The 117672-nt window shown below is 39.2% G+C and overlaps 3 protein-coding genes across 7 annotated transcripts; 1 reads left to right on the top strand and 2 right to left on the bottom strand.

The window, feature by feature from the left end:
- Window positions 1-34215: 34215 nt before the first annotated feature.
- Window positions 34216-39277, bottom strand: kcnf1b (potassium voltage-gated channel, subfamily F, member 1b). Its single transcript, XM_062040486.1, has one exon. The coding sequence runs from the start codon at window positions 39196-39198 to the stop codon at window positions 37864-37866; it is 1335 nt and encodes a 444-aa protein (XP_061896470.1). The 5' UTR covers window positions 39199-39277; the 3' UTR covers window positions 34216-37863.
- Window positions 39278-44056: 4779 nt separating this feature from the next.
- Window positions 44057-81738, bottom strand: atp6v1c2 (ATPase H+ transporting V1 subunit C2). Of its 5 annotated transcripts, none has more exons than XM_062041755.1 (15): window positions 81471-81735; window positions 80775-80873; window positions 80461-80623; window positions 80150-80217; window positions 79718-79803; window positions 79406-79468; window positions 79208-79302; window positions 72896-72987; window positions 72734-72829; window positions 72343-72411; window positions 68964-69056; window positions 68784-68871; window positions 63796-63893; window positions 63605-63728; window positions 44057-44882 (listed from the first exon to the last, which is right to left on the bottom strand). In XM_062041755.1, exons 3-15 carry the CDS (start codon window positions 80587-80589, stop codon window positions 44793-44795), a joined length of 1191 nt encoding a protein of 396 aa, XP_061897739.1. In that variant the 5' UTR covers window positions 80590-80623; window positions 80775-80873; window positions 81471-81735; the 3' UTR covers window positions 44057-44792. The 5 variants fall into 5 exon arrangements, with proteins under 5 accessions (XP_061897739.1, XP_061897736.1, XP_061897738.1 ...); XM_062041752.1 differs by having other exon boundaries at window positions 68694-68871; XM_062041754.1 differs by having other exon boundaries at window positions 68784-68886; window positions 81471-81733.
- Window positions 81577-102513, top strand: nol10 (nucleolar protein 10). Its single transcript, XM_062041750.1, has 21 exons — window positions 81577-81790; window positions 81960-82005; window positions 82083-82181; window positions 85164-85241; window positions 85327-85364; window positions 85576-85712; window positions 85829-85894; window positions 85970-86030; window positions 90169-90254; window positions 90522-90600; window positions 90801-90950; window positions 91089-91155; window positions 95731-95783; window positions 97415-97541; window positions 98832-98911; window positions 99245-99343; window positions 100858-100950; window positions 101037-101210; window positions 101301-101605; window positions 101758-101857; window positions 102091-102513. Exons 1-21 carry the CDS (start codon window positions 81725-81727, stop codon window positions 102232-102234), a joined length of 2148 nt encoding a protein of 715 aa, XP_061897734.1. The 5' UTR covers window positions 81577-81724; the 3' UTR covers window positions 102235-102513.
- The last annotated feature ends 15159 nt before the right edge of the window (window positions 102514-117672 follow it).

Genomic DNA, 117672 nt, shown 5'->3' on the forward strand with positions numbered 1-117672 from the left:
AAAAAAAGCTCTGCAATTATGTATTTTACAGATGAAAAGTTTTACACTGCATCCCAAGCTTGTGCTACAGCACACATCTCATTGTGCAAAATGTGACTGTTTTAAGGTGAACTAAATGTGATCTCTGAAAAGTGTACATATCTCAAATTCAAGAATTTTAGATATTCAACAGATATTCAACATTCAGCTCATAAAAAATAAGATTTTTTATTTTCATTGTCAGTGGGCCAAATCATTTGTATTGGAAAATAGTATTATGGAAATGATTTCTGTTATTTGATTACCGGTATTATAATAAAACATTTAACTTGCTGTGTCAGTTTTGGGACAGGTGTGTGTGATGCTGGTGTGGCAACAGTTTGCATGTCTGATGTTGCTCACATGTGGTCCAAGGAATGCTCAGGGAGATTGTGTATTTGCTCAGACACATGAAAAATTAGGAGGAACATTGGTCCACACCACGCACCGTTTGTCCTTCCCATGGTTCTTCATCATCGGAATTAAATAAGGGCGAGCAAACTCCAGCAGGGTTAGGATTCCCCCAAAAAGCACAAGAAAGGAGCTGAGAAGAAGTCCAGGATAAGGAGCAGCAGAGCAGGGGCCCTGGACATTAATAACTTTTTTCTAAGAATGGTCAGGGAGTAAAACTACTGAGGGTGGCTGAAACAATTAGCCTACTTCTTTATTAATTTAATGTCTGTAACATTACTTTTGATGGGGCTCAGGCTGGACTCTGGAGCCTATGTTCGCTGTCATCTGGTCAAGTCACCAGCATATGAAAAAAAGTTGCCAGTTCATTGCAGAGCAACGGTGTGACTGTGTGGTTCACACATATCACTGACAGTGCTCCTGTATGCGTCTTTCAGAGGCTGCATTGGATTTTGCTATGACGCATTAAACCTCTACTCAGTAATTCTGAATAATTATTCAACATTTTTGTAATAATGAGTCATTATGTTACGTTCGGCGGAGGAAGGAGATGACACAACGACAGGCATGATGCTCAACAGGTTTATTTGAGCTTGATGAAGTGGTGGAGTGTGTATGCTACTGGATGTGTGTGAAGCAGGACTATGTGAGGAATTAAACATTGGGAATGTTACCAGAGGTTTGTTGTACGTGTGTGTTGAATGAATAGTCCAAAAGTCCAGTGGGGCGAGGCTGGAAGTAAGTCCGTAAAACGTGCAAGAGGTCCGGTGGTCTAGAGTGTCCAAGCAGGGGTCGAGGATCGAGGGATGGCAGTCCAATTCCAGGGGGGGTTCCAGGGAAGCGAGGCGCACAGCTCGATCCAAGGAAGCAGAAGGAATACTATGGGAACAAAAGGGGCATGTGAGACAAGGGGAGAGGGAAGCACAGAGAGCAGGTATACAGGGAGGAAAGCCAGAGACGCGATGCTTACTGATAATAGAGAAATACGTTCTAGCACTGTATCTTCGGGTCCGCTGGTCTTTATGGCGCCGGCCCTCATCAGATCCAGGTGCGCTGATTGTCTGCAGCCTTGCAGGGCTGGAGCGGACCGTGTAGGGGCGTGTCCATCGGTGCTCTTAGCGGCGCTTGCAGAGGAATGAATGAGTAATTGATGCTTTGTCAGATGTTTAGAATGAATAATTAATTAATAATTATGAGCATCTGACAAAGGTCAGTTATGTTTAATGATGTGTTCAATGTGGTCTTGTAAAATATGTTATAAGTGGGAAATGTGAATAGCCTTAATACAAAAAAGTTAAAAGGCAACTAACTAATAATAAATAAATGTAATAATAATACTCTGACTTGTTAAGTGGTTAATCGTAAAAAGGAAACAAATTGGGTGTATTACAGGTACTGTCAAGAACACTAAAAAACAAGAACATTGAAGGTGGCAATGAATGGAGTAGAGCAGGGGTGGGCAATTAATTTTTACCGGGGGCCGCATGAGCTACCCGAGCACTGCTGGAGGGCCACATCGACAATATTTCAATTAAATGTTGCTCAATATTATTTTTGATATATACCGTAAGATAAATAATAATAATAATAATAATAATAATAGTAATACTTCAACATAGTGTGTGTAACAGCATTCCATGACTAATATATATAAATTAACATTAATAATAAATGACAGTAAAATAAGCACACGTATGACTGAGGAGTCATAGTGTAACTTTGTGTGGTGTTTGAGTTGTCCGACTTTTTGTGTGGCCTTAAACGCACCAGTGGTTTAGTGCTATGCGTGTTGGTGACAGATGACAAGTTGGTTTTGGCCTGGTTTGTACGGCAGAAAATGACTAGTTTTTCGAGATAGAATTGTTTTACTCATGTTTTTGGTGTGGTTATGTCCGAATATAAACAGTTTTGTTCAATAAAGTGATCGATATCATTCCTGTCCTCGAAGCATCTCGATAGACGTTACAATAATTGAACGGTGTTCAATTGAACGGTGTTGACGAACACCGTTAGGGCCGCTTGTTGTCACTGTCACTCAAAGTTGCATTGCAAAATTCCATAGAATAAATATGTTTATTTTGTTTAGAATTCAGATGGGATTTGATTTGGTGCGCGGCATATATTTGCTGCGCGCAGCAGACGCTTGAGCAGTGCGCAATTGCGCAGGCACGCACCTTAGGTGAGGGGACGTTGCTTTGCAGTTCATGTGTTGTTGAAAACACGCCATTCCTCATCAACTTTTCTCTTTTTGGCGTCTCGGGTGTAAACCGTGCATCACTTGTCGCTGCATGTGCACCTTCACTCGCAGGTTACACACGGACACACGCCCATAAATAATACTTTTCAAAATAAAAGCAGCACAGTTGTATTGCGCGCAGGACATAGATGTTTTTTCAACTTTATTTTGTAATTGCAGTTGTTCACATTCACTCACAATCACGCATACGTCCACACGGAAGTAATACAAATAACGATTTTCAAAACAAAAGCAGCACCGTTGTATTGCACACTCGACATAGATACTTTTTTAAATTTATTTTGTAATTTATAATTGGCCTCACGCGGGCCGGACAGGGACGCACAAAGGGCCGGATGCGGCCCGCGGGCCGCAGAATGCCCAGGTCTGGAGTAGAGGGTCCCACACTGATATTTTTTCAGCGGGCCCAAAATTCGTAGGAACGGCTTTGACGGCAGAGCATGTATTCAATGCTGTGAACGTGAAGCAAAGCTACACTTCCATGTTTACAATATGAGTACTATTAAGCTCCATAATGTAGCCACTGGTGTGTCTGCTCCAGGAAGGAACCACAAAGTCTCGAAAACATGTATAACACATAATGTACAGAATATTTTTCCGGTGGTTCTGGCTCTTTCTCTCCTACAGCATATTTTGCAAATTCTTTCAAATTTTGTGCCAAAATAACATGATTCGGAATGAAGACTCCACCAAAACACATACTACGCGATATGAAATCCCCAATCTTCTGTGGTGGAGAAAAAGGTGGGTGGGCAGCAGCCCACCCACCTTTTGGAGCTAACAGTGGCCGTTTCAACATGTGCTAAAACTCGATAGAAAACAGGCCTAAAATCACTACTATGTGTCTATTTAGGCAGGAGGCAACAATGTCACATGTGATGTATTGAAGTCTGATATGTAAACGTCTTTGCAGTGTAATTTTTCATTTTATCCTCAGTTTAGAATACAGGATGATTAAAAAAATATGATTTTATGAAACTTGAGAATGGATTGTATTCGCCGATCAATCTATTTTTAGACCTCTTCCCCGCCTGTGGTTTCGTTGATGAATGGTTTGCCCTGTTACACCCAACTTTCCGCCTGAGCAGAGTTTTTTGTAACCTCCAATGGTCGAGGGTGTACCCACTGGCTTAAATTACTCCGAACCTGGCAGCAGGTTGTCCCCTTGATCATCCTTTATCTCCTTTAAAAGAGCTATTATTAACTTCTGCAGAGGTAAAGCACTTTCTAGTTCTCTGAGATTAATGAAAAGGTAGTCAGCAAATAAATAATTCAAGTTAGTCTTCTTGATTCATAGCTGAACTCTCTTTGGGTACTAAACTCCACACTTTTTTCTCCTATCCGCTACACGTTGTCGTGCAGCTGCTCAGTTTAGAGGAGATGTTTTTGTTGCAGAATCATATACAGTATGAATAAATGATGATTAAACACAGAAAACCGTACTACATTGCTTCGAAGGACAGGAATTTTTAGCAGCCCTTTTCAGTGGTGTTATATAGCCAGTGGGAACACCATTTGCCCTTCATATTGAAGTTGTAACCGAAGGCTAATTAGGATTCATAGACATGCTGAGAATGCAGTTATGGAAATATTTGTAAGCCTTTTTAGCTTTTCATGTAAGTTTTACATATTTTCTCAAAGGGCTTCTGTTCATTGTGGATTCGTCTGACTGCTGCAGTGCACTTCACTTTGGTATGACATTGTCCCAAAGTTTAGAATGCACTCCATTTTCAAAGTGTTTTTTTTTTTTTTTACCCAACACAGGTCTGCGTGCACTTTCACAAGAAGCACAACAACTGTGGCGCCCAAGATATTGAATCTGAGGTAAATGTGTTAAAATAACCATGAGATCTATGATTTAGGGCTATATAAATAAACATTGATTGATTGATTGATTGATCTATTCCATATGATTGGATGTGTGTCTGTGTTGGCATTCAAACATGTTTGTAACAGTAAGTTGCATTGTGCTGAGGTTTCCTGGCACCACTTAAGTGACAGTGAAAATGTGTTCAATAAGCCGAAAGGCACTGCTTTTGAACACTTGACAAAAGGTAACAGTTACACAAAATACAGTTGTGAACCCAATTGAGTACATTAGTGTAGCTTGTACTTTGAAACAGTTATCTTCCATTCCTTACACCGCAACTGCTCTCAAACTGGAAGTAGGAGAATTTATATTGTTCAGCCCTTTTTGCATGTGCACAGGGATTGTTTTAACAAGCGTGTTGGCTACACAGGAAGCAAAGCAAAAGTTGTCTTGTCTGGCTTGATCAAAACATTCAAAGGTCAATCATTCCAAATGAACCTTCCTGCGAAAAAGATTGAGGCTTATTTTTTTTCAATAACATTGCATCAGTGTGTGATGTGAAAATGATGAGTCCGAGTCAAATTTGTGGTCGGTCAGGCGCCAGTCATTAAACAAAAACAGAACTAAAAATGACCGATCAGCAATTTTGTCACTTAGTTTTTTTTAGAGGGTTTTATAGGCGGAAATAGATGACTCCCGATTGCCTGCATTGTAAGCCGCCTTAAACTACTTAAAAATGCACAGAAAAGAGAAATATGTGTCATTGTCTTTATCAACTATTGGTCTCTTCAAAATGTCTCTTTTTGTTTATTTTAAAACTGATTGCCACTGTAATCATTTTTATTTTTTTTATTTTTTTTTCCCAAGATGGCGCTGCTGTAGTGGCTGCTTTTTGCAGGAGCTCTGTGCTCTTGTGTCATTCTTTTGTGTTTCCCTCTTGTTTTCATGTGTTATTATATATATATATATATATATATATTTGCCTTTTGGTTCGGGACCCGTTGGGACTGTGTGACAAGGGGTGGCACTTTCGTGACTTCTACGGTACTTTTTTGTGGACTTCTGGATCTTCCTCCCGATAGCCTTTTGGCCATGGAGACCAGCTGCTGGGTCTCTGCCACACCAGAGTCAGTTTGGAGAGACTGGAGGAGATGCGGATGAAGAGACAGGGCTGCGGCGCTAGCACTGAGCGCCGGGACGGACAGGCTTCACAGTGTCTTGGCTGAATGAGCAGGTATCGGACACCTCAGTCTCCTTAGACACATCCTCGCTCATCCATGCAGACTGGACACTGGCCGAGTTAGTGGGCGGCCGAGAGTGGAGTCGGCTCTCTTGGTTGCTTTGTTGGGTCTGCTCCTGTCTCTGGTCATGCTCCCTCCACCCCAGCAGACGATGGCGTGGAACACCACAGAGGCCGCCACAGTGTATGTTTCTTTTACTTTTTATTCATAGCTGTATGTAGAAGTGGCTGGTTGCATCAGCTCTGCTCTTTTAATGTCCTTTGTGTTCTTTGATGTTTGATGTTTCCCTCTTACACACATGTAAGAGGGATGTGTGCTATGGCTATGAGTTGTTTTTTCCCTTTACCTCAGTCATGTCAAGGGACATGTAACCAAATATTAACATTGCTGTATGTATAGTTTTGACCCAAAAGATTTGGTCACATTTTCAGCAGACCCATAATGAATTCATAAAAGAACCAAACGTCATGAATGTTTTTTGTGACAAACAAATATGTCACATCTATCACTCTATCAAAAAAAAAAAAAAGAGTTGTAGAAATTATTGGAAACTCAAGACAGCCATGACATTATGTTTTTTACAAGTGTATGTAAACTTTTGACCACGACTGTATTTTTTATACCAGCTATCTTTTACCGGGACAAAGGGAAGCTGGAGTCTCTCCCAGCCTGACAGGCCTGGTCCTCCCTTGACTGGTCACACTGCAAAAACTGTCATCTATAAACAAAATTAATATAGAAATCAAGGTACTTTTCATCAATTTTTCACCATCACCTGATGAAATTATACTATATTGATTGTCATATATAATCAATATGTAATATATACAAACGTTGAAGATATATCATTTAAAATAAAAACTAGGAAATTAAAAAGTATTTTGGCGCAGGTGTGTTATTTGTTGTTCAGCAGCATCTTTTGTTGAACCAGGCCGCCTCTGTTGGTAAGCTTGTTTGAACTGAAGCACAAATGGTAAATAAATACACAATAAAACAAATTACAATAGCAAACATTTAACTTGATATTATGACATTGAATGTTGCTGCTGGCATGAAATGCTCTCCTTAAATGCAGCTTTCATTACACAGTAACAGGAGTTGGTTGGGCTTGACGTGCCGGGGCAGCTTGTACACGACCCTAAACCGGTTTGGTCTCACGCGGTATGAGACTGTAATCCATTGCCTGGAGGACAATAGGTTAGGGGAAGGGAACTAACAAACAAGACTCCAAAAACTCCGGAAGCCAGTACTGGTGGAAGGTTGGGCTTTGGGCTAGCAACCCAAACCTGTAAAAAATATCTTATGCTACAGAAACATTGTTGAAAAACTTTAAACCCCAACGTCTTGGAAAGGAAGCCTCTTCAGTGCCCCACACTAAAGAGCAAATGACGATGTACGTGGGAAACCGCAAGGAGAAAGGGCGTCCGAAGCTTCTGAACCCTAGACGACCCACCAACATTGCTGCATGGAACGTGAGAACTATGTACGTAGCCAGAAAGACGGCAGTAATCGCGGAGGAGATGAGGAGGTACAGACTATCTCTCCTTGGTCTGTGTAAAACCAGATGGCTCCAGTCAGGGCAGGTCAAGTTGGCGAGCGGAGAATCCATACTGTTCTCTGGTCACCCATTAGACTTGGAATCACACACAGAGGGAGTTGCGTTCATGCTCTCCACAGAGGCACAGAGGGCCTTCATCAGCTGGGAACCCGTCAACTCGAGGATTATCACAGCCAAATTCCAAATTTCACACAAGAAAATAAACCTCCACGTAGTACAATGCTACGCTCCCACTAACGATGCAGACGATGAAATAAAGGATCATTTCTACAACCAACTATATCCCATACTTGAGACAAAAAAAGGAAAGGACATCATGATTCTGATGGGAGACATGAACGCAAAGTTAGGAGGAAACAACAATGGCTATGAATTGAACATGGGAAGACAAGGACTAGGAACCATGAATGAAAACGGAGAAATATTTGCAGCAGCTTGTGCAGACAAAAGCTTGGTCATTGGTGGGACAATTTTCCAACACAAGGATGTGCATAAAGCAACCTGGGTGTCTGCTGACCATGTAACAGAAAACCAGGTCGACCACATCTGCATTAGCCAAAAGTTTAGACGCTCACTGCTGGATGTCAGACTGAAAAGGGGAGCTGACGCTGGATCAGACATCACCTAGTTGCAGCAAAAATCCAGCTGAAATTAGAACGCACAACACATAGAGAAGGAAGAGTCAAATTCAACATACAGCAATTTCAAGATATAGGCACATCAGAACTGTACACATCGAGAGGAGCCAGATGAGGTGGTTCGGGCATCTGGTCAGGATGCCACCCGAACGCCTCCCTAGGGAGGTGTTTAGGGCACGTCCGACCGGTAGGAGACCACGTGGAAGACCCAGGACACGTTGGGAAGATTATGTCTCCCGGCTGGCCTGGGAACGCCTCTGGATCCCCTGGGAAGAGCTGGACGAAGTGGCTGGGGAGAGGGAAGTGTGGGCTTCCCTGCTTAGGCTGCTGCCCCCGCGACCCGACCTCGGATAAGCGGAAGAAGATGGATGGATGGATGGAGAACTGTACAAAGTCACACTACACAACCTGTTCCAAGCACTACAAGATCTGCAAGAAACTCCTACATCAGTGGAGGATAAATGGAATAGTCTGAAAACAGTATGGAAAGAGACATGTCAAGAAGTGGTTGGGAGAAGAAAGGGAAATAACAAACCGTGGCTTTCCATGGAAACGTTCAAGAAAGTAGGTGAGAGAAAAGGGAAAAAGGAGACACTAAATAGAAGCAAAACCAGAGCAACAAAGGCCACACCACAGAAAAAATACGAAGCAGCAAACAAAGAAGTGAAGAAAAGTGTCAGAAAGGACAAAAATAAGTTTATTGAGGATTTGGCACAACAGGCAGAGGAGGCAGCAGGGAAAAACAATATCAAAGAACTTTACATAACTACACAAAAACTCATAGGCAAGTTTCAACAGTCACAATCACACATTAAAAACACACATGGTACACTACTCACAACCAAGGAGGACCAACTAAAGAGATGGACAGAACACTTTAGCGAACTGCTCAATAGACAACCCCCCCAAACTGACCGCAGAGATCCCACTAGTCACAGACCTGTTGGGAATAAACTGCAACCCTCCCACCAAGACCAAAATCAAGAAGGCCATCAGGGCCCTGAGAGGAGGCAAGGCGGAGGGGCCAGATGAGATCCCAGCTGAAGCCCTAAAGGCAGACATCGAAACCTCCACCAGCATGCTCTACCAACTCATGCAAACCATCTGGGCGGAAGAAAATCTCCCATCAGACTGGAGAGTTGGCATTATTGTCAAGATTCCCAAAAAAGGAGACCTCAGGGAGTGCAAGAACTACAGAGGCATTATGCTGCTTTCATCACCAGGGAAGGTGCTCAACCGCATCCTACTGGAGAGAATCCAAAATGGGAAACTGAGGGAAAACCAGGCAGGTTTCAAGAACAACCGATCCTGTGCAGATCAAATAGCCACACTCAGGATTATCATTGAACAGTCAATTGAATGGAACTCTCCTGTCTATGTCAACTTCATTGATTTTGAAAAGGCTTTTGACAGTGTGGATTGGGAGATGCTGTGGAGAGTGATGCCTCACAATGGCATTCCCCCAAAGTTGATTAACCTTATCAAGAACACCTACTGAGGGATGCAGTGTCGTGTCCTCCATGATGGCTGCCTGTCAGAGCCCTTCGAGGTCTTGACTGGGGTGCGGGAGGGATGCATGCTCTCGCCCTTCCTGTTCATCCTCTGTATAGACTGGACCATGACACAAACAACAAGAAATAACCAAACCGGCGTACAGTGGAGCCTGACCGAGCTGTTGGAAGACCTGGATGTTGCTGATGATATAGCACTCCTAGCACACACACTCCAGCATATGCAGGAGAAATCATGCAAATTGGAAACAACAGCTGCTTAGCTTGGACTCAAAATCAACACATCAAAAACTAAGTTAATGCGTATCAACAACAAGAACAACTTCCCAATAAACATGGATCATAACCAGTTAGACGAGGTTGCCACCTCTACATACCTAGAAAGCATTATTGCTGTGGACGGAGGAACGGAGGAGGATGTCAGTGCCAGAATTGGAAAAGCAAGGACCACATTCATTATCTTATATAAAATCTGGAAAGCAAAAAACATATCACTCAAGTCCAAACTGGAAATCTTCAAATCAAACGTCAAATCCACCTTACTCTACAGTTCAGAAACCTGGAAGATCACTGCTAACATACTCAACAAAATACAGACATTCTTCAACCGCTGCCTCTGTCGCCTCCTTGGTATCTACTGGTCTAACACCATCTCCAATGCCAACCTGTGGGACCTCACCCAACAAGACACAATAGAAACACATATCAGGAGGAGGAAATAGAACTGGATTGGTCACACACTGGTAGACACAATAGATCAATCACGAAACATGCTCTAACAAGGAACCCGCAAGGCAAGAATAATAGAGGAAGGCCTAGAACCACCTGGAGAAGAACCACAGAGCAGGAGATGAAGGCGCAAGGGCTGTCATGGCAACAACTGGAGCGGAGGGCACAAGACCTAAGGGGATGGAGGAGTTTCATCAATGGCCTATGTTCCTTAGGGAATTTAAAGGCCTACTGAAATGATTTTTTTTTTTATTTAAACGGGAATAGCAGATCCATTCTATGTGTCATACTTGATCATTTCGCGATATTGCCATATTTTGGTTGAAAGGATTTAGTAGAGAAAATCGACGATAAAGTTCGCAACTTTTGCTCGCTGATAAAAAAAAGCCTTGCCTTTACCGGAAGTAGCGTGACGTCACAGGAGCTAGTATTCCTCACAATTCCCCATTGTTTACAATGGAGCGAGAGAGATTCGGACCGAGAAAGTGATGATTAACCCATTAATTTGAGCGAGGATGAAAGATTCGTAGATGAGGAACGTTACAGTGAAGGACTTGAGAGGCAGTGATGGACGTATCTTTTTTCGCTCTGACCGTAACTTAGGTACAAGCTGGCTCATTGGATTCCACACTCTCCTTTTTCTATTGTGGATCACGGATTTGTATTTTAAACCACCTCGGATACTATATCGTCTTGAAAATGAGAGTCGAGAACGCGAAATGGACATTCAGTGCCTTTTATCTCCACGACAATACATCGGCGAAATGCTTTAGCTACGAGCTAACGTGATAGCATCGTGCTTTAACTGCATATAGAAACAAAAAAAATAAACCCCTGACTGGAAGGATAGATAGAAAATCAACAATACTATTAAACCGTGGACATGTAAATACACGGTTAATGCTTTCCAGGCTGGCGAAGGTTAACAATGCTGTGCTAACGACGCCATTGAAGCTAACTTAGCAACTTAGCAACCGGACCGCACAGAGCTATGCTAAAAACATTAGCTCTCCACCTACGCCAGCCAGCCCTCATCTGCTCATCAACACCCGTGCTCACCTGCGTTCCAGCGATCGGCAGAAGGACGAAGGACTTCACCCGATGCGTTTGGCGGCCCGGAGACGTAGGAAGTCAAGGTGAGGTCGGCGGCTAGCGCGGCTAGCGCTCCAACAAAGTCCTCCTGGTTGTGTTGCTGTAGTCCGCTGCTAATACACCGATCCCACCTACAACTGTCTTCTTTGCAGCCTTCATTGTTCATTAAACAAATTGCAAAAGATGTCCAGAATACTGTGGAATTATGAAATGAAAACAGAGCTTTTTGTATAGGATTCTACGGGGTACCATAACTTCCGTTACTCTGACTTCGTCACGCGCATACGTCATCATACCGCGACGTTTCAGCCGGATATTTCCTGGGAAATTTTAAATGTCACTTTATAAGTTAACCCGGCCGTATTGGCATGTGTTGCAATGTTAAGATTTCATCATTGATATATAAACTATCAGACTGCGTGGTCGGTAGTAGTGGCTTTCAGTAGGCCTTTAAAGGCCCAAGTAAGTAAGTAAGAAGGTTAAAACCTTGCCCTAGACCATGGAAATAGAGCAAAAATAAGCATGCAAAACGTATATATATGCCTACATGTCATAGAAGATCAATCTAACACATAAACAAAATTAAAAATAAATATTGCAGTTATAAGACCATAAATAAAATATACACCATCCGTATGTACACAATCTACGCACATTACATTTTGCTGTGTTGCACTGCAGAAAATATAATTTCAGTCTTTATGTAGGAACAAGCTTCTTCCCAATCTGTTCCTCCTGTGGCGTTCATAGCCCTGGATATATGTAGCCATGAGCATATGGCCTAACACACACCACGTACTGAAATCGTCCCTTTTCGCTCTCAAGGAAAGATTTTGTATGCAGCCAGGGACATTTTAAAGAGCAAGAAATAGATGATATTATGAAGCCAGCTCAACCATACGACTGAGTTTCCTCTCATGTCCTTGACACTATTCCTAAATACTGTCTTTAAAACAGACTTTTGGAGGTTACACAGCACAGAACAATTGAACTGTGAACACTTTATCCTCAGCGGGGCTTTCACAAATTTAAATTGATACATTAGTCGTAGCTCAGAGGGCAGTCACTTATTGGATGACATTTTCTTAGTTGCTGCAGCTTATTTCTATCCTCACATGGTAATAATGTAAAGAAAAATGGACAAATATAAGGTGGATAGAATCACAGTGGTTGGATAAGTGTTGCTATCATGCATAATGTCCCAAAAGGCTAAATCTCCAAAGACTTTATCAGAAATGTGTAGGCATAAGTATGTTTTGTTGTTTCTTTTCTTTTTTGTGTGTGTTTAATGTTTATTTCAAATAACACCACCGAGGTGTAGCCAGGATGGCAAAAAAAAACCATGATGACGAACATTGAACCAGGAATGCCTATAACATTTTTTTGCATGTGGGGAAGCAGTACATTCATCTCTGTCCTGGCTGCTCGTTGCAATAGTTGACAAAAATAATAACTAGAAAAGCACTCAGAGAGATCTCCGAAATTTAAGAATCCTTTAAAAAAAATCCTGAATTCACACGGTGATCCGGATCACCAGTGGAATGTAATAATTTGTTTCTTATCCTACTCCTGACATTTCCTCAAAGTTTAATCAAAATTAGCCCATAACTTTTTGAGTTTTGTTGCTAACTAAGAGACAGAAATACAAACAAACCCCAGTGAATTGAAGAATAAATGAAATGTGTTTGTTGCTTCCAAACAGGCTGCAAGAGGGTTCAGTTTTTGCACTGGTCTCAGCACTTGGCTGTGTTTGTTCTATAGCAGAATTAAATAAACAGAGTGAACCCTCTTGTCTTATCAACTCATCTTTGTCACTGTGGGTGGAGGTGGGATGGCCAGCATACACACACAAAGAAGTTCAGCTTCTTAATGTAAAGTTATGTTGTAAAAATGATCTGGAACACCTCCAAAATCTAATCACCCGTTCCGTCTCCCATTCCTTAAATGTCCTCAAAGTTTTAACAAAATCACATTGGAATCACAGGTAGACGTATTTCACATTACATATAGTTGAGATGATGTAAACTTAAATAAATGTCTGGTTACTTGGTGTCTTTGATAACAGGAACTTTGACTTTTTCTGATTTTGCAGTTGTTGATCCACATGCCTTGAATTGTGTCCTGCTCCCCTAGAGTGGTCCTATTATGGAAAATGTACTTTTCTTAGCTGTTGGTACCTCTTTTTGTGAATTTGGGATCCCTACAATACCCGAACATTTGGAATCAAACCGTCGAGGCATGGCATAGATATTTATAAAAAAAAATATTGCCTTTATCCAAATTTGTTCCAAACAAGCTGTTTGGAATTTGAGACTTTAGTGACGTATTTTGTCTAAGTTATGTCAGCGGATATCTCCATATATGGTAGCGGTTTACCAGAAGAGCTTTGCGTGAGTCCGCCATTTCTATTCAGTTGTAGTTCTAAGTTGTAGTCAACAACGTTGCTGACGGGGAGAAGACGCAATCGAAGGGATCTTGGCCTGGTAGAGGACTTTGGCAAGTAAATGAGACCACCCACAAAACGGCGCATTCTGAAGAAACAGTCTGAAAGCGGCTTGAGGATGGTCTGTAAAACAAAATCTATGCAAATTTTTGACCAAAGCACCACCATTACATGTCATGTATGTCACGGCGGGGTCGCATCTTTATGCGGGGTCGTTCTCCCAGGAAGCCAGACGGACTACTCCGGACAAGGCGTGCAGGTAAAAACATGATTTATTCCTCGAAAATCAAAGAAGCACCAAAAACAGAAAAAACAAGACGAAGGAAAAAGTGCCGATCGCACTGGATGCTAGGGCTAACACTTAGCATAGACTAGAGACAGGAATAATCACGTAGCAGTTGCGTGTAGCAAACACTTAGCATAAACTATGTACATGGAATACTCAGGGAACTGTGGCATGAAACTAGCAAAACTTACGTGACGAGACATGAGGCAAACAATGACGCCAGGCCGACTGACTGGCAAAGGCAGGCTTAAATAGTGTCTCTGATTAGACACAGGTGAGCGTCCAGAACACCAGAGGCAGGTGAAAACAATAAGCAGCCGTGGCAACCTAAACCAAACTCAGAGGTGTCAAACAGGAACTAAAAGAGTCCAAAACTAACAGAAAATAACAAAAACATGATTTGGACCACGGATCATGACAATGTAGACCACAAGGAAAACATCATAGTATGACCCCTTTAAGTTCTTGCAAATGTCAGACGCTCACTTATGTAGAGGTGTATTCCTTTCAGCTTGTTTTTCTGTTTCAGCAGTCCTGTTTTGTCCTTATTGTTGGTGAACTCTATAATGACAGGTGTGTTATTTCTGCCATATATTGGTATGTATGTACTGACCCTACGGATACTGCTTGCATCCTTTGATTGCAGAACGTTGGTCACCTGTTTCTATTTTGAAGCGACATCCGTTTCTTCTTGTTCCGCAGGTCAAAGCAAAAGTATTTTTTAATATATACCTGATTTCGCTTGGCAGTGTCATCAGGAGACATGGAATTCATTTCCACAGTTATGCTGACAACACAAAGTTGTATATTTCCATGCCTCCTGATGACAAAATATCAATGTATACTCTTTTTAATTGCATTTCAGATATTAAGTCCTGGATGGCAGATAACTTTTTTATAAAAATTATATTAAATATACTTGTTAAATAAAAAACCCTGCCGTGTTTTAACGAATACTTAGGCCTAAAAAGCTACTGTATTTTAATGTTGGTTATTATGGTGGTACTTGGTTAGAAAAAAAAATTGAGAACCACTGCAACCCCAAAAGGGACAAGCGGTAGAAAATGGATGGATGGATGGTTTATATCACCTGTAGTGAAGCTTGCCAGAAACAGGACTACATGCAGATGATGAAACATTACCATCAAAATGGATGGACATCATGCTGGCCTCGGCCTTTGCAGAAAGATCATGCACTATTGAGCAGTATGTGCTTTGTAAAACTAAAGAAAGTCAAACAAAAAGAGTCTTGAGTCAACTCTGGAAAACCTTTAGCGATTGACCAGCTGTGAGTGAGCGTGTAAGTTGAAACAGCAACCAGGAGGGTCAACTCTCATCGCTCCATTGATGTTCTTGAAAAAAAAATGTAATACCCTATTTAGTTTTGGCGTTTTTTATTCATTTATTTTATTTCACTGTTGTCTTTATTTTTTGTGCCAGAACTTCAAATTCGTGCCTGATAAGATATGGAGAAATTTACAATCCTCCAAGTGACGTCTTCTTCGTAAAATCTAACATTTTTATATCTGTTATCGGAGACTGCATTTAGAGAGTAGCTGAAAATGAGCTTCCGCTGGTGTATGGATAGTTTGGATATAGAAATAGTATACATGTATGTATGTGTCTGTCAGTGACGTGCAGTCAGGGGAGGCAGGTGAGGCGGGGCCTCACGTGCCATCATGGAAAGAAAAAAAATGTAAAAAGAAAAAAAATTAATTAAATTGTTATATGTATCCAGTGATTATACTATAAAGTTATTTTCCATTTAACTTCACCAGTTTTAGATTATTTTTATTCAAAATCGCTGAATTTTCACATTTGCCGTTCAAATACTGAGAAGAGACTAGCGGTGAGTCACCAGTCAGTTGAGCCTCACCATGGATTGCGCAATGACTCGGCTAACTGCTGGCCTGCTGTGCAGTGTGACCGTATTGCTATATGAATTATATTATACATTTCCATAGTTTAGTTAGTTGAGGTATATAATGTACAGTGTATTTTGTCAACAACTGTATGTGTGTAATGTATTTTTTGTGCTGAGCAATCATAAAACGGCTGCGAAGACGCACTGTGTGAGGCTCACAGTAATCCCGCCTCATGGTGGTAGAGGGCGCTAGTGATCCCATTCTTGCGACTACTCGGCTGCAGAATAAATGATAAGTGACAACAAGCTAGCAGTACTCAGACTCGCCACACTGGGAGAAGTGCGAGCAGACACATGTCTCTCCAGTGGAAGCCAGCCTTTTTTTCCCCTTTTTTTCAAAACTGTATTTATAACAAACATGGCATTTTTATTAGAGTAAACCAGCATTTGTGGGTGTGTTTTGTCAGATGCAAAAATATTGTTTAATTGCTTGCAATAACATTAAATCAAATGAATGTGTCTGCCAATATGGAGGATTATATACTGTATCCAAGATGAAATACTTCTCTAAACTGGACTTTAAGACAAAATGAATGTGATCATACAAAGTAGGTTTTCATGGAGGATAGCTATTGCTGCTTCAGATACAAGTACAGAAAGGTAAGATACACTCACAATACTTGATTTATTTTGTTAAAACCAAATGGGACCAAAAAGTATTTAATAACAACTTTATCAAATACTTTTTGGACCCATTTATCATATCATAATATCATTATGATAATGTTTTTATGAAAGCAAATAAATCCGTTCTTTTTCTTGTTATTCTAATGTGCAACCTAATGATTAGAGCTACACATATGAATTTAAGGAAAAAAAAAAAAAGGAAAAAAACCCTCCAAAAGTATCTTTGCCTCATCTGGTGTATAGTTCACCGCACGTCACTGGTGTCTGTATATGTATAAAAACACTGCTGAACACACTAAAAATATACATATTTGAAACATTGTTTCAACGTTGCAGTATAATGTGGCTCCATCCTTACACTTCAACATCGGATCAATTTACAAATACAACTACTTTGCAATGTTGTTTCAGTGTTAAAGGACATGTATGTATGTTCAATGTTGTATTAATATTGTGTGCCTGCACTGCCTGCTTGGTCAACTCTGGAAAACTTGAGCAAGTGACCAGCTGTGAGTGAGTGGGGGTAGAGATGGCAATACAAAGCGATCACTTTTAGCCTGAGTGCTCCCTCTACATCGCACCATCATTCTGAAAAGAGTGTGACGTCTGAAATGTCACCTTCCTGCTGTTTTTACGTATTATTTTTACGGGTCAATAATCTAGCTTGCTGTTGTTGGCTTTCCTTTTTGAAGGCCAAAATCCTCCCAGGTCATTTTAACAATTAATTTATTCCAATATGGAATAAGGCTGTAACATAACAGAAAAAAGTGAATCGCTGTGAATATTTTCCGGATGCACTGTAGCTCACATGTGCTGGCTGTCCAAGCTATGTTTAACTTATCTGTGCTACTTTTGTTGACTACATTGACACTGGTAAACTCCACAAGCATTGAAGTTGTTTGTTTTTCTACACTTGGTCAAGTTGGTGTCGATGTAGCATTCATGCTCGTGGCATCCTCACGTATGTGCTTTGCTTTAAGATGCTATTTCAAACTTGTTGTGCGCCGATGATGAGAAATTTTGTTGCTGCAATGCCAACAAATTAGCTCAGTTTTATTTTAAGTTCCATAGGAGTGTGTTTTGAAGTGAATTTGACCATTTCTCATCACTCATCTTTGCACTGTGTAACAATAGGCGCCGACTTTTGGGTTTACGTGCGGTCGCAGAGGCAAAAATTCTGACATGGGAGAAGTTCGGGGAAGCCATGGAAAATTATTTCCAGTTGGCTACAAAGCGATTCTGGACCACCATCCGCCGCCTCAGGAGGGGGAAGCAGTGCACTGTCAACACCGTGTATGGTGAGGATGGTGTTCTGCTGACCTCGACTACGGATGTTGTGGATCGGTAGAGGGAATACTTCGAAGACCTCCTCAATCCCACCAACACGCCTTCCTAAGAGGAAGCAGTGCCTTGGGAGCTCCTCGGTGGCAAGGCCCCGGGGGTGGTTGAGATCCGCCCGGAGTTCCTTAAGGCTCTGGATGCAGTGGGGCTGTCTTGGTTGACAATAATAATAATAATAATAATACCTGGGATTTATATAGCGCTTTTCTAAGTACCCAAAGTCGCTTTACATGTTAAAAACCCATCATTCATTCACACCTGGTGGTGGTAAGCTACTTTCGTAGCCACAGCTGCCCTGGGGTAGTCTGACGGAAGCGTGGCTGCCAATTTGCGCCTACGGCCCCTCCGACCACCACCTATCATTCATTCAACATTCAATCACCGGTGTGAGCGGCACCGGGGGCAAGGGTGAAGTGTCCTGCCCAAGGACACAACGGCATGGTAAGAGGCGGGGATCGAACCTGCAACCCTCAGGTTTCTGACACGGGCGCTCTACCCACTACGCCATGCCGCCCCAAACAAGACTCTGCAACATTGAGTGTACATCGGGCGCGGTACCTCTGGAGGTGGTGGGGGTGGTGGTTTCTCTCTTTAAGAAGGAGAACAGGATGGTGTGTTCCAACTATCGTGGGATCACACTCTTCAGCCTTCCCGGTAAGGTCTATTCAGGTGTACTGGAGAAGAGGCTACAATGCAGTAAGATAGTCAAACCTCGGATTCAGGAGGAACAGTGTGGTTTTTGTCCTGGTCGTGGAACTGTGGACCAGCTCTATACTCTCGGCAGGGTCCTTGAGGGTGCATGGGAGTTTGCCCAACCAGTCTACATATGCTTTGAGGACTTGGAGAAGGCATTTGACCGGGAAGTCCTGTGGGGAGTGCTCAGAGAGTATGGGGTATCGGACTGTCTGATTGTGGCGGTCCGCTCCCTATATGATCAGTGTCAGAGCTTGCCAGCAGTAAGTCGGACCCATTTCCAGTGAGAATTGGACTCCGCCAAAGATGCCCTTTGTCACAGATTCTGTTCAGAACTTTTATGCGCAGTCAGAGCATTGAGGGCATCTGGGTAGGCGGCTGCAGGATTAGGTCTCTGCTTTTTGCAGATGATGTGGTCCTGATGGCTTCATCTGGCCAGGCTCTTCAGCTCTCACTGGATCGGTTCGCAGCCGAATGAGAAGCGACTAGGATGGGAATCAGCACCTCCAAGTCCGAGTCCATGGTTCTCGCCCGGAAAAAGGTGGAGTGCCATCTCCGGGTTGGGGAGGAGATCATGCCCCAAGTCGAGGAGAGTGAGGGAAGAGTGGATCGTGAGATCGAAAAGTTGATCGGTGCGGCGTCTTCAGTAATGCGGACGCTGTATCGATCCGTTGTGGTGAAGAAGGAGCTGAGCCGGAAGGCAAAGCTCTCAATTTATCGATCGATCTGCGTTCCCAGCCTCACCTGTGGTCATGAGCTTTGGGTTATGACCGAAAGGACAAGATTATGGGTACAAGCAACCGAAATGAGTTTCCTCCGCCGCGTGGCGGGTCTCTTCCTTAGAGATGAAGTGAAGTGTGAATTATATTTATATAGCGCTTTTCTCTAGTGACTCAAAGCGCTTTACATAGTGACACCCAATATCTAAGTTACATTTAAACCAGTGTGGGTGGCACTGGGAGCAGGTGGGTAAAGTGTCTTGCCCAAGGACACAACGGCAGTGACTAGGATGGCGGAAGCGGGGATTGAACCTGCAACTCTCAAGTTGCTGGCACGGCCGCTCTACCAACCGAGCTATACCGCCCCAATGCCACAGTGGGACCTCGGTTTTCGTTTGATTCACTTTACAACTATGATTTTGTAAGCCATCGCAGTATCATAACATCCAAATATATCCGCTGGATGTCATACATTTACAGTATCACCCAGCCCAACAGTAGATGCAATCAAGGTTTTGTAATGGACAGTTTGAGCCAAAATTCAATCACCTAACTGTACGGGTGTCCCGATACAACTTTTTCACTTCTGACAGACATTCAATATTGGCTAATACGATATCAGTATATCTCCTTTAATTATTTAGCGCTGTGGAATGTAATTAGTCAAACAGAACAAAGGCAGGGATGAAAAACACAAAGCTATTTATTATTAGCCATCTAGAATGGACTTATGCTGTTTTTAAGTTTTAGTGGAGTGGTAATTGTGGCTCATGACGCAAAAAGTCGAATGATGCGTACACGTTTGTTACTGGATACTTTCCAATACGCAATTGTTTTGGAGACTTAAGTAATATGCAACTACATTTATTTGTTACTAGTTTATATTGAAAAATGTGCTGTATTAGACCACAATATTGTTCCATTATGGACACATTATGTATGTCTAGCCCGTGTGCTATTGTGTGCTTTGCTGTTGTGTAGCGGCTAGCTCTTAGTAGCCTACAGCTTACAATGCTTACCTTTTATAAATGACTTAACTAAAATACAAGAAAAGACCAACCTTGTGTGTTTATTGGAGGACATTTAGAAGTCAACAGTCTGTCCAGATTTGCACTTATAAACACACTGCAGGACTGCTTGTATCGGACTGTTTTGATGCAAGCCAATATTGATGTGTTTGCTGATATTGGACTAATATCAATATTGGATCGGGACACCCCTAAACATAACATTATTATGAATTTAGGAGTCAACCAGAATCACAGAATGTTCCACTTTATATATTCTTCTGTTTATGAATGACTTTTTAAAATGTGTTCCAAAGAATAATCCTCAATTTCTTTTGTCTCCACTGGTTATTTTGTGTTCATGTGTTGTAGAAGCAGGCGTAACTTAGCTGGTCGAATAATGCACTGAACACTTCTGACCGCCTTAAAAATAAATACTCTAAATATGTCATTTCTGGTGGAATGTATGAAAATACTTCAAGCATCTTAAGCACAATCACTCCTTTCATTTTCTCTTGAAATAAAATTCTATAATTCGGAGCACAGACCTCGCTATTAGGTACGCACGCACGTACACACACATGCACTGCAAAGAAGTGCCGCACGTTCTCTCTCCACACATAGAAATTATATGAGCATTCATAACTTTTGGATTTAGCTGTCTCCTTCATCGCCGCGGTTCTCTGGTTTGGAGGAGCCCTCGAAGCGCTGGGAGGCGATGGCTGCTTGATGAGACATACTCTTCCTCGCGACGTCACCTTTCCTCCACAACGTGATCTCCTGCTGTTTGAAGTATCGTCTTTCCTCCTCGTCAATGAGGACCAAGTTGAGGTAGTAGCGCACTGAGAACTTCTTGTTAATGTCCCTCATGGTGGGATAGTGTGAGAAGCTCCATCATCTGTGAGGAGCTCAAAGTAAAGTCGCTGCTCCTCCACATCGAGGGGAGCCAGATGAGGTGGTTCGGGCATCTGGTCAGGATGCCACCCGAACGCCTCCCCAGGGAGGGGTTTCGGGCACTTCGGACCAGTAGGAGGCCACGGGGAAGACCCAGGACGTTGGGAAGACTATGTCTCGGGATCCCCCGGGAGGAGCTGGACGAAGTGACTGGGGAGAGGGACGTCTGGGCTTCCCTGCTTAGGCTGCTGCCCCCGCGACCCGACCTCGGATCAGCAAAAGAAGATGGATGGATGGATGTATATATATATATATATATATATATATATATATATATATATATATATATATATATATATATATATATATATATATATATATATATATATATATATATATATATATATATATATATATATATTTATCTTTATTACTTATATTTTTTTTTTCTTGACTTTTGCCAAGTACAATGCATAATAAATTGACTGTTCATTAGTGTTGTAATCATAAAAATCAAGAAAACATATCAATAACGAAAAAAGTCTATGTCAACCGTGTATGGATATGTATACTGTATTTACACAGCAAAAAATCTCTTCAATTAAAAGAGAAGTCGTATGAGGAGGTGCAGTGTAAGCATTGCTCCAGCTGTGGCCAGCTCAAAGTTGGAAGCAAACATGGTGCCTTTGATGTCTTCTGACCAATCATTTAGGCGACGGTTTGCAACCAAGTTGGCCATACTGTCTTTATACACGACTCTGTTACCCCTCCCAAGCTGAGTTGCTTGGGCTTCAGTCCAAAGAAACCGAAAGTTTACCAACACCTCTTCTCATCATCAAAACTAGTATGCTCTGTGTGTGTGCGTACTGGATGTGCAATGATACAAACACAGGGTGGACTCTTGGGTTTCGTTAACCAAACAGACACATAATGACTCCTTATGCAGTCCATTCTACTAAGGTGGAAAATATTCCTCTTACACTGTCTTTGCATCTTACTCAGGAGATGTCTCACGATACTGGGTACGCAAAGAGAGAGAGAGTCATAAGAATAAATTTTAAACTGACAATCATTCCAAAGGTCATATTGTATACATACAAGTCTCATCATCTTTTAAATTTGCCTGATCTAAGGTTTAAATGGACTGAACATCATGTCTATAAATTGTTCAAGCTATCATAACATAGTCTGTGACCACCAAGCATACAGTGCATCATACTGCCTCAACATTACACCTCATATTTGATCCCCTGCTGATTTATTTTGATTACCCCTTTAAAAGACACAAACATTCCAGAACATTTACGGTAGAATTACTTCAATAGGGACTGATAGAATATATATTTTTAGTTACAGAAAAAACATACATACATTTTCAAATTTAATTTGCATTTGATTGAGTGAAATAAGTATTTGATTCCCTACCAAACATCAATAATTCTAATCCTTGGTTATGTGCCCAGGAGGCACACACACAAATAGTGTCCCTTCAAAAAGAAGCTTGATTAGAAAAAAAACATTTTTTGTTGCAAAAATATGAAAACAAAAAAACAAAAAACCAGGCAATGCAAGGAGAAATGGATGTTGAGCAACAGATGGCCAACTTTCTGGAATTGAAGGATGTGAATATACACCACAGTGACACGCATACCACTACACAGCAGAAATAACAACACACCACCAACAAGAATTCTAAAACAATGCTGCTGAAACAGAAAAGCAAGCTCAAAGGAACAAACGTCTATATAAATGAGCATCTGAAAGCACAGACATTGTCAAGAAAGCACGCAACATAAGGATGCAGGAAGAATATTCAGGGGCCTTGGAGTGTCGTCCGCAAAATCTACTGTAAGTTAAATAGAGAACTGGAAGAAGCCAAAGTGTCACGGTTGGTAAAACTGGTGGACCCGAATGCAGAAAAGGCAAGCTGAATTAAAGTTCAAGTGTTATTAAAGGGAAAGGAGGGAGCTCGTAGTCCTTGTCTTTGCGGTCCAAGAGAACAGACTGAGGCGAGCAGGCTGTGGCGAGCAGGCTGAGGCGAGCAGGCTAAGGCAGGCACACACGGCAGTTTTTTTTTTAAAATAACAAGCAACTGGACGAATTCGGAAGTTTACTTCATCCATCCAGCCATCCATCTTCTGCCACTTGTCCCTGTCTGGGTTGCAGGGGTGCTGGAGCCTATCCCAGCTGCACTCAGGCAGAAGGCAGGGTACACCCTGGACAAGTCGCCACCTCATCACCGACACAGATAAACAGACAACATTCACATCTCAAGTAAAATAAATGCACAACACTCAAAAATGATGCAGCTTGATGGAATATAATCATCAACAATTGATGACAACAACATTAAAGGCCTACTGAAATGATTTTTTTTTATTTAAACAGGGATAGCAGATCCATTCTATGTGTCATACTTGATCATTTCGCGATATTGCCATATTCTTGCTGAAAGGATTTAGGACGTAGGACGCCGAGATGAGCGGTCGCACCCTCTTTCGCTCCCGATCGGGAATTCAAACAACTGCTCGGATTATCCCACACTTCCTCCTTTTTGTACTGTGGATCACGGATTTATATTTTAAACCTCCTCGGATACTTCACCCTCTTGAAAATGAGAGTCAAGAACACGAAATGGACATCCATAGTGACTTTTATCTCCACGACAATACATCGGCGAAGCACCTTGGTTTTGGAGCTAACGTGTTAGCATCGTGCTTGACTGCACATCGAGGCAAAGTGAACATGCCCCTGACTGGAAGGATAGACGAAAAGTCAATAATACTACTATTACTTCTACTATCAGGAGACACTGAACTCAACCCTGGACCTGTAACAACACGGTTAATGTTGTCCCGACTGGCGAAGACTAGCAATGCTACTGCTAGCGTCGCCATCGAAGCTAACTCAGCTACCGGCTCATCTCAGCTCAAGCTCACCTGTGCTCCAGCGATCGGCGGCTCGGCGGAGGACTTCGCCCCGTTCATCGACACGGTCGGAGGCTCGGCGGCGGCGTTGGAGGACGACCCAGTCATCAGAGAAGGCAGCGACTCAGCAGCGGTGAACGACGCAGCGGCGGTGGACGGCGACCCAGCCATCGGTGATGGCGGGGAACTGCACGAGATGGCGGGGGTCCACGCGGCCTCTCCCCGGTCCATGACGGTCGAGGACGCGGCATACACTGGATTTAGAGGCGCCTTTACAAAAACATTTTTGTTGTTCTCTTTGTCTTCGAAAAAGCCCGCCAAAAGGAAATCCATCCCCAGCAACCCTACCTGGCATCCCCCTCTCCCCCTCTCCAACTCCACCCCTCCCCCTCCCTCCCCCTTCACCTGGAGGAAGAACAATATGTCTCTCTCTCTCTCTCCTTTCTCTTCCTTCTGTTCTTCAACTTCAACAGCAATAATAACCAACAATTTTTCTGGTCAGTACCACAACACAGCGGTCTCTGATGCCCTTTTTGGTTCCAGTGGACTACACATCATCCACCTTAATGTGAACAGCCTCTCTGGAGCCAAACTCGACCAAATCAGAGAAATGTTCCTCAACACGACGGTAAAAATCTTGTGTTTCTCTGAAACCAAATTTGATCAAAGTATTTCTGACTCAGAGATAGAAATAGAAAACTTTTCGGTTATCAGAAAGGACAGGAATAAACACGGTGGGGGCGTTTGTATGTATATTCACCAAGATATTAAATACATAACTCAGACTGATCTTAACCACAATGACCTGGAATCTGTGTGGGCGGAAATCAAATTTAAAAACGCTAAGCCGGTACTAATAGGGACTGTTTATAGACCCCCTAATCAGAGTGATTTCTATGGGGTTTTGGATGAATGCTTGGCGGGGACAGACAACGTGGAGAAAATTATAACTGGGGATCTGAACACAGATATTCAATGCAAAGATGCGCCTGTCTTCAGATCCTTCAGCAAGTTTTGTAATCTGCACAGTCTTTCCCAGCTAATAGCGCTACCCACAAGGGTGTGTGATTCCACCCAATCAACCATAGATCTTATTCTCACTTCAGACCGGCCTAAAATAAAAATTAGTGGGGTCATGATCTGTGGTCTTAGCGACCACTATCTAACCTTCTGCACCCGCAAAATAGCTAAACCTAAAGCCAATGGCCACATAACAGCCCAATCCAGATCCCTCAAAAAATACTCCAAAGACTATTTCAATTTAAAATTAGATGAGTGGGTCTGGTCCCCTGTGCTCGCGAGCAACCTGGTCGATGTTGCTTGGGATCGCTTCAAAACGGCGTTCCTAAAGATACTAAATGACATGGCTCCCGTGAAAACAGTCAGGATCAAAGCCCGCTCGGAACCATGGATGAATCCGGACCTATTAGCTGCCATAAAAGACAGAGACAGGAAATACTCTGAATACCAAAAATGTAAAACAGAAGTAGATAAACAACCCAATAATATCAACCTCAAATTACTCCTTTCAACTCTCAAAAAGCAATGCAATAAATTAAGAAATAAGTCAACCAACCTGACTAAATCCTTAAAAAAAAATTACATTAACGACAAAATAGAGGAAAACACAAATAAGCCACGTGAGCTCTGGAAAATTCTCAACAACCAGCTTTCTGGTTGCAGCCAGAAACTTAAAACAAGACTCACCAACATCAGCATCAAGGAGGGTGACTCCCTCATTACAGACAAAATGGAGGTAGCTAGCAGACTTAACATCTTTTTCACCAGCATAGCCGCAACCCTTGTCAACAAGCTGTCCCACCACTCTGGTTGCTTTGGTGTAGAACACATTAAAGCCTTCTACAGAAAGCTAGGAGTATCCAACGATGATTTCAAATTAGAAATGGTCACAGCTGATGAGGTGTTTAAAAAATTGAGCGTGCTCCACCCTAACAAGGCCACCGGCCTTGATAATATTCCCTCCAGATTCCTCAGGGACTCTGCCTCCATCATTGCCCCGATCGTCACGCACATAATAAACCTATCAATTACACAAAGCCTAGTACCAAAAGATTTTAAGATTGCAAGAGTAACTCCCCTCTTTAAAAAAGGAAGCAAATTGGAACCTGGCAACTACCGACCTGTTTCTATTCTCAGTTCCATTTCGAAAGTAATGGAAAAAATTGTTTATGAACAGGTCGATAGTTACCTTGCCACTAATAAACTCATGTACAAATTCCAATCCGGCTTCAGAACTAACCACTCCACTGACACATGCCTTCTCTATCTGACCGACCACATCAAACAAGAGGTGGACGCGGGCAAATACTGCGGCATGGTCATGCTGGACCTTCAGAAGGCCTTTGACACCGTTAACCCCGCTATACTGTTGGATAAGCTCAGAGCAATCGGATTTAACAAAAACTCATGGAGCTGGATGCAATCTTACTTGGAGGGGAGGGAGCAGGTGGTAGAGGTGAACGGCACCGTGTCCCCCCCCCCCCCCCCCCCCCCCCTCTCGGTGAGCTGTGGAGTCCCCCAAGGCAGTATATTGGGACCTTTACTGTTCCTAATATACATAAACGACATGTCATCGGCATGCGACTGTGAATTGTTTTTGTTTGCGGATGACTCTGCCTTGCTGGTATCCGGCAAGGACAAGTCACAGGTGGTGAAAATCCTCAGTGCTGAGCTCTGTAGAACTTGCACCTGGCTTGCTGACAACAAGCTATCCATACACTTGGGTAAAACAGAATCCATCCTGTTTGGGTCCCACATCAACCTCAAGAAAGTCAATGACTTCACCATAAAAGTGGGTGACATTGTTATCACCAGGAAAGATGAGGTCACCTACCTAGGTTCCATTCTAGAGGCTAACCTTTCCTGTGATAAAATGGCAAACAAGGTAATCAAAAAGGTTAACCAACGAACGAGATTTCTCTACAGAATCTCCTCTCTGGTCAACAAAAGCACCTTGAGGATTCTGGCGGGAACTCTCGTTCAACCCTTTTTTGATTACGCATGCACCTCCTGGTACCCTAGCACCTCCAAAACCCTCAAATCTAAACTCCAAACATCTCAGAACAAGCTAGTCAGGTTACTGCTAGACCTCCACCCCAGATCCCACCTCACTCCTACCCACTTCTCTAAAGTGGGCTGGCTCAAGGTGGAGGACAGAGTTAAACAACTAGCACTGAGCCTAGTCTATAAAATCCGCTACACCTCCCTGATACCGAAGTACATGTCAAACTACTTCCTTAACGTAAATGACCGCCATAACCACAACACCAGGGGGAGCTCCACTAACCACGTTAAACCCAGATTCCGAACTAACAAAGGTCTTAACTCATTCTCTTTCTATGCCACATCAATGTGGAATGCGCTCCCAACAGGTATAAAAGAAAGGGCATCTCTATCCTCCTTCAAAACCGCAATAAAAGTTCACCTCCAGGCAGCTACAACCCTAAACTAACACCCTCCCCGGATTGCTAACAATCAAATGTAAACAATCAAATGCAGATACTTTTTCTTATGCCTTCTGATCTCTCTCTCTCTCTCTCTCTCTCTCTCTCTCTCTCTCTCTCTCTCTCTCTCTCTCTCTCTCTCTCTCTCTCTCTCTCTCTCTCGCTATGTCCACTACCTGATGTCCGCCCCCCCCCCCCCCCTCCACACCCCTGATTGTAAATAATGTAAATAATTCATTGTGATTATCTTGTGTGATGACTGTATTATGATGATAGTATATATGATAGGATATATCTGTATCATGAATCAATTTAAGTGGACCCCGACTTAAACAAGTTGAAAAACTTATTCGGGTGTTACCATTTAGTGGTCAATTGTACGGAATATGTACTTCACTGTGCAACCTACTAATAAAAGTCTCAATCAATAAAAAGTCTCAATAGAACAATGACGATAAAGTTCGCAACTTTTGGTCTCTGATTAAAAAAAAAGCCTTGCCCCTACCGGAAGTAGCGTGACGTTGTCAGTTGTTAGCTTCCTCATATTTTCCTATTTTTTTTAACGCAGCTAGAGCGATTTGGACCGAGAAAGCGACGATTACCCCATTAATTTGAGCGAGGATGAAAGATTCGTGGATGAGGAAGTTAGAGTGACGGACTAGAATGCAGTGCAAAACATATCTTTTTTTGCTCTGACGGTAACTTAGGTACAAGCTGGCTCATTGGATTCCACACTCTCTCCTTTTTCTATTGTGGATCACGTATTTGTATTTTAAACCACCTCGGATACTATATCCTCTTGAAAATGAGAGTCGAGAACACGAAATGGACATTCACAGTACTTTTATCTCCACGACAATACATCGTCGAAGCTCTTTAGCTACTGAGCTAACGTGATAGCATCTGGCTCAAATGCAGATAGAAACAAAATAAATAAATCCCTGACTGGAAGGATAGACAGAAGATCAACAATACTATTAAACCATGGACATGTAACTACACGGTTAATAATTCTCAGCCTGGCAAAGCTTAACAATGCTGTTGCTAACGACGCTGAAGCTAACTTAGCAACTTAGCAACCGGACCTCACAGAGCTATGATAAAACATTAGCGCTCCACCTACGCCAGCCAGCCCTCATCTGCTCATCAACACCCGTGCTCACCTGTGTTCCAGCGATCGACGGCGCGACGAAGGACTTCACCCGATCACAGATGCGGTTGGCGGCTAGCGTTGGCTAGCGCGTCTGCTATCCAAGTAAGTCCTCCTTGTTGTGTTGCTACAGCCAGCCGCTAATACACCGATTCCACCTACAACTTTCTTCTTTGCAGTCTCCATTGTTGATTAAACAAATTGCAAAAGATTCACCAACACAGATGTCCAGAATACTGTGGAATTTTTCGATGAAAACAGAGCTTTTTGTATTGGCTTCAATGGGCTACCGATACTCCTGTTTCACTGGCTACGTCACGCGCATACGTCATCATCCAAAGGCGTTTTCAACCGGAAGTTTAGCGGGAAATTTAAAATTGCACTTTATAAGTTAACCCGGCCGTATTGCCATGTGTTGCAATGTTAAGATTTCATCATTGATATATAAACTATCAGACTGCGTGGTCGGTAGTAGTGGGTTTCAGTAGGCCTTTAAGGACATAGATCTGGACACTAATTATATTTTCATGTGTGCCCATTGGAACAAGATGATGCAATTTATGTCATTTATTGATCAATGTTAATACGTTATTGCTTAATCTACAGTAAATCTGGCATTTTTTTTAATGAATTACAGTATCCAACATTTCTCTTGGATTTTCTAGTCCAGCATTTATTTATATATTCATCTTTAATCTTTTTCCTTATTGTAAGTTATTTTATTTTAAAAATAATTATCAATTATATTCATAATTATTTTATTTACCTTTATGAATTACTATTTATTACTTATTTACTATAATTTATGTTTTAACATATTTTTGAATGGTTTTCCTTTTATCACTGCAGAAGCTATAGTCTGTCATTATATTTTCCTTTTTAACTCTTATTTGCTTATTGTGTATGTTTGATTTCTAATTCTAATGTTGGTTTGTTATAAAAAAATAAATTATATAAATAAAAAAATAAAAATAAAAATAAAAATAAAAATATATATATATATATATATGTTTTTTTTTGGTAAATACAGATTTGTATTCTCTTGTTTTATTCCTACCTATTTAAATGCCTAATTGTTTATGTAATTAATTTTATTTTCATTAATCAAAGAAAATTTAAATCATCATAGCGTCCAGGTGGGTCCAACCATTAAGGGTATCTAATTTGTCATGACTGAATATCTACTATGACTCATTTTCACTCTGGAACAAAATGTTCTGTCGGTCAAATTGATGAAAAAAAACAACATTCAATGTGATGTGGGAGTCCATTCAAAAAGCGAAATGTTCACTTCAGGCACAATAATGAGAAAAAGACTATGGGCGCCATGGCGACCATGCACCAATGCTGCTGAGTGAGATGAGTTGAACTTCAAGAATTATGACTAGGTGCTTCTATTACAATACATTTTGTGAAGAATTGCTTGCACAGGCTACATTTGTGTTTCCAGATGATTATATCCACAATTGTGTATTGCTTCTTTTGGGTTTTTATTTCTGTGTGATGGCTGAGGTGCTGCAACAATCTCCTGCTGTGAGAACGTCTGACAACTGGGACATAAAAAGTAGCTTTTATTTGTCAAAGAATCATACATATGACAATATTATATGATAACAGTACTGTACTGTACAAATATTTTGTAAATATAATAATTAATAGTTTTAAGCATTTAAAAAAAAATTGGTATATCCACTTTGAGCAGACTATATCAGCCATTTATTAATATTTATCACTTTGCTGACGGCTCATTAGTGCTCACCAATACCTTCTAATTGGAGAAAATACATTTGATGGCTGTTATCGTTGGTATCAAAAATCATCCTTTAGTTCTCGACTTGGAGCCAAATAAACTGCACCATGATGCAGACAAAAAGTTAAGCATAAAACTGCTGATCATGGAGGTTAAAAGAAAGAATTAGAGCGTTCAACCAGTTTGAATGTCACTGTCTGTATATGGACCATGGGCAGCTTCTAATGTCTACAAGGAAACTGTTTTACAAACTACATGCAACATATGCAAAACACCCGTACTTGGATATGTGGTGGCTGAATTCCATTTCTTTCTTGTAAATGGTATACCAAACCAGTTATTATTAATAATATTACATACCGGTAGCGGAGCTCTTCATGGCATTGTAGTAGTATTCAACCCAGGGAATAAACTTGCTCCAAGAAGCTGGCTGGCGGTTAGCAATGCAGCGCAGAATGGTCTCCAAACTCTGGTTGACCCTCTCTGCCTGCCCGTTGCTCTGAGGGTGGTATCGTCTGCTGGTTCATGCATCTTGGGGTAAAACAATTGCAGTCATGCGAGTTCCTCACAGAGTTTGATTAATAGTTAGCGTAACAGTTGCTCAATTAGTAACATGTAAATGTTTTTAATTTAGCTAGCTGTATAGTAGGGGAGATGGAGTGAGTCAACGAGTTAGACAAGTATTATGAACCTAGATGCAGGTAAAACCTTGCGACTTTTGAACAACTTGTTCATGACTGGCACACCATTAGTTAAAATGCAAAACCTACAAACAAGGTAGAATTAAATGAGCTCTGCTTGTTCTTACTTATTTTCGGACATTTGGATTGTGTAAGTGTTACCATGTGATGGAATTCCCAGTCGTCCCATCGTAATCTGAATGTCAAGTGGTATGTTGGGACGTGAATGTAACTTTCGCCAGCACGGAGGAGTGTGTGTGTGCGTGAGTGTGCGCATGATAAGGTTTCATGTTAAACTCTTGGCAGTTGAATGTGCTTCTCCAACCAGGAAGTGGACCTCTGGTGACTTCTTATTTTTGTCCTGGGGAGTGAAACAAACTGAACCCAAATTGACTTCAAACTCATCCTTGGATATGACACTTTTTAAACTGATTTGTTTATATAATAAAATAATAACTTCAATAATCACCCAGCATATTCTTTGTAAGGAATGTTTTCCAGATGTCCATGTTCATGTATTGTTTGTCTGCAAACTGCAACATGTTGTGTTGTCACTTTGTGTAAAACACAGTGCCTTTTTATCTTAGCTTGGGCGGGGACGGCGTGGCGCGGTTGGGAGAGTGGCCGCGCCAGCAACCTGAGGGTTCCTGGTTCAATCCCCACCTTCCAACCTCGTCACGTCCATCGTGTCCTTGAGCAAGACACTTCACCCTTGCTCCTGATGGGTCATGGCAGCTCCCGCCATCAGTGTGTGAATGTGTGTGTGAATGGGTGAATGTGGAAATAGTGTCAAGGTAGAAAAGCGCTATACAAGTATAACCCATTTACCAATTTTCTCATTGTCACTTCTTAAATCTGTCAGAATTACATCAACTATTCTACCATACGAATGAATAAAAGAAAAAAATGCACAAATGAACAAAATACCTTTTCAATCTTCAAACTAATATTTTTTTTGTGTGTGTGAGATTTTCATTAATTAAAAAAAAAATGTAAGTGCCATTTTGTACTACTTCATGTAAAAAGTGTGATGAAACTGTTGAAACTACTGCACCTTGCCCTGATCCACATACAACACGACAGCGTCGCCATAGCCAGTGGGAACTAATTATCAGTATTTGCCTTTCGCTTTAGTTCCAGGTGCACGTGCACTGTGGCTCTAAAGATCGTGGGAGATCTTCTCCTCCGAAGCATGGAAATTCTCATGGGAAGCCCAATATTGACGAGGCGCTTTTTTTTACACCTTTGAAACGTTTACTGATCAAACTTGTGAAAGTAAGTCTGATGAAATCCACACATTCAGTTAGGACGAAGTAATAATTATGTCCTGTGTGTGTGTGCGTGTGTGTGTGTGTGTGTGTGTGTGTGTGTGTGTGTGTGTGCGTGTGTGTGTGTGTGCGTGTGTGTGTGTGTGTGTGTGTGTGTGTGTGTGTGTGTGTGTGTGTGTGTGTGTGTGTGTGTGTGTGTGTGTGTGTGTGTGTGTGTGTGTGTGTGTGTGTGAGACAATAAAAGAGTGAGTCATCTGTAATGGTCAGTGATGCATAGCATATAAAGTGCTATATTGGTCCAAGTCAGTCATCCTCACACCAATCTTTCCAACCTGAGTAAGTATTTAAATATTTATTGAGCTTTGACAACACCTTTATATTTCACGTCAATGATACACACATACATCAGGTCCTTGATCAACACGCGCTTCAACTACAATATTTACATATTGCCGCGCGCCTCACGCGTGATGCTGACAATCAGCAGGATGAGGGGGCGGGATGAAGGAATGAGCGGTAGAGAGAGAAAACAGCAGGGGGAGTGGGGTGATATGGTAAGAGTGTGTGTGGGTGTATAGATTTTCTCGCTGAGGATGGCAGGTTCTCACAGACCGTTGCTTCAGAGTATGTGACACGCAAGGCACAAGCCCGAATGTACACATGAACTGATGCAAACTTACAGCAACAGGCTGGTGAAGTGAATTATATTTATATAGCGCTTTTTCTCTAGTGACTCAAAGCGCTTTACATAGTGAAACCCAATATTTAAGTTACATTTAAACCAGTGTGGGTGGCACTGGGAGCAGGTGGGTAAAGTGTCTTGCCCAAGGACACAACGGCAGTAACTAGGATGGCGGATGCGGGGATCGAACCTGCAACCCTCAAGTTGCTGGCACGGCCGCTCTACCAACCAAGCTATACACGCTTCAGATTAATTGAGGTACTTTAAATAAACCAGGGGGAATCAAGACTTTTTCTATATACAGTATATATATATATATATATATATATATATATATATATATATATATATATATATATATATATATATATATATATATATATATATATATATATATATATATATATATATATATATATATATATATGTAAATATATATACATATATATATGTAAATATATATATATATATATATATATATATATATATATATATATATATATATATATATATATATATATATATATATATATATATATATATATATATATATATATATATATATTAAGTTAAAGTTAAAGTACCAATGATTGCCACACACACACTAGGTGTGGCGAAATTATTTTCTGCATTTGACCGATCACCCTTGATCACCCACTGGGAGGTGAGGGGAGCAGTGAGCAGCGGTGGCCTCACCCGGGAGTAATTTTTGGTAAATTAAACCCCAATTCCAACCCTTGATGCGGAGTGTCAAGCAGGGAGGTAATGGGTCCCATTTTTATAGTCTTTGGTATGACTAAGCCGGGGTTTGAACTCACAACCTACCGATCTCAGGGCGGACACTATATATATATATATATATATATATATATATATATATATATATATATATATATATATATATATATATATATATATATATATATATATATATATATATATATATATATATATATATATATATATATATATTTATCCATCCATGTTCTACCGCTTGTCCCTCTCGGGGGGTCGCGGGGGTGCTGGAGCCTATCTCAGCTGCACTCGGGCGGAAGGCGGGGTACACCCTGGACAAGTTGCTACCTAATTGCAGATATATATATATATACATACTATGGGGAACATATTCACCATTAATTAGTTGCTTATTAACATGCAAATTAGTAACATATTGGCTCTTAATTAGTCATTATTAAGTACTTATTAAGGGTTAGGGGTTAGTGTTAGTGTTAGCATTGGGGTTAGGGTCTAACCCTAACCCCAACGCTAACCCTAACTAACAAAACACAAAACTACAAATGTTGGTAACACTTTAGTATGGGGAACATATTCACCATTAATTAGTTGCTTATTAACATATATGTTCCCCATACTAAAGTGTGACCATAGTTTCTTTTGTTTCGTTAAATTACAAATATTTAACGACAAAGCAGCACGGTGGCAGAGGGGTTAGTGCGTCTGCCTCACAATACGAAGGTCCTGAGTAGTCGTGAGTTCAATCCCGGCCTCGGGATCTTTCTGTGTGGAGTTTGCATGTCCTCCCCGTGACTGCGTGGGTTCCCTCCGGGTACTCCGGCTTCCTCCCACCTCCAAAGACATGCACCTGGGGATAGGTTGATTGGCAACACTAAATTGGCCCTAGTGTGTGAATGTGAGTGTGAATGTTGTCTGTCTATCTATGTTGGCCCTGCGATGAGGTGGCGACTTGTCCAGGGTGTACCCTGCCTTCCGCCCAATTGTAGCTGGGATGGGCTCCAGCGCCCCCCGCGACCCCGAAGGGAATAAGCGGTAGGAAATGGATGGATGGATAACGACAAAGCATTGTGTTTTAATTAGTTATTGCCATCAACATTTCAGCTTTTTCTCATTGTGCCTTTTTGCTCTGTTTTTCCCCATTTTCGCTGGGGTTTTTACCCATTTAATTTACTTTCTCCAGTGTGCTGCAGGCCAATAAAAAACAATTTGCAAATGCCCCTCGGGCCTCACTTTGGATACCCCTGTGTATCACTGTAATTCATACAGGTATTCATACATCTGTTTTCTATATCCCTTGTGCTCATTTACCTTTACTAGCAACCTTTATTAACATTTATTCTGTTCAACTAATATTTAAGTGTTGCATGCGACATGATCCCAAGATGCAGAGAACAGCAAACGATGTGCAGGTTGAATTGTATTTAATATACAAAGCAACAGCTATTGTGCAGCTGGGAAGTGCGCCGGGAGCAAAGAGAAAGCTACAAGCACACTTAACAGACTACAAAGTAATGAGCCAGCAAGCTGCAACAGCTGAAACTAAATAGACCTGATTAGACAAACGAGAACAGGTGCACTGGCAAAGTAAAGGCGCTGCAAGACAAAGATAACCGGAAGTAGAACTGAAAAATAAGCGTGCAAGACTGGATCCAAACACAGGAAAATACAAACATATGACCAAACACACAGGAGCCAGCCTGATCAATATACTCACAAAAAATAACGCAAAAATACAAAAAAAAATCTCTATTTTCCTTTTTACTTTGTGTACAACAAATATGGGGGTCATACTCTATGCACATTATTTGGGTAAATATCAATTATATTCAGCGTCACACTAAGTGCCAATGATCATTACAGTGTTTTTATTATCTTGATGTATCGCTACAGGCGCCATATCTGCCTCCGTTCCCATGGCGGCGAGGTGGAGAAGGCATGCGTTTCAGTTTTGTTTTTTTAACCGGTGTTCACAGAAGAAACGATGTGGCATGTGGAAACAAACTGTCACCCATCTTTGGCTTCTCTGTCCACTCAGGTGAGCATTGGGATATTGTGTTTAGGCCTCCACTGCATCCCAGATATCGCCAGGTGTTTAAATATGTTTCCTTGTTTTTGGATGCCAACCTGCAATTCATTTGAAGAACTGGAAATTGAATTTTCTTCCAACCCACATAATGCTGAGATGGAATTACAGGAATGGGAATTAACTCAAGTTTGTTGCAATTCAAAGAAATTTCTTGCATCCAAGTAATAATTTAATCATGTACAGTATAATTACTTATCATGTGTTTCACATTTTTGTCTTGATTTCCAAATTCTATCAATGTTTAATACTTGGATATAGTAAAGAGTTCTAGGAAATGGAAGTACTCTTCCACAATTTGGGAAGTCCTAAGTAAGGATGGTGAATTTAACGCTTTAATGCATGTGATTAATCACAAAAAAATGATTGAATTATTCATGTACAGTATAAATGCAGATTAATCACAAAATGTGTTTTGACCGCACGCGCTCCTTTACTTAACCACGGATGGTCACCAGAAAGGCGGTGTGGGATGTTATACGGTCAGTGATTATGTCAATGCGTACGCTAGTGCTCCGACTGGTGTGCTCGCTGGCAAATTTTGCTTCAAAATACATCCCGACTGAAAATAATACTGTTACCAGGTTTTGAGCAAATAAATTACATGCATTCAATGGAAAAAAAATCACATATGACATTCTGACAATAAAATTACATTTGTGTCAAAATATGTTGGTTTTTTTGCAAGCAAGTAATTTACTGTAATCGTCACGATTTATCAAAATTCAAAAACAAAAAATTAATCTGATTGAAAAAATTATTAGCACTATTTATAATACATCAGACTAAACGATCTGTTTTATAGAAATTCTTAATTGTTTACTGAAAAACCTTTGCTGTATAAGGTTAACAAAATCTCAATCTATTACAGCATATTGTACCTAAAATTTGTCTGAATGTAAGAAACTGAACATATAAAGTCCACAATAGATTAAGGGTGTCCCGATATAACTTTTTCACTTTCGATACATTATTGGAGCCTTAAGTAGTTACCGATACCGATATTGATCCGATCAATACCAGCACATATCATTGTACATACTGGTGTGAAATATTTAGAAAATGTTTGATCAAGTGAAATTACTCAGAGAACAACAGTGGGTATTAAAAACACTAACCCTATGACTGTTTTGAATTCAAGGAGAGTGGTAACATGTTTTTGGCGACACATGGTGGACACGTTAATTCAGTAAGTTAAGCTCACGATGCAGTAAATTGAATGACGCAGACACATTTGTTACTGGATACTGTATGTGTAAGTAATATACAACTATACTTATTTGATACTTGTTTGTATTGGACTGCAATATTGTTCCATTAAGGACCCTTATAATGTATGTCTAACTTGTGTGCTTAGCTGTTGTGTAGCTGTTAGCTCCTTGTAGCCTACAGCCTACCATGTTTGCCTTTTGTTAATGACTTCACTAAAATCCAAGAAAGGACCAACCTTGAGTGCTTATTGGAGGACATTTAGATGTTAATTGCTTTGCACAAGTAACTGCTTGTATAGGAACTTATTGTAGCGATTTTACATGCAAGCCGATACTTGTTTTTTTTGCTGATATCCGAACGATATCTGATAGCAATATCAGATTGGGACACCCTATACACGCAGTTCATAGTAATAATATTTCTATGAAACCAACATTTTTAATTGGAATTTCACATCATTTCAATTCTACTTTCTTTCATTTTAATTGCAATTGTACTTTCTGTTGCAATATTAATTCAGATTAAATTCTGTTCAAAATGTTGCACCAGCCATGCCATATGAACAAATGAGGATGTCGGGTGGGATGCATTGTATTTGTCTACATGCATGAATGAGTCCCCTTTTTTTTTTTTACCATGATATGCATACATTATAGACACTCTGAATTGTTTAAACACACACTTTGTGCCTTCTATGTATCGTCGTTATCGCTGTCTTTTCTGCGCTGGATGTCCCCACCAGACTTAAGCTCCATCAGCTCCACTTCATGCTTTGCTGCAGTCTCCAGCACCTTCTGCTTGTTGTAAAACACCACAAAGTTGTTAATGATGGGGTGTATAGGTAAGGCGATGGCTATGACTCCACACAGGAAACTCAGGGCTGCGTTACACTTGCCCAGAGTGGTTTTGGGGTAGATGTCTCCGTATCCCACCGTGGTCATGGTGATGATGGCCCACCAGAAGGATTGTGGAATGCTCCTGAAGAGAGTCTTGGGGTGACTTTGCTCCATAGTGTAGCCCAGAGCGGCGAAGACAAAAATCCCCACGCCCATGTACATGAGGAGCAGCCCCAGCTCCTTGAGGCTCCTCTTGAGGGCGTAGGTGAGTGTCTGGAGTCCTGACGAGTGGCGCGCCAACTTGAAGATGCGCGCTATGCGCATGATGCGCAGCGCCTGCACCGCCTGCTGAACGTTGGCCAGCTCCATCATGGAGAAGGTGCCGAGGTACGTCAGACTGAGCACCACGTAGAAAGGCATGATGGCCATGAAGTCGACGATGTTCATGAAAGAGAGCGCAAAGTGCAACTTATTGGGTGAGGAGGCGAGGCGCAGCAGGTACTCTGCCGTGAACCACATCATGCAGGCGGTCTCTATCGCCTCCAAAGTCGGGTGTTCCACCAGCTTCCCCTCGGCGTCCGACACCTGCAACTCCGGGATGGTTCCCACGCACATCACCACCGCCGACACCAGGACGGAGAGGAAGGACGCGATAGCAATTACGCGCGCCGGGAAGGAGGAACCAGGCTTCTCCATGAGCCTCCAGAGGACCCTCTGACACTGCTGGGTGCCAGAAGCGTTCTGGTCCTCCTCCAGATCCTCCAAAATCACCTTCACCTTGCCGGCGATGTCCTTCAGCTCGCCCTCCTTCTCGCTCAGGTAACTTTTACAGCAGTCGTCCAAAACACTCTGGTCGATTTTCCAGAATTCCATCTCCTTGATGAAACAAATGGGGCAAATGCCGCGTTTGATGTGGATTTCATCCAGGTAGTAAACATCCATGATGCACTTGAAGGCATCTGGATCTCGGTCGAAGTAAAACTCCTTCCTGCTGGGGTCAAAGTCGTCACAAAGAGAGGAAATAAGTTCGTCGTTGTGCGCCGAGGAGCAGTTCACCAACTCGGCCAGTCTGCTCTCCGGGTAACGATTGAGAACATCCCCAAAAAGCACCACTCGGACCCCGCCGATGTTCACAGTGATCTCAGGCTCATCCTCGCACCTCCTGTATTTGGGCTTCGGGATCGTCCACATGTTGTTGTTGTTGGAGCAAACACAATGCTGGATCCTATTAGTAGAATTAGCGCATACTGCAGATTTTAAAGTGCAATTGTTTTCCTCTTCAAGCTGACAGAGTGACTGACACAGCTTGTGTGTGTCTTTTTGTAGCAAGGAGAGTGAGAGGAGCACTTTCACTGCTTGCATTGAGCTCTCCTAGCGGTGAGCTTCCGTATTACATCATTGCTTCACTGATCCATCATCAGACCTGATATCTTGGGTAGTGCAGTGGTTCTTAACGTTGTTGGGGGTACCGAACCCCACCAGTTTCATATGCGCTATCACCGAACCCTTCTTTAGTGGAAAATATATATATATATTTTTTTTTTTCAAATTCAAGACAAAGTTGTATGTTTTTGGTAACACTTTTTATTCTAAGTAACAACGACTTAATTTAGAGTTATTTGGACACTAGGGGAACATATTCTAAGTAACAAAGACTTAATTTAGAGTTTTTTGGACACTAGGGAAACATATTCTAAGTAACAAAGACTTAATTTAGAGTTATTTGGACACTAGGGGAACATATTCTAAGTAACAAAGACTTAATTTAGAGTTATTTGGACACTAGGGGAACATATTCTAAGTAACAAAGACTTAATTTAGAGTTATTTGGACACTAGGGGAACATATTCTAAGTAACAAAGACTTAATTTAGAGTTATTTGGACACTAGAGGAACATATTCTAAGTAACAAAGACTTAATTTAGAGTTATTTGGACACAAGGGGAACATATTCTAAGTAATAACGACTTAATTTAGAGTTATTTGGTTAGGGTTAGGGTCAAGGTTAGAGGGTTAGGGCCAGGGTTAGAGGGTTAGGGTTATAATAAGGCCATGCCGAATAAGGCTTTAATAAGTACTTAATAATGACTAGTTAAGAGCCAATATGTTACTAATTTGCATGTTAATAAGCAACTAATTAATGGTGAATATGTTCCCCATACTAAAGTGTTACCATGTTTTATTACTGGTGTATAAAATGAACCGTGCCTGAACATCACCTTGTTCAAACAACAAAACCAACACAGTGCATAAAGTCACAACAAATTACACACCTGCAAATCAGTCAGCTGTTGCCGTATCCGTAATACGCCGATAGGGAGAAGTTTGTATTTACACGATGAGTCCGGTGTGTTTTGATCTCCGCCGAACCCCTGAGGCCGACTCACAGAACCCCTAGTGTTCCATCGAACCCAGGTTAAGAACCACTGGGGTAGGGCAATATTTTTTCAGTCCTGTTCTGAGCTTATTTTCCCAAACATCTGTTTTTGCTGTGTTGTTCATATCATTATTGTTATTAAGTTGTTTGATATTGTTAAGGGTGGGCGATACTGCAGATTTTGGCATGGATCTTATACCAACTAAATACAGGGTTGGTATATTGCTTTTCAAGATCATTGATATGCATATCCATCCATCCATTTCCTACTGCTTGTCCCTTTTGCTGGAGCCTATCTCAGCTGCATTCGGGCAGTAGGCAGGGTACGCCCTGGACAAGTCGCAGGGCCAGCACAGATAGACAGACAACATTTACACTCACATTCACACACTAGGGCCAATTTAGTGTTGCCAATCAGCCTATCCCCAGGTGCATGTCTTTGGAGGTGGGAGGAAGCCGGAGTACATGCAAACTCCAGAAAGACCCCGAGCCCGAGGATCGAACCCAGGACCTTCGTATTGTGAGGAACATGCACTAATCCCTGTTGCACCGTGCTGCCCTGATACGAATATGATTGCTTTTAATTTGTTAATCGTATCAGAATATTTTTTTGGTGAACCAACAAAAAGTATCCTGTAGCAATGTAACACCATCAACCAAATAGCACAGTTATTCCCTTTGATTACATACAATTGTTTGAGCAAAATAAAGTGAATGCATGTAAACAAAAGCAAAGCCACAACTACCATTAACTCTCATTCAAATATTTTGGATTTTTGCCCAAATATTTTGGATTTTTCCTCCAAAGCCCTACTTGTGTCCATCTTATCACATCTTATTCTAATGCTACCCTCAGTACCAAAAAACAATACTATCCATATTTTCTTTAAGTATTTTGTACTAAAAGCTACATAAATACATTAAATAAAAAGGTAAATACTACTACTGACTTTTTGTTCAAACAATTGTATGTAATAAAAAAGAATCAGTGCTATTTTTTTACATTGTTATCTAAGTATGTTTTAGAGCACTGACACAAAAATCCTCAACAGTATTGATGTAATCTTTGACCTAAACTTGCAGACATCTTACTTAGTTTTTTTAAGTACCAACATGAAGATACATGTAAATATTCTGCACTCCTGCTGTGCCATTTTATGCAATTAAAACAACTTCACCATCATTTGAGTTCATTGCATATTACGCTCATGACTATACAAAGCTTTTCTACAATTCACTACACATTTCTTGGTAGAAACTCGAATATTCTTGTGATATACAAGAATTTTGATTTTAATGACGTCATTAGGAATAAAAAGACTCACGGGTTATGAAAACAATCTTTACATAGACCCAAATCGTCGGGAGGATTAACACTTCCAGACATTAGGTTTTACTCCTGGGCCACCAACATTAAAATTCTTAATAATGGCTGTAATATGAAGCATTTGATCCCCTTCTGTTATGGCTGGTTATGGAGGCTAACTCAACTAAACCAGTAACTCTTATGGCTGTGGGTCACTCCCCCATCCACTCTTCTACTTCCGCTTTTTATGAAAAATCCAATTGTAAAAACCTCATTCAGAATTTGGGTTCAGTTTAAGCGCTATTTTGTATTTTGTCATGAGCATTTTACGCTCATGACTATACAAAGCTTTTCTACAATTCACTACACATTTCTTGGTAGAAACTCGAATATTCTTGTGATATACAAGAATTTTGATTTTAATGACGTCATTAGGAATAAAAAGACTCACGGGTTATGAAAGCAATCTTTACATAGACCCAAATCGTCGGGAGGATTAACACTTCCAGACATTATGTTTTACTCCTGGGCCACCAACATTAAAATTCTTAATAATGGCTGTAATATGAAGCATTTGATCCCCTTCTGTTAAGGCTGGTTATGGAGGCTAACTCAACTAAACCAGTAACTCTTATGGCTGTGGGTCACTCCCCCATCCACTCTTCTACTTCCGCTTTTTATGAAAAATCCAATTGTAAAAACCTCATTCAGAATTTGGGTTCAGTTTAAGCGCTATTTTGTATTTTGTCATGAGCATTTTACGCTCATGACTATACAAAGCTTTTCTACAATTCACTACACATTTATTGGTAGAAACTCGAATATTCTTGTGATATACAAGAATTTTGATTTTAATGACGTCATTAGGAATAAAAAGACTCACGGGTTACGAAAGCAATCTTTACATAGACCCAAATCGTCGGGAGGATTAACACTTCCAAACATTAGGTTTTACTCCTGGGCCACCAACATTAAAATTCTTAATAATGGCTGTAACATGAAGCATTTGATCCCCTTCTGTTATGGCTGGTTATGGAGGCTAACTCAACTAAACCAGTAACTCTTATGGCTGTGTTTCACTCCCCCATCCACTCTTCTACTTACGCTTTTTATGAAAAATCCAATTGTAAAAACCTCATTCAGAATTTGGGTTCAGTTTAAGCGCTATTTTGTTTTACAGACTATTTCTAGTCTTGCACCCATCACTGCTAATTATGCTTTCCCTCCCTTTCTTGTTAAGATGGTCGAGTCTGGGGATCAATGACATTAAATATTTATACATTGTCAACACTTTTGCCTATTTTCAACAATTTTTTGATACATTTTCACTCCCTAATCAACACTTTTTTAAATATCTAGAGATCTGCAGTTTTGTTTTAATACTTTCCCTAGGTTTCCAGATTTACCGACTGACAGTCTTAGAAGTGTTTCTGATGCATATTTACAACCAAACTGTTCTTTTACGTCCTGAGTCTCTAAATTCAATTAAGTCACTTTGGGAGGAGAATTTAGGAGTGACCCTATCTGAGGATAGCTGGACAGAGATTTTAAGTAGAGTTCGTAAGTCTTTTATCTGTGCAAGACAAAGCCTCATCCAATGCAAGCTAGTACATCATACTTATTATACCAAGGTTTGACTAGCTAAGATGTATGAGGGAATATATGAATCATGTGATCGGTGCCACTAGTCTCCAGCTAATACATATGTTTTGGATCTGCCCATCCCTGTGCAGTTATTGGACAGAACATTTTAACACTTTGTCTGTGGTTACTGGCGAAAGGATTGAACAGAATCCTCGAAGCGGACTATTTGGGGTGGCAGCCCAATTATCTACCCTTAACAAATCTAAAAATAATCTTGTAGCATTCACTACTCTGTTGGCTAGAAGACTCATTGTGTTGAATTGGAAGGCGACAACGCCTCCTTGCCACACACGCTGGATTAAAGATGTTCTGTATTTTCTCAAACTGGAGAAGATTAGGCTGACGTTAAATGGTTGTTCTGCAAAGTTTCAAGAACTGTGGGATGCCTTTCAGAGATATGTAAGAGAAACTGATCTCAAAATTAACCCTGATTGAAACACAACTGGGTTGTGGGTGGCTGATGAGCCTTTTGTGTGCTTGTTGGAAAAAGCATTTGATGTATTTGTGTTTACTTTTGTCAATTGTATGTTTATAAAACCTAATTGAAAAATGTTTTTAAAAAAACAGGAATTTGGGTCATAGGACTTCTATGTTTCCCACAGAATAGCAATCTATCTGTTGCGGTGGTGTAGAATTGTAGATGACATTATATTCTAATTTGCAATATTGACAATAGACACAAAATAAGTGAAATCATGCAAATTTTCCAAAGTATGAGGTTTTTAAAAAGAGTGTATTTATAAACTTGCATAAACATGGAGGATTCTAAGCAGAACATGGAGGATTCTTAACAGGGAGCATCAAATCTATTTGTGGCAGTCCAAATGTATTTGTGGCGAGCCTCCACAAATAAAAGAATGTATGGGAAATATGTGATTTGCTGTTGATAGAGTATTTAGGCAATGGGCTTTGGTCAAAAATATGAAACCAGGTGTAACAGATGCAAGCTAGTGTGACTGTGGAATAGTAGTGCAACCCCCACACCCTGATGCCTTAAGAGCTGCGCTGGACAATGAGTTGACAACCAAAGGCTTTAAGTCATTGGCTAGCAGTGCTTGACTTAACTCTCAATCTGTGGGGATATGTGGTCACTGGTTCGAGGGGTTCAAGTATGCAGGGCTGGACTGAGAGGTATGAGCACTGTCACACAGGCACTGCAAAATACAATGTGCTTAGGTCAAAAATATGAAACCAGGTGTAACAGATGCAAGCTAGTGTGACTGTGGGATAGTAGTGCAACCCTCACACCCTGATGCCTTAAGAGCTGCGCTGGACAATGAGTTGACAACCAAAGGCTTTAAGTCATTGGCTAGCAGTGCTTGACTTAACTCTCAATCTGTGGGGATATGTGGTCACTGGTTCGAGGGGTTCAAGTATGCAGGGCTGGACTGAGAGGTATGAGCTCTGTCACACAGGCACTGCAAAATAAATTGTATGTGTTTTTCGTGTTTTGTGTTGCTAGCTTGAGTCCAACAAGTTGATGTTAACGGGGAAGCAGATGTAGGAGAAGTAGTCCTGTTGGCTGAGTCCTGGGATGTCACAGGTCACCTGAAAGCAACACAACACTCTCATACATCATTGATCACACAGCACGTCTATGCAGGTTCTCATTTATCCAGGTCATTGTCATCAATCCACAGTGATCATTTATAAACAACTGTCGTTTGCTTTGACAGTTAGGATTGCTCGTTTGCATTGAAACAGTTGTTTTTCTCACCACGATAGGGCGAAACCATCCTTGTCCAGGCACAACCTCCTGGCTTTTGGAGTATACATATTTGGGGTTTTGGCACCAACCGTTTGGACTAGATCTGACCAATCTAAGTCTATGAGCACGAACTGATGAAGCCTACTCGGACGAGCGGCGAAACGTCTTCCCAGACAAACTAAGCAGTCCAGTTGCGAACGATTGAACGCCCTGAGATTAAACAGCATGTTTATTGCACAGGTGTGCCGTAGGCTGCCCACAATACAACGCCACTCTGAAATGTGCAGTTTTGCTTTATTGGGTATCTGAGGGGGGGTGTTCAGAAAAGCACTCAGTATATGGTGTGACCACCATATGAGTCACACAGTGCAACACATCTCCTACACATAGAGTTGATCAGGTTGTTGATTGTGGCCTGTGGAATGTTGGTCCACTCTTCTTCAATGGCTGTGCGAATTTGCTGGATATTGGCAAGAACTGGAACAGGCTGTCGTATACGCCGATTCACAGCATCCCAAACATGCTCAATGGGTGACATGTTCGGTGAGGTTCTGGCCATGCAAGAACCGGGTTTTTTTCAGCTTCCAGAAATTGTGTACAAATCCTTGCAACATGGGACTGTGCATTGTCATGCTGCAACATGAGGTGATGGTCTCGGGTGAAGAGCACAACAATGAGCCTCAAGATATTGTCACGGTATCCCTGTGCAAATGCCATCAATAAAATGCACCTGCATTTGTTGTCCATAACAAACGCCTGCCCATATCATAACTCCACACCCACCATGAACCACTCAATTTACAACGTTGGTATCAGCAAACCGCTCTCCCCCATGACGGCACAGAGAACACCTCTGCAACGTGCCAAACGCCATCGAATGTGAGCATTTGCCCACTCAAGTTGGTTACGACGACGAACTGCAGTCAGGTCAAGACCCCGATGAGGTTGACAAGTATGCAGATGAGTTCCTCACAGTTTGTGCAGAAATTCTTTGATTATGCAAACTAATTGTTGCAACAGCTGTCCGGGTGCCTGGTCAAAGACAATCATGGAGGTGCACCTGCTGGATGCGGAGGTCCTGGGCTGGTATACTTACACATGGTCTGCAGTTGTGAGGCTGGTTGGACGTACTGCCAAATTCTCTAAAACGCCTTTGGAGACGGCTTATGGTAGGGAAATGAACATTCAATTAACGGGCAACAGCTCTGGTGGACAGTCCTGCACTCAGCATGTCAACTTCACGCTCCCTTAAAACTTGCAACATTTGTGGCATTGTGATGTGTGATAAAACTGCACATTTCAGCATGGCCTTTTATCGTGGGCAGCCTAAGGCGAACCTGTGCAACAATCAAGCTGTTCAATCAGCATCTTGATATGCCACACCTGTGGGGTGCGATGGATTGTTTTGGCTAAGAAGAAATGCTCACTAACGCAGATTTAGTCAGATTTGTGAACAATATTTGAGAGGAATATGTATTTTGTGTATATAGTAATAGTTTTAGATATTTGAGTTCAACTCATGAAAAATGGGCGCAAAAGCAAAAGTGTGCTGTTTATATTTTTGTTTTGTTGAGTGTATATACGGTAGTAGACTTTGCACACAACTGCAATTCCAAGAAGCTAGATGGCAGTAGTGTATATATAGACTACTTAGCCAGGAAGTAGTCTTTGTGTTTATGTTGAATGTGCCATGCAGTGTACTTATTGTATTTATTACACACTGGCTGTTTGATTGTAACGTGCATCTTAGTTGTATTTTTCATAACCAAAAGTGAAGCTGTAGAAATCGCCATGTAAAATCTCAAAGGCTAATCGGCAGCATGTCTATGGAAATTCCAATGTAAAGTAGCATGCAGCCAGCACATTTCTAAAAGTGGAGCCATACTGTACTTTTGAGTGCCTTCTTTTCACTTTGTTGGCATGGAAAATTGCAACATTGCCTAAGGGCTGTCTGACGGAGTCCTTTCTGAGTGCTAACCTGCTTGTTTTCTGGCCAAGTGCTTGAACCGATGCTGAGTATGCAACTGGACGTGAGGTCACGTGCAACAAAGGTATAAAAATATGGCATCATTTTATTGTAGGTGAATATGTGCCCAGTAGTTCCGACGAACATCGGTCAGTACCTATAAAAGTACCAAATTCAGTACCCAACCCTATTACCGCTGACATTTTGGTCCACAATGCTCCCACGAGTAAATTATGTTCTTATTTCTTTTACAGTGATGGTGTTGTAGTTAGCTCTTGCTGTTTGAGGAGCAACATAACTGAAAAAGTTAATAAAATGGGATAAAGAACAATTGATAACATTTCGGGCCTGATCGGGGTAATTTATATTTACCTAACCTATATGTTACGAACTAGTGTACGCTAGCTAGTGTCGTAGAATTTCTGACCTTTTGACCTATATTACTTGTCTATTAAGAATGTCCGCTCATTTTCAATTCTCTTCTATTTTGTGCCATTGAATGGACCAGTTGTGGGACAAAGGTGAATATGGAGTTATGCCAACCTGTCTACAGAATGTTTAGATTTTCCAAATATGACTAAGAGATACAAGGTTGTTTTGGAACAGACAAACCAAAACAAAACAATCATGACGCACTAGATAAAAACAGTGACGCACGAGATAAAAAAACAGTGACGCACAAGAGACATATAAAAAATGGCAGAAGACCAGAACTCGACAGTGATTTTAAATTGTGTGTGTCTTGTTTGCTCCGGAGTAACATGTGGTCTGTCTGCACGGCCAACTTAATTCAACCTGCACTTCTGATAATGGGTAAATAAATTTGTTGTACTAAACTACTTTTGTTGCCTGCTTAAGCTTCGGACAATCCACTACACAAATTGGCGTCACGAACAGGATGGCACAGAAGCTACAGGTCGACAGCCGCTCCCGCTCTCTCTGTCAGGCAGACAGTGTGTTGCACGCGCGCATCACAAGGTAGGCAGTTTGCTTTAAAGTGTAAACATTTTCTGCCTGGAGAGAGCCGGATCGATAAGACTAATTGCTGAATCTGTTTTTGATAAAAGATAGGTTTAATCAGGTTCTCCAAAAACAACCTGGAATGGGGTTGATTATGGTTGGATTGAGTTGTTTTATATGTGATCATTTGTCTGTGTGTTTGTTGAAAACTTGTGATTTCTTGTTTTTAGCTATAAGGGGATTGTTAATAGAATTTTGGTGGTTTGGAGTGTTTTTGAAGCATAGACGATGTGAGACGAAAAATGTATTTTAACCTCTTCATCCTCTGTCGTTGTTGGCAGAGGATGCTTTTTTCTGCAAGTACATTAGGTTAGCCGGAGTTGGACACAGCGAAATTTAAGGCAAGGTTGGCTAACTGGTGTGACATTTGGCCCACACAAATTTATGACGTCTATGAAGGTCCTACGTATCTGTCTATGTGGAAACTGCAGCCGGGTAAAAAGCCTGATATAAGGTGATCGTTCAGTGACTCCGGTAAAGGAGATCAACTGAGCCAAGTTGTCACGAATTTGGAAATTTGCTGCAGTATAGATGGATAGAGTTAAGGGCTCCGTATGGTAGAGCCTTGGTGAAACTATATGGACTGACCAGACACGAGTCTGTAGGATTGTTGGGTGATTCCCCGTGGTCCTACTGGGCGTTAGGCCAGGTTTTTCCGTGTTGGTCAGGAAGGATAACGCAGGTGCTGCTCCAATGAAACGGGTTAATCGCCGTTGTATGAGCAATGATGGAACCTGGTTTTTGTGATATGAGACGGCCGATTCCACAAAAGCACGCGTGCATTAGTTGTTTATATTTGTCCGGACATGGGGTGGTATTGTAATTTATAAATGTGTGTATATAATGATGAATGCTGAAATGTGTGTGTATTGAGTGAGTCAGTTTATGTTGGTACATTTAGATATATGCGTAATTTAATAACTTTTGTGTAGCACCTGGTTTCTTATCTGGTTTAATCCCCCCCCTTCCTTTTCTCCCCCCCGCCCCTCTCGCAACCTCCCTTCACGCTTTTTCTCACAGCCCCGCTATCTGTAAAAGTTGGGAAATTGTCTAAAATGTGTGTGCTTGTGAGAAAGTAGACAAAGTTTATGTACAGAAAACATATGAGTGAATGATCTATCCATTTAATTATCTTATTCCGCTCTCTGAGGTTGGATCGCGGGGGCAGCAGCCTAAGCAGGGAAGTCCAGAATACCCTCCTTAAACTTGACTATTTGTCCATCTAAGAATTGATTGATTGATTGATAAATGTTGTTCTTATTATTAAGGTTCTGATATGATACAGCTGTGCTTCTGGATGAGAAAAATAGTTGTCTGTTGCATTTATTTTTAACTGTGCTGGTGATTGTAACTGTGTGACACTGTGGTTTGCAAGAAGGCACTCGCTTTTTTGGGGGGGAAAGATGTGTGTGCATGTGACTCAGTAAGAAAAAAAAAAAAAAGGAGGCCCTGCTGGAAGACATTTTAAGATAAGGGATGTGTGCGTGTGACGAGGCTGTGTGAGTGACAGCTGCGTGAGGCGTGGGCCGAAGAGGTGTGACACTGTTAGCATAGCATTGAGCTAGGTTAGCATTGAGTTAGCATAGCATTGAGCTAGGATAGCATTGAGCTAGGTTAGCATTGAGTTAGCATAGCATTGAGCTAGGTTAGCATTAAGCTAGGTTAGCATTGAGTTAGCATATCATTGAGCTAGGTTAGCATTAAGCTAGGTTAGCATTGAGTTAGCATAGCATTGGATTAGATTAGCATTGAGCTAGCTTTAAAAAAAAAAAATATATATATATATATATATATATATATATATATATATATATATAGTGGACAGCTGTACTCAATCTGAAGAGAGTGCTGACAGGTTGGTTTTGATAATAGGAAAAATAAAATATACTGTATATGAATAAATAAACATTTAAATATCAATACATACATTTGGACTGGGACATTGAAGCATTGTTAAATTCATTAGTCATTAATTATGTGTGTAATATACTGTATTGAACAGCCTTGTTGCTTATCTGATCCATCCAGTTCCTGTGTGGAAGTTGAGACAAACACACACGCACGCACATCATAGATTAGAACACATTGTAGCTTTGAATTAATAATGATATAGCAAACACATTAAATAAAATTGAATTAAATTTAATAAAGGTAAAATGATTATTTAATTATATTGACATTTTTATTATTTCAAGAATAATCACGATGAAATAAAATTTAAATTTATATTCTAAAACATCTAAAAACATCTGTGAATCATAGAGTCTGAGGAAGTACAGATAGGAATCGCCAACACTCAGCGCCAGAGTCAAAACAAAACGTAGAGAAGCGTTAAACAAATTCTAATCAGAAGGAAGACAGACCAAAATATGAGAACTTAAGTAAACAGACAGCAAGTAAACCAGAAATAATAATGTAAATAAATAACAAAGAAAGCAAATTTCTATGTGACATTGGTGCATGTAGAATTACATGTAGAGAATAAAACTAAATGGAAATAACTTTCTGCAAGATGAGCATGACGTCATGAATTGTGCTCGGGTTAGTAATAGATAGATAGATGGACAGATAACACGTTTTTGATTCCTTCAGGAGAGTTCCCTCAGGAAGAAGAAGTAAAAAGTAAACAGTAACTAATAAGGGTATAAATGGAAACGAAATAGAAAAATATTACAAGGAGAAAAAAAAAATAGAACAGTAAAATAAGAGAAACTAGGCATTAACGACCATGATATAAAAAAGTATTGCACTGTTAATGTTTTGCATTCCCTGTCATCCTAGCCCCCCCAAAGAGGAGTTGTACAGTGTAATGATGTGTGATACAAAGGATTTTTTTTAATATATAGTTTAAATCAGTAGTTCTCAAAGGAGGGTATGGTGTTTCCGCCCGGACAAAAAGGGGGGGTACCTGAGATTGTAAATATTTTAAAATAGCAACAATTCAAAATCCTTTATAAATATAATTATAGAAGAATAATTCTTCAACAAAATAAATATTTAGAATTAAGTTCACGAGCCCAGATGGATCTCTATTACAATATCCAAAGAAGGTTGATGATTGATTATATGTATAGAAATCTTTATTATAATTTAATCACTTGCTTAATTTTTAAAACGTTTTAGTTATTCTTTTTTTTTTTTTTGTCCAAATAAGTCAAGACCACAACAAATGAGCAATATGGTGTACTGTTATACAATTTAATAAATCAGAAAATGATGACATTATGTTGTATTTTATTTTTTTATTTTACTGGGAAAAAAGGTTGAAAACCACTGCCCTAAATCATATCTAAAGCTAAAATTATTTTATAAGACTGATTATTTTGGATTATTGTGTTTGTATTGTGAGAGAAGGAGAGAAAGTGAGAGAGAGAGGAAGAGAGAGCAGGTGAAAAAACAGATTGAGGGTGAAGAGGATGGTTTGAGAAAATATGGGAAAAGGATGTTTATAACCTTACTTTATGTGAATGGTTTCTAGGAGAACAGAAAATAGAAACATTGTGTGAAGTGTAAGGAAGAGATGGATACAGGATGTTGTTTGTAAAGGAAAACGAAAGTGAAGAAAAGATGAGAAAGTGACAAATGAAGGTATTCGTAAATGGTATGCTGTTGATTGTGGTTAGCTGCAAGTTTGTTTAATTGTTTGTTTGTTTAGTTGTTTGAGTAAAATGGGAAGAAATCAATAGGAATAATTACATGCAAAATGGAATAAAACTATGAGTGCGATAGATAATTAATGAATAGATGAAATACGTTTATTTTGGTCATATAATCAGTGAGCAGTTTAACAGTAAATTAGACATATTAACAATCATACACATTTACACACAGTAAAGAAAAGAAAAAGAATGACCGAAAAAAGAATAGGCGGAAGCCAAAGCTTATATGGGCCTATGATATACATTTACTGAACATTAAATTACCTGGAACATCAACGTTAAAAGATGAAAGTAATTGTTACTATATTTTATAATGTTCAAAAAACTTTACTTTTCAAGGGTCTCTTAAACCATAACAAAAAACTACATGTGTTCAGCTCATCACTGAGGATGGTCCATCATTTAACTCCTAGAACTGAATTACATTTGTATTTTTTTTATTTAATTTTTTTGACCTATTTCAAAAATCAATATCCCCCGTAAATGATAGTTTTCTCCTCATAATGTAAATAAGCTAAAAATACAAACTGGAAGGCTGTTGTTCTTTACTCGGAAACATAATTGCCATTGTTTTAAAATTAAATTATCTGAACATTTAACACATTATGACTTATAAAAATTGGATTGGTATGATCATAATACCGTAATTTCCGGACTATAAGCCGCTACTTTTCCCCCTCGTTCTGGTCCCTGCGGCTTATACAAGGGTGCGGCTTATTTACGGCCTGTTCTTCTCCGACACCGACGAAGAGGATTTCGGTGGTTTTAGTATGCAGGAGGAAGACGATGACACAATGATTAAAGACTGACTTTTCAGTGGTTATTTTGATAACGTACAGGCGAGCACTTTGTATTACTTTGCACCATCGTATTATTTGTACTCTGCACGAATGCTGTTCGCCATGTCAAAGATGTGAAAGTTTGGTTGAATGATTGAAAGATTTATAGTTAATAAATGGGACGCTTTGCGTTCCCAAACAGTCATCTCTGTCCCGACAATCCCCTCCGTGGTAGCAGGAACCCCTATATACTACGCTAATTACACATCAAAGCCCTGCGGCTTATAGTCGGGTGCGGCTTATATATGGAGCAATCTGTATTTTCCCCTAAATTTAGCTGGTGCGGCTTATAGTCAGGTGCGGCTTATAGTCCGGAAATTACGGTAATAATGCTTTGTGTATTATTGAAATGAGCCTTTTAAGTTTAATTATTGGGTCTATATTTCTTCTATAAACATTTCCCCAAACTTCAAAACAATATTACATATGGAAAAATAAATGAATAATATAACATGTCCAGACATTTCTTATTCAGCATGTGTTTAACTTTATACCGAATAGCAATGGATTTGGATATTTTTCTTTAATATGTTCAATATGTGGCTTTCAACATATTTATGATCAATTATTATTCTCAAGAAGTTAGTTCATATACTCTGTAAAGTTACTCTTTCTGGTAAAGATTTAGTCTTATTAATTTCTACATATTGAGATCTATTACTTAAAATAACTACTTAACCACTGTTGTGAAACACTTCTAATTTATGGAAGTATTGGGATAGGATTGAGGAAGATGTCTGCTGTGGTGGTGGTTAGTTTGGAAATTAATTTAATAAAAGTAACTTTAAAGTGCAGTCTGACATTTTTAGTTTGGAGTAATTTATATTTTTAATTAGACATTGCATTCCACCATACGTCTGGGAGGTGGCCTTGTGAGGTGTTTGTGCTGCGATATCAGGACAGCTGGCACAAAACAATGTGTGTGTGTGCATGTTGTGACTAGTGTGAAAGAAAAGAAGGAGAAACGTGAATAAAAACATTCTTTTGTTTTGGAGAATATCACGCACAGCGGGAGGTCAGAGTGCAAAAGCATGTCAGCTTGCTCGCGCCTACTGATAGACAAATGATAGTTTAAATTAACTTATAGATAATCTTTAAGTGAATTAAAAGGGTACTTAAATACACATGAAGTAGTACGTATAATCTTTGAATTAGGGTTATTGATTAGCATTTAATGGGATAGTTAAGACTGTGATTTTAAAACGTGCTATGCAAAATTGAACTAACCGAGAGGATATGAAAACGATGGGTGTACATGTTTTGAGTTCCAAATTCTGGAGGAAAAAAAACCTCAACAAAACGTAAAACCATACAGACGGACTTGGGTGGTAGCCACGGTTGTGCTAGGTCAAGCGAGGGTGGAAAGGATATGCAGCCGGGGGACTGCCAAATTCTCTGAACAAGACAAGCTCCAAAGTTGTAGCCAGAACATGCTCACAAAAAATACAGGTGTGACAGAGGACGCCCACAGCAGGACGAACAGCAGGATACAAACAGACCCCTGCTGGACATAAGTGTCAACGGACAATGTTCAACACAATCTTTGAAGCATTCCTTTGTGGTCAACCTGCACACACCTTGTAATGGCCTGCTTACGAACTGTGCCCTGACATTCAATACTGCACAGAAGGAACTTCCTGATGTTGCCTGACAGCACGACATCAGCTGACAACTACTGGGGACGCCTCCCAGGAACGAATGGAGGACGGGGACTGCTCCAACTGTCCTAGCACTGGCTGACTGAGGTGCGTCCGTGTGCCCTGCCACCCATACCGCCAAAGTGTATGATCACCAATTAGACGACTCATAATAGGAGCCTTTTGACTCTTATATATGGTGGGACTCAAGGTATGGCCGCTCATGTGAACTATCCTTACAACGATTAGCATGGTATAAGATGGACAACTAATGACCCACATTGTTCCCTCTGTCCTGCCTACGAAACCAAAAATTTAGGTCAAATGATAAAACAGGGCGTAGCTGCCGCTGATTGGACCGATACGCAAATACCACATTTTTAATTATTTCGGTTGTCTGTTAAAAACATAGCTATTGGCTACAATTTGGACATTCCTGCTGTGGGCTACAAGGAGCTAGCAGCTACACAACAGCTGAGCTAAAATAACATTTAAGCATATCATGATAATAATATCAAATATTTATAGTTGCTTATTACATACACAAAGTCGCAGAGAGACAGAAGTCTGTAGAAAGTATTCAGTAACAAACGTGTCCGCATTATTAAACTTTCTACCACAGGAAACATACTGAACAAATACAGCAGTTACTGTCAGACTCTAATCCGGATTACCTTGTCTATCAGACACATTGTTAAAACCCACAACACCTTTCGTTCTAATTAATGTCCCGGGGGACAAGATTACATAAAGACAGATCGAGTGACAAAGGGGGGAGGAATTATGATTTATGAAAGGGAAAACATTAAAAGTAGATCAAGTTGAGTATGTTAAAATTTAATTTAATTTAATTTTCCTTAGAAATGTATTTCAAGGTAATTGTAGTATACCGACCGACCACAGCTAAAGACATTTTTCTTGATTCATTTTCAGACATCCTCAAACAGCATAGTATGAAAGAAGTAACGTCATGGGGGACGTTAATCTGGACTGGTTAAATAAGACGCGTAGAAAGAAACTTAAGGATATTATAAACGGCTTCTACAATGATACAAATGATAAGCAGCCCTACTAAAATTACAATTGGATGACAAAAATCAAAGAGATCATCTGTAAATACACTAATACAAAACCAGAAAGAAGAGTGCTAAAATAAAAATACCTTGGATTAATAAAACAATTTGGATTCTAATAAAGACATCGGGACTCAGCTCTCAAAAGAGCAATTAAAACAGGTCTAAATACAGATCATATGATTTTAAAAGTTTGGAGGAACAAAGTTACAATGTTTATGCGGAAGTCTAAGGCTGACTTTCACTTAGAATTAATCAAAGCTGCAAAAGGGAACATTAGACAGTTATGGAAAACCAGATACAAACTTACGGAAAGAGAGCAAACAAGAAACAACACTATAACATTAAATATCAATGGCGCTACTATCGCAGACAGTCTGGACATAAGTAATAATTTTAATGAACATTTCATCCAGTCTGTACAAACCCTGAATAAAAAATCCCTCAAAATCAGTGCAAATAATTGTCATTTATTCAGGATGGACTAATTTTAGAATTAACAAATGAAACAAAGTTAAACAAAATCTTCACTGCATTATCAGACTCACGATCTAGAGATATATATACGGGTTGGACACTATCTTCCTAAAAACGTATAAGGATTGTATTATTGCTCGTATAACAACGATTGATAAATAAATTAATAACAGAAAACACTTTCTCTACCACGTCGAGAAACTGCTACTATAATTAAATCCATAAAGCAGGAAATAAACAAGACATCAACAAGTACAGACCAATTAGCCTTCTCCCCGTTATAACAAAAGGAATAGAAAATTTGAAGTTAAAAAGTGGCTTTGGAGCAATCAAAGCTGCTCACACGGTCACTGAGAGGGGCATTATGTAGACACATCAATTTCCATCCATCCATCCATCCATCTTCTTCCGCTTATCCGAGGTCGGGTCGCGGGGGCAGCAGCTTAAGCAGGGAAGCCCAGACTTCCCTCTCCCCAGCCACTTCGTCCAGCTCCTCCCGGGGGATCCCGAGGCGTTCCCAGACCAGCCGGGAGACATAGTCTTCCCAACGTGTCCTTGGTCTTCCCCGTGGCCTCCTACCAGTCGGACGTGCCCTAAACACCTCCCTAGGGAGGCGTTCGGGTGGCATCCTGACCAGATGCCCGAACCACCTCATCTGGCTCCTCTCGATGTGGAGGAGCAGCGGCTTTACTTTGAGCTCCCCCCGGATGGCAGAGCTTCTCACCCTATCTCTAAGGGAGAGCCCCGCCACCCGGCGGAGGAAACTCATTTCGGCCGCTTGTACCCGTGATCTTGTCCTTTCGGTCATAACCCAAAGCTCATGACCATAGGTGAGGATGGGAACGTAGATCGACCGGTAAATTGAGAGCTTTGCCTTTCGGCTCAGCTCCTTCTTCACCACAACGGATCGATACAGCGTCCGCATTACTGAAGACGCCGCACCGATCCGCCTGTCGATCTCACGATCCACTCTTCCCTCACTCGTAAACAAGACTCCGAGGTACTTGAACTCCTCCACTTGGGGCAGGGTCTCCTCTGCAACCCGGAGATGGCACTCCACCCTTTTCCGGGCAAGAACCATGGATTCGGACTTGGAGGTGCTGATTCTCATCCCAGTCGCTTCACACTCAGCTGCGAACCGATCCAGCGAGAGCTGAAGATCCTGGCCAGATGAAGCCATCAGGACCACATCATCTGCAAAAAGCAGAGACCTAATCCTGCAGCCACCAAACCAGATCCCCTCAACGCCTTGACTGCGCCTAGAAAAACTGTCCATAAAAGTTATGAACAGAATCGGTGACAAAGGGCAGCCTTGGCGGAGTCCAACCCTCACTGGAAACGTGTCCGACTTACTGCCGGCAATGCGGACCAAACTCTGGCACTGATCATACAGGGAGCGGACCGCCACAATCAGACAGTCCGATACCCCATACTCTCTGAGCACTCCCCACAGGACTTCCCGAGGGACACGGTCGAATGCCTTCTCCAAGTCCACAAAACACATGTAGACTGGTTGGGCAAACTCCCATGCACCCTCAAGGACCCTGCTGAGAGTATAGAGCTGGTCCACAGTTCCACGACCAGGACGAAAACCACACTGTTCCTCCTGAATCCGAGGTTCGACTATCCGGCGTAGCCTCCTCTCCAGCACACCTGAATAGACCTTACCGGGAAGGCTGAGGAGTGTGATCCCACGATAGTTAGAACACACCCTCCGGTTCCCCTTCTTAAAGAGAGGAACCACCACCCCGGTCTGCCAATCCAGAGGTACCGCCCCCGATGTCCACGCGATGCTGCAGAGTCTTGTCAACCAAGACAGCCCCACAGCATCCAGAGCCTTAAGGAACTCCGGGCGGATCTCATCCACCCCCGGGGCCTTGCCACCGAGGAGCTTTTTAACTACCTCAGCAACCTCAGCCCCAGAAATAGGAGAGCCCACCACAGATTCCCCAGGCACTGCTTCCTCATAGGAAGACATCAATTTAATGAGTATTAAATTTATCCATGAGAGCATTTTTGTTGTAAAGTGTGAGGTATGGCTGTTAAAATCTTGGTTGTTTTTACGAATGATGACAGATGTGAACAAGAGCATGTATTGTCTTTGTGTGATGATGTAAATAAGGTGTGGTTGTATTGTATGTTAAGTATGTGTCCATGAAGGGGCATTTTATGACTTTCCTAAATTTGATTACATGCTACAGTATGATTATTTTTGGATTAATTATTGATTATTATGAATGTATATATTTATTATGATTAATTAGTGTCATAATTTCATTGCTTGATTTTTGGATCCCTTTAATTTAGGTAGCCAGGGACTGCAGATGGAAAGTAGCTATTTAGATATAATCTGGTACAGAACATATCTGTTTCTGAACTTAATGTTTCTGTGCATTGTCCCATCATAGATAGACTAAATTAAATACAACTATTTAGTGAATTATTGAGGCCACAATAATTCACTAGGTGTTGTAAAATATCAAAGTACTATTGCAAAAGCGAACAGTGACCTCAAACATGACCTGTCCTCCGCCTCTGTTCTTGCTGCACTTGACTATCAGCTGCCTTTTCTTTTTCTTGGATGTTTCTGAAACTACTAATACTACTACTACTATTACTATTACTATTACTACGACTAACACTGTCCCTGTTACAGGGACAGAGGGGGGAGGTGAGTTTGGATTGGGTCAGGTTTGAGCGTGTTGAGGTTTCATTTAATCGATATGATCAATCATACAAGGATAAAGGTACGTAATGATTTAGATTGACAATTGCAGTGGTTGGCGGAAGCAACCCCAACCTCAAAGGAGGGTGCCAATTCAGTAATTAAATGTTTTGTGAATGATCTAATATCCCGACATGGTTTCCCCAAAAAGATTAGGTCAAACAACGGCACCTATTTTAAGAAAACAGGTTATCGTCTTCAGTCACAAGATCAGCACTTCTCAGGACCAGCAGCTTCCTAGGAAGGCGGAAAGACCATGAGACCAAAATGGTATGTTTGCAAAATGTAGAATTTGTGTGCCAGTTCCTCTGTGCAGATTTGAGGATGAAAGCAGCCACTCCAGATTCCCTTGCACTCGCTAAGAAGGGCACGGTCAAAGCCGATCCAGGACCAACACCCGATACCTGACTGGAAGGAACCGAGAGGAGAGACAACACCTTGCCAGCGATGACGAGAACGACTAAGGTTGCCAGCCAATATGTGTCCGTCGGGACTCCAGCAGCTGTGGAAGGAGGCCCTGAAGCAAGCCGAGGGCCTGGACCAAAGCCCCACGCCCCATACTCTGCCCCAGCCTTCCCCAAAGCCACCACAGCTCCAACTCTACCTGAGTTTTCCCCAAAGCGGCCAGCGCGCACATGCCATTGCACAGTCTGCCCAATGGACTGAACCACACCCCAAGAAGAGACAGAGACAGACTGTTTGAGTGGATCTCTTTCTTCACCAAGGCAGCCAAAAGCCCAACGAGGTGTCGGCAGGCCACCAGCCTGAGGCACCACCGAGCCATCTATACGAGCACTAATCGAACATGGACTCATACGAAATTCAGTTGTGTGTTCAAAATCAATTGGTAATTAACAATATTGGTAACTACATTCATTGCAAATGCCGGAAAAAATATTTTTGCAAATGTCTTACAGTCATAAGTCTATATACATTCATCTATTTATGTTCAATGATGTTCATGATCAAAGTATTTGTTATTCCTTTACTAAATCAAAGGGTAGGCCACTAATTGTGTTCTGTGAGATGGTTTTACTGCAGGCTGGTAACAGCGATCGCTCTGAAGGAGGGTCATAGACGGAATTGTTGCCTCGTATAAAAACATTGAGGTTTTTGCCTGTATCTGTGGTAGAGATTTAACTTAGTGGTCTACATCAGAAATTGTTTTGGTCCAGGGTCTTAAGACCCTGGAAGGAGGGTATGTCGTAGAATTTCTGACCTTTTGACCTATATTACTTGTCTATTAAGAATGTCCGCTCATTTTCAATTCTCTTCTATTTTGTGCCATTGAATGGACCAGTTGTGGGACAAAGGTGAATATGGAGTTATGCCAACCTGTCTACAGAATGTCTAGATTTTCCAAATATGACTAAGAGATACAAGGTTGTTTTGGAACAGACAAACCAAAACAAAACAATCATGACGCACTAGATAAAAACAGTGACGCACGAGATAAAAAACAGTGACGCACAAGAGACATATAAAAAATGGCAGAAGACCGGAACTCGACAGTGACATGTGGTCTGTCTGCACGGCCAACTTAATTCAACCTGCACTTCTGATAATGGGTAAATAAATTTGTTGTACTAAACTACTTTTGTTGCCTGCTTAAGCTTTGGACAATCCACTACACTAGCATCACTCTGTTTCTTTAATTTATAGACAGCTCAAAAAGTTATGGGAAAATTTTGATTAAACTTTCAAAAATGTCAGAAATGGAATAGGAAACAAGTGATAACATTTTGGGGGTGATCCGGATCACTGCCTGGATTCAGGAAATTCTTACCATTAGGAGGTATACTGTAGGACCTGGCAGAGGTCTGCGCTCTCCAAGTGCTTTTATTCATAAGAATATTTATTTGATTAGGTTAGGTTAGGTTACTTTATTAGCACCCGAAGGTAAACTTGTTTTGCAGCCAGCAAGATCAGGACATCCATTTAAACTACAAATTTGATTGTTCTGTGACTATACCTCGGATAAGCGGAAGGAGCTGGATGGATGGATGGATGTGACTATAGGACCTCATACTTTACTTAGATTGCGTTTGTTTCTGTTTAACAGTAAGGATGTGTTGTTTGCAAAAGATGCATCTCTTTGAAGGAAACAAATTGTGTGGGGGGGTGGGTTCGTCTTTTTTACTATCAAAACCACACGTGATTGGCCAAAATGTCCTGTATGGCACCGTATGGCCAAAATGTCCTGTATGGCGCCGTATTTGTCGACACTGAGCAGAAAGTGGGATGGAGGGGTTACACACACACCAGTCATGGGCACACAAACAGAAGAGAGGGAGAGGGATGAATTTATGAGATAAGATAATATTAAGATAAAACTAATATAATTAGAGACTACATGCTGGAAAGCTGAGGAAAATGAACATGAGAAAACAAAAGGTGAGACGCTTTTGAGTTTCTGGACGCTAATCTGCCCCCCCCCCCCCCAGTTTTGCACATTTTAATTGTTGTGTTGCATATTGTAGTATTGCACATCAGTTTTTCTCTTCCGCGGCTTAATTCACATGATGGTCAACCAGCTTGAGCGTAGCATTGAAACAAGTGAAAGTGAGTGTAGAGTTTAAACAGAAAATGCCGTATTGCTGTTCTTTTCTTGGGTGTTCCAATCGTTCAAATAGAGGTATAGGAAACAGTTTTCATAGAGTTCCGAAAGAAGTGGTTCATAAAGGTAATAAAGTCAGGGAAAAAAGAAAGTGCGTCAAAGGAAATGGCTCTTATAAATACCATTTGCATCATCTTCTGGAATACAATCGGACCATGCTTGTGTCTGCGGCAATCACTTTGTAAAATGTTTGAACGTTTGATTTGTTGTAGAAACTTTGTGATGCAATCCAGTTTATTCTCTACTATATTAGTGTTTGATAGCAGAACTAAAGGTAAAGGAAGGACAAGCGATCGCAATAATTTGTGTTCTTTTGTGGTTGATATGCCTAAATATAACTATGATGACTTGGTTGTCCAACTAAACTAACGTCATGTTAAATCTTAGTCATAAATATTGTAATGGTTGGTCAAATCTACCGTATTTTTGTTGTCGATTTTCATAACAGAAATTAAAAGCTTAAAAAATCATAGAAAGCCAGGTGCTTTATTCGACAGAGATGAACACATTATAGCGTCTTTGGTGATATTCCTTTTTTTATCACAAAAATATCTTAAATATTATTAATAAACTAGATGAATCAATCAATCAATCAATCAAAGTGTATTTATATAGCCCTTAATCACAAGTGTCTCAAAGGGCTGCACAAGCCACAACGGCATCCTCGGCTCAGACAGCATATACTGAATCTTGATATCGCTAGCGAACATTGCTGAACAACAGACACATCTATAGCTAAATAATGAAACAAAATATGAACTTCAAACCATAAAAACAACTGCAGACATGAATTGTAGATGAGACTAATCATCTGCAAACAAACTTACCATTTTTCTCATTAACGTCACAATCACAGAAGCACAGCATGTCTTGATGATGGTGAATGGTTTAAATCTTTCAAAAATTATTTTTCTTAAAGGGGAACTGCACTTTTTTTTGTAATTTTGCCTATCGTTCACAATCATTATGAAAGACGTGACGACGGATGGATTTTTTTTTTTTATGCATTCGGAATATTAAATAAATGCGATCAAAAGTCAGCTTACAATAGAGCCTATGGGAGCCGTTCAATTCTGCCTATAGAGCCTCTAAAAAAAACATCCAAATACCTCCATTAAGGTTTTATACACATGATGTAAGTATATATGTAATGTAGTAACAAGCATATTTATAATAACATTTAATATTTATGTATTTTGATAATTTTAAGCATACACGACACATTAATATAAAAAATGCACCACAACGTTTGCTTTTTTTTTCTTCATCACTGATTATTACTCTCTGCAGACTTCATGAGAGCCAACAAACATAATAAAACATCACTTACTGTATAAGGTCCGCTGTCATTAGAATGCTGACTGCTAGGATGTTCATATATTCCCATTTAGGGGAAGAATGTCTCATAATGCTCGTGAAGAAACAGGGTAGGGGAGCGGGGGGGAACAAATGCTTTTTGTGTCGTCCTTGACAGTTCCAGGTCCTATATGGTTGTCAATGTGTCCCAACTTGTCGGATTATATCAACAGCCACCTTCTGTCCAGGTGAGAGGCATCATTTATGAGGTACAATAAACTTACACGGAGCAGGGAAACAAGGAAGGAGCTGATCAGTCGATGATGTAAACATCGGCACGCAGCAAGTGATTACGGTGCCGCTATAAATAGTTTGTCTGCGTTAGCGCTTATAATATTAATATCACTAATACTTGGTTAATATTCAAATCACCAAATGTAAATGGAGTATTGTTGGTTCTTTTTTAACGGTTATTTATCAGATTTTATGGATGGAATAGTGGAGCTCCCATTGGCTCTACTGTAAGCTGACTTTTATTTACGTTTAATTAAAATTTAGAACGTTCTTTTTTTTTTTTTAACTCCATCCGTTGTCATGTCTCTCATAATGATTGTGAACGATAGGCAAAATTCCCCCAAAAATTCAGTTCCCCATTAAGAGCGTATAAATTGACTCCATCCCATTTAAATTATTTTTTTCATGATCACTTATACATTTACCTCCAAACCTTTCAAAATACACCCAAATCTGCACTGATGCAGGTAAATAAACAGTAGCTTAATGTGAAAATATTTTGTTCTGTAATGTAACATAAAGTGTATCTTTTTTTTTATTGAGATTTTTGCATTTTACCATTAGGTTTTGCAATCTGTTCCATGTTGAGCAAATACTAAAGCCATCCATCCATTTTCTACCGCTTGTCCCTTACGGAGTCGTGGAGGGTGCTGGATGAAAACATTTAATATAAGTATATTTTTTACAGGACAAACAATCTCACATGTCATTTGGTTATAATAATAATATATCAACAAAATCTTGAGAAATCATTGAGGAGCCTTTTTTAGAGAGCTGAAATTCCATTTACTATTTTACATCATCGGTTCTATAGTTTTTTTAAGTGTTTTTTTTTCCCTTTTTGGATTGGTATTCTACTCTTCCTGTTGTTTTATTAGTAGAATGTACACTCATGCTTCAAAGGAATTCTCACTGTGACATACTGAAAACGAACATGGGCGCCAATTTCGGTCACTTACGTCACTGACTGCAGAAGTTGGGTCCAGATACGCAAACAAAGAAGAAAGTTTTTCTTTCAGTTTCTCAGAACACTTCCTGTCTGACTGAAGCAGAAGGGCCTGATAGTTAACAGGCAGTCCGTACCTGGAGAGACCATTGAGACGTCATTGAGAGACAGCAAAGGCATTCTAACATGACCACTATTACTCACCTGAGAACCGACTCCACAAAGATCCTTAAGGCTTTCAGGTGAATCCAAGAAATGATCACCTGGTTGTATATTGCCTTTAGCCATTCCATAAACGTGCCCTATGGAGAAAGAATGCATAGCATGAACACAATTATGTATTTTGACATGTCAAGACGTACACTATCTATCTAGATCAGGGGTGTCAAATTATTTTTTTATTGAGGCCCACAATGCAGTTATGTCTGCAATGAACCACTTGTTACAGTGAATATATATGAATTTTAATGTATAATCTCCTTGTGATATTATTACACAATTCCCTATGCATTTGTTTTTTAATTTTTTTTCCGGACAAATTGATGGATAACAGACATGCTTTTGAAATCATAAGTCAGGAAAACAGGCATTGTATTCTATTCTAACAAAAAAATAATTGGGAATATACCGGTATGTTAACATAGGAGTGTTCAAACTTTTTCCACCAAGGGCTGCATACTGAAAAGTCAAAGTATGTCAGGGCCATTTTGATTAAATTTTTTTTAAGAAATGATAAAAACATACATTGAGTAGGGATGATGTTCGAAATCGGTTCTCCCAGTTGTTCGATAAGAAAAGAACCGATTCCATAGACTCGAATCCCTTTTTGAGAACCGGTTACCATTATGGAGGCCACAATAGTAAAGAAAAAGAGTTGGTTTTTTATTCGAATATCTGGGAACGAATCCCTTCCCACGTACAGGAAATGCCCTGTGGGACCTGCAATGTTATGCCCATTTAATTGTAGACTCTTACTGACACCTTGTGGCGATATGAAAATACTACGCATCATTAGTTTGGGCACTTCCGGGTTGAGACGATTGAGAAGTAGACAAGTTGTGTTAGCTCTTACAAGCCTTGGAAAAGATAAGTCTGTAAGTAAACTGTTTAACTTGTTTATGTAACTCAATATTAAGGTGGAAAGTGGTTAAGTTTGATACTAAGATGTTTATTGAAAAACGATTTTTGTGCACTATTTCAATGGATGTTTTGAGGACTTAAAATGGCTGCCAGTCGTACATTTCCACCATCGAAAGTTTCAACACTCAGAAGTATTTGTTTGATGATAGTACTGTATATTTGTGTGAAGCTAATATTTACATATTGTGTATTACATTTCAGTATGTTAATTGAATCACATAGCTTATACATTTGTCATTGTGTGTATTTCAGTTTAAAAAAAAACCAAACAGTCCAGTGCAAGACAAAAGTAAAGATAAGAAAAGACAAAGCAAGATCAACAACAAAAAAGAGCCTAAATGGATTAATCTGCTTTGGATTGTTTTTTAGCTGTCTGCCAAACTGTATAACCTCAACACGTATAGTGAGGGCAGAACAGGCAATATGCAATTATTGCCAGTCTTCGCTCTCATGTAAGGGGGGAAGAATTGTTGATTGATGACTGTGTTCTTAGTGTCATGGTGTGTGTAGTTAGTATGTTCCAATAGCAACAGAAGTGCACTTTTTGGAGAGCTGTATTATTTTCAGTTTTGTGCCCAAGGGACTGATTTTATTTAACACTATATTATTATTTATACACCTATAGTGATCACAGAGACAGGTTGTTTTTGTGTTACTGTATATATTTGTTTTTCTGAAAAATCCCACTTAATATACTTTGGGTAACAACAGTCAATATATATATTTTTTTTTAGGGGGGTAACAGTCAATATTTATTTTATTTGTTTTATTTTTTTCTCATAAAATAAAAGTGAGCTTTTCCATCCCATCTATTTTCTACCACTTATTCCCTTCGGGGTCCCGGGGGGCGCTGGAGCCTATCTCGGGCGGAAGGCGGGGTACACCCTGGACAAGTCGCCACCTCATAACAGGGCCAACACAGATAGGCAGACAACATTCACACTCACATTCACACACTAGGGCCAATTTTAGTGTTGCCAATCAACCTATCCCCAGGTGCATGTCTTTGGAGGTGGGAGGAAGCCGGAGTACCCGGAGGGAAACCACGAAGTCACGGGGAGGACATGCAAACTCCACACAGAAAGATCCCGAGGCCGGGATTGAACTCACGACTACTCAGGACCTTCGTATTGTGAGGCAGACGCACTAACCCCTCTGCCACCGTGCTGCCCAAGTGAGCTTTTGTTAAACCAAATATTGTGTTTTTTTCCATATACAACAACCTATCTGGATTCGATAAGAGAATCAATAAGGAATCGGTTCGATAAGAGGATTCGATAATGGGCTCGAACTCAATAATTTCTTATCAAACATCATCCCTAACATTGACTATACAGTATATTGAAAGACAAGACTGCCATATTTGTGTTATAGGTGACAAAGCACACTATTATTATTACAGTGGTAAAAAAAAGGTAGTAATTTGTTTTTTTAAAGGACAAAAAAATTTAACGTTATGACAAAAAGCATACATTTTGACACTATTAACTACACTTTGACAATTATAACACAACGCTGACTCGAACTTTGCAGTTGGCCAAACAGTTACATTTTTTGTTTCATCTGACATCACATGGACAAAGATAAGACCTTCTGGAGTAAAGTCTGTGGTCAGATGAAACTAAAATTTTGCTGTTTGGCCACAATACCCAGCAATATGTTTGGAGGAGAAAAGGTGAGACCTTTAATCCCAGGAACACCAAGCATACCGTCAAGCATGGTGGTGGTAGTATTATGCTCTAGGCCTGTTTTGCTGCCAATGGAATTGGTGCTTTACAGAGAGTAAATGGGACAATGAAAAAAGAGGATTACCTCCAAATTCTTCAGGACAACCTAAAATCATCAGCCCGGAGGTTGGGTCTTGGGCGCAGTTGGGTGTTCCAACAGGACAATGACCCCAAACACACGTCATAAGTGGTAAAGGAATGGTTAAATCAGGCTAGAATTAAGGTTTTAGAATGGCCTTCCCAAAGTCCTAACTTAAACGTGTGGACAATGCTGAAGAAACAATTCCATGTCAGAAAACCAACAAATTTAGCTGAACTGCACCAATTTTGTCAAGAGTGGTCAAAAATTCAACCAGAAGCTTGCCAGAAACTTGCCAAGGGACATGTAACCAAATATTAACATTGCTGTTTGTATACTTTTGACCCAGCAGATTTTGTCACATTTTCAGCAGACCCATAATAAATTAATTAAAGAACCAAACTTCATGAATGTTTTTTGTGACAAACAAGTATGTGCTCCAATCACTATCACATGAATTATTGGAAACTCAAGACAGCCATGACATTATGTTGTTTACAAGTGTATGTAAACTTTCGACCACGACTGTATATATGTATATATATATATATACTGTGTATATATATATATATATATATATATATATATATATACTGTGTATATATATATATATATATATATATATATATATATATATATATATATATATATATATATATATATATATATATATATATATATATTTACATAATCATATATATTAATATTACAAGCACATGTATTAGTATGAATATATACAGACTTAGACAAACGTTTGGGTCAGCTTTGTGTTATAAGGGACAAAGTATAGTTTTTGGTATCAAAATTTCAGCTTTTTCTCATTGCATTACATCTTTTTGTCTTTTTTTTTTACAATATATACTGTATAAGGCCCTAGTGTGTCAATGTGAGTGTGAATGTTGTCTATCTTTGTTGGCCCTGCGATGAGGTGGCGACTTGTCCAGGGTGTACCCCGCCTTCCGCCCGAATGCAGCTGAGATAGGCTCCAGCACCCCCTCCAACCCCGAGAGGGACAAGCGGTTGAAGATGGATATATATATATATATATATATATATATATATATATATATATATATATATATATATATATATATATATATATATATATATATATATATATATACATACACTACCGTTCAAAAGTTTGGGGTCACATTGAAATGTCCTTATTTTTGAAGGAAAAGCACTGTACTTTTCAATGAAGATAACTTTAAACTAGTCTTAACTTTAAAGAAATACACTCTATACATTGCTAATGTGGTAAATGACTATTCCAGCGGCAAATGTCTGGTTTTTGGTGCAATATCTACATAGGTGTATAGAGGCCCATTTCCAGCAACTATCATGCCAGTGTTCTAATGGTACAATGTGTTTGCTCATTGGCTCAGAAGGCTAATTGATGATTAGAAAACCCTTGTGCAATCATGTTCACACATCTGAAAACAGTTTAGCTCGTTACAGAGGCTACAAAACTGACCTTCCTTTGAGCAGACTGAGTTTCTGGAGCATCACATTTGTCAATAAAACGCTCAAAATGACCAGAAAAAGAGAACTTTCATCTGAAACTCGACAGTCTATTCTTGTTATTAGAAATGAAGGCTATTCCACAAAATTGTTTGGGTGACCCCAAACTTTTGAACGGTAGTGTAATATATATATATATATATATATATATATATATATATATATATATATATATATATATATATATATATATATATATATATATATATATATATATATATATATATATGTATATATATATATATATATATATATATATATATGTATATATATATATATATATATGTATATTTGTCAAAAAAGTTTGGACACACCTGAGTTATTAGGTATGTGTGGAAAAAGTTTGGACACACCCGAGTTATTAGGGTTAATTTTCAACTGTTTTCTCATTACATCACAAATCTTTAATTTTTTTTTTTTTTATACATGCTCACTGTTGTTTTTAATTCAAAAATATGCTGTGGAACAACAGAACTCGAGCTGTGGACACCCCCGTGTTAACAATGTTTTTTGCATGGTCAGATAATTCTCAAGTTTAAAAGACATGCAATTGTATGCAATTCATGCAATTTTTCTGACAAAATTGAAAGAACAAATATGTTTAATGAGAAAGATGAAGTGCACATTATTACCAGGCTTTCGCAGGCCATATAAAACGACGTGGCGGGCCAGATCTGACCCCCGGGCCTTAAGTTTGATACTGGTGATCTAGATAAACATACGTAATGCTCTTTTTTGTGAACACTGAGCTCCATCCTCTCCTGTTGCTGCTTCTCATCCAGGTCAAAGCTGTACTCACGCACATTGAACCTGTGTGGGTTCAGACTACACAATGGTTAACAAAACAGACAACACTTTCATTTAAAAACGTTATATTCCTTCTAGTAACCCATCCTGCTTACTTGCTTTCCTTGGCTTTGGCTTTGAAGTCACACACCACTCTCTTGAATAGTGTCACAGAAAATAAACCTGCTGTCCTGTCTTCACAGAGTTTTCTGATGATGCAAAAAAATAATGTGTCAACAAAATTTTAGAAAAAAATAACCAGTGCATTTACATTCTGGTTTAGGTGTAACTCAAACAGTCAGATGCTTACTGACCACGGACTAGTCTCCAAAGTCACAGGGATACATTAATTTAGTTGTTGTCAGTGCTATAGCCTATCAGGTGAAATAAAGGATAAAAACAGCTGATATTTGTTAGAGCAGGGGTGCCCATTACGTCGATCGCGAGCTACTGGTCAATCGCGCAGGGTGTGTCAGGCGATCGCCAGCCAGGCATTGAAAAAATAGACCTAAAAATTTGCGATCATAAATCTTCCCTAGGACGTTACTTGATTGACATTCAAGGCACCCGAGGATCTTGTGAGATGACGCTGGCTGCAGCCAGCTCAGTGTTAAGGAAAAAAAGACCGTCAGGAAGGCAAGAAACAGTTTGTATTCCAACCGTGCCGTCAAAAGCTTAGAGACTGACCGCACAGCTCCTGTCTTTACAATAAAAGTGCTGCTCAATGCTGCCTGCGCTAACAAAATAAAAGTCTCCGAAAGCTAGCGCAAACAAGCTAGCAAGCCACGGAGTTTGCCGTCAATGTATTTCTTGTAAAGTGTAAAAAAAGGGACAAGCGGTAGAAAATGGATGGATGGATGTAAAAAAACGAGTATGGAAGCTGGACAAACAGGATGCCAAAACCAACCACTTCAATGTGGTATTGGACAGAAAGGAGAACTTTTTTTTCTCCTCCACGATGTAAAATCGAAAATGTGGAAGTTGTCAGCACTACTGTGAATCTTGTCTGATTACAATCCATGCAAGTCATCAGTATCAGGTAATACAGGCATGTGCACACATAGGGCCCTATGGGTGCTCGAGCCCCTGCCCTTTTTTGCCTCGTCTTAAAAAGTGCCCTCTGCCTGTGTGTGTGTGTTTTTTTTTCTTCCTTTAAACAACATTAATAAATTCCTGTCAGAGATGTAAAAAAAAAACAGCGGTACAAAAACTCCACGTTTTCTTGTAATACCGGGTCAGTGAGTGAGTAAGTGAGAGGAGAGAGAGAGCCAACTGCGCCCCTGAGACGTGACAGTGGAGCAACTTGAACCTGTGAGTTATGTTATGGTCTCGTCGCCGTCCACTTATTCAGCATCTAATATGGGTAATATTTCAGAAAAACGCTGTATTATTCTATTATTCAATGTGTCAGCTTCTGTTTTTGCCGGACGTCGGAGCACGGCGCATCAATTGAGCACGGCACATCAAGTCCGCATAGAGCAGAGCGGATCGTGCGGGACAGGTAGTAGTGAACAAAATACAAAATAAAACACCAGGTTAATTTTCAAAATAAAATGCACTGTGTATACGGCGGATCACATTTTTCTCACAGTAGAGTTTTAGATATAAAGTTTATTGTGACTTTGCTATTACTGTGTGGGTTAATAAAATAATAATAATTATAATAATGATAATAATAACAATAATAACAATGATAATGATAATAATTATTATTATTATTAATAATAATAATAATAATTTCAGCATTCTGGGGATATAAGATGTAGGTTATCTGTTAGGAATATTACCATCTGTATTTAAACTTGATTCATGCTGATTATGCCTGCAGCACAATGCCAAAAAAAGAAAGGATACAGCCCTACTGGCCCCTGGTCAATATTTTTGGCCCTGTATTGCATTTCAGTTGTTTAGTCTGAGCATTAAGTGGGAAATACCATAAGTTACAACTTGATGGTGTTTTCATCAAGTTAAGGGAAGAAGGACAGATTTTCACATTGAAGTTTTTTTCCATTTGGGTATTTATTTTTGTATTTTTTTTCAAAGTTCCTGTTGCACTGCAATGTTCAATTTTAAAGTGCTTTAACAATAAATAGCCTAATAATAAACCAGTGTTTTGTTGCTTTTTATGTCTTCCAAGCCTGTGATAATGTGAATTAACTCATTATGACCATAATTTGTAGACACAAAAGAAATGGCAATCACTTTTAACTACAAAGGACACACAGCTAAGTAGTTAGCTTCCTATTAGCAAATTTAATTTTACATTAATTTCCATATTGTGTAAAGGACCAAAAAAAAATTCCTGCCCTTTTCGAGCCCCTGCCCCTCTATAATCATGTGCACGTCCCTGAGGTAATACACCAACTTATATTCTTGTCTTCATGAAAGATGGGAATCTATATGTTAAACATGCATGTATTTTGTACACCTTTAACATGTGAACAAAAAACATGTAAAAAAGTATATATATATATATATATATATATATATATATATATATATATATATATATATATATATATATATATATATATATATATATATATATATAGTATATATATGTATATATATATACAGTATATATATACAGTATATATATACAGTATATATATACAGTAATATATATATATATATATATATTTATATATATATATGTGTGTGTGTGTGTGTGTGTGTGTGTGTGTGTGGGAAAAAATCACAAGACTATTTCATCTCTACAGGCCTGTTTCATGAGGGTTTCCTCAATCATCAGGAGATATATATATATATATGAGGTAGATCACCTCGACTTGGTCTTTTAAAAAGTGTCTCGCCTGCTGAAAAAGTGTGGGCACCCCTGTGTTAGAGTCTCGGTTTTATTACGTATGCAAATTGAAGCAATTGTTCCTATTAGAAATTATGTAAATCCAAATAATTCGTTCCAGAAACCCAAAAATATTAACACAAAACACCTTTGATAATGTTAAAAATGTCATATAATGAAACTGTGTAATCACATGACTTTATTTCCATCAACTGATGCAATTACACACATGCATGACACCGCTGTTGCTCTGAGGCACAATTTCACAATGCTTACAACTTTCTTTGGCCCCATGCTGGGTTATTTTGCATTTGAAAAAAACAGAGACACTAAGTCACCAATGGGTCAGATTTGTAATTTTTTTTGGGGGGGGGGGTGAATTTTAGGGGGGAAATTTCTGCAAAAACCATGGAACCGCTGTATTGTCCTTTACAAACAAGCAATCATACACAGACTCTCTCATTTGCTGTAGCTTAATGTTTCAAAGTTTTCAAAGTTTATTTACATAGCCCTTAATCACAAGTGTCTCAAAGGACTGCACAAGCCCCAACGACATCCTCGGCTCAGATCCCACATCAGGGCAAGAAAAAACTCAACCCGTTGCCTTATTTAGTTAAGGCTTTTGAATATTACAAGCGCATGTATTACTATGAATACACCAAAAGGCTTATGATATGAGAAAGACCACTCACCTGCTTGACCGCGGCACCACAAATTCTGACAAAGATTCATATGTCTTTTCCCACTGCATATAGTCCCTCCTGTGATGCCAATGAAAGCAAACTAACTATGGCAGAAGTGTCCATTTTTATTAGCCCTCAACATACTCTAAACATCAAACAATTTCATTACTAATGCTATACATTATTACGTATTACACTAATTTGCTTTTTCACCTACAATACAAAGCTATGATCAATGTTTTGTTCAAATAGCATAGCAGATATTGACCTGCATTGGGTGGATTTTAACATTTTGATTAAAGTTCTGACACCCCCTGGACTATGGCAATGAAACCATCCAAATATGATTATATAGCACAATTGTAAAATCCCTTATTTTCACTGTGTCTGTTTTCCTGACCTGCTCACCAGCACCAGGAGAGTAGTCAGGTACTCTGAGACCACCAGGTCTTCTCTCCTTACAATGCCATTCAGGCTGCATGTTTGCAAACTGCCTCTGAAAATATGAATGTACTACTTTAATATGGAATAATGTCATGCGTATCAATTTAAAATAACTCACTCTTGTTGTTGCTCCAGGTTCTGCAAACGTGTTTTCACACTGCTGTATGTTGCAGCTCTGGATTTGAATTCCAACTTCACCTGGGAAACTTCCTGACACACACATGCAGCCACCAAGAGCACAAGTATTATTTAGTGATACTACTGAAACACATTTGCAGCAGTTATAGTGGTGTTTGATTTTAAGAGGATAGTTTAATATTGCCGCTATTATCTTTTTAGATGTTTATTTAATGTAATGCAGTCATCATAATAATGTCCACAAATTATATTAAGACTAACATTTAATCAGATGGGAAAATTGTGTGTCTTATAACTGTTAAAACTTCTTTTTTTTAGACTACGGTTGCCCCAATTTACACAAAACTTTAAATAATGCTGTTGACTAGTGAGTTGAGTTCCTCATGTCACTGAATTAAACCTTACATGACTAACATTCAGCATTACAAAACTTGTCTATGCATTTTCTTTTACAACTTCACCACTTCAACAAACTATTTATCTTTTACGACCTTTATACAGTTGGATTGCTTTATAGGCCCCTTAAATGCTGCATAATACTTTTTAGATTAAGTGTATACTGTTCACCAGCAGTGGGAAACACTTTAAAGAATTCAGTGTAGTGTTTTTCTGTTGTTCAGGGTGTACCCGTACTACCACCCGAATGCAGCTGAGAGAGGCTCCAGCACTCCCCGCAACCCCGAAAGGGACAAGCGGTAGAAAATGGATGGAGGTATGTTTTGTATAAATTCATTACAATATATAAACAAAAAAGTGGCATTATAAAGTCATTTGTTGTTTTTAACAGACTTGAACAAACACAGTCTGTTTTACTTACTAAAATAAAACACCAAGTTCAAAAGTACTGAGGTTAACATATCAAAAAAGAGGAAGAACACTTTTCTGAACAATAATCATTGAATGTTTATCTTGTTGCTCTTTCTCTACTTCAGATAATATAAGATAAATAAAACAGAGCCATCAATTCCAGTGCTATCAAATGTTACCAATATTGTTTTAAGAGAACAGATAAAACAAATAAATGTTTATATTTGTCACAATTACGTTACACTTTGTAAACTGGAACGAGGAAATGTTGGCTTTGATTGCCTTCCCTGACTGTCAATCGCAGCTGTCTCATACACGTACATTAATGTGCAACATTACAGTGCATCCGTAAAGTATTCACAGCGATTAATTTTTTCTACATTTTATGTTCATCACACAATATACCCCATAAGACAATGTGAAATGTATTAAGAATAAAAAACTAAGAAATCTTATGTACACAAGTATTCAAATCCTTTTCCATTAAGTACAAAAATGAGCCCAGGGGCATCCTGTTTCAACTGATCCTCCTTGAGCTGTTCCTATAGCTTATTTGGAGTCCACCTGTGGTAAATTTAGTTGGTTGGACATTATTTGGAAAGGCACACACCTGTCTATATGTAAGGTCACACACTTGACAGTGCATGGCAGAGCACAAACCAAGAATAAAGTTAAAGGAACTGTTTGTAGACCTCAGAGACAGGATTGTCTCAAGGCACACATCTGGGGAAGAGTATAGAAACATATCTGCTGCCTTGAAAGTCCAAATGAGCACAGTGGCCCTCCAACATCCGTAAATGGAGAAAAGTCAAAACCACCAGGACTATTCCTATAGCTGGATGACCGTCTAAACCAGGGGTCCTCAAACTACGGCCCGCAGGCCGGATACGGCCCCCCAACGTCCAAAATGCGGCCCGCGGGAAATCCCAAGTTAAAAATGTCCAGAGCCGTATGTGGGCTCTGTACCGAGGATGTCGTTGGGGCTTGTGCAGCCATTTGAGACACTTGTGATTTAGGGCTATATAAATAAACATTGATTGATTGATTGAAAAAAAAAAACATTTGTTTGTTTTTTTTTGTTTTTTTAATTTGTCCTTACTAGTCCATTTTCTACCGTCTCCTAGCCACTCAGGCAAATCATATTGTCTAAAAATGCATTTTACCATCGATAACGTGACATGCAGCAAGTGCGCTCTTTAAGTCAATTAGTGCGCGAGGAATATATATATATATATATATATATATATATATATATATATATATATATATATATATATATATATATATATATATATATATATATATATATATATATATATATATATATATTTTTTTTTTTTTTTTTTTTTTTTTAAATATATATATTATAAATGATAAATGGGTTATACTTGTATAGCGCTTTTCTACCTTCAAGGTACTCAAAGCGCTTTGACAGTATTTCCACATTCACACACTGATGGAAGGAGCTGCCATGCAAGGCGCTAACCAGCAGCCATCAGGAGCAAGGGTGAAGTGTCTTGCCCAAGGACACAACGGACGTGACTAGGATGGTAGAAGGTGGGGATTGAACCCCAGTAACCAGCAACCCTCCGATTGCTGGCACGGCCACTCTACCAACTTCGCCACGCCGCCCCTATATATATATATATATATATATGTATGTGTGGGAAAAAATCACAAGACTATTTCATCTCTACAGGCCTGTTTCATGAGGGATTTCCTCAATCCTCAGGAGATTTTAATGGAAGCATTCACATACCATGGTTTATATAGGGCACAGAGTGGGTGGGTACAGGCAGGCGTGGGGGCGTGGTGATTGACTCATGTGTTACCTAGGAGGTGTTTCCTTCTGTGACGGCATGCTGATACAATTTCGCTGCGCTTGTTGAGGGATGACAACTCTGGGCGGTATATGATAAACAGTTTCTCTTTTAAGCATAGGTTGCATCTTTTGTTACCACTGTTGTAAGGTGTGCTGGATGCAAGAATTTGCCATGTTATTGAGTATTCAACATTATTGTCTTTGAGATTCCAAATGTGTTTGCTGAGTTCTGTAGTGTTCCGCAGGCTTTTGCATCTGAAAGAAGCCTTGTGATTGTTCCATCTGGTTTTGAATTCTCCCTCAGTTAATCCTACGTATGTGTCGGATGTGTTAATGTCCTTGCGTATTACCTTTGCTTGGTAAACAACTGATGATTGTAAGCACCCCCCGTTGAGAGGGCAATCAGGTTTCTTGCGGCAGTTGCAGTTTTTGTCGGTTTTGGAGTCGTTCTGCCTGGTGGTGGGCGGCTCCTTTTCAATTGCTTTATTGTGGTTTGAAATTATTTGCTGCATGTTGTTCATGCAGCTGTAGCTCAATTTAATGTTGTTCTTGTTGAATACTTTTCTTAGGGTGTTGCCTTTGGGGAAGTGTTTGTCGATCAGGGTGAGGAATTTGTGGCCAATATTAGTTGAGACGTTTTTGCTGTATGGGGGGTTGTACCAGATAATGTTGTTTCGTTTTCTGCTCCTTTTTGGTTGGTTTCCTGGCGTGGGTTCGTAGGTGAGGGTGAAGTTGTATCCGCATTCATCAAGTGCTTTTTGGTACGGGGGGGTTGCTTTGTCGAATTCAGCTTTGCTAGATGACAGCATCGATAGTCTTTTATTAATTCCGGTAGGTATTCTTTTCGTGGTGGTGGGTGGGTGGTTGCTGTCATGGTGCAGCAACCACCCACCCACCACCACGAAAAGAATACCTACCGGAATTAATAAAAGACTATCGATGCTGTCATCTAGCAAAGCTGAATTCGACAAAGCAACCCCCCCGTACCAAAAAGCACTTGATGAATGCGGATACAACTTCACCCTCACCTACGAACCCACGCCAGGAAACCAACCAAAAAGGAGCAGAAAACGAAACAACATTATCTGGTACAACCCCCCATACAGCAAAAACGTCTCAACTAATATTGGCCACAAATTCCTCACCCTGATCGACAAACACTTCCCCAAAGGCAACACCCTAAGAAAAGTATTCAACAAGAACAACATTAAATTGAGCTACAGCTGCATGAACAACATGCAGCAAATAATTTCAAACCACAATAAAGCAATTGAAAAGGAGCCGCCCACCACCAGGCAGAACGACTCCAAAACCGACAAAAACTGCAACTGCCGCAAGAAACCTGATTGCCCTCTCAACGGGGGGTGCTTACAATCATCAGTTGTTTACCAAGCAAAGGTAATACGCAAGGACATTAACACATCCGACACATACGTAGGATTAACTGAGGGAGAATTCAAAACCAGATGGAACAATCACAAGGCTTCTTTCAGATGCAAAAGCCTGCGGAACACTACAGAACTCAGCAAACACATTTGGAATCTCAAAGACAATAATGTTGAATACTCAATAACATGGCAAATTCTTGCATCCAGCACACCTTACAACAGTGGTAACAAAAGATGCAACCTATGCTTAAAAGAGAAACTGTTTATCATATACCGCCCAGAGTTGTCATCCCTCAACAAGCGCAGCGAAATTGTATCAGCATGCCGTCACAGAAGGAAACACCTCCTAGGTAACACATGAGTCAATCACCACGCCCCCACGCCTGCCTGTACCCACCCACTCTGTGCCCTATATAAACCATGGTATGTGAATGCTTCCATTAAAATCTCCTGAGGATTGAGGAAATCCCTCATGAAACAGGCCTGTAGAGATGAAATAGTCTTGTGATTTTTTCCCACACATACATATTACGCTCTACCACGGTATCGAGCACTATTTTTTGGATAATCTAATTAAGACATATATATATATATATATATATATATATATATATATATATATATATATATATATATACACACATATAGACACAAATACATATATACACATATATATACACATTTACATATACACATCTACACACACACACACGCACATTTACATATTATATATATATATATATATAGATATTATATGTAAATGTATATATATATATATATATATATATATATATATATACATATATATATATACATATATATATATATATATATATATATATATATATATATATATATATATATATATATATATATATATATATATATATATATATATATATATATATATATATATCGCGGCCCCCAGCCAAATTGTTTTACCCCAATGCGGCCCCGGAGTCAAAAAGTTTGGGGACCCCTGGTCTAAACTGTGCGATCAAGGGAGAAAGGTCCTAGTCAGAGAGGTGACCAAGAACCTGATGGTCACTCTGTCAGAGCTACATCATTCCTCTGTGGAGAGAAAAGATCCTTGCAGAAAGACAACCATCTCTGCAGAAATCCACCAATCAGGCCTGTATTGTAGTGGTCAGATTGAAGCCATTCCTTGGTCAAAGTTTGCCAAGATATCAAAGGAATTGCTACAGGAAAACTCTGTAAATGATCTTGAGTGGCCCAACCAAAGCCCAGATTTCAATCCAATCAAACATCTCTGGAGAGATCTAAAAATGGCTGCGCGTCGACGCTTTCCATCCAACCAGATGGAGCTAGAGAGGTGCTGCAAAAAGGAATGGGTGAAACTGCCGAAAGATAGATATGCCAAGCTTGTGGCATTGTATTCAAAAAGACTTGAAGCTGTAATTGCTGCCACCAGATGCATCAACAAAGTATTGAGCAAAGGCTGTAAATACTTATGTACATGTAATTTTTTTTATTTCTAATACATTTGCAAAACTTTGTGAAAGGAAAAACCTTTTTCACATTGTCATTATGGGGTATTGTGTGTAGTATTTTGAGGACAAAAATGAATGTATTAAATTTTGTAATGATGCTGTAACATAAAATGTGTAAAAAGTGAAGCGCTATGAGTACTTTCCGCATGGACAGTACATCATGTCTTAAACCTTATACAACGTCAGAACATGATGTTATTTATCAGCAGCAGACATGCGTGCATGCACCTTATGACACGCATGACAACATTTCTCACGATGTAAAGGCGCTTTGATTTTTATCATAATGTACACATCATTGCACATTTAATTTATCAATATATTGATGCACATGTTTATAATAGCATAATGTCAATTTGATGGGGGTCAATCCCCACCCGAAAGTGATGCCATTTCTACATAGCTTGTGTAATAGTTGCGCGTTAACAGTAAAAAAATAAAACATTGCCTACTCTACGCTAAAAACAAGACAACATTCAAACTTACACAAATCATAAACACACTTCTGACATGACTAAGTTTATTAAGAATATTTGTCAGATATAAATCATCCTGTAACAAGTATTTAATGTGGGCAACATCAGTCTTGTGACAGAGTGAAACCTCATTTTGGCTGTGGCTATATAATATCTTTGTAGTGTATAGAGATTAAAAATTAACATAACTCGCTAAATATGCCTGTAATGAATTAATCGCAATCAACGAGACAATTTCCCAACCATATTTTTATTATTCAATGTTGCGCGAATGTTCTTCATTTGTACCTTTTTGATGATGTTTACCAGGCTGGAGAGAGGCAGAGACGTGGGATACTTGACTTCGTCCCACTGGAAGTTGGTCACATAGCTCATCATGTCCACTGACATATTCACACACATATACACGCGCACACACACACAAATTTATATGTTGGAATATAAAAGTATGAGGGGAAACGATAGGGCAACACTGCAAAAAAATACCTCTTAAAGACTTCAAAAGGGCCTTTTGGGTAGAATGAAGATCCTTCTGCTTTGTGATGTGGGCTGTTAGTGTTTGAGGAATTCATTAGAAATATGATGTCTACTGTACTGTGCTATTTCTACGTACAGAGCTGAAAGCTCCAGACTGTATGTGGGTGTTTATGTATATTGTTCCCACATTTAGCCTCATTTGCCTGAGGCATCTATGCACATTACTTAATGCGTTTCCATAGCGTCTCATTAACCCCACAATGTAATTAACACCTTCTCAGCATTAACGTTTGTCTGTGTGTGCGGCTGTGTGTGACTCACCTCCATTGGCTAAGACGTCTTCCATCACTTTGTCACAGGCTTGCTCCATCACCTCTCTCATACATTTGCATGTTTGTATCATCACGCTTGGATCACACAGGAAGCATAGCACCATTAAAGGCCTAACTAGGAAAGGTCTTGGCAAACACTTGTGCATTTAATGAGTGACACTCATGCAAGTAATCAAACTTGCATTACTTGAAGAGCACAAGAAGAAGCAGGCCTCCAGTGGCCAATTTTCACTGGTTTTAAAATTTCTCATCAGTGCTAATACACTCCTCATTAATATAAAATCAGTAGGGAAAACTAACCGCCAGTCGTCTTTAAACATGAATTAATCATTGTGCGTACTTCAGTTAAGCTCAGTTACTCATTTTAAGTAAGGACTTACAAATATACGAAATACGCTAAGACAAAAAAAAAAAGTTTTACCTTTCAGTAAACATGTCGAGTGTGGAGAGTTCATCTGACACGCTTAGTAGGCTGTCCAATATTCCCACCTGAGGTCAAAGTATACATAAGTCTTAACTAAGGGGCTATCACGAACAAATTATGCCTGAAATTTAAAACTGTCTGAAAATGTGACAGCCAACTGAAGAGCTCATTAGGTTGGATGGAAATTTCACAACAAACTTAAGGCAGCAACCTGAGCTTGTATCCCTTCACTGGAGAAGGACACCAAACACTGCACCATCCTCATATACAAATCGCAGAAAATATTTGAAAAAAAAACCCTCACTAGCCTTTAGATCTGGAATGGAGAATTTGCAGCAGGAGGCCAAGTTAGTTCTTCCAATGAAGCGTTTGAGTTTCTCGACACTTTGTGAACTGGTCTTGTCCAGTGGGACAGATATCACCCACGCGTCTTGCATGACTCTTAGTGCTTTTTAAAAATGTTGTTTGGCACTAGAGAGACAAAAAGCAAACATGTTGACCAGAGTAATATGTTCATATGGGAAAACAAACTCTAAAAAAAATATGTTTCGTTAAAATTGTCAGAAAATTCTGAAAAAAGGCACACACAAAAATGAGAATTGGAAAGAGAGGATTTTCTTACCTTCAAGTTATCTTCTTTGGGATCCTGTGTCAGTCTCCAACAGAGGATGCAGTGAGTCTCCTTTACCTGAAACTACCTGACAGCCAAGCCCACTGATCCCTAAGGTCATAAGAAGCCAATATATATCCAGGCTGTATGTCTTTAAAAAATGTCTCACTCATAGAAAAATGTTTACACCGTAGTTAAACAACTTTTGACAATTTTAACATTTTATATACTTCTTTTGTCTCTCTAATAATCTGATGTGTCATGCTCCTACATTTACAGATGTGTCATGCTCCTACATTTACAGTCATTGCACACCAATTTGATCACGTTACCTGCTACAATACTTGCATTTCTAAAATAACTTTTTTTTTTTACTTCAGATGTGTCCAAACAAACATATATAGGCCTACCGCAAAACTAAAACAAATCAAAGAATTTAGGGACCGCTTTGATATTTTTTACTTTATTGTTTAATATAAAAAGGCTAAAGCCCGCCATATATATGTATATAATGACAGAACATGAATTTGTTATTAGTATCAACATATAAGCTCTTTCTCTTTATGTTGTGCCCTTTTACTATATTAGCCTATTACTATTTTAACTGTTTTTTATTTATTGGGGACAGGGGTTATATTAAACGAGCCTTAATGTTTTTTATCAAATAAACTGTAATTTGTGAATAACGTGAAATAAATCTATACTTACGGGACGAACGTCGTGTAAAGTTTAAGTCGAACTCTTCCGTGGTTATATTATTCAGATGAAAATGACCAAATGTCGTTTATGGACCCAAATGATAGCGGAACTTTCATAGACTGTATTGGTTCCCAGGCGGACGCATTTGTTGAACGGACGTTTATTTCCTGTTTATCGCCGAAGCATCAACGTGGGTCCTTCGCCACGCGCCGGTGTCCTGCCTGTTGTGTTATGAGTATCCACGACCTTGTTAAGCTTTCAACATGCAGGTTTCTAGTGTAAATGATGTGAAGATTTACAATTTGAGCCATGGGAAGTCTCTACCGGAGGTAAGAACTAGCATAACTTTGCTTTCATTAGCCAAAATATAGGTAGGCACACCTATTTGGCTAATTACCTGTGTTTTGAAACATAAGTTACCTTTTTTTTTTTAAATATGTTCTATGTCATGAATTAAAATAAACAACAGTATAATCCAAATTTGTTTTGAACTTCCAGTGGTTGTCAGACCGCAAGAAGAGACAACTGCAAAAGAAAGATGTTGGTAAGTTCCAATGTATTCATGTTGCAATAGTTAATAGTTGACATCTTAGTCTGTCTTACTGTATTTTTTATTTTTAGACATCCAGCGGAGGATTGAGCTTATCCAGGACTTTGAGATGCCCACCGTGTGCACCTCCATAAAGGTGTCTCGAGATGGGCAGTTCATCCTTGCAGCTGGTAAAATAAAACGTTTATCTTTGGTGTTTGTTTTCAAGTATAAAAACGGTAATATCCCTCCATCCATTTTCTACCGCTTGTCCCTTTCGGGGTCGCTGGAGCCTATCTCAGGTGCATTTGTGCGGAAGGCGGGGTACGCCCTGGACAAGTCTCCACCTCATCACAGGGCCAACACAGATATGAACTAAAAATATAAACTGCAGTATATGAGACTATCGCTCCTAAAGTCGGTTCAGTGTCTTATTTTCTTTTATTATGTCTACTATACTGGATATCCGTCCATTTCCTACCGCTTGTCCCTTTTAAGGTTGCGGGGATGGGTGATACCTCATCGCAGGGCCAGCTCAGATAGACAACAGTCACACTAACATAAACACACACGAAGGCCAATTTAGTGTTGCCAATCAACTAGGGTTGCAACTAACGATTAATTTGATAATCGATTAATCTGTTGATTATTACTTCGTTTAATCGATTAATAATCGGATAAAAGAGACAAACTACATTTCTATCCTATCCAGTATTTTATTGGAAAAAAACAACATACTGGCACCATACTTATTTTGATTATTGTTTCTCAGCTGTTTGTAAATGTTGCAGTTTATAAATAAAGGTTTATTAAAAAAAAATTTCAAAAGCCTCTCCGCATGCGCATAGCATAAATCCAACGAATCGATGACTAAATTAATCGGCAACTATTTTTATAATCGATTTTAATCGATTAGTTGTTGCAGCCCTACAATCAACCTATACACAGGTGAATGCCTTTGGAGGTGGGAGAAAGCTGGAGTATCCAGAGGGAACCCACGCAGTCACAGGGAGAACATGCAAACTCTACACAGGACCTTCTCGCTGTGAGGCACTAGCGCTAACCAATGCTACACTATATTGGATAAATGAGTGTAAAAGTGACTTGGTGTTATTTCATACTTAGAGGGCTCTCGTACTGTAAAAATACAGTAGTTATCCTCCTTTCCTGGCATCTTCCCGGTCCTGTTTTTTAGTTTTTGCTATTGCAGCGATCGAGTCGCTTAACAAGCCTCCATCCACGTGACATGCTCCATGATTCAACATATCTATTTACACAAAGTTTATATTTTGGCAGAAATGTCTTCTCCGTCGTTTTCAAGTGCATCCAGCTCTTTTGCGTTGTTAATTTGATAGAATCAAATACATCGCAAGTCGCCACGCTGCTGTCATGAATGCGTGTTCACCCGAGTGATGCTGAGGCTTGAGTCAAACGGACACGATTGCTTGCAACAATACTGCAGAGGATAATTTTTTCATTGAGAGCAAAATCTGGGGAAAAACGGGATCAGTTAAACGCCGACAAAGGAGGACAAAACACGTTATTTCCTGGTTTTAAGGGGAACGTTGACAGGTATGCTTCACGGACGCACACTTCTCATATTGGAGTTTGTGTCACGTGAGTGTGGCTCCTACCCCGCCACACTGTGCGTAGAGGAGGCATGACAGCACCCAGCGCAGAATGAGCATAGAGACTTCTGCGTTAAAACATTTAGGATTACATATATCGGTATGGCGGTATTGTCTCAAATACATACCTCTTTCTAAAATATACAGCCTAGCAGGTGTGAATGAATGATGGGTTCTCACTTCTCTGTGAGCGCTTTGAGTATCTAATAATAGAAAAGCGCGATATTAAATCTAATCCATTATTATTATTATTATTATTATTATTATACCGGTATAATTTGTATTACCGGTATACCGCCCAGCCCTAAGGAGACTTATATAAGTAAAGAAGAGTGGGCAGCCGTTAACACATTTTCATGCTTTCTGTGACATTGAGGAAAAAATGATGTCAGCCAGCTTGAAAATGCCTCACCTATAAGCTATGTGAAGGAGCCTAGAATTGTTTTTATTTAAATATTTGCAATATTTCAGGGTTCCTCACGAGGAAACCTTACAAAGTATTACATTCATAAACTGCTATAAAATTGAGTAGATGGCGACTTATTGAGATGTAGAGAAATCCAGTATTTTTTACAAATTTTCCCTAGATTTCCAATGTTTTGAAATGCAAATCTTAATGCTTCTCTGACCCGCAGCATTCAAACTTACACTAACCATAAATAAACTTCTGACATGTCTTGTGTTTATTATGAGTATTTAACACTATTTTTTAGATATAATTCATCCTGTCACAAGTATTTAATGTGGCCAACATCAGTCTTATGACAGTGTGAGACCTCCTTTTTGCCGTGGCTACATGTTATCTTTCTAGTGTTAATGCTCAGTCAAGCACAATAGGGCGAGACAACTTGCAGGTATACAGAGCCAGTAACGTTAGAGATTAAAATTAACATAACTCACCAAATGTGCTTATAATAATTTAATCACAATTAAGGTGACTATGTGGCAACCTTATTTTTGTTATTCAATGTTCCATTAATACAAGAAAATGTTCTTCATTCGTAGCTTATTGATGATGTTTACCAGGGAGAGGCAGAGATGTGGGATAGATAACCTTGTCCCACTAGAAGCTTTTAACATAGCTCATCGTGTCCACTGAAATATTCACACACATATACACGCACACATTCATATCTAGTTGGATTATACAAATGTAAGGGGAAAGTTATGACAAAAATGCAAAATATACCTCTTAAAGACTTCAAATGGGCCTTTAGGGGAAAATGAAGATCTGTCTTGAAACTTCTCTGACCCGCAGCATTAGACACATGTAATAACGGTGTTTATGAAATCCCCTGATTTTTGGGGTGTTATATTAACCACAACATTAGCGCTGCATAAAACATGTTGCTACTGGACTGAAGTTTCCTAAAAAATTATGTTAAAAAAACTACTTAAAGCCTTGTCCAGGTGTTTACTAACATATACTAATCATGTTTAAAAACATTTACTGCTAATGAATATGTGCTCCAAATATCAATTATCTGCCTCCTTGACTTGAAAAAATCATATCGGTCAATTTTTAATCTGTATGTATCATTTCAGGCACGTACAAGCCCAGGTTTCGATGTTATGACACCTACCAGCTGTCACTGAAGTTTGAACGTTGCCTGGATTCAGACAGTAAATGCTAACTTTTTGTCTTGTTGCATGTCCATGTCATTCACGTAATTATATTTTGATTAATTCCATTTCTCTCCCTTAAAAGTTGTGGCCTTCGACATATTGTCTGATGACTATTCAAAGGTAATTAAAAATGTATTGTTTCTGACAACTTACTCGAGTGAATATTTGTGTTGTGAATTGTTTGCCATAGTGTCATGTTTTTTTTAATGAAATACTTCTTTATTTTCCATTTAAGGGTGCAATGTAAACTAGCTCATAAATGCTCATGTTACAATACATTTATTCATTCATTCATTCTTTTATTTGACTTCAATTCTGAATGTGTCCTCAGCTTGTGTTCCTACTCTCTGATCGATATGTGGAGTTTCATTCCCAGTATGGTTACTACTACAAAACCAGAATTCCAAAGTTTGGACGTGACTTTTCTTACCATTACCCCTCGTGTGATCTTTATTTTGTGGGATCTAGGTGAGGGCATTTTACATTTTGAGACTTTAGTCCCTTTAATTTGACATGTTTTATAGGACATATCTTACATGTTCTGTAAGAATGGATTAGTTGTATGTTGCATTTTTTCCCCACAGTTCAGAGATCTACAGACTGAATCTTGAACAAGGTCGCTTCCTCAACTCACTTCAGACAGATGCAATGTGAGTGTTTTCCACATTAATTGCCAAGGATCTTTTCTCTGTCTCACTGTTTTTCCTTCTTGTCTTCTCCACCAGGGAGCACAATGTGTGCGACATCAACCCTGTCCATCATTTGTTTGCCAGTGGAACCTCTGAGGTACTTTTAACATATAGTGCTGCATCTAAAACAAGGCAGTGAGTGGTCACTTGTAGACACAAGTACACGCATGGTTGTAGTTGCTCACTGCATAAAAATCTAAATTTAAAAAGTCAAATTTACACCACTTTCTTGTACCAAAATTTTTGCTTTCGGTAACTATGACAAAGGTTATGCTTTGCTTTGTTAAAATTATTTTTTTGCAACATATTTGAGCCAGTTGACCAGTTACACAGTTGACCTGCACGTAGTCTTCACCCAGAGATTTAAAGAAATTTTTTGACCATTCTACCATTACCAGTCATATATAGTGACTCAACATATACCATCTTCTGATAATGCAGTAAATCCTGTGTTGTATATTGAATGGGGTTCACGTGTCAACCAGCAGTCTTCCATGCCACCACTGACCTCATCCAACAGGGGAACATTTGTTCTGCCAATGTAACCCCAGAATATGAGCGTTATGTTTGAAAATGCTGTATAAATGGTTTTATTTTTCCAGTTTTCCAAAAAATTGAATGAGCAATGTATTTGATTCTTGAATTGAGTTTTTCAAACTTTCCAGGTATTACAAAAGTTAATTGTGCAAAAGTATTAGGCCCACATTAGATTTGTTGTTGAGCAATGTTATAGAATATAATGTAAGACCTTCCTGTGGCAAGGTTGAACTACTAACACAACAGTAATTTGGCGAATTCTGGGGGTGGACGGTTCTATTTTGTGTGAATGCTTTTTAGCAATCACACAAAATGGTATTCTAATTATTATTCCACCCTATTTTCTGTCCACCGCCATCTCCCACTTTTTTTCATCCGATTCAAACCATTCTACTTTTTTAAATGTTCACCCCTGGCCTTGACCGATATTCAATAAGTCCATTGACAGACGACAAACGAAAATTAAGTTGGTGTGTTTTCCAACGCCGATAAATCGGCAAGTGCATGTTTCAATGGCATTAACACTTTTTGTCGCTCTCAGCAGCTACGCACGTTTGTGCTGTAGCGGAATGAAATTAATGAGGTGAATTATCTTGTCCTCATTAAGTGTTTTTGACTCTTTGTGCGGCAAGGCAAGGCCGCTGGCCAGCCAGCATCACACACTCACACAGTGCAACAAGTTAGCATGTCGGAGCTAACATGATCACAAAACCAAATGCCACCCCACCAGTGTGGGAATATTTCAGTTTGAACCTTTGGAACAAGATGAGCCAATCAACACAGAGGAGTCAGTTTGCCGAATGTGCGTGAATATAACAAACATGCACGCCCACGTGAAACACAACTAACCGACAATTCACACTCTTTGCATTCGCTGAACAAGCCGGGTCAGTGTAAACAAAACAGTGCAAAATGTTTTGCGCTCATAGAAAGTTTGGTTAAATACATCGCCATAGACATGCTGCCATTTAATATTGTTCTAAAACTAGCATTTCTAAAAACACTGAAAACGTTTAAAAGACATTTGTCATGTTGTCATGTTAGTGTTTCTCACTCGAAATCTGCCAGATTGGTTTTTTGCTTATGTGAAGTAAATTATATTTATATAGTGTTTTTCTCTGGAGACTCAAAGCGCTACATGGTGAAACCCATTATCTACACAGGACCTTCTCGCTGTGAGGCACTAGCGCTAACCAATGCTACACTATATTGGATAAATGAGTGTAAAAGTGACTTGGTGTTATTTCATACTTAGAGGGCTCTCGTACTGTAAAAATACAGTAGTTATCCTCCTTTCCTGGCATCTTCCCGGTCCTGTTTTTTGGTTTTTGCTATTGCAGCGATCGAGTCGCTTAACAAGCCTCCATCCACGTGACATGCTCCATGATTCAACATATCTATTTACACAAAGTTTATATTTTGGCAGAAATGTCTTCTCCGTCGTTTTCAAGTGCATCCAGCTCTTTTGCGTTGTTAATTTGATAGAATCAAATACATCGCAAGTCGCCACGCTGCTGTCATGAATGCGTGTTCACCCGAGTGATGCTGAGGCTTGAGTCAAACGGACACGATTGCTTGCAACAATACTGCTGAGGATAATTTTTTCATTGAAAGCAAAATCTGGGGAAAAACGGGATCAGTAAAACGCCGACAAAGGAGGACAAAACACGTTATTTCCTGGTTTTAAGGGGAACGTTGACAGGTATGCTTCACGGACGCACACTTCTCATATTGGAGTTTGTGTCACGTGAGTGTGGCTCCTACCCCGCCACACTGTGCGTGGAGGAGGCATGACAGCACCCAGCGCACAATGAGCATAGAGACTTCTGCGTTAAAACATTTAGGATTACATATGGCGGTATTGTCTCAAATACATACCTCTTTCTAAAATATACAGCCTAGCAGGTGTGAATGAATGATGGGTTCTCACTTCTCTGTGAGCGCTTTGAGTATCTAATAATAGAAAAGCGCGATATTAAATCTAATCCATTATTATTATTATTATTATACCGGTATAATTTGTATTACCGGTATACCGCCCAGCCCTAAGGAGACTTTTTATATAAGTAAAGAAGAGTGGGCAGCCGTTAACACATTTTCATGCTTTCTGTGACATCGAGGAAAAAATGATGTCAGCCAGCTTGAAAATGCCTCACCTATAAGCTATGTGGAGGAGCCTAGAATTGTTTTTTTTTAAATATTTGCAATATTTCAGGGTTCTTCACAAGGAAACCTTAAAAGACATTTGTCATGTTAGTGTTTCTCACTCGAAATCTGCCAGATTGGTTTTTTGCATATGTGAAGTGAATTATATTTATATAGTGTTTTTCTCTGGAGACTCAAAGCGCTACATGGTGAAACCCATTATCTACACATTTAAGCTACATTTAAACCAGTGTGGGTCACACTGGGAGCCAAGTGTCTTGCCCAAGGACACAACAGAAGTGACTATGATGGCGGAAGCGAGCCTGTTAATACATCTGCTTATACTGTAGTGTTTATATTGTTACTCGGGACTTTTGTTTAAGAAGGTCCTAACTTGTCAATTAAATAATGTACAACTCTACCTCTGCCTACATGTTCAATATTTAGGTGCAACTTTGTTTGTCAATACTTTATTTAGCCATTTTATTTATTGTTTTGGTTGTGTATATCAATAGTTATTTGGTCTCATAAAAATAACGGCAATAATATTGTTTATTGACAATCATTTGTAGGTCAATATATCTTCAAGCAAAATGTATTTATATATTATTATTATTATTGTTATCAGCCTAGGCCTAGTTTATCGACATCTGCCTCAAGCAACTTAAGGAACAATGAAATATAATGTCACAGTTACTTTGCTAAGTAACTAATTATTCTTCCAATGAGGTAACTGAGTTACTAACTCAATTATTTATTTATTTTTATTTACCTGTATATTATATTATATTTTAGATTTATTATTTTTTATAAATAATTTGTAACAAACTAATTACTTCAAGATAATATGACCAACACTGGCTGACAATATTAGTCAATTATGCTTGCTAGCTTTTTTTTTAGCAACTTTTGCAAATTTAAACCTCAGTCATATATGTTGTTACTTCATGCGCACAGTTAGTATGTCTTTCTAACTTTTTTGGCTAATTTTGCAGGTCTGCAGTCATGAGTTTTGATGTTTGTATAATGATGCACACATACTGGCTTTTTGAACACATTTTTCAAGTATACACCTACAGAGTCTTATATTTGGTACTTGACACATGCCAATTGTTAGAATGCTAACATGCTAATGTTTGTAGCTCATTTCAGTTCTATTTATCTTACCATGCCGTTGTGTCCATGGGCAGGACACTTCACCCTTGCCCCCGGTGCCGCTCACACCGGTGAATGAATGTTGAATGAATGATAGGTGGTGGTCGGAGGGGCCGTAGGCGCAAATTGGCAGCCACGCTTCCGTCAGTCTACCTCAGGGCAGCTGTGGCTACGAAAGTAGCTTACCACCACCAGGTGTGAATGAATGATGGGTTTTTAACATGTAAAGCGACTTTGGGTACTTAGAAAAGCGCTATATAAATCCCAGGTATTATTATTATTATTATTATTATTATTATTATTATTTAAATGGCTCTTTGTAGTTGTTAGAAATTAAATTAGCTTCGGAATTTGGCCTTAAATTTCCCTGCATTTCACTGTTTATTCCTGTCTTATAGGGAAGGGTGGAATGCTGGGACCCTCGTGTCAGGAAACGAGTGGGTCTTCTCGACTGTGCCCTGAGCAGCCTCAGAGAAGGAATGGAGTATGTAGCAACCTGCCACATAAATATGACAAATTATTTCTGTTGCCCTCAACTTTTCTTGTGCATTGAAAGCTGGCACTGTCAAAAAAAAAAACGACTGACACGCCATGTGTCATTCTGCTTCTCTGTAGGAGCCTCAGAGATATTTTAGAAGCAGTAGTGTCTTACTGACACTCCATTGTTTACAGATCACTATTTTATGGCTTTGAAGTACATTAAAATGTACCTTTCTGCTAATAATGTGATACTTTATGTTCTTGTTTCCAGAGTTCTAAGTTTGCCCTCTATAAGTGCACTGAAGTTTAACGGCCCTCTCTCCATAGCAGTAGGCACTAGCACTGGACAGGTGAGCCTTATATACTGAAGAGACACTATAGTAAAATATTTGGGAAAAGGAAATTATATTTTGAATATAGCATATCTTTGAATGTACTCGCACAAGCAAGTTGGTGTCCTCTGGAGTGATGGTAGCCTGTTAGGCGTGTATGTGTGTGTGTGCGCGTGCAGGCATGTATATGTATATGTCCCTTGTTTTTCCGGCTAAAGGTGCTGCTGTATGACCTGCGATCCAACCAACCGCTGCTCGTGAAAGACCACTTCTACAACCTCCCAATTAAATCGCTCAATTTCCACAACGAGATGGACCTGGTTGTGTCAGCAGACGCCAAAATAATAAAAATGTGGAACAAAGACAATGTAAGAAGTTAGAGATGTTAGTGTAATATTATATACCCTCTGGTCATAACATTTAATACACATTCTCTCAAGACTCATACTCCATGAAACAGATTAATGCTCTTTGTATGACATGTTCTCTTCCACGACTCACCACAGGGCAAAGTGTTGTCCTCCATCCAGACTGAAAGCAACATTAATGATGTGTGCATATATCCCAACTCAGGTGAGAACAATGTTTTACCACTGCTGTCTGAATAGTGGCCTCACAATAAACATTTAATGATAATGTATGTTAAAAGTAAGTAGAGTAGCAAATGACAAAATTTGTTTATATATTGAGCAAATTATTTCAATATATAAATATAAACACATTCAACAAAGGAATTACAAAGCAGTAGCTTGTTTTCACTTGTTTTAACAGACTAAACCAGTTTTTGTGCCGCAAAGATGTTATTAGAATATGTAGGAACCAATTGTTTTAATATTATCTAACATAAAGAGAGCTTTAGACTTAATCCATCTAACAAAGTTTTATAATAAATGATGACACAGCACTAAAATATTTAAACACAAAAGTGGTGTTCAAAGAAATTACTGCATAAAAGCAGTCAGCCAAACATTTAGATTAGGATTCCGACAGTTAACTCTTGTAAGATCATGTTGTGTGGTTTTGATATGAACTAGAACTAATGAGAACATTAAACCCATGGTCTGACTCTAAAAAGAGACTGTGAAGAAGTGTTTATTAATGACCCAGCTCATAATAATCATAAGGAGATTTTTTTTAAATAAGCGAATGCTTTTATAAATACCGGTACATAAAACTACAGGAGAACCTACGAGTAAGGGGAATTTCGTTTTTTTTTCTTAAGCGACATTTGCACTTATTTTGTTACATTAAGTAATTCATATTTTGAAAAGAGAAACCGGAAATCGTGATGTATCATGTTGTAATTGTAGTGCATGTTCAAAATACACTTAAACCATAAACCATATTTTGAACAAAAATAAGCAAACGTTGCTGTCCGCCTTTGGGTGGCGCCAGTTGATCTTGGCTTGAATGCTAGTAGGTTTATACTGGCTACAAAGGTGAACATAATCTTTGGTTCTAAAGCTATCCATATATCAAAATGTTTGTCATTCTTGAATATAATGTTGTGTCACTTGGCCCATTTAGCTTGAAAAAATACTTTTTTCATTCTTAATCCCAATGATTTTCTCTTTTTATGCATTTGAAATTGTAAATAAATGCTAGCAATAGGAGCATAACACTGCAAGTAATTGGATTCGATCTATCCCACCTATACATTGCATCCGAAAAGTATTCACAGGGCTTCACTTTTTCCACATTTTATGTTACAGCCTTATTCCAAAATGGAATGAATTCATTTTTGTCTTCAACATTCTACACACAATACCCCATAATGACAATGTAAAAAAGTTTTTTAGGAGCTTTTTGCAAATGTGTGTATATTCATTTATTTATATATATATATATATTGTAGCTGAGATAGGCTCCAGCGCCCCCCGCTACCCCGTAGGGAATAAGCAGAGGGACGTTGAATATATATATATGTGTGTGTGTGTATGTATATATATATATATATATATATATATATATATATATATATATATATATATATATATATATATATATATATATATATATATATATATATATATATATATATATATATATATGTGTGTGTGTGTATATATGTGTGTGTGTGTATATATTTATATATGTGTATGTATATACACTACAATTCAAAAGTTTGGGGTCACATTGAAATGTCCTTATTTTTTAAGGAAAAGCACTGTACTTTTCAATGAAGATAACTTTAAAATAGTCTTAACTTTAAAGAAATACACTCTGTACATTGCTAATGTGGTAAATGACTATTCTAGCTGCAAATGTCTGGTTTTTGGTGCAATATCTACATAGGTGTATAGAGGCCCATTTCCAGCAACTATCACTCCCGTGTTCTAATGGTACAATGTGTTTGCTCATTGGCTCAGAAGGCTAATTGGTGATTAGAAAACCCTTGTGCAATCATGTTCACACATCTGAAAACAGTTTAGCTCGTTACAGAAGCTACAAAACTGACCTTCCTTTGAGCAGATTGAGTTTCTGGAGCATCACATTTGTTGGGTCAATTAAACGCTCAAAATGACCAGAAAAAGAGAACTTTCATTTGAAACTCGACAGTCTATTCTTGTTCTTAGAAATGAAGGCTATTACACAAAATTGTTTGGATGACCCCAAACTTTTGAACGGTAGTATATATATATAATATATATATATACATACATACAGTGTATATATACAAACATACAGTGTATATATATATATATATATATATATATATATATATATATATATATATATATACATATACATATACATACATACAGTGTATATATACATTCATACAGTGTATATATATATATATATATATATATATATATATATATATATATATATATATACACACAGTGTATATATATATTCACAGCCTTTGCCATGAAGCTCAAAAGTGAGCTTAGGTGCATCCTGTTTCAACTGGTCATCCAGTTGAAACAGATGTTCCTATACTTTAATTGTAGTCCACCTGTGGTAAATTTAGTTGGTTGTCCATAAGGTCTCACACTTGACAGTGCATGGCAGAGCACAAACCAACCATGAAGTCGAAGGAATTGTCTGTAGACCTCAGAGACAGAATTGTCCCAAGGCACACATCTAGGGAAGAATAAAGAAAAATATCAATCAATCAATCAATGTTTATTTATATAGCCCTAAATCACAAAAGTCTCAAAGGGCTGCACAAGCCACAGCATATCTGCTGCCTTGAAGGTCCCAATAAGAACAGTGGCCTCCTTCATCCGTAAATGGTGGAAGTTTGAAACCACTAGGACTCTTCCTAGAGCTGGCTGGCCGTTTAAACAGAGCGATCGGATAAGGGCCCCAGTCAGGAAGGTGACCAAGAACTACAGCATTCCTCTGTGGGGAGAGGAGAACCTTCCAGAAGGACAACTATCTCTGCAGCTTTGTAAAAGTTTTCCAACATGCACCTGAAATTTTCTAAGAACATGTGAAAAAAAATTCTCTGTTCTGTTGAAACAAAGATTGAACTCTTTGGCGTGAATGCCAGGCATCATGTTTGGAGGAAACCAGGCGTTGCTCATTACCAGGCCAATACCATCCCTCCAGTGAAGCATGGTGGTGGCAGAATCAGGCTGTAGGAATGTTTTTCAGTCGCAGACACTGGGAGACAAGCCAGGATAGAGGGAAAGATGAATGCAGTAATTTACAGGTACATCCTGGATGAAAACCTGCTCCAGAGTACTATTGAACTCAGACTGGGACGACGGTTCATCTTTCAGCAGGACAACGACACAGCCAAGATATCAAAAGAATGACTTCAGGACAACTTTATAAATGTCTTTGAGCCAGAGCCCAGACTTCAATCCGATTGAACATCTCTGGAGAGATCTGGAAATGGCTGTGCACCGACGCTTCCCATCCAACCAGATGGAGTTAGAGAGGTACTGCAAAGAGGAATGGGTGAAACTGCCCAAAGATAGCTTGTGGTATTGTATTCAAAAAGACTTGAGCCTATAATTGCTGCCAAAGGAGCATCAATAAAGTATTGAGCAAAGGTTGTGAATACTTATGTACATATCGTGTCTTAGTTGTTTTGTTTTTTTTATTCTAATGAAAAAACGTTTTCACATTGTCATTATGGGGTATTGTGTGTAGAATATTGAAGACAAAAATAAATGTATTCCATTTTGGAATAATGCTGTAAAATAAAATGTGGGAAAAGCGAAGCGCTGTGAATACTGTAAGTATTGTATATACTGTATGTAATGTAGTAACAGGCACATTCATAATAACATGTAATATTTACTTATTTTGATCTAAGCATTACGGCAGCACATTGATTTCACAGATGAATCGCAATGTTCACTATTTCTTTCAACAAAATACGACTATTGCTAATCATGGCAGACTTCATGAGAAATAACAAGGAATACTTTGGGACAAATCAGGATCCAGCACCTTATGTTTTTGAGCCTGAATATACAGAGGATAAGCTGATCCAAACTAGTGCTCAGTCCCGAACAAGAATTACAAACATAATAAAACAATCACTGAATGTACAATGTCTGATTTTAAAACTTGTTTTCTGTTTAAATGGTAAATTCAGCATAATCCTCACTGAAGTTGACATCTTTTCATGCCGATCCTTGCAGTGTCTCTGTGGGCTAAATTGACCAACTTCTCGGTTTATGGCCACAACCTTCACCTATACAAGTGTGAGGCATAATTTATAATCTAGATTGAACTATTAACCGGTTTAGAGGCGATGCAGAAGTTCACCAACTAAGTATTTCAGTAGCTCCATAAACTAGTTACCTCTTTGTGATCAAGTCGCTGCTAAAAATAGTTCCTCAGCATTAGTTTTTATAATAACAATGACGCTAATACTTGGTTAATAAGCATGTCACGACATGTAAATGGGATATTGTTGGAGGTTTTTGGAAGTTTTTTTTGGAGGGCTTTTTGTGCTGGATAGAATAATTTAATTCACTACATTGTTAGCCGTGTAGTACGAGACATATATTACACATTAGATTGCTAAAAAACGAGACAGATATGTGTTTTTATCTTAAAATGGGATTATGAATCCTGGGTAAAATTACAAAAAAAACCTTTTAAAGTTCTGTTTTTACACTATTTTAGATGTATTTGCTTCTTTTTACACTATTTTTTCTCCTTATGTCTGTTTGGCAGGTATGATGTTCACTGCCAATGAAGATCCTAAGATGAACACATTCTACATCCCGGTGAGTACAGAACTTGTTTTTCCAACAGCCCACAGACAAACACTACCAAGCACATATCTCAGTACTTATCTTAACGGATGTTCTCACAGTTATTGGTGCAATAAAAGGTGTGATTGATGTTCTGGTTGGTGTGCACATTACAGTTGCCAAACACAGTTACTCACATAATTGCACCACGTGTGGGCACTTGTGCTACTCTAGTGTATTAGCAACGAGACCAAAAGAATGACAGGAAAAAAGAGAGCAGTGTTTTTTTTTAGACTTTGTACTTTGTGCCTTTCATCAGCATTTCCAAGAGTGTAAGAGACACATCTGTCCATTCCAACTAAGTCAAATGTCATGACAGATATCGATTAAATCCAATACGTCTATTTATACCTGCATTGTCCTTTCCATCCTTACACTTTCCATCATTGTAACTGAGCTACTGTGTTGAACAATTTCCCTTGTGGATCATTAAAGTTTGTCTAATGTCTAATGTCATGTCGTGGATTTGTGATGATAGCATATGATATGTTAATTTTCAAAATTCTAATGAACTTTTGTTGTATCTACCAACAAGATTTACAATATTAATAGGGATATAGGCAACATTAAATATGGCTTCTTTCAAATAATCCCCTCTTTCAAGTTACATAGGAATCAGAAAATTAAGAGAATACTGGGCCTGTGCTGATAATACATTTTGTTGGGCAAAATATTGTCCCACAAATTATTTAGGATAAATTATATTATTGTCAGCATTATTTTGAGACCAAATCAAGCACTATTGCAATCATAATATATAATAAAAATAATGTAAGTATTCCTTTTCAGGGCAGTACATTTTGATTTGTCATTAATTTTTTTTCACCATTGCAATTCAAAGGTCAATAACTTTTAACTATCCCAAATAAGTAAACAAACAATCAAACACTTTTGAATCTCAATATCTGTTAGAAAAATGTGCACTTGAGTAGATATTGAACTTCTTGTGCATTTTTACCCCAGTTGGAAAAACTAGGGCAGTGGTGGTAAATATCAAATTTAATAATTTCCTAGCACACTAACGTGTTGGGAACCGCTGCCTTAAATAACACAGAGTAAAGTGTAGAACTTTATCAAAGATGAACAATCTTAAACAACTCTGGCAGACTTTAAAGTTGAAGTTATGACCTGTCAGGGTCACTCCAGTCCTATAGGTGGCAGTGTTGTGCATTACAATTTGGCCACCCAACTGATATTATATTTAAAAATAATTGACTTATTGGGTCATTCTTTGACATGTGTCCCTCAACACAGTTTTAAAAAATGTATATGTAGTAGATGTTCAATACTGCTGACAGAACACATTGGTTTGGGTTAGAACATAATCAAACTCAATATCGTTGATAGAAGTTCCTTTTTAGGACTGCAACTATCCAAGATCCTTTCAGTGTTTCAACTATCTTATATATGTATTAAGTGTATTGGTGTGGATTTACAGTGCACGTCAGTGTAATACCAGAACCTCTATCGTCTACAATGATATCATCCCTTTTTTTGGATACTGATGAGTTTCCTAATCTTCATCTCACCAATGTTATACTTTGACAAATATTTGTTTTCTTTAGTCAGCGATTTAATCCGAAATTTGTGTTTTCTGAGTTCAGGCTCTAGGCCCGGCACCTCGCTGGTGCTCCTTCCTTGACAGCCTTACCGAAGAGCTGGAAGAAAGCCCTGAGAGCACTGTGTATGACGACTACAAGTTTGTCACCCGCAAGGACCTGGAAACTTTGGGTGAGGCCTTGTTACATTCATGTTTTTGTTTTTCTGCTAAGTAATACATATAATGATAAATGGGTTATACTTGTATAGCGCTTTTCTACCTTCAAGGTACTCAAAGCGCTTTGACAGTATTTCCACATTTACCCATTCACACACACATTCACACACTGATGGCGGGAGCTGCCATGCAAGGCGCTAACCAGCAGCCATCAGAGGCAAAGGGTGAAGTGTCTTGCCCAAGGACACAACGGACGTGACTAGGAAGGTAGAAGGTGGGAATTGAACCCCAGTAACCAGCAACACTCCGATTGCTGGCACAGTATCTTACTTTGTTTTATTCTTACTGAGAAATATAAATATATATTAAATCCCCACTTTTCACGGGGGTTTGGCTGTGGACGCACAAGCGACTAATTTATTGTAATTGAGACACTCACCGCCCCCACCCCCTGCTGTGGTGCATTCAGGACCGCATAGCAAAGTGGGACATCTCAACGCTTAGTAAAAAAGCATTGTTAGTGAAGCATAAGAAACATGAACATGTAAAAAGTCTGGGCGGGTATGCTGTACATTTTACCTTTTAATTATTATCTATTTATAAATGATTACCAACCTAGGCTGAATGAGATGTTTTCTCTGTGGAAAAAAAATTACAACAATTTGCAGGATCACAAATGCTGAATTGCAAACGTGCGAAGTTCCACTGTAATTATTTTAATGCTTCTATAAAAATTAAAAACTGCATCTTACTTTTACCGCAACCTAACTTTGGATGCATGGGGGGAGGACTAAAGAGGGCTGGGTGTGGGCGTATCCCTGAGGAATGGTTGAATGAACATTGGAATGCAGTCTCAGCAGTAAAAAGATCAAATGGCAAAGAGCAGAGAGGTGGTTGGCTGCTGTCGAATAACGGTGGGGCTCAGCAGCGGTGTTGATTTACATAAGCTGTGTAACGTGGCCTGTTACATAACCTTGAGTAGACCACGTCGATGGAAGATCCTTTGAGAGCATTTACACACTCACAGGCATCCAGGCATCAAATACGTACCGGTAGCTACTTTAAGAGTGAGTCATCTCAGGGTGGGGAGCACATATCGCTACATTCTCACAAAATGTAGCGATATGCTTTTCATTGGACTGCAACAGTATTTATATGATCCTATTTACCCTAAACCTGATCACAAACACCTTGAAATGAAAATTGGATATACAAATATGATATAATGTATCTCATCAAAGCTTTATATAAATCACCACCCCCATCCTAAAGAACAATGTACATCACCTTGATTTTCTTTTAAGGTTTGTCTCACCTGGTGGGGTCGTCCCTACTGAAAGCGTACATGCATGGCTATTTCATGGACATCAGGCTCTACCATAAGGTGTGTTGTATATTCCTTTAATATATAAAGAAAAAAATTATTAGTGCAATCGTTGATGTCATAATTATGAATGTTAAGGGTTTATGACATTCACTGTCAACCACTTCATTAGAAATTAATAAATTGCTTCCTTTGTGATATTTAGCTTATTTTATGAAAGTTTAGAAAAAATGTATGCTACAGTAATGCAATAGCAAACCTATTGTTAAACATACACTTTGTGATTACAATTTTAGCAGCAGGTGAGTTTTCATGATCATAAGCAGTTTTGTTTTAATTATAAACATGTAGTGTACAGGTGTTTCATTTAACACTTGGGCTTTTTGGTCTCAGGTCAAAAGCTTGGCAAATCCTTTCGCATTTGAGGAGTACCGCAAAGATAAGATCCGGCAGAAGATCGAGGAGACCAGGACTCAGAGAGTACAAGTTAAGGTAAGCCATTCTGACACCAAAACATGACCCTGGCAGTTAGCATTAGAGCTGCACCATTTTGATAAACAGAATGTGCCAATTTTTTATTTTAAGAAGTACGCTGTTGTTTTGGCTTGCTTAAAACCACTGAAATTCTAGTAGTTGTCGATACAGGTTATGAAATCATGAACCGTAAGGTGTTTCTTGTCTGAACTTTTAAAGTACAATGAATGACTTCTGCCCTTTAAAATATTATCTTAAAAATTTAGACCTAATTAAATAATCAAACTTAAAAGTTATTGTGGCCTATTTTAAAAAGTGTCTTTTTTATGATCTCAGTGGTCGTGGCTAGAGACGCCAGATATAGAGCAGGTGTAGTTTGCCACCTGATTTCCAGTAGCTTGCTAAAGGGTCAAAGAATAGTAGCCTAAAGTCTTAGTTCAATTCAGACATACCTTTCTTTAATGACTAACTACCACATAATCACATAAAAGCAATGACTGCATTGTTTGAGTGAAGATCTGCTTCATAAAGGCCATTTTAAATGTTGCCAGTCATATACGGTAATTAAAACACAAATAGCACACCGAGCTTTTCTTTTTGTCAAAGTAGCTCTAATAGTGATGAAGGAGAGGGGCTATCAAGCTGTGAGAACAATTCAGTGGCCACTAGACTGTTATTTCATCCGACATGCATGTTTAAATCACCAAGTAGCAAAGTAGACAGAGACAAAAAGCAAGGTGAGGAGTTCAGATAGTTCACACAGGAAGGTAGATGAGTATGACCTGAAGTAGGGCAGATTCTGCCATCTTGAAACCTGAAGCAAGGCACCCCATAAAAGTAGCTTTGGGTGTTCGCACAAGTAATCGCAACTAACCACTTTTTTTTAACATCTTAGTGCTAACCCAGCTTACTGCAATTATCCAACACGATCCTACTTTATTTGTAGAGAACTTTAAATAATTACAATGTACCAAAGTGCTGTAGAGAAAAAATTATAAAATACATAATATTAGTAAAAAGGCACAGATACTCCCAAAAGGCAACATGGTACATGTAAAAATTCCTGAAATAAAATTAAAAGACATTAAAACATGTAGAAAAATACTAGCCAAAAGAAACCACAATAAACAGATAGAATGGAATCAGTAAAAAAATAAAATAAAATACAACATAAGTAAAAAATAACATCAACAACTTAAAACTGTGCTAGAAAACAATGAAAATAATTGTTTTAAGAAAATATTTAAAAAAAACAGATTAACGTGCAAAGGCAGATCATTATGATGAAGACGGCATTAAAAAAATGTCATTGCATAAAGAGGATGCATCTTTCTACCAGTACATTAAAAAAAAGATGCCTTGGTTCTTTAACACTGATAGCTATTTGGAACTATACCGATTTGTCAACAACTGCATAACTGAGTTAATGACTTAAACCAGGTGACTGTGTGCAATCAAGTTAATTAAGAGTGTGGACAGTGTCATCTTTTTATTTTTCTAACAAACACTAAACGTTTGTCTGCCTGAGTCAGACTCTGCCCAAAGTCAACAAGGAGTTGGCTCTCAAGTTGATGGAGGAGGGAGACGATGAAGTTGATCTGGCGTCCAGGAAAAAGAAGGGCAAGGTAAGAAGATGTAGAAGACAAAATGGACGACTTTTGAGTCTCAGATTGTGTATTGTCTTACTTAATTCAACTTGTTGAAATTGCAGGCCCTTCCCACCATTCTGGGCGACAACCGCTTCAAGGTGATGTTTGAAAACCCAGACTACCAGGTGGACGAGCAGAGTGAGGAGTTCCGCCTGCTCAATCCCATCGTCTCCAAAGTGAGCCAGAAGAGGAAGAAGAAGCTACACCTGCTAGCTAAACAAGATGCTGCTTCTCAGGTGATTCTGCGCTACTTAATGAATACTTTAAATGCAATGAGGCTCTCACATGCAGCAAAGAAGGACCAACACGTCTATAATTCCTTCCAGGAGGGTCAGGAGGAAGAGGAAGGTCGGGCTAGCTCTGAGGAAAGCTCAGATGACGACAAGAGCTGGGTAGAGGAAGTGAGGGAGCAACGTCGGCTACTGCATGAAGAGGGCCGAGATAGGAGGCGGCAGGAGAGGAAGGTCGCTGACCGCAACACTATCCTGCTGGACACCAAGCGCAGCGGAGGAGATGAAACCTTCATCACAGCTGAGAACATAAAAAACAATCAGCCTCAGTTCTATCAGATCAAAAGCGGGGAGGAGTTCCGCAGCTTTAAAGATGTGGCCCACAAGCAGAAACTACAGAAGTATGTCTTTAAAGCCAGTTGAGACTAATTCTAAGATTTTATAGTTATTATTAACTGGAATTAGCTTTTCAGATTATAATAGCCGAATAATGCATTTTCCAACAACTTTTTAAGCACCCAAAAAATGTTGTTTGTTTTTGTCTCCCCCTCAGGGCCTCCTTGGAGGAGCGTCTGAAATTAGAGCACTCTGAAACCAACAACTTGGCTGACACTACAGTGGGCAGCAAGCAACTAACCTTTACTCTCAAAAAGGTAAAATGTGCATCAATGTCACCCAAAGTTTAGGAAAAGCCATGCTTAAAAAAAGCAACCGTAAAAAACAGTAAACCACAGTGGAACATTGGCCCCAATAATTGCAATTTTAGTGGCTATAAAAAACCACACATCCTGAGACTCATAAACTGGTCTTCTCTGACCCCCTGCCAAGTACATATGAAAACATTCAACAAAGCAAGATTGACAACATACACTTGTATACTCTGCAGTCTGAGCAGCAGAAGAAGCAGCAACAGGCAGAGCGGGACCACCACGAGGAGAGAAAGAAGCTCCGCCGCTCAGCTGGACACCTGAGCAGCGCTCGAGGTAGGGGTCGGGCCGGCAGCAGAGGAAGTGGAAGAGGAAGGCACTAAGGAGGGGAAGCCCAGTCTACAAACGTCTCAAGTCAGTCACACCATTTAAGCACATGTCTTAAATGGCAAAATGTTGTTTTTAAACCCAAGGAATGTGTAGAGGCTCTGCTTAAGATTGCCTATGTCGAGACTGTGTACATGCTTTGAAAAGTCTTTATCCAAAACACCTCAAGTACATTAAATGTACACTGTATATATTTTAGCTGTGATTAGACCTGCGTTTTACACTTTCACACCATGAATAGGGTAAAAGATGTACCACTGAATGTTGTGATACAAACTCTTACTAAAATGTTTGATAAAACATGTCTCAGCATTGTTTTTTTTGCCAAAGAGGTAAAGTTGTAAAACCTCCTCTCTCTGTGAGAATATTCTCGCTTCTTCCCTATGCAAACTAAAGCCGCTATCCTTTGTAGCAGTTAAGCACCTACTTGCGTCAGCAGTGAAAGGAGGGGAGGGGGAGAAATGTGAGAGTTTTTTTTTCCTTTTCCACGGCCAACAACTGCAGTTCTTGGAAATGGGACAGCCGAGGTGTCCTTCCCCCGCTTCTGCCCCATATGAGCTGGATGGCGCCAACCGCCTACTTTATCAACATTGGCCATTTTCAAAATGTGAGAGAGGGAGGTTTCATTTGAGTTTCCTTGTAGCCCGCAATTTATGTCAGATAACGATGCTTTTGCACAATGACTAGCATATTAGCATGTAAGCCATACAGATTAACATGGATATATTTTGCAAAAGTACCATGCATGCATTCGTCATTTGGACTATAACTTTATCTCAAGGTAATCAGCATTTATTCACTATGCCCACGCTAGAAAATGCAGAATGTGTTTTCCCATTTAAAAAAACAAAGGGTGGTAAAGTTATCTAATTTTTATTTTCGGAAATTGTTCTTCTTTTCCTTTCACAATGGTGCAATTCCACCATGACAAAAGGCATTCCACCGGAAGCGGATCAAGCAGCTCTGGCACAAACAATAAGGGAATGGATGGGATTTTGACCCAAATTAGGATAGTGTGATACACTTTACAGCCAATAGTAATAATAGTAACAATCTCTGGTGCACTGAGTGTTTTGTTTTCTTAAATGTATCAGAGCTTCAGTACATGTACCAAAACCATACTTGCCAACACTCCCGTTTTTAGCGGGAGAATCCCGGTATTCAGCGCCTCTCCCGACAACCTCCCTTCTCCCGACAAACTCCCCGTATTCAGCCGGAGCTGGAGGCCACGCCCCCTCCAGCTCAATGCGGACCTGAGTGGGGACAGCCGTTCTCACGTCCGCTTTCCCAGCAGCTTGCCTGCCCAATGACGTCATAACATCTACGGCTTTTAGAGAGTAGAGTGCACAACAAGCAGAGAGAGTTCTTGGTTTCTTATGTGGGTTTATTGTTAGGCAGTTTCATTAACGTCCTCCCAGCGCGGTACCAACACACAACAACAGCAGTCACGTTTAGTCTACTGTAAAGCAGTTCGTCTGCCGTAAACAGCAATGTTGTGACACTCTTAAACAGGACAATACAGCCTGCAGAACACTGAAATTCAAGTATGTCTTTCATTTATATGTATAAAAAAATTAAAATAAAATATATATATAGCTAGAATTCACTGAAAGTCAAGTATTACATATATATATATATATATATATATATATATATATATATATATATATATATATATATATATATATATATATATGTGAAATACTTGATTTGGTGAATTCTAACTGTAAATATACTCTCCTCTTAACCACGCCCTTATCCACGCCCCAACCACGCCCCTCGCCCCCCCACCTCCCGATATTGGAGGTCTCAAGGTTGGCAAGTATGACCAAAACTTCTAAATAATCCAAATAGGTTTCAGTTCAAATCTGAAACATCAGTACTAGTAATAAGAACAAATCATGACGCACTTCCCTGTGGAAGAAAAACGTGATTCATAATGACTCATTTCAGTTATTCCATAGAAAGTGTTTGGAAATCCAACACTGCTGACACACTTGGTGCCTAAAAGTATGTAACGTGTACAGTCTTACCCAATATTAGTTTACTAGTTTGGGCATGAAGTAACCGGGATAGGCCACAGCAGACTCTTAACCCTAAAATAATAAACCGTAAAGAAAATTAATGAATGGACAAAATATCCCTACACTTGCATAATTCAATATGGCCGAAAAGGAGTAGGAAGAAGCAGATGTTATTTAATTAATCAATCAATCAATCAATGTTTATTTATATAGCCCTAAATCACAAGTGTCTCAAAGGGCTGCACAAGCCACAACGACATCCTCGGTACAGAGCCCACATAAGGGCAATCATACCCCTTCTCTATGTCTCAGCTCTCTCTACTCCACAGTTACAATAACTCATGTGTATGCCATCTAATCATGAAAGAAAAGAACAAACAACATCTAATAATAATGGATAACTTGTGAAAATAAATATAAGAAGCCACCTAATTAATAGGAAGCGATATGCAGTGTTGGGACTGTGTGCAATAAAGTTAATTAAGTAACACGTTACAAAGTAACACGTTACAAATGGCACCGAAAACATTTTCCACGTACCTGCACACAGTGGACAGTGAGTACATAAAAATGGAAAGCGAGCTAAAGAAGACACTCCAAACTCTGCCTCTGCTCATCATTCAGCAGTGAAGGTACACACACTCTGTCAATTCTCTTATATACTCTTTCATTCTAGACTTCTAGAGTGTTTGATTATCACATCACTCTAAATGTATAGACTATAAAGTTCACAAAAATAAAGAGGGATCCTAGTGGGCCAGGCCAATCTTTCCTTATCTCTAAACTAAAACTGGGGACATGCGTAGAGTGTTCTGGGCTTCAGTACAGTGTTGATCTCCTAAAGACATGATTTTATTTCCAAATTCCTTGAGAGAAAAAAATGCCCGATTAGGCGTGTGTATATAGTGACATGACATATAATGATAAATGGGTTATACTTGTATAGCGCTTTTCTACCTTCAAGGTACTCAAAGCGCTTTGACAGTATTTCCACATTCACCCATTCACACACACACTGATGGCTGGAGCTGCCATGCAAGGCGCTAACTAGCAGCCATCAGGAGCAAGGGTGAAGTGTCTTGCCCAAGGACACAACGGACGTGACTAGGATGGTAGAAGGTGGGGATTGAACCCCAGTAACCAGCAACCCTCTGATTGCTGGCACGGCCACTCTACCAACTTCGCCACGCCGCCCCATCATGTAATCATGTCATGTGTGCCTTCCTTGGGTGAAACCAGGTTTACAGCTATGTTGTTATTATGTTGTTTGTTACTTATGTATGTTATGTTGCAGCTATTTAAAATAGTTTTGTCAATTTGTTCTGGCCAGAAATAAATTGGCCCTTTGAAACATATCTTTGTCTTTGTGTGTTGTATGTAGACCACATGGCTTAGCAAAGTTCTGTTGATCAACAGATTGTATTATTTTCCAGTGCAATAACAGTACTGAAATGAAGGCTAAAAGGGCATTAATGGGAGCCTTAAAAAAAAAGAAGTAACTAAATAGTTTCTTTTCACAGTAACGCATTACTTTTTGGTGTAAGTAACTGAGTTAGTAACTGAGTTACTTTTGAAATAAAGTAACTAGTTACTGGTTTTCAGTAACTAACCCAACACTGGCGATATGTGACACTAAAAGAACACACGTCTGCAGCTCTAAATATATCTTGCGGCGTACCACAGTGATAAATCCTGGGACTATTATAGTTTAAAGGCCTACTGGACCCCACTACTACCGACCACGCAGTCTGATAGTTTATATATCAATGATGAAATCTTAACATTGCAACACATGCCAATACGGCCGGGTTAACTTATAAAGTGCAATTTTAAATTTCCCGCTAAATATCCGGTTGAAAACGTCTCGGTATGATGACGTTTGCGTGTGATGTCATGGGTTGAAGCAGACATTTTAGAATAGCACGGTGGCCAGCTTAAGTCGTCTGTATTCACCACATAATTCCACAGTATTCTGGACATCTGTGTTGGTGAATCTTTTGCAATTTGTTTAATGGACAATGAAGACTGCAAAGAAGAAAGCTGTAGGTGGGATCGGTGTATTAGCGGCTGGCTACAGCAACACAACCAGGAGGACTTTGAGTTGGATAGCAGACGCGCTATCCGACGCTAGCCGACGACCTCACCGATGATCGGGTGAAGTCATTCGTCGCGCCGTCGATCGCTGGAACGCAGGTGAGCATGGGTGGTGAGCAGATGAGGGCTGGCGTAGGTGGAGAGCTAATGTTTTTAGCATAGCTCTGTCGAGGTCCCGTAGCTAAGTTAGCTTCAATGGCGTCGTTAGCAACAGCATTGCTAGGCTTCGCCAGGCTGGACAGCATTAACCGTGTGGTTACAGGTCCAGGGTTTGGTTCGGTGTCTCCTGATAGTAGAAGTAATAATAGTATTGTTGATCTTCTGTCTATCCTTCCAGTCAGGGGCATGTTTCTTCTGTTTCTATCCGCAGTTAAGCACGATGCTATCACGTTAGCTCCGAAGCTAAAGTGCTTCACCGATGTATTGTCGTGGAGATAAAAGTCACTGTGAATGTCCATTTCGCTTTCTCGACTCTCATTTTCAAGAGGATATAGTATCCGAGGTGGTTTAAAATACAAATCCGTGATCCACAATAGAAAAAGGAGAAAGTGTGGAATCCAATGAGCCCTTGTACCTAAGTTGTCTCCTGATAGTAGAAGTAATAATAGTATTGTTGATCTTCTGTCTATCCTTCCAGTCAGGGGCATGTTTCTTCTGTTTGTATCCGCAGTTAAGCACGATGCTTTCACGTTAGCTCCGAAGCTAAAGTGCTTCACCGATGTATTGTCGTGGAGATAAAAGTCACTGTGAATGTCCATTTCGCGTTCTCGACTCTCATTTTCAAGAGGATATAGTATCCGAGGTGGTTTAAAATACAAATCCGTGATCCACAATAGAAAAAGGAGAAAGTGTGGAATCCAATTAACCCTTGTACCTAAGTTACGGTCAGAACGAAAAAAGATACACCCTGGCGTCCTGCACTGCACTCTAATCCTTCACTGTCACTTTCCTCATCCACGAATCTTTCATCCTCGCTCAAATTAGTGGGGTAATCGTCGCTTTCTCTGTCTGAATCGCTCTCGCTGCTGGTGTAAACTATGTGCATATGTGAGGAGCTCTTCAACCTGTGACGTCACGCTACTTCCGGTACAGGCAAGGCTTTTTTTATCAGCGACCAAAAGTTGCGAACTTTATCGTCGATGTTCTCTACTAAATCCTTTCAGCAAAAATATGGCAATATCGCTTAATGATCAAGTATGACACATATAATGGATCTGCTATCCCCGTTTAAATAAGAAAATCTCATTTCAGTAGGCCTTTAATCTCTATATTATTAAATTTGTAAAGTTGCAGACAATACGATCGCATTTTTTCCAGGAGAGCACACACAGATGCTAATAAAATTTATAACAGAAGAAATTGATACATTCAGAATATGGTTTGACAAGAAAGACTATCCTTGAACTTAAGCTAAATCTAAAACTAAAAAATACTGTTATCTATGATAGATGATCAAATGAACTGAAAATCCCATATAAAAACATACAAAATAGTGTGGCAAAAATACTTCAATAATAAATAAAGCAAAATATGTTCTGGACCAAAAATCACTACATCTCTGCGTCTCTACTACTCTCTAGTGTTACCATATTTAAGATACTATGTAGATACATGGGGAAGTAACTTCACTGACCGTGTTACAAAATAGGTCAGTTAGGATAATCCATAATGTTGGTTAAAGCATTGAAGGCCTTTATTTTTTAAATCAAAAGTTTTGAAATTTAATGATTTGATACATTTGCAAACGGCTTAAATTATGCACAAAGAAGACTATAACCTGCTTCCCAATAGTTAAATTTCATTAAATAACCTCTACTTCTTCCTACTTCTTTTTGGACATGTAGTAATGAGAAAATGTAAATATTTGATGTACCACATTGTAACTATGCATGTTCAAAATCAACTAATACCATTACCAACTTACCATAAATACACGAGCAAATACTGACAAAAAAATGCACAAAATATAAATACAGAATATATAATTAATAATAACTTAAAATTACATATTGAATAAATTCAAACATGTTATTTCTAAATATAATGCAATGCAGTTTTACACCACTGCTAATTACAATTAGATGAGCATTGTTATATTTGGTCAAAGCATACTAATACAACATATACAAATGTGTCTAATTTGATGCAATGTTCTGTAACTAACTCAGACACCTGAAGGCATAGATTGTTGCGTCACAACCACAACACAGCTCTTTACACACCCTGTAATCCAGTGGTCCCCAACCGGTACCGGTCCGTGGACCGACTGTTACCGGGCCGCACAAGAAATGTAAAAAAAAAAAAAAAAGTTTTTATTTTCTTATTAAATCAACATAAAAACACAATATATGCATTATATATCAATATAGATCAATACAGTCTGCAGGGATACTGTCTGTAAGCACACATGATTGTATTTCTTTATGACAAAAATAAATAAATACATTAAATTAAAAAAAATGTAAATAACATAACATTCTCTATTCTACTGGTGGCCAGAGGGTTTGATTTAAAAAAAACTTTTGAGACTCACACTTTTGCAGCAGATTCTTAAAAACACCAAAGTGCTGTCATAGAGATTATCTTGAATTAGCTTTTCTACAGAAGGTCCTTTAAAACAGCAGAGTGCTCCTGTAACTCTGACAATACAAATAGACCAAAATTAAATGTCTACTGTAAAGAACAATGGTTCTCTGCAAAAAACAAAATAAGACTTATAGTGAAGGGTCCTTCCTTGGTTTTCTGGAAATGTGGCCCCTCCAAAAATCGAGTTGAATGTCCCAGCTTTATAGAAACACGACCATCCACACTAATTCATACAGATTCGCTGATTGACCGAAGACAAACAATGTTGGTATTCGATAAAACCATGACTCAAATTAACTGATAAAGGAAATATTGGTTGATGAACTCAAAATAATCTCAATTGACTGCATTCAAGTGTGCAAATTTGACCCGAAAACCCAAAAAGTTGGACCTCTACCAGAGTTTCTCTGTGCCCCAATGCGGTCACATTCCTGTGGAGGTGTAACTTTGTCATCCTCTGTGGGTGCAATGGTTTGTTCTTTGTCTGTTTTTTTATAGTTGAGAGTGAAGTAGTAAGCCTGTGCATCAATCTCTGTGTTTTAACTCTAAAAGGATCAAAGGGGTAAAATGTGCTGATGTTGGCAGTTCGATCTTACAGGCCGACACAGAACGCTGTACTAAAAATGTGATCTTTTATTTTTTTGTCACTATATTGCTTAGTAAACTAACTCTGGCAACTCTCAACCCTGAAAGAATAAACACCAATGAGTCAGCCGAGAACCAGTTGACATTTGACATTCCAATTAATTGTAAAATATTAATAGTTTATTTAATCAGTCAGTCACACTTTTTGGGCGCATGAAAGTGCTTAGGGACAACAGCTGAACCGTGTACACATCTTCATGAACTGCAGCACTTCATTTCAAAGCAAAGTGCAGATTGTTGACTCTGTACCACCACTCAAGAAAGCAAAATATTGTGTGCAAAGTGAAAAAAGCCAGCAATCATTTCAATGAGGTATACGTGTTTATTTTAGATCCATATTCATTTATTTTGGCACAGAGACATTACTACATGACAATTATTATCACTATAATAGCTTTGGTTATCTTCACTATTAACTCAGGGGTTGCACTGTTTTTATCAGTCGTGTCTTTGCCTTTAAAAATAAACAAGCGTTCATAATATCATCACAAGGACTTATCAAGCTTTGTCAGATTTTGTTGCATTTACATTTCACAGTGATACTGGAAGACATTTTGACAAAATATCACAGTCGTGATGCTCTCACTGAGGAGGAACTTTAAACTAATTGAGCTAAAACTGTCATGGACCAAAAATGATATACCATAACGCATCACAAAGCGCAAAAGCTACATCAGGGCAGAGCAATTGTAAAATTCCCCTTATTTGACTGGAAAATCAGCATGACACACCAATAAATAATGTTCTACTATAGAGTACTGTAGGTTAATGGCATGGATTAGTTAAAAAAGTTAATTTTTTGTCATGTACAGTAAGAAATTAGTGTCCTTTAAATAAATGAGAATACTAGCTAAATGTGCCGGAACAAATACCAATACAAATTTGATGATGGTAGAGACAGCCATGAAGACCAAGGTGTTGTTATCAATAAACCATACGGTTGATATAACTCTTTTACCTGCACTTTTACATGAGAAACATATGCACAGTGTTCAGTGCAAAGTAAGCTAACAAATATTGTTAAAGAATTAATCTACTGACAATGAACTAGCCTTTTTTGCATCCCACAAGACGTCACTGGGTGCCGGTAAGCAAGTGATCAGATGTTAAAGGATCTGGTTGGTCATTTTTAAATTTGCAAGTGGACTTTAACAGTGAAAGCACAGTAAAAATACATTATCCAAACAAAGTTGAAAGGGTCTGAAAATGCCCATAGTGTCAAGATGACTACAATTTCACTAACAAGTTCTCTTTATGTATTTTACCAATCTTTGAGTAATGGGTAGATAACTAACTGTACTTGGAACGCCACCTTTCCATCGCCAGATTTAATATGCCACTCCCTCTTGGTGTTACGCTGTCTACAGAACTGGAGCCCATTTCTCCACATAGACAGTGTGGACGAAAGGCATGTAAAATTAGTATTTTGATCACTTAATTGCATGTTTTTATAACCCTTGTCCATGATTACTTCCAAACTGATATGGTTAACATTATGAGCAAAAAATAAATATAAAAGATTTACTAATTTTTGGACTTCCCTACTCTTTGTTAGACACCATAGCCTGTGTTTCTGCATGCTTTTTTTTTAGCATTTCCTAAAGCATCTTGAGGAAAACATCCGTAGAAGAGGCTGCAGAATAGAATACTGGGGTCTTTTTCACTCGTTTTTAAACGCCGGGTCTTCTCTCTGTTTTTTTCCCCTGCATGTTCTGACTCAGTTTTTCTCCCCTCAAAGCTGCTTTTCGGGATAGCATTTGGCTTAAAACTTTTAAATGTTTTCCATCCAAACTCCGACCATAACGCTTCTTCTTCAAAGGAAGAGTCATTTCAAATGATTGCTGCAAAATATCCTGCTCTCACTTGGTCTGTCCCATTTTGCGTGAGTCAATTTGCTGTTTGCCGTGAGTGACTGCTCGCTGCTGTCGCAAAAAAAGCTAAGTATTATCTTTCTATGTGTGTGCTTCTAATTGTTTTACAGCTTTCTTTATTCCTTCCTAAACATATTTAGTTGTCTTATCAATCTAACAAACCACCCGATCTCTGTCTCACCGCCCCTCTCTCAGCTAGCTAACTGCTAAGCTATTGAAGCTTAGCCCAGCGCAGCGAAGGCGGCGATGGTCTGAAGGAATCTGCTCCCACACATTGCGGCCACTTCTCTGAAGACAGCAAGAACTCGACTCGGGGAAAGAAACAACGTGAGTATGGCTCTCTGCTCTTCGTGCACTGTTGTCATAAATAGGTAGGACAGTGTCTGCGAAATAGAGCAGAGTAATTTCGTAACTTTAGACGCTGCGGACACATCTGCTAGTGTTTGCTGTAGCGAGCTGACTAGCCCAGTTTGTAGCAGCCCTAAGCGGCCTACAAGCAACGGTGAACCGGTTGAGACGCATAATAGATTTAGCCCTTTAGCCAGTCCTACACCCCAGTCTACGGGGCGCCACACATTACTCATAAGGGACTCCATCACCTGGAACATACAGCTTAGCAAACCAGCCATAAATAAGTGTATTCCCGGGGCCAGAGCACCTGACATTGAAACTAATATTAGGGAGCTAACTTGCAACAGGCATAGTAAACACGTACGACAGGCTAATCGCACCACTAGCTACGCAAACATAGTTGTACACATTGGCTCCAATGACACTGGGATGAGACAGACAGAGATTACAAAGAGGAACATAGCTAGGACTTGTAATCTCGCTAGAAAAACAGTATGTCCAGGCATCAAGTACTTGTCTCTGGTCCCCTGGGCCCTATTCGGACTTTATCAGTGAATTTTCAGAGTTTGTCACTGATCTAGTGACGCACGCAGATAATATAATTATAATGGGGGATTTTAATATCCATATAAAAACCCCATCAGACCCTCCATGCATGGCGCTCCAGACTATAATTGATAATTATGGTCTTACACAAAAAATAAATGAACCTACGCATTGCAATAGTAATACGATAGATCTAGTCCTTGTCCGGGGTGTCACCACCTCCAAATTTATGATACTCCCGTACACTAAAGTAATGTCCGATCATTACCTTATAAAATCGAAGTTCTAACTCATTGTCAACAAGCTACTAATAACCACTGCTTCAGCAGCCGCAACATTAATACTGTCACAACTATGACTCTTGCTGGCACTGCCGTCGGTAATGGTGCCATTCCCAAATTATGTGGGCTCTATCGATAACCTCACTAACAACTTTAACGATGCAAAAATTACTAAGGATCTATTACTAACTATGGATGCTGATGCGTCATCCATGTTGCTGCAACTTGATCTTAGCGCTGCTTTCGATACCGTCGATCATAACATTTTATTAGAACGTATCAAAACACGTATTGGTATGTCAGACATTTTCTTGGTTTAACTCCTACTTTACTGACAGGATGCAGTGCGTCTCCCATAACAACGCGACCTCGGAGTATATTAACTTAACGTGCGGAGTTCCACAGGGTTCAGTTCTTGGCCTTGTACTCTTCAGCATCTAAATGCTGCCGCTAGGTGACATCATGCGCAAATACGGTGTTAGGTTTCACTTTTATGCTGATGACAACCAACTCTTCATGCCCCTAAAGCTGACCAACACGCCAGATTGTACAAACCCCGTTTCCATATGAGTTGTGAAATTGTGTTAAATGTAAATATAAACGGAATACAATGATTTGCAAATCCTTTTCAACCCATATTCAATTGAATGCACTACAAAGACAAGATATTTGATGTTCAAACTCATAAACTTTATTTTTTTTTGCAAATAATGAATTTAGAATTTCATGGCTGCAACACGTGCCAAAGTAGTTGGGAAAGGACATGTTCACTACTGTGTTACATCACCTTTTCTTTTAACAACACTCAATAAACGATTGGGAACTGAGGAGACACATTTTTTAAGCTTCTCAGGTGGAATTCTTTCCCATTCTTGCTTGATGTACAGCTTAAGTTGTTCAACAGTCCGGGGATCTCCGTTGTGGTATTTTAGGCTTTATAATGTGCCACACATTTTCAATGGGAGACAGGTCTGGACTGCAGGCAGGCCAGACCTGTTGATGTAACACGTGGCTTGTCATTGTCTTGCTGAAATAAGCAGGGGCGTCCATGGTAACGTTGCTTGGATGGCAACATATGTTGCTCCAAAACCTGTATGTACCTTTCAGCATTAATGGTGCCTTCACAGATGTGTAAGTTACCCATGTCTTGGGCACTAATACACCCCCATACCATCACAGATGCTGGCTTTTCAACTTTGCACCTATAACAATCCGGATGGTTCTTTTCTTCTTTGGTCCGGAGGACACGATGTCCACAGTTTCCAAAAACAATTTGAAATGTGGACTCGTCAGACCACAGAACACTTTTCCACTTTGTATCAGTCCATCTTAGATGAGCTCAGGCCCAGCGAAGCCGACGGCATTTCTGGGTGTTGTTGATAAACGGTTTTCGCCTTGCAATGGAGAGTTTTAATTCGCACTCACAGATGTAGCGACCAAATGTAGTTACTGACAGTGAGTTTCTGAAGTGTTCCTGAGCCCATGTGGTGATATCCTTTACACAATGATGTCGCTTGTTGATGCAGTACAGCCTGAGGGATCGAAGGTCACGGGCTTAGCTGCTTACGTGCAGTGATTTCTCCAGATTCTGTGAACCCTTTGATGATATTACGGATGGACCGTAGATGGTGAAATCCCTAAATTCCTTGCAATAGCTGGTTGAGAAAGTTTTTTCTTAAACTGTTCAACAATTTGCTCACGCATTTGTTGACAAAGTGGTGACCCTCGCCCCATCCTTGTTTGTGAAGTACTATGGAATGCCCTACCGGTAACAGTTAGCGATGCTACCTCAGTAGAAGCATTTAAGTCACATCTTAAAACTCATTTGTATACTCTAGCCTTTAAATAGACCCATTTTTTAGACGAGTCGATCTGCCGTCTCTTTTCTTCTCTGCCCTGCCCCCTTCTCCTGCGTGGAGAGGTTATCGGGTGACCAGAGATGAGGCGCTACCTGTTCAAAGTCCGGACCCGGGGTGAACCACTCCTCTGTGCATCAGTTGAGGACGTCTCTGTGCTGCTGACTTGTCTCCATTCAAGATGATCCCCTGCTGGCCCCGCTATTGACTGAACTCTCGCCCGGGGGGGCAGGGGTGGCGGTCCCCTCCAAGGTTTCTCATTGTGACCCCTTGTAATTAAGGGCTATATAAATAAACTTTGATTGATTGATTGAATTTGACTGGAGAGCTCCATGCTTTCCTCATACTTCCATCATCTGGAAATGTATGCATGCTTACCTCTTCTTTGGTTTTCTTTCTACAACCAGCAAACAATGCCTCTAGCAGGCATATTTGGTAATTACTTTAAATTCTGCTCGGAAATATTGTGATTTGTGATGAAGATGCTACTAAAACACATACTACGCAATATTAAATTACCTTCAGTCTTCTGAAGGTGACGTCAGCGGGCTGATGCAGGCCTGCCCACATTTTGGAGCTAACGGTGGGCGTTCCAAAATGTGCTGAAAACAAATCTAAAATCGCTACGTTCTGTTTTGGGGAGATTTTTACCTGTAGACATAATTTTTTGGTCCAGAACTATGAAATAATTTGCAATGTTGTCAGCATTAGAGGGGCCCTTTGAGGTCCTAAATGTCTTACATGGTTAATGTGCCGCTTTTCTGCAAAGTTTTCAGTTGGTAATTGAAACGCAACATTACTGTTTGAGTTTGAGTTTGAGTTTATTTCGAACATGCAAGCATACAACATGATACATCACAATTTCCAGTTTCTTTTCAACATGTTCGAAAAGGAGTAGGAAGAAGCAGAGCTTATTTGATCCTACCCCTTTTCTTTACATAACAGTTGCAAAACTTTTTGTTCACTTCCTGTTCACAATTTTTTCACAATAAACTCCATAAGTAATCACAATAAAAATAAATCAATAAATAATAGTAAGAATTTAATAATAATAATTGGTGAAGTAAGTCATATTTCATATGATGAGATAAGTAAGATTACTTTAAGAATGAATGAATGGATGGATGAAATAAATTGAGAATGTTTGTCATGGTTCTTCTTCTTTGTACTTTGTAAACACTTTAAGTTTGAAGAGTTTCTTGAAGTGTATCATATTAGTACATTGTTTGATTGCTTTGCTTAATCCATTCCATCATTTAATTCCACATACTGATATACTGAAGGTCTTAAGTGTTGTACGTGCAAACAAATGTTTTAAATTACGTTTTTCTCTAAGATTATATTTCTCCTCTTTTTTTGAGAAGAATTGTTGTATATTCTTTGGTAGCAGGTTATAGTTTGCTTTGTGCATAATTTTAGCTGTTTGCAAATTCACTATGTCGTGGAATTTCAGTATTTTTGATTCAATAAATAAAGGGTTTGTATGTTCTCTATATCCAACATTATGTATTATTCTAACTGATCTTTTTTGTAACACCGTTAATGAATGAAGTGTACTTTTGTAATTATTTCCCCATATTTCTACACAGTAGCTCAGATATGGTAACACTAGTGAGCAGTAGAGAATATGAAGGGATTTTTGGTCTAGAACATGTTTTGCTTTATTCATTATTGACGTGTTTCTTGCAACTTTATGTTGTATATTTTTTACGTGAGATTTCCAGTTCAATTTATCATCAATCATTATACCTAGAAATTTGGTTTTGTTTACTCTTTCAATTCCTATTCCGTCTATTTGTATTTGTGTTTGACTTTCTCTTCTACTGTTACCAAATAGCATTATTTTAGTTTTACTAAGATTCAACAATAGTCTGTTTTTGTCAAACCATCTTTTTAATTTGTTAATTTCTTCTGTTATTATTTGTATTATCTCCTGTGTGTTCTCTCCTGAACAAAACGCTGTTGTATCATCCGCAAATAATACTAACTTTAAATCTTTTGTAACTTTACAAATGTCATTTATATATAGATTGAATAATTTAGGTCCTAGTATTGATCCCTGAGGTACACCACAGGATATATTTAGCGTTGTAGACGTGTGTTCGCCTAGCTTCACGTATTGTTTCCTGTTCGTTAGATAACTTCTTATCCAGTTTAAGACTAACCCTCTGATGCCATATCGTTCTAGTTTTTTGATTAAAATATTGTGATTAATTGTGTCAAATGCTTTAGTTAGATCCATAAAAACCGCTGCCGCACATTTTTTACTATCTATTGCATTGGTAATTTCTTCTGTAATTTCAATTAAAGCCATTGAAGTTGAAACATTAGCTCTGTATCCATATTGGTTCTCTTCGAGTATTCTATTTTTATTCATGAAACTTTCTAATCTGTTATTGAACAGTTTTTCAATGATTTTAGAAAATTGTGGAAGTAGAGAAACAGGTCTATAATTTGTAAATTGATGTTTGTCTCCAGTCTTATAAATTGGTGCAACTTTAGCTATTTTCATTTTGTTTGGAAATGTACCTGTTTGAAATGATAGGTTACCAATATACATTAATGGTCCTGAGATCTCTTCAATAACCTTTTTTATCGTTTCCATATCAATTCCGTTACAATCAGTTGAAGTCTTAGATTTACATTTTTTCACGATTGTAACTATTTCCTCCTGTGTCACATTACTGAGGAACATGGAGTTGGGATTTCGCTCTATGGTATCATTATAGTCCTCACTTGGAACTGGGTCTGGAATCCTTTCTTCCGATTTTGGTGCAATATTTACAAAATAATTATTGAAGCTTTCAACTACTTCCTTTATATTGTCATTTTTTTTATTTTCATCTAAGAAGTATTGAGGGTAGTCCCTCTTAGTTCCATTTTTAATAATGCTATTGAGGATGCCCCATCTTGCTCTCATATTATTTTTGTTCCTGTCCAATAATTCACTGTAATATTCTTTTCTACATGATCGTAGTATGTCTGTTAACTTGTTTTTATACTTTTTGTACTTAATTTCTGCCTCTATAGTTCTTTGTGCTATAAATTTTCTATATAGTGTATTCTTCTTCTTACAAGCATTTTTTAATCATTTTGTCATCCATGGTTGATTATTCTTTCTCTGCTTGTTACTGAGTTGTATCCATGGACAATGTTTGTCATAAAGTATTATGAACTTGT

Source organism: Entelurus aequoreus, linkage group LG03, assembly GCF_033978785.1.
Source record: "Entelurus aequoreus isolate RoL-2023_Sb linkage group LG03, RoL_Eaeq_v1.1, whole genome shotgun sequence".
Taxonomy (NCBI): domain Eukaryota; kingdom Metazoa; phylum Chordata; class Actinopteri; order Syngnathiformes; family Syngnathidae; genus Entelurus; species Entelurus aequoreus.

What these genes read in the sequence shown, in the direction of transcription:
- kcnf1b (XM_062040486.1), bottom strand. Translation starts at nt 39,198, where the DNA reads ATGTGGACGATCCCGAAGCCCAAATACAGGAGGTGCGAGGATGAGCCT.
- atp6v1c2 (XM_062041751.1), bottom strand. Translation starts at nt 80,589, where the DNA reads ATGCAAGACGCGTGGGTGATATCTGTCCCACTGGACAAGACCAGTTCA. An exon ending in TGGTAAACATCATCAAAAAG is followed by an intron (nt 72,988 to 79,207) that starts GTACAAATGAAG and finishes TGTGTGTGTCAG; the next exon opens with GAAGTTTCCCAGGTGAAGTT. An exon ending in CAACTTCTGCAGTCAGTGAC is followed by an intron (nt 44,883 to 63,604) that starts GTAAGTGACCGA and finishes TGTTGCTTTCAG; the next exon opens with GTGACCTGTGACATCCCAGG.
- nol10 (XM_062041750.1), top strand. Translation starts at nt 81,725, where the DNA reads ATGCAGGTTTCTAGTGTAAATGATGTGAAGATTTACAATTTGAGCCAT. An exon ending in AGCCTCAGAGAAGGAATGGA is followed by an intron (nt 90,255 to 90,521) that starts GTATGTAGCAAC and finishes TCTTGTTTCCAG; the next exon opens with AGTTCTAAGTTTGCCCTCTA. An exon ending in CTCAGAGAGTACAAGTTAAG is followed by an intron (nt 99,344 to 100,857) that starts GTAAGCCATTCT and finishes TGCCTGAGTCAG; the next exon opens with ACTCTGCCCAAAGTCAACAA.